This window comes from Vulpes lagopus, chromosome 3 (genome assembly GCF_018345385.1).
Source record: "Vulpes lagopus strain Blue_001 chromosome 3, ASM1834538v1, whole genome shotgun sequence".
Lineage (NCBI taxonomy): Eukaryota > Metazoa > Chordata > Mammalia > Carnivora > Canidae > Vulpes > Vulpes lagopus.
The window spans coordinates 79,737,724-79,881,902 of NC_054826.1; the positions used below are offsets into that span (position 1 = coordinate 79,737,724).

The 144,179-nt window shown below is 46.1% G+C and overlaps 1 protein-coding gene across 2 annotated transcripts; it reads right to left on the reverse strand.

Annotated features, from left to right (window-relative positions):
- Window positions 1–4,927: 4,927 nt before the first annotated feature.
- Window positions 4,928–106,960, reverse strand: PGBD5 (piggyBac transposable element derived 5). 2 transcript variants are annotated; one of them, XM_041750388.1, is made up of 8 exons: window positions 106,607–106,960; window positions 40,816–41,243; window positions 35,394–35,528; window positions 17,257–17,437; window positions 14,097–14,294; window positions 8,329–8,434; window positions 6,710–6,926; window positions 4,928–6,513 (listed from the first exon to the last, which is right to left on the reverse strand). In XM_041750388.1, the coding sequence occupies exons 1-7, from the start codon at window positions 106,932–106,934 to the stop codon at window positions 6,731–6,733; spliced, it is 1,572 nt and encodes a 523-aa protein (XP_041606322.1). In that variant the 5' UTR covers window positions 106,935–106,960; the 3' UTR covers window positions 4,928–6,513; window positions 6,710–6,730. The 2 variants fall into 2 exon arrangements, with proteins under 2 accessions (XP_041606322.1, XP_041606321.1); XM_041750387.1 differs by having other exon boundaries at window positions 4,928–6,926.
- Between the last annotated feature and the right edge of the window lie 37,219 nt (window positions 106,961–144,179).

A 144,179-nucleotide genomic window follows, 5' to 3' on the forward strand; every position in this document is an offset into this window, starting at 1 on the left:
ACAGGATGGGAGGGCGAGATAGAGGAGGGCACCCATGGGCACCCCCCACCCCGACCTCCCCCAGCCTTAGCAGCAGAATTGGGAAGGCTCAGGGGTCCTGACATGCCTGCGGCCCCTGGGGCTCCCTTACCTGCCATCCATCCCGCTTTACCTTTGGGAGAATCTGTAGGGTGGGTTCGCCAGGCTTTCCCCAACCTCTGCTATTGTGTAATCTGGCAACAGATCCTGTGATGCTTTTCATGAATTTCCTTCATCATATCCTCCCTCCCCCAGAGAGAAGCAAATGCAATATATCTGCTTGTCTCTCCAAGTTGCTGACTGTAGACAGACTTTGCTGAAGAGATAAGAACCACACGCGATACCAGGGTTAAATCACATACATTTGTGTATGTACGTCTGTATATGAACTACCTCACATTTTAGGATTCAAAATGTAGCACATGATATACAAAGTGTGTAAAAATTTACTGCAAGGGTTAGTGTGAAATTAAAATCCTGACAGAAGGGTACACTTTACCTTCACAAAAGGGATGGGGATGTAGTTGTGTGATATCCCCTGAGGGCGGCTACAGAAGTGCAGTTTATGATAAGATTAAAATCTTCCTCCTAATGAATCTTAACTGGAAACCGCAAGGAAAAGCCAGATAATGTAAGGGTGCAAAGAGGTTTTCAAATAAAGCAGCAGTCTTTCTAGATTCCTTGACACGTTTTTTCCTGTCGCTGGTGGCGGCTACCCCTGAACTCAGAGAAGTGGGAACCTCCAGCTGGGGCAGAGGAAGGTGAGCAGCTGGGAGCTGGGGCATCCTCTGGAGAGGCAATTGTCTTCGTCTTCGCACGTTGGTTCCTTCTTCATCCCCAGCAGCCTCTGCCCAGGAGCCCAGGAGCCCAGGAGCCCAGGAGCCCAGGAGCCAGGCCTTTGCCTCATCTATCTTCTGCTTCTCCTCAGTTAAGACCAGGGCTGCCTGGTCCTGCTCAAGCCCACAGCCCGGACTCAAGGCCACCTCCTGCCCACACAACGCCCTCTGGGACCTTCCCATGTCGGGAGCTGCCTGTGGTGGCAGACCTTCAGTCATGGGCAGAGTGTTCCCTGCTTTCTGAGGTGTCCTGTCCCAGGGCCCAGCATCTCGAGACACTGGAACCTACTCTCCCCAGTGAGCTGACGTCCGATTCCTACTGATAGGCACCACGAGGTGCCTAGGAGACTGGGAAGTCGGGGACAACGTCACCTTCCCTCTTGAGTCTGCGCCTCACCAACCAGGCTAATCTCTCTGTTTTCCCAACTGCCCCTATCATTTTGTTTCTATGTGGACCCACTGTCCTGGCTGCCAGGACCTCCTAACTGGTCATCGTCGTCTCTTCTTGTAGGATGGTGGCCAGGATGGGACTCATGCCTTAACTGTACAGCATCTGGTAGAGTGCTGGTCCCACTTTGGATATCGTCCTTCCATTGATTAAATACTGGTAGATACTGATGAGGCACACACTTTAAAAAGCCACAATCAGCTACGTACGGCATTGTGTTGACACAGATAAAAGTGACTCCAAAATGCCTCAGTAGAAAAACCCCACAATCTCACAACTCCAGACCTTAAATCTACACCTAAAAAATATGTATAACCATCCCATTCTTTTTGATCTACTGAAATAATACACATCACACATCCCCTTCTTCTTTCTTTTGTTCTTCTTTCTACATCCACTGAGAGGAAGCTCTCCATTATGAAACTAGATGCATTTTAATTTTTTTGGCATCAATCTAACTTAAAAAAAAAAGCAGTCACTCATTTCTCTCACTCCCTGTCCCCTACCTCTGGCAACTACCAATCCGGTTCTCTAGATTTATGAGCTTAATTTTATATACATATAAATATATATTTATATTTCCTGGATTCCACATATAAGAGAGATAATATTTATTTTTGTCTTATTTCATTTAGCATAATTCCCTCAAAGTCGATCCATGTTGTCACAAACAGCAAGATTTCATTCTTCTTGAAGGCTAAAAAATATTCTACTGCATGGAGATATACATATATATTATGTGTATATATGTATACGTGTGTGTGTGTATATATATATCTCCATATCTTTTATTACCCATTCATTCATTGATGGACACATAGGTGGCTTCTATATCTTGGCTATTGTAAATAATGTTGCAGTGATCACAGGGCTGCACATACCTTCTCAAACTAGTGTTTTCATTCTCTTCAGATAAATACCCGGAAGCAGAATTGCTGGATCATATGGGAGTACTACATTTTAAAAGTAATCTCTATGCCCAACACAGGGCTTGAACTCATGGCCCTGAGACCAAGAGTAGCATGCTTTACTCCTTGTACCCCTGGTAGTACTATTTTTAATATTTTGAGGAATAGATGCATTTTAAAGACACCAAGCCTAGGGAAAGAGCTAGTTAAAATAGCTAAAAATCTCTTCAATAGCTAAAAAATCTCTTCCCAGTAAATGATTTTTTCCTATCACTACTTTTGCTGAAGTTGTGACCTTACTGAATGATGTGGGACATTAGAAGTTAACCGGGGACAAGAAAACCCTCACACCAGTTGTCAGGCTGGAGAAAGGGGCCAGTACCCTATTTCCTTGGAGAAAACAGAACCAAAAAAAAAAAAAAAAAAAAAAAAGAAAGAAAGAAAAGAAAAGAAAAGAAAAGAAAAGAAAACAGAACCAAGTGTAAGCCAGAGACGGAATGGAAGGAACAGAAATTTTAACTGCATATGGGTATTTATGAGGTAAGAAACTTTCTTTCTGCTTGGTTATGACTTCTTCAAGAGCTAGAATCACTTTTTGACTTGTTGCTCACATGTAGTGCCACGCTTTCCAGAAATACTAATGCAGAACTGGTTCCCAGGAAAGTGTTTTCCAGACACATGAAGTCGGTTGTATGGCAAATTGGCAATTTTGGTCAGATGTAGGCTGGTTCCGGCCTTCTGAGGAGGCAGATTCTGTCTTTTCTGGAGTATGCTAAGCCAGGCATGTCTGGTGCCTGCGTGCCAGGTAAGTGCCCTCCCATGCCAACTGCCACCTCCATCTCATGGGTGGGTCTGGCCTTCCTCCTTCATGGCTCAATGCGGAGGCCTGCTTCCTGAGGACCACTGCACAGCCATGCACAATGAGCCAGGCCTTCCAGTCCCTGTCCTGGCATCTCCATCATCTCTGCAACAACCGTAGAGTTCATTTGATTCCGGAGGCCAGGCTGTGACTAATGGAACCAATAAACCGGATGTCTGTAACCAGAATGATCCAAATGCCAAAGTTTTCCAACCTAACTCATCTGCATTATATGACCTTAGTATTATAATGCTCCATTGAGTATAGTTAGACCTTGTTAAAAACTGAAGCTGTGTGGTAGGAGGAGACAACGTGACTGACATAAAGAAACTGGTAAGGGGATCCCTGGGTGGCTCAGTGATTTAGCGCCTGCCTTTGGTCCAGGGCGTGATCCTGGAGTCCCAGGATCGAGTCCCACTCGGGCTCCCTGCATAGAGCCTGCTTCTCCCTCTGCCTGTGTCTCTGCCTCTCTCTCTCTCTCTCTCTCTCTCTCTCCATCTATCATGAATAAATAAAATCTTAAAAATCTTAAAAAAAAAAAGAAAGAAACTCAAAAGAAGGCAGCAGCCTATACAAACAAAAACTCACCTAAGTTCCCTCCTCTGAAGGCTTAACCTGACTTTAATTCTGAATATCACCAGTCTCTGGTGACCTAAACCACATGAAGCTCAGTATTTGGTCTAATAGAGCTTTCTTTGGAAAAACTTCTAGATTTTTGCTCATGTTTTATTTTTCACAAGGGTCGGGAAAATCCTTGTTCTGTTTTTGGCATTTAGACCCTGTGGCAGAACCATCCCACAGGGCAGTGGTGCGCCATGGCAACAGGCCCCGGCGGAAAGGTCTCACTGGCCATGCCACGCAGAGTTGCCCACCTGCCTCCCAGCCTCTGCTGGGGCTCTGCTGGGGCTCTGCTGGCTCCCACTCTGCTGAGAGCCACTTCTTGGCGCCCCCCTCCCCAGGCACCACCAGCAGCCAGATACTACAGGAGCCAATCTAGAGCCAACCTGAGGGCCTTCAAGCCCACAGGGCTACTGGAGCCAGGTGGATTTTAACTGGAGCACTCCACAAGGCCCTTGGCCTCACATCTGTGCAGCAAGGTCTCACCAGTTGCAGGTTTTCCTATTCAGTACTCCGTGTCACTTTGTCCTCCTTCTGGAAGGACAGAAACTCTTCCCAACCTTTGCAGGGGCTTCCCTAGAAAGTCCTATCTGTTGAGCATTTATCTGAAAACAGTTGGTTACTACTTAAAACCCAGAGCATTGAAATGGGCTAAGTCCCTCTAATTACTTGGTCATGCGAAGTCACCCACCCACCATCTCACGGTGGCTGTGTGTGTGAATGTGGATGATAAGGCCAACTGGGAGAAATGGGGAGGAATCTCATATGGAAGGCAGGCTGGACTGTCTTCCGGGGCAGGGCCACCTAGAATGACTGTGCTTTACAGGGCCAGGAGATCAGTATCTATTTCTAGTAGTTGGGACTTAACTGAATTTCAGGGCACCTGGGTGGCTCAAGTCAGTTAAGCATCTGCCTTTGGTTCAGGTCATGATCCCAAGGTCCTGGGATCGAGCCCCAGGTCTGGCTTCTTGCTGAGCAGGGAAGGGAGTCTGCTTTTTCCCTCTGCCTCTGCCCCTTGCTGGTGTGCTTTCTCTCTCTCTGTCAAATGAATAAATAAAATCGTTAAAAAAAGAGAGAGACACTTGACTGAATTTCTTTTTTAAACTGCTCAGAAGCACAGGATGCTAAGGACAGTTTAAGATCATACACACCAAATGATCTAACAAGAAGTTGAGTCTTAAAAGAGTGGCCTGTACTGTTGTTTCTGTCATTGTAAAGAAACTCACATACTAACAAAGAATCAGCATCTAAATAGACTTTTATTTTATTTTTTTTTACTTATTTAGACAGAAAAGAAAATTCATCAGCTTTCATCAGAGTCTCCCTAAGTGTTGGAAACACATTAGACTCAGAAAGAGTGGACCTTGTAGAAAAGCATCACAAATTAAAAATATATTTCTCCATGTGGTAAAAGTGCTTTCAATCCAATTAAAGGACAGGCAAAGGTGTTCTGAAACACAATTGGAAATGTGGCCTACAATCCGTGGCATCGAATTCAAACCACAGGGCGAGGTGGGATCATCATGAACCTAGGATACAGAAATGACATGGAGTTCGGAGCATGCGGCCAGCAACACTTGGAATTCACTGAGTAGGAACAAGGAAGAAAGTCCCAAAGCCTGAGTAGAATAGATTTTGCCTTTGTGAAAAAAAAAAATATGAGGGGACTACATAAATTGGGGTGTGTGGGGGGGGATGGTGTAACTCCGGAAATCACGGTTTTGCGTCAGTGGGGGATGGTCAGAGCAGTGGGCCACCCGGGCCGAGGCCTCCCATGGACACAGGCGGATGGACGTTCACAAGGGGCGCCCCGATGTTGTGGGAAGTGAGCACACGGCGTGCGGTCCTCAGTCCTGAGGGAGCGAGCCCCCAGCCCCATGGCAGATCCCCACCACCGGCCCCTCGCAGGGCTCCCAGGGTCTGGGGGAGCTCGGACTGACACTGCCAGGCCACCACACACGGGCAGGAGAGACTCAGCAAGTGCCGGCCCCAGACCTTTCGCGGTCTGCTCCAGCAACGCTACAGGTTTTTCAAAACCGTAATTCTGCCAATGGTGATGCCTGTGATGAAGCCAAAGGCCCACAGGCCCCCCCTCGATCCTTGATGGGGTGGAACCGCGTTTGTCCTGGAAGCGAGCTGCCTCTCGGGTCCTGGCACAGTCACAGGCACACCGAACGGTGCTCATGCAAAAAAGTCACGGATGGGGGTGGAGGGGATTGGGGGGGATGGAAAAGAAGGGGCACATTTTCCTTTTACAGAAGATCTTAAGCAACAGTAAGAAAATAACCTGAAGATATATTTAAAAATAAAAAATAGCATCACACATCACTGCGGTTCTGTTGGCATCTTCCCTTGCCCCCACCCCGGCCACCAGCCAGAGAGATGAAACGAGTAGGGACGCCCCGGTTACTAAGCAGAATGGCAACCGCTCTCCCGTTTCATCCCTGCATTCTACTGGCACCCAGTTTGTGTTTCTGGTTCCCAGGAGACCTGTTCTAAGCTGCTCACGAGAGGCAAGTGCCGGAGCGTGCTCTGGTCTCCTGTAAACATCCTGGACCACCGTAGCGCTACCTGCTTGCTTCTGGTCACCTCTAGACATGGTACGAGATCGAACCAGGTTACAAATGTCTTTGTGTCTTTACAGAGCAGACATTTCTAGCAGAACATGGCCTGGCTCATCCTCTCCCCGGCGCCTCTGGCGGTGACGGCCTTCCCAGGTCCCCTGCGCCGAGGTGAGCTCCATGGGTGTCATGAAGATGCAGCACTCTGGCCTGCATGTGGAGTCTGGGTGCAGCACCCGTCCTGGCACTGGGTGGGTGGCTGCTTCTGGACAGAGGACATGCTCTTCTTTGAAGGGGAACCGGGACAGCAGCCATCCTCTGACCAGGCCCACCCTGGTCCCTGTGGAGGCCTTGGGCACCCCTCGGGCTGGGCCCACCCCCGGGGCGCCCCAGGGCTCTGGCTGGGCAGGTCCGAACGGCAGGCTCTCTCCCTCCTCCGGCCTCCCGGACCTGGGCCTCACCTAAGCCTGGCCGCCTCGGCGTCAGTGGGCTGGGGAGGCTTCCTCCAGACCCAGCAGCTCCCTCACCAGTCTCTCGCCAAACTGCGCCCGGCTGTACCTCTTCACGTGGTAGGCATCTGACATTTTGTACAGGATGTACGCGTTGTTGATTGCAATGCTGATGGCGAACCAGAACACCTGCTGCCAGGTCTTGTTTGGTTTGTGAGAAATGAAATACCTAGGAGGGCAGAGGAATAAGAAAGGCTGATGCAGGTGGTTCATGGGAGCCCGGGTCAGGGGAGACAGTCCCCAAGGCCACCTCATGGTCGATGCTGCTGCAGAGGAGCCCTGGGGGGTAGGAATCGGGCTGCGGGCCAGCTCCCGCTGAGGCTCTCTCCCGGTGAACTTTACTTAAGACTAAGATGACGAAAACGATTCCTATCAGAGGATCAGGTGGGAGGTGGGTCACTGCTGGAACCAGGGGCCGGGCCCGCCATGGCAAGGTTCAGAAGCTCCAGGGTATAGGGCCTGAAGGGCCGCCTACCCTCCTCACCAAGGGCCCTCCTCAGATGCTGCGTCCCGCACACTGAACTGCTTCCACTTCCCAAGGGCAAGTGCACCTGCAGCTGCAGGCCTCTGCAATGCGTCCGCCTCCTCCCAAGTGCCCGTCTCCTTGCCACCCCTCCTTCCCGTTAGATCCGGGACATATGTCACCTCAGGGAGGCCTCTGTCCTGAGACTGAGGATGGTATCCCTCTAGAGCCAACCCCTGCATTGTGTCCTCCACCTGCATCTTCGTCTCTGCACCCACTGAGGACTGTTTGAGGATCAGTATTCTCACTGCCACCTGCACAGGGTGGACTCTAATGTGTCTACTAAATAAATGCAGATTTCTTTATAGCAACCGCATAGAGCCACAGGTGCTGAGCACACAGCTGGCAGGCAATGAACATTTGCTCAAGGACTCCCTGTGGCATGGGGCTCCCCTGCGGACCCAGGCTGAGCACTCCAGGAAGAACCAGGTCCTTGGTTTTCTCTCTGCCATGAAGAAGCCCAGCAGATTCCCCTCCAGGTGGGCTGAATAAATGCCCACCTGTCTTTGGGGTTACTCCAACCTTGTTCTAGGTCCTAAGGCTCAACCCTAGCTGTTATTGGTCACACTCAATGTTACTAGCAGTCGCTTCTTGAGTTCCTGCCACAGTGAGTACGGGTGTACATGGACGTGTGCACACTGCGGAGGCCACAGCCTCTGCAGGCATCCACGGTGCAAAGGATTATGTAACCTGTGCTGGAAAACTGGGCTCCGTGTGACGCTGCCCGGGACTGACGCTGCATGCTCTGCCACAGTGGGGGGACGAAGGGGAGGCTGGTCTGGCCGGGGGACAGAGGGTGCAGGCTCAGGGCCCAGTGAGTGGAAGGAAGGGCGCCTCAGGGCAAGGCTGGCAGGGAAGGAGGCAGGGTGCCCAGCGGGGAGGGGGCTGCGTGGGTGAGCGCCCAGATTTTGTCTCCCGGGGGCTTGCTCTGTCCCTTCTGTGACTGGGGGACGACCACCACCCCACCCAGCAGCCTGTAGCAGCCTGTAGTCCGCACTGGTGAGACCGCAGGCGCCCTCCTGTGGCTGCGAACTGCCTGTTCACTTACTTGCTGTACTTGTCATCGTATTTGCAGATGTAGCTGAGGTGAGCAGCGAACGCCTCCACGGCCAAGGGGCAGGGGATCTCCCCACTCTTCCTCTTGATGATCACTCCTGCGGAGAAGACAGAAGATCACACCCTGTTCCGAACGAAGGTGCCTATCTCCACCCTGCTTGGCCGTCCCGCCATAAAACGGGGAGCTGGGGGTGGGGAGGGGAGACGCAGAAGGTAGACACGGGTCCCTAAAAGCTTCAGAGGACTTGAGGAGAACATATAGATGAGTGCCCAGGGCACAGGGGCACTGCGGGCACGAGGGGCGATGATGGGCCCAAAGGTGGCTTTAAGTGGCACTGGGGAGGGTGTTGGACTGGTCAGGCCTTCGGAGAGCAAAAGGGAGACACGAGACTCATTCTCCCCTCCTCCTCCCTCCCCACAGGAAGGCTGCCGCTCAGGGAGTGCAGGGAGTCCTTTCAGCCTCCTTTGCCTGCCTCCATCACAGCACAAGGGTGGAGTTACAGATGCACAAGAGCGAGGAGCCACTTTCATGCTTCCCAGGACTTCTGGGGGGCTCAGAGGACCAAGGGATGGAAGGAGCCTTTTGCATTGGGCCACCCCTGAAGCTCTGCCCCCTGCCACCCCATGCTTTTCCTCTACTAAATGCAAACGGGAATGCGTCCAGGGCACTGCCTACTGACGGGTGTGAGGAACAGAAAGTGATGAACCAGCCCTCCTCACCCTGCTGCCCAAACCACTGCGGGACAACCTGTTTTCCAAGACCTGCCTCAGAGACCAAGAGCTGCTTTCCAGAGACGACACAGAAGACTTGGAAGAATGTGTTCTTCCAAGAAGCCTTGTGTGCTCAGGTGTAGTTGGGATTTACTACCATCTCTCACCAGCCTCCCCTTCAGCATGATGTGATTACGAGAGCACCACCATTTTTTGATTTGTTTTGTTTTGTTTTGTTTTAGAAGCATCAATCTAAAGAATTGTGAAGTTGGCACTACTTGAATGGATACAGCTGAAGCGCCGTGGCATGTCCCCTGCAAGCACAAGGGGCTCACCTACAGTATCTCCCACCCTTTCACCAAGGGACCTGCAAGAGACAGGAGTGCAGGGATCCATCTGCACAGACTGAGCCCTGAACTGGGATCTTTCTCTTTCTTTTGGTCCCTGTCCCCAGCCATCCCCCCAGATATTGGGTTTTCACACAAAGAAATACCTGGAGAACTTGAGATTGGCAGGGTGATTGAGAGGCCCCAGGTGATGCATTTCCTAAAGCTCTTTGAGAGTCAGAGGACCTTGATGCCCAGGCTGGGGGCTTCCTCCTGTCCAGAGGGTTCTGGGACTCTGCTTGTTTGTGAATCCCCTCTCCATGAAAGATGCTCTACTGTCTGGGGATCCAGCCATACAGGCAGGGTGGGCCCATCCTACAGTCTCCAAGGAGGGCAGTTCCTCTCCAACAGAACCCCTGAGCATGCATGTTTCCAGTCCCTTATCTCAGCCACCCCTACCCCAGTCTAAGACCAATCAGGGAAACATCCCAGTCTCAAATGAGCCCAGGCCTGAGCAGGTTTCCTAGCTCTGCTTAAATTTATCCAAAATTACAGCTTTCTCAGAGTCTAAAGAGGCTCAGGCCCTATTAGGGCTCCATGGAAGCCATGGTGGATATGGGCACATCAGATCATCCCTATACAGAAATAGAGTTCCCAGATGCAGAGTGTGACTCGCTCTGAGTCACCCAGTCTCCAGTGAGTCGGGCTCACATGTCAAGGACCTCAGAGTCAACCACGTCCCTGGAGCTCCCATAGCCTGCAGCTCTGGCCTCCTGGCCTCAGCACTGCCAAGGCCACAGTTCCTCAACTGCCGTGTCCCGTCTCCCCAACTGTGGGGGTCCTACCCTAGCCCTTCACTTCCTTCCCATCATTCTTATAGTTTTTAACTTACAATGAGGCTTTCTGCTGGACATCTCAGCAGAGTGGCTTCCAAACCTGGGTGTGCACTCACCTGCTTGAGCATTGCCCCGATTTTATAAACCAGATCACCCTCCTCCCTGGTGATATTTTGGATTTTGAGATACTATTCCAGCTAGAAAGAGTAAGGTTGCTGCCCTAGAATATCCTTTTCTGAGGACCAAAAAGCTCGGGCACTGGACGTGTTGACAAGAGGTTGTCTGAGCTTTACTGGCTTTGCTGACTTCACCAGGACATGGCCCACAGGCGCCCTGGAAGGACCCTGCACAGTTACAGCCATGCAAATCTCCGTGCATAGATGTACTCTATGTACATACCTCTGTGGCGCCATGAAAACTATCTGACCCGGTAGGAGAAACACGTGCACTCACGCAGCAGTGGCAGTTCTGCCGACTGCCTCCCCAGGCTATGTGCAGCACGGCTGACATTCTTTCTGCCATCCTGTGAGTCTGAATGAATGAGCCAAGACCTGACCCAGTCCTACACGCACATTCTGATGCCCATCAGTCTCATGGAGTATGCACCCCAATTGGGCAAAGACTCTGGTAGGGAGATGACAGATCCAAGATGGATTTCTGAAGAAAAGCAGAAGGGCATCTGTTCTGCACACAGAGGTCCCTGGCTATGTGATAGCAGGTAACTTTTAAGAAGAATGTGCACATGCTCACACTCTCTGAAAGAAGGGGCATCTTTCCTTAGAATCCAGAAGAAATAATAAGCCCATTCCTAAAATGTTCCTCACCAGTTATATATTTTCTAAAATTGGAAATTCTGTTCAACTTTTAGAAGTGTGTGTGTGTGTGTGTGTGTGTGTGTGTGTGTGTGTATTCACAGCAGGAGAGAGTATCAAGCTCAAAGGCATTCTTTATAATATTTGAGACTTCATCTCTGGGTCATATTTAAAATACAAGAAAAAGAAAGAATTTTTCTATAAAGGGTTCAGGCACAGAGACAGGGCTGCCTGGTCAAGCAACTCTTACCACTTAAAAAAAGTAAAAATCCAACTGATGGCTGGGGGTTACTGTAAAGAGCACAAAAATCACACTGTAAGACAACCAGGTGATCTAACACTCATCCAGCCCCTTGGACAGAGCAGGGACTTTCAAAGCTCTTGTAAGAACAAACAATATGATCAGCAGATCTTCCCATGCAGAATGAAAAACAACTTGTTAAATAAATAAAAGCACAAAAGGAAAACAAATACAGAAAAATACTTGCTATAGGCATAAAATTTGCTTTCAATAAGACAAGTGCCTCAAAGGACAAGGTGGACAAGAAGATATCATGGAAAGTTGGCCAACAGAAACACAAGGAGACACTCAACCTCATCAATAGTCATGCAATTCAGATTTAAAATTTTGTAGCATTTTCACCCACCAGATTGACAAATTTAGAAAAAAAAAAACCAACAACAACAACATCTGTGTTGATAAACACAGGAGGAGTAACAGTCCCCTCCTAGCCTGTCATAGTGGTAAGGACGGTCTTTTGGCAACATGTCATTGAAAGTGTTCAGACCCTCCGGGCCAGCCGTTCCACTCTCAGATTTATTTTCAGGAAGTGATCAAAGATGTACCCAAAAGTATGGAAATATTCACTACACCTTTATTCATATTATGAAAAAATGGATCATTAATGGGGGGGTGGAGGCAGAAAAATTATGACATTTAAAGAAAAATGAAATACTAATAAGGGGTTTTTAAAAATCATGGTTTTGAAATACATTGAAAAGCAAATATCTTCCCCTTCATTAAAAAAAAAATACTCTGAGATGTGGACTAGTAAAAGGATTTCCCATAGGGATGAGAGGTGGGCCACCCAGCCTGGGCTATCCACACTGCCCCCCTGCCTCCGGATGCTCCTGCTCCAGAACAGGTCTGGCTCATGGGTGCCCATACCATCCACCCTGGGGGTACTTTCCAGAGGTGCTGCCAGAGGGGCCAGGGCATACTCCCTGGGGTTTTTAAGGGAGTCTAAGATTTGAGACTTTGTGATTTTTTAAAAAAAATTTTATTTATTTGAGAGAGAGGGAGAGAACGAGCATAAGCAGGGGCATAGGGGGGCAGAGGTAGAAGTAGACTGACTGCTAAGCAGGGAACCCAACATGGGGCTCGATTCCAGGATCCTGAAATAGTGACCTGAGCCGAAGGCAGATGCTAACAGACTGAGCCACCCAGGCGCCCCAGGACTTTGTGGTTTCTAATAGAGTACTTTAGAAATGGAAACTATAACTGAAGGAAACACGAATACCAAATTTTGGCCTATTTAAAAATCAACCCTACCCATTTTCTCTTCTTTCTCATCAATAGCCTCCTTGCTGGTTCCCTTGGTGATGGATTTAAGGCTCCCAACCCTAGAGATTGGGGTTTTAAGGTTTTGCCATCTTAAACTGTATTGCATAATTTACAATTTGTCATGCACAATTTAGTGGGAGGCAGCTCCTACCTGAACAGCTCTTCCCGAACATTCTCCTGTGAATGCTTGCCCAGTCACAAGAGTCTAGAAGTCCATTTCAAACTCTTGCCTTCAGCTTGCAAGGTCAATTCCAAACATTTCCTCTAAGTGCCCTTCACACAGCCCTTCCTTGAGAAACTGGCAGCTTTCTGTAACTCTGTAAACCTAGGTCCCATAGGCTTGCATCCCTGGATTGTCATCTCTACTGACATGTAACATAACTTCAGTGTGTGTGCAGGGGGTCAGGGATGGGAATAAATGAATGGCAGACATTAATTAAGCACACATTCCCCCCCATACATACACATCACAGATACACACCACACACCCCAGACACACACACACACCACATATATATACATCACATACCACATGCACCACAGACACCACACACACACACATATATATACACACACATTATGCACGTACATACCACACACACGGACACACGCAGGCACGTACACACACACACAGCCCATGCCCCACAAACACGCCCCCCACACCACTCCCACACAACTAAGCCCCTTGCAATGTTCCTTCAGAAGTAAAGAGGAAAGATGTCCTAATATAAAGGAATACCAGGGATTTTCAAATACACTATGTAACCGTAAATATTTTTGTAAAGTGCCCCATGGTCATTTCCAGCTCCCTTTTCAGCAGTTTAAAAGTGTTTCAGCTGTAGTTGCTTTAACTATAGACTGCTTGCTAAGTAAATCCCTTTCTTAGGAATGGATTTTATTTTATTTTTTTTTATTATTAATTTTTTTTTTTTATTTATGATAGTCACACAGAGAGAGAGAGGCAGAGACACAGGCAGAGGGAGAAGCAGGCTCCATGCACCGGGAGCCCGACGTGGGACTCCAGGATCGCGCCCTGGGCCAAAGGCAGGCGCCAAACCGCTGCGCCACCCAGGGATCCCAGGAATGGATTTTAAACCCCAAGCAAAATTAAAGAATCACCTGAACATCCAAACAACAACAACAACAACAACAAAACAAAAACCAATGGTTAACCTCTGAGGAAGACACTGAACTGATAAAACAGTTGATATTTTCCTGTCTTGTCAGAACAGATTCTTCAGGGAATCCTGGGTGATCAAGTGATCGAGTACACGCCACTCTCGGCGGCCACGCACAAGCCGGGGCACCTGCCAATCCTGTCGTCGCGGCTTCTCTCCTGCGGACAGGCCACCAGCAGCAGCAGCTGGCAGCCCGCGGGCCCAGACAGCTGTCGCCCCCCAGTCAGACACAGCGTGGTCAGAGCCCGGCCCAGGAGCGGCCGAGGATTGGGAGCTACGCGAGAGGAGAGCCGCACAAAACCCACGGCCCCACCGGCACCCCGCGGGGCCCACCTTGCTGCACGGGCGAGTAGGCATTGGTCAGGAAGCGGAAGTGCCCTTTGTTGTACCAGCAGATCAGAGACATGTTCCCCTTCATCTTGATGCGGTGCTGGCCCCGCGCCGGGGCGGTGGCCGGGTTGCTCAGCATGGACGGGGGCAGGCCGGTGCAGTCACTCTTCCTGGAGCTGAGCAGGCCGCAGCAGTAAATCTCTGCGGGGAGAGGGACACAAAGCTGTGGCCACACCGGCGGGGAGGCCCGTGCAGATAGGGTGCTGATGCTTGGGGGGTGGGTCCTCTAGAAGTCCCTGTAGAAGAGACTGTGACAGTTTGGGGACCTGGATCCCAGATGTGCCGTCTCTCCCTCCCAGTACTTCCATATGTATCTTTACAGTTACACGTGAGACCATCACGTGAGCCATCAGCAGTACCAACAGGGGTCTCGTCCCTAGAGCACCCACTATGTGCCAGGCACAGTGCTCAGCATGGGTACCCATCCTTCTATCTGCTTCTAGAAACTTCTGCATTCAGGTCATCCTACCCACATTATAGGAGAGGAAGTGCAGCTCCAATAGGCCCCCAAGCTCACGGCTGGAAGGGCAAAGGCAGGGACTAAGCAAGGTCTGTCTGTTATCCAAGTCTGACCACACCACGACCCCTTAACACTCTTGCCAAGATTCAACCAGCCGCAGGTCCAGCCCTCTGCTTGCACCCAGAAGCACCCAGAGGCCGTGTGCAAGACGGAGCCCCCGTCCCCTTGGAGGTAAGTTAAATGCAGAGGCAATAATCACTAAGCAATATGCATCCAGCCAGTGTCCTGCCTTTGAACATAAAGCCTCCCGAGGGAGGAGCAACAGTGTGGCCTTTGATGCACAGGAAGGTTCCGGGGTGGAGCAGGAGGGATGGTGAGCACAGTGTGGACAAGGAGGGCTCAGCAAATTCCACCCTGGGCTCAAGGCCTTTCCTGGTCCTCCCCAGCATGGGCCTGCCCCACTGAGCGGGCCACGGGGAGTCTGTTCCTCCCTGTAGCCTGGTCTGGTTTGGATGCCTGGAGGCGACGCGGAGCGGCACTTCTGCCTGAAGTGGCTGGGGACGGTCTCATCCCCAGGGTCTTGGGTCAAAGACTAAAGCTCACTGGAGACTGACACTGATTCATCATGTAACCTGTGCACATGCTTCCCTCATCCCTGCATCTCCACCCCACCCTGGAAAGACACCCTGAGGAGCTGCCTCCCTCAGGAGGTTCCCCTTGCTGCTCAAATGGTGCAGAGCAGGACCCCCTGGGTGGCACGGTCCAGTCTTGCTGCTTAAAATAAGAGCACTCCTGGCCACTCACACCTCTGCAGGAACTCCTCCAGCCACTCCAGTCTTATTATTTAAAAATAAGAAACTATTTTTAAAACAGTGGAGAGGATTAGGCGAACAAGGTAAAGTATGTTTTAAGTCATCCACCCAGGGCTCAGCCATCAATACACATGACCAGCCAAAGAGCAGGTACATTTTCATAAGGGGGAAAAAGAAAATTCAAATAGCATCCAAACTTCATGAATCTGCCCCTTCATGAAAATAGCACTTCTTATATAAATGTCTTTTCTGGATGTCTTACAAAGTAGTCTCTGTACACCCACGGAGGGACAGCCAGACTCTCCGCTACGATGCCCTTCCTCAATCCTGGCTGCCCATGGGAATCCCCTGGGGGGCACCAGCCCACACCAGCGCAGCCAGAGTCCCTAGGGGCTGGTGCAAACAGCATAGGGACAATTGAGAACCATGGCTCTGCACCCACACCGGGACTTGAATGAGCAGGTGAGTGGGGAAGGGAGCCCTGGCTCTCACCACACCCCCTAACGTGGGAACCCATCACTCTCCCAAAGTGGCTGGTTAACACACATTAGCGCCAATTTTTTTCCAACTTGACTTCTACAGCCCCTCTTCATATAGTGTTATCTCTCCACCCTGAGTTCTCCCCACAATTAAACACCAAGCCCAATGGGGCACTGGACCTTGCAGATGAGTAAGACACAGCAGAGCCAGCAGAGCACAGAGTCCAGGGGCTGCTTCCTCATCACTGTGGCTGAGGTCAAGGTCAGAAGCCCTTGGCTCCCCATTACTTGAGAGGATTCTGTTTTAAGGCTAGATGTCTGATCCGTTGCTAAGCAATAGGTCTGCAATTCCAGTGGCTGACATAGCAGAGCAGAAGCTTTTTATGTTTCTCCCGAGTGGACAAGATATAAATCCCCAAAATGTAGGACAAAGCAAAGGATATGCAGCTTGCTCTCGGGCTCCCTGACTCAGTCCACATCTTCTAGAGCCCCCATTTCTGTCTTAGCCATGAAGGCTTCCCAATCTTTCAACTGATGGAACAAAGCACCTCAGCACCAAGGGATACTAAGAATTTTCTGAGGCCCGCTGCACTGCAGCCTGTATTCATCTACGTAATTCTCCGTGACATCCATGTCAACTGGAGAGGTCACATTATAGGTCTGAAGACTTCAGGGCCTTAGCAGGAGGAGTGTCTAGGTGCTACAGAGCAAATGTCTGTGTTCCCTTCAAATTCATCTGCTGAAAGCCTAATGCCCAAGACCATGGGATGAGGAGGTGGGGCCTCTGGGAGGGGCCTGGGTCATAAGGGTGGAGCCCTCATGAATGGGAGCAGAGTCCTTATGGACAGGGACCCCAGAGAGCTCCCTGTAGCTTCTCTGGTAGCTAAATGCCTGTAGCAGGCATTTCAGGTCTGCAACCTGGAAGAGGCCCTCACCTGACCTACCTGGCACCCTGATCTTGACTCCCAGCCTCCAGAGCTCTGAAGAATAAATGTCTGCTGCTGATTATAAGCCGCCCAGGCTATGGTATTTTGTTAGAACAGCCCGAATGGACTTAGCCACTAGAAGGCCCCTTCAATGGCCATGGTCTCTCAACCGTGCCCCAGGTAGAGCTTTGCGCCAACATGCCATGCATGCCCCCCAGAGCTCAAGCCGGTGGCAGGTGTCCCTTCTGATCTCCAGTGCCCAGCAGGGTCCAGGCATGTGGCAGGATGAAACCATCATGTTCCCCCCTGGCCGAGCAGCCTATGGTGTGTGTTGGTTGCGACACACCTGCACCCCCAGGCTCCCCTGCCACCAACTTCTCCAGGGGGCAGGGGCCATACTCAGGATCAGCTCACCACACAACAAACCTTGCTTTTCCAGCTCCTCAAACAAGGTCAGGCTGGTAATGCTGGGCCCCGTGAAGATGATGTAGTTCTTGCCAGCTGCGTTCCGGCACAGGCTTCGGGCCACCATGCTGTGGAGCTGAGGCTTATTCTTCAGTGCATCTAGCCCATCAGGACCCCCGCCTTCCTTCAGGTGGACATAAATCTTGAACAGAAATACAAAGGAATCACATGAGCTCATGGAATGTCAGGCTGGGGCCCAAGGTTTCAGAAAGCACAGGCTGCCCTCGCTGGGCCAATACTGGGTGCAAAAGCCACCTCTCCCATGGGCTGCTGGTTCTGCAGCCCTCCCACCCCATTGCCTCCTCAGCCTGTAGAGACCATGGGGAACTCCCAGGGCCACCATGGAGCCCAGGCAGCTGGTGGCTTGGCAGAACTTTTCGGTTTAGAAATGTCAAGGTAGAGAAGAAAAGGGTCAAACTATTACAAGTAGCGAATCTGGCAGCTAAGGTCAACGCAAACACATGCCCCAGTCTGGAGCTTTAATTTACATTAAATAAAAGTTTAAGGCCACCTCACCTGTAAGCTTGTCCATGTACTTTCCATTTGAATACAGTTGTTGGTTTTGGGGGGGATGGGAGTGGGAGGAGCAGAGGGAGAGAATCTTAACCAAGCTATAAACTCAGCACAGAGCCTGACATGGGGCTCGATCCCATGACTCCGAGATCATGACCTGAACTGAAACCAAGAGTTGGGCATTTAACCGACTGAGCCACCCAGACACCCCTGAACACAGCTTTCTAACACACAAAGTGCATCTGTATTTACTGTTGCCCTTTATTATTCAGAGTAGCCACCATACAGGCAGAAGAGAAGTCAGGAGCAGGGATTCAAAACTCCCCTGAGTTGCTAGGACCAGCAAAGAGGTTATACTGGGATTAGCAAGCAAGTTTTACACTCTTTGTCCCATGAACATCTTCCAGGAACATCACCAAAAGGGAGATCACCGGAAATGGGAATGGATTTGAGAAGAGTCCGGTCCACCCAATGACTGACCAAGTCATGAAGAATTTGTCATATGGGTACTAATTACTGTTCTCCTTAAGGGATTGCAGTTCTTCTTGTGGAATGTTTTAGGTACCTTTACGGCAGCGTGTCGCAAGCTAATAGTGCTCGCCTGTGCCTGTCAGATGCCCCAGGGACAACAGACACTGGGTCAGCCATGAGGCTACCCCTGACTGTCCTTTGAGACACAGAACTGCAGGCCTGTCCATGCAGACAGCCAATGATGCTCTGTTGTGAAAAACCAACATGGCCCCGGAGAGGACCCAGGCCTGTCCACAATATCCGTCCTTGCTCAGATTACTTCAATCACATGTTAAATACCGTGTCTGATGTTCCTGAGACAGATGAAGAATCGGTGAATGGGTCTAATTCCAAAAGCAGCTCATCTTCTGAGGGCTAATCCTGTCCCAAACACTCAGGGAGGACCCTACTTTCTTGCAGCCTGGCAGGCAATGGCTTAATGATATAGAACATCTTTTACATAACATGGGAGGACTCCATTTCGTTTTGGGATCTCTGTTACCTTTCTCACCTCAATTCTCAGAAGAAATCTCTTTGCCAGGGATAGAGAAGCAGCTTTGCCTGTGTCACACATCACACGTGATTTTGGCTGAGCCAGGACATTTCTCAGAACCTGTCTTCTCTCCTTCAGCAAAGCCCAATTCTTGTGGCCACTACCATGGGTTTCGCACCTAAGGCTGAGATTCATACCTACCTGAAACCCCATCGTACCCATGCTGGGCACTGTGCAGCCTGATATCCACCTTAGAGACAGTTAGTTTTGTCCCATGTGTCATTCAAAAGGAAATCCTCCATCCAAACCCCGGGTTCTCACCGGGGAATGGGGTGTGTGTTGTGGGAACCCCTCAGGCCCCAAACCTTGATGACACCCCAGGTGGTTTCCAAAGTCTTACCTGAGGTATGGGGGCAGTCACTGGCACACTCAGCCCAAAGCAGGCAAAATTTAACAGGACCACATGTAAAATCCCACAACCAAGTTCAAAAAGTAACTGCGTCTGGTATAAGATGCAAGAAATGGGATTGAGCAAGAATAGTTCTAGAAAACAAACATGAAAGCCTTTGGAGATGGTCACTGGATGCCATGACCAGCCAAGTTAATAGGATCCTGGCTTGTTAATAATATGGGTGGTAGGACACCTGGGTGGCTCAGTTGGTTGGGCATCTGCCTCTGGCTCAGATCTTGATCCTGGGGTCCTGGGATCGAGCCACACATCGGGCTCCCTGCTTGGTAGGAACCCGGTTTCTCCCTCTATGTGCTTGTTCTCTCTCTCTGTCAAATAAGTAAATAAATAAATGAAATCTTTAAAAAATAATAACAATATGGGTGGTGACCATGTTATGCTTCTTTGGCCAAACCATGATCAGTTCTTCTGGATGCTACTCTTTACAAGGCACAAGGAGAGGTGTGCTGGGTTGGTGGAGCAGTCTGCTGGGTGGCCATCACAAACAGAAAGGTACTTTCTCCCAGTTCTGGAGGCTGGATGTCTGCCAGGGCTGGTTTCCCCTGAGGCCTCTCTCCTTGGCCTATAGATGGCTGTCCCTCTGTGTGTGTCTGTGTCCTAATCTCCTCTTCTTGGAAGGACACCAGTCATGTTAGATTAGGGCTGACCCCAATGACATCTTTTTTTTTTTTTTTTACATCTTTTTAACATTAATTAATTATCTCTTTAAAGGCCCTATCCTGTAGTACTGGAGGTTAGGACTAAAACACAAGAATTTAAGGGGCACGATTTGGTCCCTAACAGAGGGAGTGGCACTAAGCCTGGGGAAGGAGCATGGAAGGAGTCCGAGAACCGCTTCTTTTGGCAAGAGAGGTGTCTTGTAAAATGATCATTAAGATCTTCCTAAGGCAGAAGCATAGTGACTACATACAAATGGCTAGGAAACACTGCGTTCAAGCATCAGAACCCCCGCTAGCCCTCAGCACTACCCACAACTGAATGGGTGGCTCAGAGAGAGGCAAGGCCAGGTTGAAGGTCTGCACAGCTAATGAGGGCTCAACAGCCACCAAAGTCCCTGTCAATGCTAGGATTCTGAGAGTTCCTCAACGCACTTTAGTGTTTAGCTGGGTCTGAGCTTCAGATGCAGGGGAAACATGTTGGCATCAGAGAGAAGAACAGAGCTGCACACACGTCAACCTCAGGTGCCCCAACAAAGCTGCACAGTAGGCAAGGCCCTCTCCTGAAAAGCGTGCAGCCCTTTTTTTTTTTTTTTAAGGATTTATTTATTTATTCATCAGAGACAGAGACAGAGAGAGACAGACAGACAGACAGGCAGGCAGAGACACAGGCAGAGGGAGAAGCAGGCTCCATGCAGGGAGCCCGATGTGGGACTCAATCCTGGGACTCCAGGATCACACCCCGGGCCAAAGGCAGGTGCTAAACTGCTGAGCCACCCAAGGATCCCCAGCGTGCAGCCCTCTATTTGTGATGGGATGAGACTGGCGTGAGCAGGTCTGATCCTATGTCAGAACAACACTGCCCTGCTGCAGTTCTGACAGCAGAGAGTTCAGAAAACACTGATTCTCTCCTGGATCTTATAATAGCCTAGAGAGGATCACATGTTTCTAACAGGTTCTTGCCAGGGTGGCTTCCTGGCTGGGGCACTGCGTGAGCCAAAGACTCATCTATGCATTTTCAGCACTAAAGTTAGCCCTCTGGAAGGTGGATTGCCTGGGTTCCTGGCTAACAGGCTTCAAAGCATGACGCACCTTCAAAATGTCATCTCTTTGATTCCCAGACTAGATTCAGTTGCTCTGACCAACGTGCTCTTCCTTTGCTCTCTGGAAGTGCGCACATCCGTGGGGTGCGCCATGGGGTGGCACGCAGGGGCTGCATGGACCTGTCACAGTCCCCCTGGGGTGACACTCAGAATGGAACTAGAGTGCCTGACCAGGGGACAGAGAATCCCTCACACCTGCTGGAGGAACTGGCCACACTTCTATTCATCGTGAGACAAGTACCGAGGCACAGAGGCAAGTAGCTGAAGGCAAGAGAGAACTTCCCAGCTCAGACGACCCCTGCCAGGGCAGACATGGCCAACACAGCAGCTCCAAATCACCAGCGATTTGCAACCCTTCCCAAGAACCAAAGCTCCATCCATTGAGATCACCTCAAAAAGCACCTACCCCACTTTCAGGGCCGCCAGGTAAGGGGACACATGCCACCATCAGTACAAATGTCCACATCCATAGAAACTAGGTGGGGTCAGGGCTATGTGGGACTCTCACGGGTCGTCTGCTTCTGTGGACCCCTCTTAAATTGCATTCTACCAACTGCACTGTCATAAAGACAAATACATTAATATGATATATTAAAGCACTTTCTTCAACTTGAAAAGTGTTTGGTTTTCTTCTCTTCTGATTTAAGGAAACAAAATCGTTTTCACAATTTCCCTGAAAGTGAAATTGGTCTTCAACACTGTTCCTACTTTTAAGGGAGAGGTCAGATTCAGGCAGTAAGGCGAGAAACGGGTTCTAATTTGAAAAGAGGGACAAGAAAAGGCAGTGAGGAGGTGGTGGTGGGAGGGGGTGGTGTGGAGAAGACACAAATCCAGCTGGGACTAGGCTGAGTCGAGGGTGCCTGAGAGACACGCAAGCAGAAGCCACAGAGGAAGACCTATGTCGGCAGAGGTCAGGGATGAGGACACCTGGGTAATAGTCAACTGTACACAGGTGCAGTGCAATCCCCAGAGTGGCTGAGATGGATTCCTGGGGGTCACCAGCATCTGGAGTGTGGCCAGACAAGGAACTCCCAGGGAAATATGGAAAGGAAGGGTCAGGGAGGTAGGAAGAGAATGTGAAGAGAGAGGTAAAGAGTAAAATGCGTCAAGGAGAAAATGATCCAGAAAGTCACACAATCTGGCTGAAAAAACCCTAGATGTGGGATACCTAGGTGGCTCAGTGGTTGAGTGTCTGCTTTTGGCTCAGGTAGTGATCCCAGGGTCCCAGGATCGAGTAGTGCATCAGGCTCCCCTCTGCCTATGTCTCTGCCTCTCTCTGTGTCTCTCATGAATAAATAAAATCTTAAATCAAACTCAGATCTGTTTTTGCTGCATGTCAGTCACCACGAGCTTAGTGGGTTAAACAAGACCCATTTATTAGCTTCCAGTTCTGTGGCTGGAAGTGCAGAAATGGCATGGGTGAGTTTCCCAAGGCTGCAAAGTGTTGGCAGGCCATGTGTCAGCTGGCGCTCGGGATCCTTTCAGGCTCATTCAAGTTGTTCCCTTCTGGCTGCAGGACTGGGCAGGGACTGTCCTCAGCTCCAAGAGGCCACCTGTGTCCCTTATAGCATGGCCCCTCCACCTCCAAAGTCTGAAGTGGAAACCCTCCCTCAGGTTGAATCCCTCCTTTCTATAATCTCTTTGCCATGAAGGGCCTGTTCCTTTTAAAGGCTCGCCTAATTATGTCAGACCCACCCAGGAAAATTTCCTTTCTAAGATCAATGGATTTAGGACCATAATTTTACCCACGAAATCAAAATTCCTTTGCGGCAATGCCTGGATTCGTGTTTGAGTGAGTAAGTGGGAGAAGGTGTGTGCATACGAGGGGCAGGAACCTTGTGAGCATCCTAGAGCCGTGCCTACTGCCTGCATATCGCTTCAACAACAGCATTTCTATGGATCTGAAGAATTCTAACACCATAGCTGATAGGTGGAGTGCTGGTGATGAGGTCAGCTTGTTACTTGGAAAACAGACTGATTTCAATGTACGATGTGTGTGGACCAACAGCAACACCATCTTCCCTCCACCCCAACCTCCCATATTGGTGAAAGTAGTAAGCTGGTATGGTCCTTTTTTTAAAAATATTTTATTTATTTATTCATGAGAGACACAGAGAGAGAGACAGAGACACAGGCAGAGGGAGAAGCAGGTTCCATGCAAGAAGCCTGATGTGGGACTCGATCTTGGGTCTCCAGGATCACACCCTGGGCTGCAGGTGGCGCTAAACTGCTGTGCCACAGGGGCTGCCCTGGTACGGTGCTTTCTATAGGGCAATTCTGTAGCATGATGGAAATCTTAAACACATGTATGCTATTGCACTGATGAATTCCACTTTTAGGGATTAAACCTAAGGTAACAATCAGAAATGCACTTAAGACCTCATATTTATATAACCATGTATCTCAGAAGTTTTTTTATAATGGCAAAAAAATTAACAACCACCTGGGGCTCCTGGGTGGCTCAGCTGGTTAGGCATCCGACTTTTGATTTTGGCTCAGGTCATAATCTTAGGGTCATGAGACAGCCCCGTATCAGAGTCCGCACTTGGCAGACTCTGCTTTTCTCCTCTCTCTGCCCCTCCCCGTGTTCTCTCACTCTCTCTCAAATAAATCTTTAAAAAAAAAAAAAAATATATATATATATATATAGCAGCAACCTAATTACCTCACATGAAAAGGAGGCTGATTAAAATTATTCCATCATACCTACCTACTTTTAAGTAGTGCAATTTTTTAAAAGATCATGATCTAGAAAAATTATTTAAGTATATAGTAAAAGGTTCACAATATCCTAAGTGCAATAACTGGATTATATATATATATATATATATATATATATTAAGATTTTATTTATTTATTTATGAGAGACACAGAGAGACAGATATACAGGCAGAGGGAGAAGCAGGCTCCATGCATGCTAATGCATGCAGAGCCCAATGTGGGACTCAATCCCAGGACTCCAGGATCATACCCTAGGCCGAAGGCAGGTGCTAAACCGCTGAGCCATCCAGGGATCCCCAAAATAACTGGTTTATAAAATGGGGTGTGTGTGTGTGTGTGTGTTTATATATATGTTGACTCTATTCCTCAAGTAGCTATCTCTCTACATTGGAATTACAGATATTTTGAAATGTTTGCTTTCAGATGCTAAACATAATACAATTTCATCACAAAATGACTAAATGTAATTACAAGTGAACTTCCTTATCAGGAGTTACTCCAGCACAGGTACATTTGGAACTTGCAGTATTTCTTTCCCAAGACAACCCCAATCTATGTAAGTGGCTGTTAAGAGATGCTGTGTTGGGGACATGTGTGCAGAGGATGATCACTCTCAGTAGGGGCCAGCCTCTCACTCTCCTGGGGGATATATGGTTCCCTCCAAGCCAGTGACATGCAGTCCTTATGGAGCCACCCTGGAGTTGCTGAGTCTGTGTGTGCACATGGGCCTGTCTGGGCACTGGCATTTCCCCACATTTTGTCCAGTCTCCTCCCAAGGAGAAGGCACTTGGGTCACTCCAGCACAGGAGCAGGGGATCAAAGGACTTCACATTCTTATTAGGAAATCTGGAGGAAGTATGGAATCAAAGGTCTTCACATTCTTATTAGGAAATCTGGAGGAAGACCGAGGCCACAAGTGACAGTCATCAAAGTCCAAGGGCGGTCCAAATTTGGGGCACTTGTTGCTATAAAATAATGAGTTTATTTTACTCTTTTGCTATATGCAATTTCTTAAGATATTTAAAGTACAGCTAACATATAATAATACTATAATATTATATGTAACATACTATATATAATATATTAGTTTCAGGTGTAATAATCATCCCTACAAGTGTAGTCACCATCTGTCACCACAAAAAGTTATTGTAATATTTCTAACTATATTCCCTATGCTGTACTTTTTTCATCCCCATGATTTATTTTAGAACTGGAAGCTTATACCCTTTATTTTTTATTTTTAAAAAGATTTTATTTATTTATTCATGAGAGACAGAGAGAGAGGAAGAGAGACACAGGCAGAGGGAGAAGCAGGCTCCCTGCAGGGAGCCCGATGTGGGACTCGATTCCAGGACCCCAGGATCATGCCCTGCGCTGAAGGCAGATGCTCAACCACTGAGCCATCTAGGCGTCTCAGGTTTGTATCTTTTAATCCCCCTTACCTATTTCTCCTATCCCCCCAGCCCCCTCCCCTCTGGTGTGAGTTTATTTTTAAAGTGAATATAAAGTAGGATCTACATTTAAATAAGTAACATAAAAAATTACTTCAAAAGTCCACAACATCAAAAAAAAAAAAAAAAAAAAAGTCCACAACAAGGGGCACAATTTAGGAGGAACTGTTAGCCAGGCAGTCAGAACCTGGCCAAGGAGGGCTCAGCCTGACAGGTGCTGATGGTCGCCTTGGTCTAATATCCCACTGGTCTGGGTTGGCTTTGACTGAATTACTTCAGCTGGTCAAAGATGTCAACTTGTACCCCTTAGCTAAATGAATAAATCTACAAATCTATGAAAATCATAGCCTCCAATAGAATCTTGTCCCAACTCCACCATTGCTACAACTACAGCAGACACACAAACGAATTTTGAAAGCCTGCCCTAGGGATCAGTAATCCGAGAAAGGCAGCATTGCTGGACATTCACACACGCTCACAGTCTGTGCCGGCTGCTCTCTGTAAGAGCCTCAGGAAGACAGTGCTGAAGGAAACACCCTTCCCTTAGCTGTGTAATTGCTGGCTGGTGTGCCTTCCAAAAAGTCCTGTCTCACCTTACACATATCTAGAGAGAGCATCCTTGCACTAAAACAGTCTCAGTCCCACAGGGCATCATCCACCCCTGGGGAATATGGAATTTGCTGCAGAAAACTTTACTATCTGAGCCACAAGCTTGTCTGACAAGTGTCTGTAGGGCAGAAAAATGTATCTTTCCATTGCCAAGCTTTACACTTTTCCTTAAAAAAAGTTTTTCTTGCTCCTATGATTTATTAACTTTTAAATATGTAGATTTGGAAAATAGGAAGGACAATTAATATACAGCATTACACTTTGCCCCAGAACATTACAATTAATGTTGCATATTTTTTGCTTAAAGATTTCTTATTTATTTATTCATGAGAGACACAGAGAGAGGCAGAGACACAGGCAGAGAGGGAGAAGCAGGCTCCCTGTGGGGAGCCCGATATGGGACTTGATCCCAGGACTCTGGAATCATGACCTGAGCCAACGGCAGATCCTCAACCACTGAGCCCCCCAGGTGCCCCATGTTGCATATTTTATACTGACATGACAACAGAAAGTATCTTAGGAAATACCGATTATAATAGTAATCCCTGGGGGGACCTAGGCAACACACGACTATTATAGCCCATTTCTGCAATGCTCCCAAGACCTGGAGAGGTGGGACCTAGCTCACCTGCCCCGCCCCACCCACCTTCTGGAAAGAACATTGGTGACAGCTGCAGTAACAGATGAAGAACTCTTTAAATGCACCTACAAAGCTGTCTCAAGCTGTCACTAGGGTTTTGGCACTCTTCCTGTCTTGAAGAAAATCGGGTTCAGAGATGCAGGTCTAGACCACTGGCCCTACTTCTCTTTCAGAGCAGAATGGAACAGGGAATTTCCCGGTTTCTTTTTTTCTTTTTTCTTTTTTTAAATTTCCCTGTTTCTGTTGTGCCCGTCTGAGCAGGGCACCTCTGGGGACGGGGAAGTCACTCAACATCAGGAGCTGTGATCCTCATCTCGAAGCAGGTGGACAGTGCAGGAAGCAAGTGGACGGTGGCATCCTCGCAGTGGGGACGCAATGCAGGAGTGCAGGGTCTGAGCTCCCTGAAATTAGGCAGGTGAGCCCATGGTGATGTGGGAGGCTGTCCTCTGGGGCATCTCAGGGGCGGCCACTTGTGAGAGCTGTAATGTGTAAGCAACGTTCACCCGCCACAAGAGGAACGGAGTATGCCACAAGGAGATGGTGAAGGCATCGCGCTGGGCTCGGTGCACGTGGGCTCTGCTGTTCACTAGCCAGTGAGATTTGGGGCAAGTTACTTAATTGCTCTGGGCTGTGGTTTCCTCATTTGCAAGGATCATTATACTCTATGTACCTCACAAGGCCATTGTCTGTGACACCTGTGCATGTAAAGGTGATTTTCTTTTAATAGCAAACCTCTATGCCCAGGCTGTAGCCTCTAGACATACATGTGGCTGTTTTAATGTAATCAAAATTAAGTCAAATGAAAAATTCAAATTGTCAGTCATACCAGTTATATTTCAACACTTGGCAGTCACATGGGCTAATAGTAATGGAAAGTTCTGGACACCACTGCTTTATGCCATCCTTGGCTTATGAACCCGATTATTTTCCAGCAAAGTCTGCAAACCACCATCTCATCGCCATGCTGACTCCTGCCACCAATCTTCTCTCACATTGCCTCTTACCTTGCCCATGGCCAGGGCAGGCTCATGTGCCATGGCTCTTCTCATCTCTAGCTAAACCTTCAGCAGGACTGACCCTGGCAAGAACCTTGCTTTTTTTCATTCCAAAGTTCCAATCTTGGTGAGGCGCGGCAGAGGGATGGGTGGCAGCATTCTGCGGGCTCTTGGCATCCACTCGCATCCCAGCCGTTGTAGATTCTTAGTTCCCTGGGGAGAAGGCCAGGGTTCCATCTGGTCCAGTCGGTGCCTGACTCACTTAATACTTTACTGTCCCCTCTGAATCCCTCCGTGGTAAGGAGGGCTGGGCACTTCCACTCTACAGACTGCGGACTGAATTAGTTCTCAGCTACTTGCTCCAAGACACTCAGAGATGATGTGACAGATGTCTTGTACCCCAGCCAACTCCATCCTGTGACATAACCGCATCCAACATACCAGGATGGATGCCTGCGTCCCCACCATGTACAGACGGACGAAGGCCCCCTGTCCTGCCCAGGTTTTGACTCCATAAGCAAAATCCATTCTAGTTAATTAATCCCACTCTGATCCTCACATTTCAAGCTAATCCAGTTAGTTCTAGGTCAGGAGCAAAAGATTTCATTCACTTAGAATTTAAAAAAGATTAAAAATCAAATAAGGACAAACACCAGTGCCAATTCCTCAAGTTCTTTCCAACATAAAAAGTAGGTCTCAGATAAGGGAGACTGTGACAACTGGTGCTAAAACATCAATCAAACACCAACCATGATGGGTAAGAAATGGATACGTGGTTTTGTCTACAGTGAGGAAAATTTGCTCACACAGCCTGGTGGTTAGGAGGGTGGGCTGTGGGGTGAGAAAGGCTGCATTTCATCCCAGCTCTGTCATGTCACTTTACGGCTGGCACTCTGGCCAGGCAGCTCCCCTCTCTGTGCCTCAGGTCCTCGCAGTGGAAAGGGCAGGAGCATTGCCTCCATCCTAACGTTGCAGTGAGGAGAAAACGAGTAACGCATGGGAAATGCCCAAGCATGGAGCTGGCACATAGCAGGCTCTCCACCGATGCCAATCTCCCTGTTCTGAACCCCAGACAAAGCTGTCGTGGATCCACAGGTCAGGCTGAAAAGAAGTGAGGTGCTTTTAGATCAGCTCCTCCCCCAAAAACAGAGGGTGCAGGGACCCCATTTACAGAACCCCTCACAGATGCACACCTGGGCTCTGCCTGGACACACTGAGCAATGTGCAGGGGGTGGGAGCCGGGGGTCCTTTTGCCTGGGGAGTTTCCATCCTGAATTCTGGTTCCCAAAGCCCAACCACCTCCAAGTGAAGGTCAGTTCACTGAGCAGGAAACCAAGCCCTCCCTGGGGCTCTCTCGCCTGCCAACACCCCTCGCTGGGAACCGGAGGTCTCACACTATAGAGGCAGGTGGCCTAGTTCAACACATTCAAATAGGAGAGATCTTCTCTTTTTGACTAGGTTAGGAGATATTTTTTTTTAATTAGCAGACCCTCCCTCCACCCTGCAAAGAATCTCAGGGCTCTATGGTCACCATGGGTCAATATAACATCAACTAAACTGCTGGCCAATTTTTTCCCACCAGATTCTCAATCTTTCTGACATAGTAGAGGCAGAACAGTAAGTCTCTATAGAGACAGTCTCTCTCTGACCCCCACAGAAATATCACAAGGCTTCCAAAATGAGCAAAGTTAATGTCTCAGACTAAGGAATACCAACCTGTCAACAACAGGACTTTCCCCAGAAAGTGGAAGTCACATCTTCAGTATAAATCTCTCCTTTCAGTCTTCTCCAGCTCACAAGGGAGACCACAAAAGGCATAGGTGGATCCTGTCCCCTTGGCTGGCCCCCTTTCTCAGAGGCCCTCTGCAAAGGGCATGAGCTAGAGAGTATGTTGGGGCTGGAGACAGTTCTTGGCAGACCTGGGACACAGGACACAGTATATGCTCTTGAGCACACCATAAGCCTCTAATCTACAAATGGCAGTGGTTCTACCAAAAGAAGGCATGAGCTGTGGTCTCACAGGGTACAGAGCATTTAGAACCCAAGAAGTGACTATATCTCAGAATTTTCAGAGCCTCACTTAATATGACTCCCTGCCTGCTTATTCCACCGCTATGAGAGCTGGGGTCAAAAAGCCCAAAGCCTCAAGATCTTCCATGAGACTGTTGGGAGACTGCTGGGAGTCCATGGCAAGGTGTGGGCACGGAGGGATAAATAGGCCTCCATTAGCCTTGAGGATTTTCTACTGCAGATATAAATATGCCACGATCCCCGATTCTTCTTAAATGGACATTTGAAAGGTGAGTCACAGAAATACTTTCCACGTAGATGTCCAAGTCAGAGAGAACACCCCGAGCTGCGTGGTTATTTCTTCCTCCCTTCCTGAGAGGGCCCCAGGGAGCGGGACGCGGGCTACACACAGACCGCAGGACAAGGAGCCCGCCAGCCCTTTGGCCACTGCTTCTGCTCCACGGCCTCTCAGCCATGAGTCTTGGATAAATGACTTACTCTCTGGGAGCTTCGGTTTTTCCCTTGTGTACAGCTTAAAGGATTATACCAGGCTCAGTGGGTGCGCCCAGGGGAGTGGGGAGGGAGACGCTGGCTCCCGTTCCAGTGCCTGCTGCCACAGACACTTTCTGCAGGGGTGCATCACATGCCCTATTCTGCACGCCTTGGGGGGCCTTTCTTAGCCCCAGGTGCCCTCCTGTGGCCTCATAACACTGTACATGCATTTCTAATGCTGCACCTGTCATACTGTATTTATGAATGGTTTTTAATATATCTGTCTCTCCTATAAGAACATTTACCTCTAAGCCAGGTGGAGTGCAGGAAAACCTCTGCATAGAACCAACAGGAAGTGTGTGTGTATACACACACACACACACACACACACACACACATAAAATCACTTCTATCTGTTTGGAAGGATAGACATTTATTTTAAGAAATTGGCTCACATGATTATGGAGGCTCAGTAAGTCTAACAGGACAGGCTGGTGGGCTAGAGGCCCAGGAAAGAGTTACAGGTCAAATCCAAAGGCATTTTTCTGGCAGATTTCTGTCTTCTTCCAGGTTCATCAGTTTTTTCCTATTAAGGTCTTCAACTGATTAGATGAGGCCCATCCCTCACCTGCTTTACTCAAAGTCTATGGGTTTGTTAATCTCATCCCCCCAAAAAAACACCTTCATAGAAACATCAAGAATTGCATTTGATCGGGATCCCTGGGTGGCTCAGCGGTTTAGCGCCTGCCTTTGGCCCAGGGCGCAATCCTGAAGTCCCGGGATCGAGACCCACGTCAGGCTCCCGGCATGGAGCCTGCTTCTCCCTCCTCCTGTGTCTCTGCCTCTCTGCCTCTCTCTATCATAAATAAATAAATAAATCTTAAAAAAAAAAAAAAAAGAATTGCATTTGACCAAATATATGGGTCCTGTGGTCCAGCCAAACCAATACACAAAATTAATTATCGCTATCTCTGAGCCTTGCTGATGTCGGGGGATGAAACCAGAAAGGCCAAGTCAGGAAGGGAGTCAAATGGAGGAGGCACTCTCTGGCACCTCACATTCTGCAGAGCTGCCTGATGACAGAATGCCCGAGGACAACACAAGTGACTGACACTGCTGTCCCTGCATGGAGTACGAACAGATGGCCATGGGACTGAGGACTGCGAAGCACACCAACATCCTGGTCACTCAACTGTCTGTAACTGGGATTCCAAAGGCCCATGGCTGGAGACTTGGGTAAGCCTGACAGTGATGGGGGGTTGGGGGAGTGGCACCTGGGTGGTGCAGTTGGTTGAGCACTGGCTCTTGGTTTCAGTTCAGGTCATGATCTCAGAGTCTTGAGATCAAGCGTCACCCCGGGCTTCTAACTTGGTGAGGAGTCTGCTGAAGTTTCTCTCTCCCTCATCCTTTACCTGTGCTTGCTTGCACACTCTCTAAAATAAATAAATCAATCTAAAAGAAAAGAAAACACAAGACAAAAAACCTGACCAAGGAAAGCATGACAACCTTGGAGACAGTGCCAAAGCTCAACCAAACCAAGGTGCCAGGGATCTCACCTCCAAGCTCCAGCAGTATCCGCAGTGTGTGTGCAAAGTGCCTTTGCTCATGGGGAAGTCACTATTTCTACGTGATAGCGTATTATCCCCCAGCTAAGACATATGCTCCCAGATGCATGACACAGTGAAAAAATTCTAGAAATGGACGGTGGTATTGGCTGCACAACACTGTGAACAAACTTCATGCCACTGAACATTGAAAAATAGCTCAAACGGTAAATTTTACAAGCTATGCATATTTTGCCACAATAAAAAAAGATACGCTCCTTATTCCATTACCCACCATTCCTCTTATTACAGTTGACCAGACTGCAAAGACAAAGGGCCTGGGGCCTACAGCTGGCATCACAGAGCCATGTGAACGGGCCCATCGGATTGTCCTGCAGGCCCGAGCACTGCAGGCCGGCATCTCCACGTGTGGAGCTATGGTCAACCATTTGGTATGTAGCACAACACCAAGACAGACATTTTGGATGGAAGGACGTTTAAGGTAAGCGGACATGCAGGACAGCTCCACAGATGCCAAGTGGGAGCCCAGGGCCAGTGGTCTGAGGCAAGCCTCTGTAAGAGCTTGCCACAGCAAGGTTCTCAAGAGAGCTCTGAGGACAGACAAGGCAGAGACGCTTCACAGCACGGGATGACACTGACAGGAGGGTCCCACTGGCTCTCAGCAGCTCCCACAGCTGCTACTTTCTTCTGGAAGCTTTCACCCCTACCTCCTGCATGCCCAGAAACCCAGAAATGAGTGATATTAACCCTTGAACTTCCAGAATGAGTCAATTTAATCTCTCCTTCTACCTCCCTATCACATCCCTCCCTACAGTCCTTTCCTGAGAAAATAACGAAAAATACCAGAGTTCTTCTAAACAACCATCATCATTATTATTATTAATTATTTTAAAGATTTTATTTATTTGAGAGAGAGAGAGAAAGTGAGTGCACCACAAGTGGGAGGGGTAGAGGGTCTGCTGAGCATGGACCCTGACGTGGGTCTCCAACCCACAACCTTGAGATCACAACCTCAGCCAAAACCAAGAGTCAACCGGCTGTGCCATCTGGGTGCCCCTGTATTATTATTTCTGTCTAGCCGTCGGCTCCCCCTCCTCACCTAGATGCCCTGTGGAGAGAAACTCACCCCATTTAAGGCCCAGACAGGATGGGCTGGCTGCACTGAGCTCCTGATTCTCTCCCACTAACCTTTCCTGGCACCAGCAGGGAAATCACTCACCACAGTGATCATTTTTTCCCCTCACTTATGCCTTTAACTACAATGTTTCCAGTGGAGCTAATCCTCAGCCTGACCATGCTTCAGAAGCATGCAGCCCAGCCAACAAATGCTGAGTCTTGGCAGAATGAAATGGCAAAGCCGAAGCAAGACTGCAGTTTCTTCTAGAAACCCACCTATAAATCCACTGTTCCTTCAAGACATCGGCTCAGTCTGTGCCTAAGTGACTAGAATAGAGCAGTCTGGACAGCTCTGCAGGCCCAAGCTGGTAGGCCCAGGGTTGTCTAGGTCAATATGTAATGAACTGCCATGGAAGCTTAGTGGCATGAGGAAAAGTTCCACAGCTCACGGGTTTTCAGACCTCGGGGATCCGGCCTGGACACTCTCTCATGGGCAGAGCAGATGAACCAAAGCAGAATCACGCACATGTCCCCTCTGATTTATGTATCACATCAGCTTGCATCCCCCACTGGCTGCAGCAAAACATGCAGCTGACCTTGGAAACGGATGGCTGGGCAGACTGCTCCAGAGAGAAAGAACCAGAATGGCCAAGGGCCTTTCATGCCAGAGGCTGGCCACGGTCTTCTGGAGGCTCAGCAGTCGGGCTTCTCTGCTGAAAAGTCACTTTGGAGAAGAATATATCTGACAAACTAAAACGAAGACCATGTTCTTGGGCATACAACCCCACACAATGTCTGCAAAGAAGGCACAAAGGTCCTATGGTGACCTTCCTTGCCCTGCTGCCTGACACAGGCCCCTTCCTCTTGACCAAGGAACAAAGGAGATAAACTGGGGCAGCCGAGAAATTTCTTGCACCACACTGTCATGGGGGAGCCTGTGGCTGAAGGGTAACCACTGCTGTTGCCCAGGCCACGGAATGACCAACCACTTTGGATTGGATTGGGCCAGCTCCGGTTTGGCTTCTAAATACAGACCCTCGTGCTGCAGGAAAGCCTCCTAGAATCACAGAGTTTTAGAAACAAAAGGAAAACTGGGATGCCTGGGTAGCTCAGTGGTTGAGCATCTGCCTTTGGCTCAGGGCGTGATCCTAAGGTCCTCGGATCAAGGCCCACATCGGGCTCCCTGTGAGGAGCCTGCTTCTCCCTCTATGTCCCTGCCTCTCTGTTTCTCTCATGAATAAATAAATAAAATCTTAGACAAACAAACAATAGGAAGTTTCAAGGGACCAATCCAACCTTTTTATTAGATGGGGATTTTACAGATTTTACAAAGTTGGGAAGAACTTGTACCCAGGGAGAGATCTGTGGCCTTGCCAGGTAATGGGCATGGTTTCTAGCTACTCAGTGCTTCCAGTAAAAAGGAAGTGGTATAGACACGCAGAGAACCCATGTGTGAACATCTGTTCACAAGCCACATGGGCAGATGTCTGAGAAGGCAGGACTGTGTTTCTGCCTTCCAGTGCCTGGCACAATGCTGCAGTGAACAGGTACTAAGAAAGTACTTATTCAAAGGAGGACTGAACGTTCCTTAGGAAGGCTCATATAAAGTGAACCTCACGCTGCTGTCTCCAGTGAGTGTCACTGCAAAGGACAGTGGAGGCTGTGAAGGGACAGAGGGGCCCAGGCCTCAGGACCCAGGATTGATCCTGGGTCAATCCTGCTCTGGGAAAGGTCCACTGTGGCAACTGCCTGAAGCCTGTGCTCAAGCTGACTCAGGTCTGGGGTCCAGCTGGAGCTCCTGGCCCCAGCCCAAGCTGAAGGTCCTACGGGCCTGCAGGGAGAGAATGGGATGGTCCTTCTTAGCAGACATGTTTGCCTGGAGCACATGCACTTCCTTGACTGTGGCAAGGAGGTGCACAACCAAATCTTCTCACAACTTCTTCTCTGGCTCAACTCCTCCTCTGGCTCAGAGAGAAGGGAGTGCAAACCCCCTGTGCCTCAGATCTGAGGCAGCAGCCAGGCCAGGGCAGTGAGGCAGGGTCAGCTGTGACCGCAGGGCTGGCAGGCCTGACAGTCAGGAGAAGGTGTCCGGCGAGGAAGGCAGGACAAACCAGCCTGGGGCCTGGAGCTGTCACATAGGTGCCACATTGTTTGCCAGCCCCCACCTTCTCCTTTTGTGCACTCCACACCCCGGCTGATCCTGGCAGCTGAACTGACACTTTCTCTGCAGTGGAGTGTGGCCACTTCTGAAATACTCATCTGTGTCTCTTGGAGCAAAGCAGGGCCAGTGAGCAGGTGCCCAGCTAGCTCAGAGAGCCAGACTCCTGACGAAGCCTAACTTAACCAGCTGGCTGTTGGCAGCCTAGGAAGAAGGCTTCCTCGCTACACTATGGTGGGACAGAGACCTGGAAGGTTGGGGTGGGAGGGACCTTTTGGGACCACCACACAGCATGTCCTCAAGAGACATGGTAGTTGCCTCTCGGACCCACTCTTTTGGTAAAGCCTCGGCCAACACGGTCGGGGCCTTGATCAATGTCTACTGTTGTTACTGAACCAGAAGGGCTGGACGGGACAGGAAGGGCTGGCCAGCTGCCCTAGTGTCCTCATGAGGAGAGAGCAGCTCAGGCCTGCACCTGCTGCAGCTTCTGGGGAAGGCTCAGGGAAAGGGTGAGTGAGCCAGCTCATCAGTTACCAAATGAGCCGAGTCCCTTGGACTGTCCTCCCTTGGCCTCCCTGGGCCCATCCCGGGGCTCACCTGGATAATGAAGCCAGTGGAAGAACACTGCCTGACCCACAGGCTGAATTTCCGTTTTTTCCTCTTTCGGAGTTCCCGCTCCGTGCATGTGGCAATGAACACAGGGTCCTCATCAATCAGGGGTTCGTGTAGCACCTGCCAGGAATGGAAAAAGCATAGATGCTCATGGAAGGTAGCGTGAGTTTGGGGGGATGGGATGTCATCAGATCTCTGCTCCAATGGAGCAGCTGGGTGACCTAAGTTACCTTACCTCTCTGATCCTGAGTCTCTTCATCTATAAAGGGTAATATCTATACCAGTGTTTTGGGGAGAATGAATTAAGAAACCGTATGCAAGGCACTTAGCCTGGGCCCTGACATATAGCAAGTATTCAGTAAATAGAAAATGAAAAGGTAATTTTATTTTTATTTTACTCATTTATAAAACAATACATATTTAATGTAGATACTTATATATTTTAAATATAATTATAGTTATCTCATTACGTGTATAATAATTATTATTCTTAGTGGCTCAAGGTCCCCAGAGCAAACTCTCACTTGGTAGAGGGATCTCCAGGAATCCTGACTTCTAGTAGGACATGCCCACTTGTTTTCAGAAAAGACCTTTCTTTTTTTTTTTTTTTTTTAAGATTTTATTTATTTATTCATGAGAGACACAGAGAGGAAGAGACATAGGCAGAGGGAGAAGCAGGCTCCCTGTGGGGAGCCCAATGCGGGACTCGATCCCAAGACCCCAGGATCACGATCTGAGCCGAAGGCAGATACTCAGCTACTGAGCCATGCGGGTGCCCCAGAAAAGACCTTTCTGATGGACAGCTCAACTGCTAAAAAGTTCTTTCCCTCACATTTAATCTGAGCCTATTGATCTAATGTCTGTCATTAGAGAAACCAAGAAAAACACATACTATTTCTTTAGGTATTCAAGACTGCTCTCACACAGGTCCTCAACCTTTGTCCCCCAGGGTTGAAGGATCTCTTAAAATCCACCCCCGAAATGAACCCGGTGCCTTGTGGCCGTGCCCCATAACCCAGCCTCTGCTTTCTTCCACATTGTGTCCTTCCAGACACGGATTCCCAAGACAAACTGTAAACGTATTTCACCTATTTCAATTTCTTTATAACATGGTTATAAGATGTTTTCAATGACAAGACTATAAAGTAAAAAGAACTGGCATAAAAAAAATGGAGTGGGGGTGGTGGTCAAATTTTGTTTCTTCAGGCTAAAGCTTTTCTGGGGAGACTTTTGGGTAAATTTAGAAATCTGCTACACCTCTCCCCCCAAATCTTTCTCAAGCTTAATTACAAATTGGCATGTGTGTCTGAATTTCATTGAAATGAAGAATGCGGGAAATGATAGGATTCCAAGAACCATACCCAATGCCCTAGATGGGGGACCAGCAAACTGTTGTAGAGTCTGGCTCACCACCTGTTGTAAATAAAGTTTTACTGGGACCTGCCAGGTTCACTCCCGTATTCTCAATGGCTGCTCCTGGGCTACAAGAGCACATTGTACAAGATGCAACAGAGACCCTATGGCCTATGAAGCCTACCACTGACCAGCTGGCCACTGACAGAAAGAGTGTGCCAACCCCTGCTCTCCACCAGTGCTTTTGGAACTCTAACAAACCAACCAGTCAGCCAAGACCTCACTAAAGGGTAAATTCTGTTCTAGTAGGGTTGGGGCAGGGCCTGAGCTTCTGCATATCCAACAAGCTCCCACGTGATGTCAGAACACTTGTCTGACAAGGGCAGATTCAAGGACGGTACTTACCAGCTGTGATTTAGACAGTATCCTCTCACCCTTCCATTAATGCTACCCTGAATTCCATTAAAACAGCAGCAGCAAAAAAATAAAAAAATAAAAATAAAACAGCAGCAGCCTTGTAATGTTCAGCCTGGCCCCCAGACTGCTCTGTTGGTGGAAGCATGTGGACCTTTTTTTTTTTAAAAAAAGATTTTATTTACTTATTCATGGGAGACACACAGAGAGAGCGAGAGAGGCAGAGACACAGGCAGAGGGAGAAGCAGGCTCCTTGCAGGGAGCCCGACGTGGGACTCGATCCTGGGCCTCCAGGATCAGGCCCCGGGTGGAAGGCAGGCACTAAACCGCTGAGCCACCCAGGGTTCCCAAGCATGTGGACCTTAAACCTGCCTCCCCCGTCTGATGCTCGTGAAGAGGAGGGCTGGAGAAGCTGCCTAGCCACTGTGCCTTCCACGGCCCTCATGCCTAGCTGACTCTGTGGATTCCTTTTTTTTAAGATTTTTTAAATTTATTTATTCAGGAGAGAGAGAGAGAGAGAGAGAAAGAGGCAGAGACACAGACAGAGGGCGAAGCAGGCTTCATGCAGGGAGCCCGAGATGGGACTTGATCCCAGGTCTCCAGGATCAGGCCCTGAGCTGAAGGCGGCACTAAACCGCTAAGCCACGGGGGCTGCCCGACTCTGTGGATTCCTAAAACATTCAAAGCCCCATTTGGAACCACTGTAGTCAAATGGGTAAGTCCCACACACTGTGGGGACATGGAGGGGGTATTGAGGGGAAGATGATAGAAAGAAGCCCTCTCTGGCTGCCTGCCTGTTCCTGCTCTGCTCCCCCTGCTCAAGAAGCATGTCCTGGGGATCCCTGGGTGGCTCAGCGGTTTAACGTCTGCCTTTGGCCCAGGGCGCGATCCTGGAGTCCCGGGATTGAGTCCCACATCAGGCTCCCGGCATGGAGCCTGCTTCTCCCTCCTCCTGTCTCTGCCCCTCTCTCTCTTTATGTCTATCATAAATAAATAAATAAATAAATCTTCAAAAAAAGAAAAGAAGTATGTCCTACTCGGGCCCCTGTGAAGCCACAGTACATAAAACTGCCCTTGCTCCCTCATCTCCAGAAAGCCAATGTACCTCTAGTCTGTGTGCATTTACAGTTCGTCATACACCTCACCAAAGCAAAACTCTGCATGAAAGCTATGCATGCCAGAAAAGCATTTCCTTCTCCAGGATGCTGGCTGGCCAGCAGCAACCTTACCCAACTCTATTTCCTGAATCTTTCCTGTAGGACAAGCTCATTCTGGGGCGTGGCAGTAGTTATGGTAGAGGAAAGACAAAGCATCCATTTATTTACTTGCATAATCCCTGTCCAAAAATACTCTTCTAATTAATCGGTTCCCAGTTTTGAGGAAATGCAACATCTCCTCATTTTGCATTTGTGTATAAACACGAGTGTGGGCACACATGACACATGGCTGCGTGGGTTACAGTTAGACCCTGAGAACCATCCGGTTTCTGAAGGCTGTGTGAAAGTTCTAAACTCATCCCAGAGGGTCACATTTGCTGGTACAGAAAGGCTCCAGAAACTGCAGGGCAGAGGGTGTGTGTGGTTTGCGAGGCAAGTGTGCCGTGTGTTTTGAGGGTGGTGTGTGTGTGAGGGAGTGGGATACAGAGTGATGCTGGGGAGCCTGGAGCAGATCCACCCACACATCTGATGGAGAACTGTGCCAACTGTCCTCAGCAGGCAGAGTGAAGACCCTTCACAGGAGCCCTGAGGCTTTGGGGTGGCAGATGGCAACTCCCAAACAAACCCACTACTTGATCCCCTTCTACCCAAATGAATGTTCCAGAGTCCAAACAGGGACTTTTCACAAAAGAGAAAAGCTGGAATACCAGGAAAGCTTTAGAATTTCCTGCTGGGGCCCTGATGGCACAAGGCCAACTCACATAACACCACAAATAGGAGTATAACCCTGGACAAGGCTGGCCTAGTCTAGGGGCTAGAAGGATCATCAGAAGCCTTATCTTTATGCTGTTAAGTATCAATCATCCAAGCAGCTGGCTGTTTGATTCTTGAGAGATACCCAGAGCAAGCCTGCAGCCTCTTCCAGTAGCTGCTCAAACGGCTCGTCCCGACCACGGTCAGAATATCCTTTATCCCTTGCATCCAGCCAGCACGGCTCTGGTTTGGTTCATTTTCAACCAAGCAAATATTCAGTGAAACAAAAAATAATATGCCCAGCCCTGATCCTGTTTAAGGCAGGGCCCAAAAGATCCCACCTCCTGTCTCGAAGGTAAGAGACTAGGGACAAGAAAGAATGATACTCAGCTGCCCTGAAAATAGTGGGGACATTCGGGAAAGCACAGACCAGCACGGAAATACTGGCCCTGCATTGGGCCCCAGAGACCGGGTAAATCTGTTAAGGCAGAGAGAAGAGGGAAATGCTTCTGGGAGTCAGAAAGAGCATCACAAACACCTGGAAATCATAATGAGCCCAGAATATTCACAGAACAGCAGGAGGAACGCTTCCAGAGATTGTTTTAAGGCTCCCACAGACCTGAAATAGGGAGATATCTTCCCCCACAAAAATCCGGCGATTTTCAGCTATGCAGGGAAAGAGGCAAGATACAGAGTCAGGGAAAGGGAAAACATAAGAAAGAATCTGAGATTTATGAAGAAGGCCCTTTAAAAAAAAAAGATTTTATTTATTTATTCATGAGAGACACACAGAGAGAGAGAGAGAGAGAGAGAGAGAGAGAGAGAGCGAGCCAGAGACACAGGCAGAGGGAGAAATAGGCTCCATGCAGGGAACCCGACATGTGACTCGATCCCAGGTCTCCAGGATCACATCCTGGGCTGAAGGCGGCGCTGAGCCACCAGGGCTGCCCTGAAGAAGGCCCTTAAGGGAAAAGCACAAGGAAGAGCAGGTGGACTGGTGGCTCTTTAAATACACAAATAAAAATGATGTCAATTTGTGTTTCCACATCAAACGGGTCAAATGGAATTGGGCTCATGTGGGCCAAAAACTTTCAAAAGTTTTGTGTAGAGGAATCCCAGAAATAAGCCACCTCCTCAGTTTGCTAGACCAGTGGAGTAGCTTTGAGGATGACTTTGAAAGTCGCATCTCACCACAGCCAAGGGTACTGGCCACATGTCAACACCAGAAGGCTCAGGAACTGAGAGCAAACGGAGCCTTCCAGAACCAGTTAGGGATGTTGGGAAGGTTTGTCAGGGGGCTGAAGAGCTAGGTGTAGGGCTCTATCAGACCCTGGTCCAAAGGCCCTGCCTGTGTCACATGTGCCAGGTGGACCCAGCACCTGAGTGATCCTGGTGTAGATTTTGGCCTCCTTCCCTCTGCCACCTACAAGGCTTCGGCCCTTTCCTCACCAACAGGGAAGAACACAGCAAGTTAATATTAGAGGTTCTTAGCAGAAGAAAATTTACATTAGCCTGGAAAACATGCAGTTTGGAAAGACAGCACCATCAAGAGGAGGGAGGAGTCGGGCAAGGAGGAGGGGAACGGAGTGTCTGAGCTAAACCTGGCTCTGACTTCTCTGTGGTCTGGAGCTGGGGGGTGGGAGGGAGTACAGGAGAAGAAGGGGTGCCCTGGGGCGAAGGCAGGCTGAGAGGCTGCCACCAGGGAGGGAGGCCCCGCCCACGGGCCTCACCTGGGTTTGGGAAGGCCTGAAGGCAGAGTCGAAGCCGTTCTGCAGGGAGTCAAGGAAGGGCTGGACCTTGTAGAGGCCGTGCGTGGTCTGGCTGGAGCGGAAGGCCACCACGTGGAAGTACTTGAGGATCTTCTCGAAGCGGGCCTGGCTCATGACCAGGGCGAGGCTCCTGTTGCTATAGAAGCCGCCGCTCCAAATGCTGAGGACCGACTCGCAGTGGGAGATGCTGGTGGAGATCATGTAGCCCAGGAACGCCTTCATCTCCGTCAGCGTCACCTCGGCCCACGCGCCGTCGCTGCCGAAGCGCTCCTGGAACTTCTTGGCATACATGTTTGTCTGCACCACCATGTTCTTGAGCACGTTGTCCGGGACAAAAAGCTGGAAGAAGTCCATGGCACTGGCGCCAGGGGGCATCTTTCGGGTTGGACCTGCAACAGAGGTTGGGGGGGTGTTCATGGCCGTGAGCACCACACGCAGCCAGATGGGTGCCTGGGCTCCATGGGGTGCACCTTCCCTGGCACCCTCCCCCTCTGTGGTCGGTCCTGGCTGCGCACCCCATCCCCTGTGAGCTGGGGTCCCAGGGTCCTCCCTGCACCTGCACCCTGCATTCCCAGCCCACCTGCACGGGCACCGCTTTTGCGCCTCCTCTTTCTTGGAAGGGAAGGTGAGTTCTCTAAGTAAGAATGCTTTCACCCCTCGGAGCCTGAAAATGCCCACCCTGGCGAGATTGCAGTCTTTCTGTCCTGGAACTCTCCACGTGGCACCTTGAAATTTATTGGTGAATAAATCTGAAGGGGCTCATTCAGATAATTTCACCAGGGAAATGAAAACCTCACAATTTTTGACTAATGCAGGGACAGCCTTTTGAAACACACACACACACACACACACACACACACACACACGCACTCTTAAGAGCTATGACTCTTAAGGGGCACCTGGCTGGCTCAGTGGTTGAGCATCTACTTCAGCTCAGGGCATGATCCGGGGTCCTGGAATTGAGTCCCACATCAGGCTCCCCACAGGGAACCTGCTTCTCCCTTTGCCTGTGTCTCTGCCTCTCTGTGTCTCTTATAAATAAAATGTTAAAAAAAAATTCCATATAGTGACTTAAGCCAGGCTAACAGCATGTAGAGATTTGTAGGAGACAAGTTTTTGTTTTTTGTTTTTTAAATTTTTTTATGTAATCTCTACGCCCAATTTGGGGCTCAAACTTATGACCCGAGACCCAGAGTCACACACTCCACCAACTGAGCCAGCCAGATACCCCTTCAGGGTATCTTGCAAAAGCTTTGCAATTTCTAGGGAAAGCTGTGCATGTTCAGAATTTTAAACACCCCCAACCTTTCTCTACCACTAATTTAAGCAGTCTCTGAAAAACAAGTTTTTCATGGCAAAATAAGTCAAGGACAAGAAAGCGCAGGTTTTAGACTGGATAGATTTGAGAGCTGAAATTTACTTCTAGCTAACTGCACAGTCTTAGATAATATCTTCATCCGTTTCATGTGGAAAATGGAAGAGCTGCTTTGCAAGGCTGTTGTGGAAACTGAGACATCATCAACAGAAATCCCCTGACTTGGCCTGAGAGCTTTAGAATGCTCTAACCACCCTCTTTTTACAGAAAAAAACTACGGCCCAGAGAGCCAAGTGGCCACCATACTCCCTGTCACCAACCATTTTTTGGAAGGGCACCAGGTGGTGCTGCTGCTACTGGCGCCTAACTGTTCCTGGAGGTGGCAACCCTGGCCCTGAGACCCTGCGGCCAGGAGACAGAGGGGCCCCGGGGTAGCGACAACAGCCTGAAGCCCCACACCCACTCTTAGTGGAAATCATTTCATTTTAGCAAAGACTTAGAGCCTCCAGTGGGTGAAGCCATAAATTATTCAGGGGTAGCTCTCAAAGAGGAGGAAAACCAGCATTTTAATTGCTACATCATGCTGAGTAAGCAGAATGAAATTTTCTCTTCCAGAAGTTATCTTTAAAGTAATTTTGCCTCCCAGGCTATTTCAAAATGAATTTGCACAGCAAACTCTGCCCTGGCCAGCTGCTTCATGAAGAAACTGGAAAGTATCTGGCTCCCTGTTATCTGTTTAGTTTGGATTTCTAAGTGTCCTCCACAGCCCCTTTTAGCTGTCGTGACTCTTCCTAGTTGAGAAGTGTTGGCACAGGCTGGCCACTGGGAAGGAGGCAGGAGAGGAGGGGAGGGAGAGCGTGCCACGCAGGAGATTCAATCTGCATCACCAACTTTAAGACCATTTAATAACAAGGCCCTGGGGGTGGACAGCACCCCCAGCCAAGATAAGACTCTCCTACATTTGATTCATTTACAGGAGCTTTTCCAGATATTACCCCATGTGACCCTCAGAAGATCCTCGTGAAGCATCATCCCCTCCTGCAGGTGGGGAACTAGAAGCTCAGAAATATAGGGACACAGCCCCAGGTCACTCACTTCTAAGTGCCTAATACAGAAGGGTGACCTTCACCCCACCTGGCCCAGAGCCAGTCCAAGAACACCTACTGCCTGCTGTAACAATTTAGCAGCATCCCTGCTGCTCTCACAAGTGGACAAGCAGAGATGTGGCTTTTCTGGGCAGTGTACACACAACTTAGCCAGGTGCATGGTCTTCAAACCCATCAGCTCCCTCCTCCTCTGCCACACACACACCTATCACAGTGGGTGATATAGGGTTATAATGCACAGCCAGAAGAAACTCTGAAGGGAAAGGGGGAACCTGCATTGCAAGAAATGCAAAGGCAGCATGGGACAGGGAGTTGGGATGGGGGCAGGGTGGCAGGGAGGACCTGGAGGAGGAAAAGCAGGTATGCCCTTGGTGTTTGGGCTTGGGGTACAGGGCTCTACCCGCGGAGGTGCACTGCCAAGTCATAAACTCATATAATCGTCTCCCTCCTCGCTCCCTTCCCTACACACCGTGTCGGCCTTCAAGGCCCCGTCACCATCACCCACCTCGTTCCCTGAGCCTACAGGAGATCACCTGCTCCCTCTGTCCCAGGATACTACAGCAGACCCACAGACCCAGGGTAGCATTAACAGAAAGACCAATTAACAATGGGGCGCCTGGGTGCTCAGTTGCTTGAGTCTGACTCTTGGTTTCAGCTCAGTTCATGATCTCAGGCTGGTGGGAACAAGCCCTGCCTCTGGCTCTGTGCTCAGCGGGGAGTCTGCTTGAGATTCTCTCTCCTTCTGCCCCTCCTCACCCCTGGTCTCTCTAAAAAACAAATATATCTTTAAAAAAAAAAAAAAAAGAATGGTTCAGTAATAGATCCCCCAGAGATTCCCCACCACCACCCCAAGCTAGGAACTGACTCACTCTTTTCAGGAGTTACAGATGTCTTGTTTAGACCGTAACACAGGGGCAGTTGGCAGAACCACTTATCAGAGTGTCATACTGATCCTGGGAAAAGAATGGAGTAAGACCTGATATTCTCTCCCCAGTTCTCGGGTAGTGACAGGAACAGGCGGCAGTCAGTGACCCCCTGAGGTCAGGCTTGGGGAGGGGGGAAGGGCGGTGCCTACAAGAGGGACCCTGAGTCCAGATCCTGGGGAGGTATGGTCTGGGAGGCTCCCTGGAGAGCCACATGAGATGTCTTTAGAGGCAGGAGGCTGTGAAGTCAGCAGCCCCCGTGGAGGAAGGGCCGGGAGGTTACAGAACATCGCAGGCAGTGAGAACATCTCCCACAAAGGTCCAGTGACCAGAAAAAAGGCCTAGTGACCAGAGTAAATGCCCTGCGTTTAGCAGACTGTACAAGAGAGAAGACTGGCTGCAGGCACTGGCAGGCACAGGGCCTGGACTGTTCCTGAATCCAGTGAGCCCCAGCAGGGACCTAACTGAGGGGAGCCATGGCTGCTTCCTGTCCTGGCTCCCTCACTTCTGCACACCGCACTGCGGTCCACTTCCCTGTAAGTGTGCTGGGCAGGGGGAACAGACTACAGGTAGCCGGGTACTGCAGGTGACCCGAAGCCCGGGGCCAGGGCCTCCACTAACGGGTGGCCTCATCCATTTATCATCTCCATCTGTACCAGGACATGAACGAGGCTGGTATCTTAAACCACGTGTCCAGACTAAAACTCCAGATCCCTCACTGTCCTCTCCCTTTTTGCTCCTCCCCATCAGCCAGAACCCTGAACTGCTGTGGATTCCTCTCCTCCCTGCACCCCCACATCCGGCCCATCAGCACGTCCTGCCACTCCACCTCTAGAGTGCGTCATCAGCCACCCACTGTAGCGCTCTGGCCCAGGCGGCCACCACCTCTGGCCTAGAAGACAAAAACGGCCTCCCCCAAATGATTCATAGCAACGAGAAAATTTTTTTTAAAGAATATAAACCAGATCACAAGACTCCCCTGCTTAATTAAAACACTCCTGTGACTTCCCACTGCGCCTAAAGCAAATGCACATTCTTTATCAAGGGTCTGAATGCCCTGGACCTACCCACTCCTATCCCAGGCCATTCCCCAAGGCCAGGCAATCAGGTGTGCAGACAAACCTGGGGTCAGGCCCAGGCCTCAAGCTCCTTCCATCCCAGGGCCTGCATCCATGCAGATCCATCTGTAGGATGCAAGCCGTCCTGGGGCTCCAGCTTCATCAAGTGATAAAGCCCACCCAACCACAGGTGGACACCACTGCTGGTCCTGTCAATCTCCCTCTCAAGTAGGCTTCCATCTTTGCATTTATCACAGAGGTGTTTTATTAGGGGCTTACATAATTGTTTTGGTCTACTGTCTCATCCTGTGACCTAACTGAAGTGCAATGGCCAAGGTAAAGGCTGTCATGCTGCTCCCAGCTCATGCTATGTCAGACACACTTGCTGACAAGGTGCATGGAGAGTGGCTGAATGAGTAGGGCAGATGCCACAGCCCATTCAGAAGGAAGGACATCTTTGCTGAGATCCATGGGAAGGAGCTGGTGTCTGGGACAGCAGCCCATGTTAACGCCTAGTAAAAAAGACAGCTGGAAACATCTGTGTGGAAGAAGCAGGTTATAGGGCCAGGGTGGGTAAGGCTGAGAGTACAGTACAGTTCAGTGGGTCTCCCCCGGCTAGCTGGGCAGGGTGCCGGGGCAGGTGGAGCAGGGGCTTGCATACCTCTGCCCACACCTCCCTAAGGACACAAGTGAGGTCCAGGAAGCCAAGAAGGGCCAGCATGGTAAGTCCTGGGGAGGAAGACCATCTGGGAATTTGGAACACTGGATCGGTGGGCAGAACGTGGGAGGGGAGCATCACAGTGACTTCCAGGTCCCCAGCTCAGTTGGGCTGGCTCTGGGTCTTGTTTTTGTCTAATTTCCTCCTTCCCTGAACTGATGGAAACCACTTCAATTCTCTTTCTGGCCATCCTTCCCTCTCTGTGGTTGCTGGTTATGTGACCCTGGGCAGGCCATACCACCTCTCTGCACCTTGGTTTCCTTACCTATCAAGTGAGCGCAAGCCACAGGACCTTCACACAGACCATGCACGGCCTGTCCTGGCTAATCCAGCATGAGTCCCACTAGGTGTGAGGGAGCATCCTTCAGGAGCAACCCTCCCTTCAGGAGCAACCCTGCCTTCCCTGTGCTCACTTCACAACTACAGCCTATGGCCCTGATCCCCACCTTCACACTCTCTGGAAGACAAGTATGGCTTCCTAAAGTCCAACCCTCTACAGACAAAAGCATTCATTTTGAGAGGATACTGGCATTTTGTATAAAGTGACATTTTGGGGCATCAATTATCTGAAATTTTTTTAAAGATTTTATTTATTTATTCACGAGACACACACAGAGAGAGAGGGGAGGGGCAGAGACATAGGCAGAGGGAGAAGCAGGCTCCATGCAGGGAGCCCGATGTGGGACTTGATCCTGGAACTCCAGGATCACGCTCTGAGCCAAAGGCAGACGCTCAACTGCTGAGCCATCCAGGCATCCAACTGTCTGCAGTTTTGTGACATAGATAAGGATCACTTAACATTCTGAATTAAGGGTTTAAAATAATGAAATAATAATCTCCAGGCAAAATCAAGCAGATATAAAAACATAAAAGAACATCCTGCATTATCACAAAAATATTCCTCCAGTTGAGACATAAAAAAAAAAAAATTGAGCCGTTGCATTCTGTAAAAGGGTAAGTAGAATAGAGTCAAGCCATTGTGTCCTCCGTGCTGGCGGCAGCTGGGCTTTATCTTCCACTAAACGAATCCTCATTTCTCTCCATTTCCTTCCTCCCCTCCCACCCCCACCCCATGGCTGAGTGCAGGACGAGTGGTCCGTCTGACGAGCTGTGGTGCCCCCCGGTTCTGGCTGCAGAATCCAACCACACAGCCACTCCAGAACTCACGGGCTTCTTCTTTCCTTCTTCAACCTTGTGGCCCCCAGCTAAAGGAGTGGTAACAAATCCGATTCGCAGCCAGGGGCGGGAGCCTTGGGCTTGCGTCCTGGCCATGCTCCTGACTCCCTGGGGCTCGGGCCCTCCACCTCTGTGTAGCCGATGGGGTTGCCCACACCTGTCTCACTGGGCAGCTGTGAGCAGCGTCCAGCAACCCTTCCTCTTTTGGCCTGACCTGCGATGCATACCAACCTACCAACGCAGGTTCAGATTAGTATCAGCCCTCTAAATGGTGCCTTCCCATGGAGGACACATGAAGCTCCTAACCATTCCTCCAGAGCCCTTAGAAAACATGTAGAAGCTTGGCCAGAAAACCCCAAGTACAGCACCAGTTATTTTCCTGGTTGCAGGGCCTCCCTATCAGCAGCAACACAGAAGAGTACACTCTGAGCATGCCCGTGTGTGGTCTTCCTCAAACTAACAGGGCATAGTGGTTGGCAAACGAACTGGTGATACAAAGAAATGATTCTGGAATCTGACCCTTGAGTTGATGCTGTTCAGGGGGAACATGGGCCCCAGCACAGTGATATGTGGTTCTTCCAGAAGAGGGCTAATTTGTTGACTAATGCAGGCATTAAATCTACAACCTTGACCAAGGGTCACGTGACAAAGAGCTGCTTTACAGAGAAGGGGCGGCATGCACCTAAGCCTGACATGTAAAAACTTCTCAAGACAGCTCACCTTCAAGAACATTCACCACAAAAGGCACCTTATACATATAATAGTCTAACTTACATGAAACATACAATTTTGTTCACGTGTGACGACAGCCAACTCAAGTACCTGCCACCTGCAGTTGACTGCTATAAAGCCTCTTGAGGGGATGGGGTGCTCTGGTGGGCAGAGGTGACCCTGACCACCCCCATGTGCAATGAGCCAACAGGGAGCTGCTGAAACAGAAGGGGTCAGCTCTCACTGCCACACACCTGGGCCTGAGGACGCCCCAGCGTCCTCTCTATGTGGAGCAGTGGGACTCTACATTCCAGGTCCTGTGCTTTGTCCAGGCCAGGACTTTGTTAGTGAACAGAGATCAGGTCACATGTGCTTGTACACACAGAACAAGGAACTTTTACCCCTCCCACCACATCTGGTTTCTATGTAAGCAGCAAGGTGACAACACAGGAAGGGTTATAAACAGAGTGCCTAGCATAGACGTGGCTACAGAGCAACAGCTCAGATGTCAAAGGAATGAATAAACACTGGCAGATACACATCTTCATTGTGACTCTGACTCCTTTAGTGATAGAAGCCTAAAGGCCGGGCAGCCGGGGTGGTTCAGAGGTTTAGCGCTGCCTTCAGCCAGGGCCTGATCCTGGAACCTAGATTAGTCCCACATCGGGCTCCCTGCATGGACCCTGCTTCTCCCTCTGCCTGTGTCTTTGCCTCTCTCTCTCATGAATTAAAAAAATATATATATCTTAAAAACAAAACAAAAAGAAGCCTACAGGCCAGGTGACAGGGCTATTCCATGGCTATTCATGACTCTGAGTCCTCCCATGGCTAAGTATGCTCTGGCCTTCTTCAGTCCATGAGGCCTGTGAGAACAACTGGTCCAGGCTCAGCCCCATGACCTCATCCACTCCCGTGCCCAGGACCTCACTCATCCCCTGTGCACAGAACTTCACTTATCTGCTGTGCCCTTTCTCATCCCCTGTGCCCTGGACCAGGCTTATCCACTAGGACACTTCCTCTCTAAAACCACAGATTTCACTTTTCCTTAGAGCTGAGCTAGAACACAGCAAAGAGAGGTGTCTGTTAAGGATGAGAGGCAGAGTTACCTGCAGCTGGGGTGGGGAGGGGGAAGGAGCTGGTCTGTTCCTGGTTCATTCACTGTCTAACTAAACCTCTGCAAAACTGCAGTTTCTCTGGGTTTCAGTTTTTCATTGGCAACCTGCCTCATCTCCCTTCGAAGACTAATGAAACAGTAAAGACAATGGTGTAAGTATCCTGAGGAATGTAAAGAATTATATGAAAGTCTTCTATCACAATTTTGAAATCACTGCTGTCTAGCAGTCAAGGACAGGACTGGCCTCCAGCTCCTTGACTCAAGAGGGCAGTGACCTGGGGCAAATTGTTTCATCTCTTAATCTTAGTGCATGTGGAATAGCACAGGCTGGGTAGCTTAAACAGCAGAAATGTATTACCCACGGTTCTGGAGGTGAAGTCCAAGATCAGGGTGTTGACAGACTTGGTGTCTGGTTAAGACCACGCCCTGGTTCACGAAGGGCTGTCTTCCCACTGAGTTTCCACACAGAGGAGGGTCCAGGGAGATCTCAGGGGTCTCTTTTCTAAGACACTAATCCTATCATGAGACCCCCCTACGCTCATGATCTAAGCACCTCCCAAGGCCCACCTCCTAATACCTTCACCTTTGGGATTAGGTCTGAGCACATGAATTCTGGAGAAACACACACATCCAGGCTCGAGTACTCATTACATCCCAGTCTCCATGCTGTAAAGTGAAGCTCATAATACCCTGAAGTTCACAGTTGGGGTGCAGATGAAGTGGGAGGTGCCTCACATCGTGCCTGCTGCCAGGTGGGTGTCCAATAATGAGATCTAATCACAGGCCCAACAGCATCCGCTGATCCCGTAGCCCAGGCTTCTGCCCCACTTCCCAGAGCTGACTTACCAGATGGCTATTACAGAACAGCAGCCTTAGCAACCACAGTTTATATTTCATGTAGACACTGTGTCTATTTTTCACAGGAGGCTATATTTTTAAAGCCTCTCCTTGGATACAGAAAGGGCAGCGGGAGCGTGTTTCCCTCTTGGGAAGATGCTGGGGAAGGGACGTGGTGCTAGGGGGCTGCTGGGCCACCGTCTGGGGCCCGCCCACTCTCAAAGGCCCTACTTCGTGCACAGTGACCGGTGGGGATGGGCCACACAGACAATTTGCTCATTTTCCCCATGACTTCACAGCTTTTTCTTGCTCCCTTCTTGATGCACCAAGCACACCCACTGGAGTTCTTCACCCTTAACCAAACTAGGTTCATGTCCTATTTCTATCTGGGGTGCTGTGCTCTTTCTTCCTCAGGCTCCTTCCCCAGACCTACCTCCTCCTGTGGATTGGGCCTTTGTTGAACCCACTGACGGAGTCCCACCCCAGCTTGCTGCCAGCCCTGGCCTATTTCCTATGGCCTGGGACATGCTCCCCAGAACCTTCCTACTCCTGCCTCCAAGACATGCAACAGAGAAAGGGACCATTTCTCAGGCCTTCAGGGAGGATGAACATGAGAAGTATGGGGAGTTACCCCAGGCTTTTTGAGGTGTACTCCAAGTATACACCTGTCAGAACAAAAAATTCTGGTGTGCCTGTTGGATGGTCTTTGCACCAAGCACTACAATGAGCAAGTATCTGACCATATTTAATTCTCACAGCAGCCAACCAAAGAGGTGCCAGGATGCCCACTTTGCAGCTGTGGAAGCACAGGCTCATGAAGAACCAGCTCCAGGTCACACTAGCTGAGAAATGAAGAAGCTCACATCCTCTCTCCCCAGCCGTGTACATCCCACACACACGGGAATAGAGACTCCCCAGATGGCTGAGTCCTTCTAGCTTTGTGGTTGCTTCCGATTTTCCAAGTGTGTGATGAAGTTCTGACCATCAAAACAGCTGCGAGGGGAGGCAGAGCAGAAGCATTGGAAGGTGGAAAGAGGCTTGGGGAGGGAAGACAAAAGCTGAAAACTGACTATTTAAAAACATACAGACTTGAGAATTGTTTTCTTGCCTGAAATAAATTCTTAGAAAGACATGCGAGTTGAGGCACTACAGCCCCCCCCCCCCCCGAAAACGAGTGGGGATGGGGACCACTGGGGCCCAGCAGAGCACACACCACCGGTGGGCCTGGCTGCAGGAGTGTAAACTGGAAATTCTGGAGAATTTTGGAGGAAGTCAGGAGGGATTTTATCACTTAGGATAAATCCCTAGGGAGAGGTTACTAGAAGGGGTTGACAAGAGGTCCACCCAGACACAGACTCTTGTCTGTTGGGTTCCCTGCTGTATCTTCACTGCCTAGAGCAGTGTGTGGCCCACTGAGGTACTTAACAGGTCACTGAATGTGCAAAAAGGGAAATGTATTCAAAGGTTCTTTGGATTTCAGGGTCACCAGCAGCACCCCACAGCTCACAAAGGTTGAGAGCACTGAGGGGCTCATGGGAAAAACGATGAGGGAGAGAAGAGAAGACACAGGGTCAGATTCATGATGCCTGTGCCAAGTCTGAGTCTGGGGACCCCTCCTGGCAGTGTGAGGCATAGCCAGGACCACATCATGTGCATATGTGCATGTGCCTGAAGGGGGGTAGGGGTGTGGGCAGGACCTATGAGCCTATACATCACATCCCTTGAGACCCTGGATTTAGGCATCTGTGCTTACCTACAAATGAGATTAAACAGAGAGTTACAGAGTTGCACAGACAGAGCTGGGCATACAAAATGTGTCATTTTTGTAATCCAGTCTTAGCACTGAAAAAATACCGGGAGCCCAAAGGAAGCAAACAAACATAAGGCAACTGGCCCAGGCCCATCACGACCTCTGCAATGCCTGGGCCTCAGGCCAGAGACAATGACAGGATCTGTGGAGAAGCCAGGAGCTCTGTGAGGCCTGGCCCTCTCCAACCCAAAAGAGAAGGTACAGGTCACGACGCCACCTAAACCTGGTCAGTGTCATTGGAAGGTGGGTCCGGACTTCTGCTCTGGGGCTGAAGAAGCCCTACCAGAGAAGCAGCTCCTTGGTAGGTGGTTAGGTGAAGACAGGAGATCAAAGATGACTGCATGGAATTGGGCCTTCAGGCAGGTTCAAGTAGGGACAGCTCTTCCTCTGCTGGCCCCTGGCCTCCCCTCCCAATGCAGTCAGCTGGTTCTGCAGGGTCTATGCATGGAGGGGCGGGGAATGGTACCAGACTCCCTCCCCATACAAACCTATTAGGACACAGGTTGTGGCATCTCCCCTCCTGGCTTGGCATCACTGGTGCAGCCCACTGCTGCCTTTCACAGCCCAGCCCAGGTCTGTGGACCCGGCACTGTGTTCCTTCTCTCTGTTCATCAGGCAGGCAAGATCTCTCTCTTCATCATCAGGCAAGATTGTAGGGGTCAGGAGGGAGGAGGGAGTGCAAAGGTGTGGCTTCCAGGGGAGTTCCCATCTACCTTTCTACTACCCTGGGCCACCCACAGCACCCTGTGCAGGGACAGATGGTACTAGGCCCCAGCTTGGATAGTTGCTCTAAGAAGAACGAAGGCAAGCTGGAGGGGCTTTACGCCGCACACTAATTGTATCCTTCTAATTCCTTGCACATCCACCCAAACCCTGGGAGCCAGAATGCAAAATGGGAGGAGGAGGACAAAAGGGAGGTGGGATGGACAGATTCCAGGGTGACAGTAAGAAAGGAGCACATCCCCATAATGACTGCCCCAGGGTAAGGGAGCTGATGCAGCCCAGGCCTTGGCATCCTCACCCTAAAATGAAGGTAGGGCTGATGCCTGGGCAAAGGCTGAGGACAGAGCTAGCCAGTTAGCACAAGAGAGAGTCTGCATTCACGGAGTCAAGCCGGTGCAAGGAACACTGGAGGCTGACCCTGTCCCACCAGTCAGTCAACCTGCAGCCCCAGGACAAGTGGCACCACGGTCTTGCTTTCCCAGGAAGAAACAAGGCTATGGTGACCGAGTGGGGTAAATGTGGCATCCAGGCTCCTAGAGCCTTTCCACACATCTGGAGTCCAGCTCCAAGTATTGGTGAGGTGGGGATTTATTTGTCAGTATGTATGAAGAATGTTTATCTAGCATACACATATACACTTAGATTTTATGCGTGTTCTGCTTTATAAATGATTCACTTACTCCTAGATGACAGCTCTGGGAGATCTGTGCCATCATTAACGCCCTACCTATCCAATGAGTCACAGACAGGTTAAGGGACTTGCCTAAGGTCACACAACTAGCAAGGGGCATAACCAGAATCCATGTTGGATGGCCAGCCTGAGTCCACGCCCTTGACCACCGACTGTGGCACATCTTCCCGGGCATTCCCAGTTCTAATGCCCCCAAAGACACAACCTAACACACATGGCTAACAGCAGTGGAGGCCTTTACAGAAATGAGGCAGAGGAAGTGAAAGAGCCTCCCCCTACATTGCCCATCTGTGATCTGACCCCATGTATTAGCTGGAATGCAAGCCCCACAGATGCAGGAGCTCGTTTTACTTATTTTCCAGAAGAGGTGCTCCATAAATGCAGGCCAGCTGAACCACATTTGCTGATGTCACAGGGACCTCCTTTTCCCTTCTGGTCTGGAGGGGACCAGTCACTCACACTGTCCAGAGTCATAGCGCAGCTGAGATCAGTGAGACCTCCAGTGGTCTCCAGTAGCTCACACTTTGAGGCTCACCTGTGCATCCTCTAAACTGTGCCTGATACCTGCTAATACGAAAGCCATTCTAATTGCCCTACCTTGTGGCAATGTTATTTTTCCTAAACTTCAAAGTATACAGCCTCGGGATGAGGTTCTTACAAAAATGCAAGCATCAAGAGGTGAAAAATACCCTTGGAGGAGACCTAGCTCTAGGCAAGAGCAGCAGCTTTCATTCGCGACAGTTGGGCTCTTCCTCAATCAATCCTGGGGACCAGCTTCTGGCCAGGGGAAGAACTGGCTGGGACTTGAATTCTTAATAACTCAGGCAAGTTTAAAAAACACCTGCTCTTTTAGGAAGACACAGAGGTGACTGCCACCTACCCCAATGCCACTGCATCAATGAGCTTAAGAGCGGAAACCTAGAGTGTGTTGTTCTATGCACAACAGATTTGTTTAACTTGGACAAAAGCCAGATTATTCCTTCAGGAAGGAAGCCTCTGCAGTTCATTCTTTCATTCCATGAGGTACCTAAGTTTGAGGTGTCTAGTGTGGGAAGGAGACACTAGCCTTAATTCAGAGGTGATGATGTACCTATAACACCACCAGGGATTTCTGGACATTGATACCACATCTCTAAGGGAAGTTTTGCAGATGTAAAAACAGAGGCAAAGAGCTTGGACCACCTGTTCAAGGTCAGAGCTTGGTATGTACCCAAGCTGCTTCCTCCCCGCCATGTGGCTGCCTTATGATGGAAACACACTGCCCAATGCAGCTCCCCAAGTGCCAATCACAGCTATGCGCCAGCTGCCCAAGCATGGAGAATGGGGAGGGAAAAGAGGTAACTGCTTCCCACTGGGAGTCAACCCTAGCCAGCCAAGGCGCAGGCCGACTGCCAACAAGTGGGAGAACTGCCCAGGAAGCACAGGCATTTCCAAGGTCAAAAGTCCCAGGAAGAACAAACTGATGGGGTTTATGATAGAAAAAGCAGGGTCCTTGGCAGCTCAGCACTCACCTTCTGACAAATTATCCACATTAGATTGCAGTGACCATGTTTGGACAGCAGTTCTGTAGCTCTTGGGTTTTTCTAGATTCCCTTCCCAGGCAGGGTGACCCCATGCTAGAAAGGTCAATTGCAAAGCACATACATCACCATTCCTAACCTTCATGCATAAAGACAAAAAAAACTAGACTGACTAATCAAAAGTGAAAGCTGTAAGAAGACAGAACACTATACCCTATCAAGCAAATGCCGTAAACCCCTTACCCACCACCGGCCCACAAATGTTCTCATATTAGATAAAGAGGTCGCTCCCAGACAGTAACCCATGGAAACGCTAAGAACACAGATTGCACCTCTCAACTGAAACCCTTTAAATGAGGGTAGATGTGGAAAGGCTGGCACGCTTCCACAGGAACCTTAATTATTTCACATCTTTCTTCGAGAGGGATGTTCTCTGCAATGCACTGTTAGCTAAGCGGTGGTAGAGATGGGAGTTACTATCCCACCCACTCTTGTCCTAACACCAGACCACATTTGCTGGATGGAAGCCAATCGGCACACGTGATGTGTGGGTCCCTTCCAGAGAGTCTCACTGTGGCCAAACAAGATGCCAACTGAGGAGCGGGTAAGGAGGTTTCAGGGCCCAGGAGCAGGTGGCTTTGGTCCTTGGGCCACCTTCTGCTGGCCCAGGTTTTCTCCAGGGTACATCCCCAACTGCCCCCAATTACCCAAGCTCTGCAGGCCTGCTAGGATCTTGACTGAGAATTGAAGTACCAGCGGGTAGTGCCTTCAGATATGACCCTTCCCAAGGGAGTTTTCATTTTAATAAAGGCTGCAATGAGTATCAAAGGCTTTAATTTCCTAAATCACTCCAGTGGTAGAGAACAGAGTAGCTACAGGATGACAGTGATCAGGGCAAAGACTGGTAGGTTTCCTCACTCAGATGCCTGTGGAAATCTCACCTATGATGCTTCCCGCCACCACCACCCCCAATTCCCCCACATACACCTCTCCAGAAATGAATAAAACTGAGGACTCTGCACCTTTTCAGAATAGGTGTCAATCTCTGATTCAGAGATGGCAAACGGGTTATGGCTCTGGTGTCAATGTGAATGGTCAGTAGCTGCCTGTATACAGGTTGAGGACTGTGAAGCCTGTGGCCAGGGGAAGGGTGGTGCTGTGACTGATGAGCAGTGCCTAATGTAGGTGAAGGGGACCAGGGTGCAAGGGGCCATGTATCTGCCACATTCAGTAGGGAAGGGCAAAACAAGATGACTTTCATCCCACAGCCCCTGCACTCTATGAACATGCCCCAGGGACTGGCATGGTCCTCATTTACTCTGTTGACATTACCATGACTCAGACTTCACATGCTAACCCCGAGAGTCACAATGAACACATCCTGCAGGGCTGGGTGGGACCTGATACCATGGCCACTACACGCTGCCCAGGTGGGTGCCCGAGGTGTGAGTAGACACCAGTGGGGCAGAGCAGAGGGTCCAGCAGCAGACAGACAGAGAGGTCCCAGCCTGGCTTCACCACAGATGAGCAGCCTGACACTGGCCAAATGACTTTTTCCCTTGTGGGCTGAATAAAGGAGCTGGACTAAGACTGTCTAAGGCTCTTTCCAGCTCTTTAAAACACACAATTGTCCCCAGTAAAGAAACCAGCCCTAGCAGCACCTGGGGGGCTCAATGGTTGAGTGTCTGCCTTTGGCTCAGGTCGTGATCCCGGAGTCCTGGGATGGAGTCCTGCATCGGGCTCCCCGTGGGAAGCCTGCTTCTCCCTCTGCCTATGTCCCTGCCTCTCTCATGAATGGATAAATAAAATGTTAAAAAAAAAAAAAAGAAAAGAAAAGAAAAGAAACCAGCCCTAAATTCATTGCTGCTGCTGCCATATTCTTATGGGCTAAGCTCTCCCACTCACAGGGTAGTCAGAGGAGGTCTGTGATGGTATCTGTACAGTTCTTGGTAGCACCATGCCTGGTGCCCATGAAGTACTCAAGAATAGCAGCTTCGATGACCAGCAGGTAGGAAGGAGAAGGCCCCTTAGCGGAAAGAAGCCTCATTCCTGGAATTCTAAGTGAGGCAAAGAGCTGCCCACCCTTGATGTGAAAGGGAAAACTCCTTCTTGACTCCGAGTACACTCAGCCTGCAGTGGTCGAAACCCTCAATGCACAGGTATGAGGGATGGGTTTTGATCACTTTGCAGCAAATCCCCTGAGGTAGTGGTGGGAATGGTGCTTTATCTCCAAAGGTAAAGAGGGACAGAAGTCCCACAGATGACTCAGATTTGATCCCGATGCAGAATCAGAGAGCAGAGACTGCAATAGGCACAAAGAAAAAATGGCATTCCAAAGACATGCTGATGCCAATGGCACCAGGCATGCAGTAAGAAGCCCAGCTGTGAGGACAATGATGCCAGTGTCTACCTGGGAACGGATCACTTGACCCCAGAGCCCGGCCGGGCACTCAGCTGAGCTGAGGCAAAGTCTCTGAGAATGCTCTGCACAGGGAGCGGGGAGTACCAGGGCGGCCGGCTGGCAGATCTGACCCATCCCACTGGTGCCCGGGACAAGGTTCACAACCCCAAACATTAGTTGCCCCATCTGTAAAGAGGAGATGATGACAGTACCTGCCTCAAAGAGCAATCCTGAGGATGAAATGAAATGCTGCATGAAAGCAGAGCGCAGGTACACACCAAACATGGAACAGCACCTGTTACCATTATTCACAGGGCTGCCAAACGCCCAGGCTCACCATGTGCCTCCCAAAGCAAACATGGTGATTAGACTTGCAGCTTTTTTCTAAAGACCAGTGAGGCTACATCAAGATGCACCTCTGGCTTGATTCTGACTCTGAGGAGGAGGGAAACTACATTTACAGAGACTAATAAAAAATGTAGACTGTCCTTTGAGATCTAGGACTACTCTTCCCAAGTCCAAGTTCAAGGAGCACAGTCTGCTCAGCAAAAGAACACATCACAGATTAATAAACACCAAATGCATCTTTACTTTTGGAATCAAGAGTGATGGAATTATTTGGGAGATATATTATTCATGCATATTCAACTTTTTTTTTTTTTTTAGAGAGAGGAGAAGGGGGGGAGAGAGAGAGCGCGCGCGTGCGCGCGCACACACACACACACACACACACACACACACACACACACACACACACACACGGAGGGGAGGGGGAGGGGAAGAAGGATAGAGGGAATCCCAGGCTGACTCCATGCTGAGTGCGGAACTGACAGAGCTCCACCTCACAACCCTGAGATCATGACCTGAGCCGAAATCACCAGTCAGATACTTAACCGACTGAGCCACCCGGGTGCTGCTCCACATCTCCCACTTCTGATTATGATTTAACACCACCACCTAGGACATGGCATTTCCCTCTGCTCCCACCTTCCACCACCTTTCTGTAGAGACAGGATCTAACACAGCACTAAGGAATCACATCCACTCCTATTCAAGGATTGTAATAAAAGGGTCACCAGGTGGTTCTTTCATTAATTTGTTGTCACAATGATGCTGAGTGCCAAGGAGATAAAGTGTCCCTTCACTGCCCAGCCTCCATGGTCATTCCTGCCATTCTTTTTCTCTCTGCATTCACAAACCTCCCAGCCACCTGGAGCCAAATGGGGTTCCTACGTGCTCACCCACATGCCCCCATGCATGCTTGAGAGTCCAGGGAGAAACAGTATTAGGAGTACAGCCTGCAGTCAGTGGAACTGGGTTATCTTTCAACCGTGGATAGTTCCATATGAAGGGGCTGCTTCTCTCTTCACCCCATTTGAACCACCTCCCTGCTCCTTGTCTGCTCTATGTAAACGTTGCAGGGACAAATGTCCCCAGTAAAAGCTCTCTTGGGAGCTGCCACATAGCCCTGAGCATAAGGCCTCCCCTGCAGCCCAGCAGATCCTGGCCTGACCCAGAACTGGGCAAAGCCCACCATATCCATGACAATGAGGGGTCCTCTCACACACCCGCATCCCCTTTCCCTTCTCCCTAACTCTGTGAGTAGGCCCGATTTTATCCTCCTCTCTGGATAAAGACACTGGTGAGAATCGACCCACAACAGCTGATGTCCACGTTCCTTGGTGACAAACGCACAAGATGGGAAGGACCCGACTGCCAAGCCACCAGGGAGTTCTTTTTCTGATGTATAAAGTCACCAAGGAAGAGCAGGACCTGAAGGGACCCACATGTTGCCTCACCGCCAACCACAGTCCACGCTCCATGACCTCAACCTCTCACCCTGGCTCCAGCCGCCCTTCTGGGCTGACCACCAAGATGTCCACCTCTGGGGAGCACCCCATGGATGACACACTCAACCCTTGCTGCTCCTACTCTCCCTGCAGGTGACCAGCACCCCATCCCAGCTGCACCGGGGGCCCTCCTTTCAACCTGCCCACCCTCCAGCCGGCTTCAGTGGAATCACTCTCCCGGGTGCCAGAAGTACTGCCTGGAAGGACTGCTCCCCCTTGAGTGCCATCAACCAGTCTCTCCACCTCCGCCCTCACTATTGCCAGAATTAGTCTGTTACAATATGACCCTCGTCATGCCACAGCCCTAGTGGAAAGCCTCTGGCCTCACACTGCCTACAGTGTAAAGGATGCCTTCACTCTATGTCCCTATTATTCCAAGAGCCCTCCACACTATCTGCTCTGTGCACTTCGGGCCTCGAGTTCTTGCACTGCCGGCTTCCCCTCGTCCACGTATTCCCACTGCCCCTCAGGACCCCACGGCAGTGACTCCTCCATTTGCCTTCTGCTCCTCCCCTGTGATCAAAAGAGCAGACAGAGGGGATCAAAGGCGCAAACTTCTAGTTACGCCTAGAATGAAGAAGTCCTGGGGATGCAATGGACAGCAAGGTGACTATAGGTAGTAACACTGTATTACATGCTGCAAAGCTGCTAAGAAAGTAGATCTTAAAAGTTCTGGGATCCCTGGGTGGTGCAGCGGTTTGGCGCCTGCCTTTGGCCCAGGGCGCGATCCTGGAGACCCCGGATCGAATCCCACGTCAGGCTCCCGGTGCATGGAGCCTGCTTCTCCCTCTGCCTATGTCTCTGCTTCTCTCTCTCTGTATGACTCTCATAAATAAATAATAAAAAATTAAAAATAAAATAAAATAAAACCTGTTTGCTCAAGTCTCAATTTAAAAAAAAAAAAAAAAAAAGTTCTCATGGTGGGACACCTGGGTGGCTCAGCAGTGAGCGTCTGCCTTTGGCTCAGGGCCTGATCCTGAATTCCCGGGATCCAGTCCCACATTGGGTTCCCTGCATAGAGCCTCCTTCTCCTTCCTCTGCCTGTGTCTCTCCCTCTCATGAATAAATAAAATATTAAAAAAAAAAAAAAGTTCTTGTGGCAAAAAAAAAAATTGTAACTATGCATGGCAGATGTCCATTACACTTATATGCAAACATCAAATCATTATCTCGTACACCTGAAACTAATGGTACATGCCAATGATACTTCCATTTTTAAAAAAAGCTAGCAGTTCCTTAGCATCTCCTAATAGTAGCTGGTGCTAAGCACTGATACATATTAGCTCACTTAGTCTTCCTTTTACCCTTTAAGAACTTACTGTCCCCATTTTATAGATGCAAGAAACTGAAACAAGAAACTCCAGACTTGTCCAAGAGGCTGGATCTGAACCCTGAAGGCCCGGTTCCATCGTGCCTCAGTTCTTAATTACTACTTCTATCACACCTAATTGCAATTATGGATCTCCTGTTCATCTGCTACCAGGGCTGGGCAGTCCAGCAGGGCAGGGGGCACGGGCTACCTATGACACAGATCCAGGGCCCAGTCAGTGCTTCTCCAGGAGCCTCTGTCCCAGCACAGACAAGAGCCCAGTGCCAGACAGGTGGGTGTGCTTGATGCCTTCCAAGTCAATTAAGCCAAATGGCCCTCCCTTGTAATCAAGGCATGGTAAACAAAGCCCCATGTGGGCACATTCGGAGGAAACGAGCAGTACTTTCAAGCCATTTTCCTTCACTTAATTATACCCAGAGTTCCTAATTCAGACTCCTGCTGCAAGTTCCTAATTCAGACCAAACCAGTGTCGTGGGCAGTGGCCAGGGGCTGCACCTCCCTATGCTGGGCCCTCAGGGCAGCTGAGGTCAGGGCACACCTAGGCCAGGCCTGCACCCTGCAGCACCCCTCCAGGCGGGGAACTCCACCCAGCCCCACCCTACTCCTCTTTTTTTTTTTTTTTTTTGCATATTTTTTATTGGAGTTCGATTTGCCAGCATATAGCGTAACACCCAATGCTCATCCCAACATGTGCCCCCTCAGTGCCCGTCCCCCAGATACCCCATCCCCCCGCCCACCTCCCCTTCCATTACCCCTTGTTCATTTCCCAGAGTTAGGAGTCTCTCATGCTCTGTCACCCTCTCTGGTATTTCCCACTCATTTTCTCTCCTTTCTCCTTTATTCCTTTTCACTACTTTTTATATTCCCCGAATGAATGAGACCATATAATGTTCGTCCTTCTCCGATTGACTTACTTTACTCAGCGTAATACCCTCCAGTTCTATCCACGTTGAAGCAAATGGTGGGTATTTGTCATTTCTAATGGCTGAATAATATTCCATTGTGTGTATATATATATATATATATATACACATCATCTTTATCCATTCATCTTTCGCTGGACACTGAAGCTCCTCCTACAGTTTGGCTATCGTGGACATTGCTGCTATAAACATTGGACCACCCCTCCTTCTTATTCTTGTTGCTGAAGACTTTATACATCAGCAGAAAGGCGAAAGAGGAAATGTCCATGCCCAGTGTGGGTATGGCTTTAGGGTTCCCAAAGACCATTCTGTAAGCAAATGCACACCCAGGGTGGGAGGGAGGCTGTGACGGTCAGCATCCACACCAGTACCCAAGACCCAGAGGCGCAGCCTCCATTTGTGCAAAGGGTTTAGCTGTCAGGAAGGAGAGACAGTTTAAGTGGAACAAAGGTGAGAGCACTCAAGTGGCCCACGAGAGCAAAGAGCTGAATCATACCAGGAACAGAAGAAAGAAAAGTAAGAAAGAGCACTAGGCCCCATAGAGGCAGGTGGCTCTGCAGAGCTGCAGGTGGGCGGCTCAGGGGCAGGAAGGTGTCTCCTACCAGAAGAGCCCCTGTGCTGGTCTTGTAGAGGAGAAACAAGGAAAATACTCTGTGTGCACAGTGCTTTATAGTTTATATAAACTGCTGTCATACACACTTTCATTTCCACATCAAACCTCTGAAACCGCTATTCCTTTGCCGTTACAGATAAGGAAACTGAAGGCTAAATGACACTAAGGAATTCACATGAACTATAAAGTTGGAACCACAGCTAATACCAAATCTTTTGTTTCCAAGCACCCAGAGTGCTTCCCTTCTCAACTCATCTCCCATCAGGCTGTGAAGTATAATCCTGCTGCTCACAAGTGCTCATAATATACCTCAGGGCCAGTAGATGCCACCAGCCTCCCCGCTGGTGTCCCTGGGGAAAGGCACACATGCTGCTCCAGCCTGGAACCTAGAGCAGCTCCCACCCGTGTCTTTCCTGGTGCTGCTGGGAGGTCACTGCCACCTTCCTGGCAGCCACTGCAGAGGGGTGGCACTTCTCGGGCACACCTTGTCTCTGCACCCAGGGAGCTGGCAGTGGATGTGCTGTGTACCCTGAACTCCAAGCAGAGGCCGGCCCCCTGGCAGCCTGCACTGGCCCACACCTGCATGAGCACATTGCCTGGCTGGCCTGGATGGAGCAGAGTGTGGTAGGTGCCTTGACCACCACTTACTTCCATATTAACAGCACCCTGACTGGCTGTGGGAGCCCAGGAGCCCTTCTGTGCCAGTCCAAAATCCAGCCACCCTTCAAGACCAGGCCCTTCCTCTGCACCTCTACACCTGGGGCCTCACCAACCCACAGAGCCCAGCACCTCAGTACGGAGCGCCAGCCACCCCTTCCCACCTCAACCATCTCATTCCCCACCTCTCCTCCACCTTCACCCTCTCCAACCCCAGTGTGAGGAATGGCCCAGGTCGCCAACCCTAGGCCCCTGCCTTGTTTCCTCTGGCTGGAACACCTCTTCGGGCCTCTTCTGCAAACCACCCCCCCACCATCCATTTTCTCCACTGCTCGAAAAATCTGGAAAAAATGGCTCAGCTGGGACCCTCTGCATAACACTTTTCCTATTGTCTTCATCTTTAAACAAAATGCACTCCTTCCTCCAGATTCCCAAGCACTCTTATGGCTTGGATAGTATCAGCATCTGCCCTGCCCGCCTCTTCCTCAGCATGTCACCAGGAAATGCTCTAAGTCAGCCCTATATGTTGTGGTGCAGAAGGACTCTGGTTGTTCAGGAAGGTGCTGGAAGCACGGCCTGTTCACAGGTGGAAAATACCGCTGAGGGCAGACCTGGCGCAGGCCTCCTTTCCTGCCAAAAAGGTGAGCCTCTTTCTCCCCACCAGCCCCCGTGTCAGCCACCTGACCCAAGGGCCCAGCGAGCCCCAGCGAGCCGAGCCCCCAGCGAGCCCCAGCGAGCCCCAGCAAGCCGGCCGGCACAGCCTTCTGGCTGCCCTGCACGCCCACTGCCAGCCTGCTGGGCTCTGGGAGGTTACGGCTTCCTCCCCGAGCCCAGGGGCCATCTGGGGCCAGCTTGGATTCTGCCTGATTTGTCCTTTATTCTAATTCTGAATCTAAACCACACCAGCTCCTTAAAAAGCACCTCAATCAGGGTCAAGAGAGAAAGGTACTTTCAGTAAGGCTAATTTATTGTTGGCTCAGAAATAATGAATCCTGGAAATGAGGTTATAAGTAAGGTCACTTAGAAACATGAATGTCTTCAGAGCACCTTTCTGGTTCATGTCCCTACCCACTCTCCTTTTAGAAATTTTACTATTAAAAAAAAAAAAAAAAGAAATTTTACTATTTTATAGAAATGGCACTCTATAGGCACGGACATATACTACCACCTGTCTGCTAGGCTAAAAGGTTTATTTAAAAAATTAAAAGTTCCTCCTGCTCTGTGTCCTAAAAAACATCCAGCCTCATGAAATAGAAGAAACTTGGGACGCCTGGGTGGCTCAGTGGTTGAGCATCCGCCTTCGGCTCAGGGCGTGGTCCCAGAGTCCCGAGATCGAGTCCCACATCCGGCTGCCTCAAGAAGCTTGCTTCTCCCTCTGGCTCTGGCTCTGCCTCTCTGTCTCTCATGAATAAATAAATAAAATCTCTGAAAAAAAAAAGAAAATAGAAGAAATGGAAATTTGTCAAGGTCAGTGAGGTTTTCTGAGCCCCTAGAGCAGCAGGGACAGACCATCCTGGCTTAGGTTTGTTCAGTCAGAACCCTGAATTCACTTCTTCCATAAGCCATGATGTCCATATCGGTTTAAGAGGAAAGCTTCTGTAGTTATATTGCATGCATTCTCCCATATCAGGCTTCCTTCCCCAAAATCTCTTCCTGCACTTGCCACATAATCAAATGCTAGGACAAAACACCATGCTGGAAATGCAAAGTATATTTTTAACACGTTTCAAAGACATAGTATCTAAATATGCCAAGAGTTCTTACCGAATCAAGTAGAAAAATGACAAACCACCTCAAAGAAAACAAAGGATCTAAACAACTTACAAAATCAAAACAAAAGCCTAGGGACACCCGGGTGGCTCAGTGGTTGAGCACCTGCCTTCGGCCCAGGGCATGATCCTGGAGTCCCAGGATTGAGTCCCACTTCAGGCTCCCTGCATGGATCCTGCTTCTCCTTCTGCCTGTGTCTCTGCCTCTCTTGGTGTCTCTTGTGAATAAATAAATTAAATAAAATCTTAAAAAAAATAAACAAAAGGTTAATAAGTAAATGCATTCATGTTCAACCACACAAGCATCAGACAAATTAACCACTGGTGAGGAGGTACCATTTATTTCTATCAAACTATTAAAGACTTTTTTTAATAAAAGGATAACTGTCTGAATCAGCACGGGAAAATGAACACTCTTACTTCTGATGGGAGGGAAATCTGGCAACTTTCATCAAAGATCTTAAGAGGGGGGGTCCTCTTCGACTAATGTATCCCAGGCAGATAATGAGACAAGGAGACAAGGACATTTGGTATAAGGATGTTCATCACATTACTAATTATAAAAGTAAAAATTCATATAAAATCTACATGTGCAGAGTTATTCCATTTATAAAATGGAATATTAGGCAGCTATTAAAAATGATGTGGTTCAGTACTCCTTAAGCTCAAAATTACATAAACATCACTAGGATCTTGTGGAAAATACGGATTCTTGGGCCTGAAAATCTGCATTTCCTATAAGCTCCCAGGTGGTGCTGCTGGTCCAAGGACCACCTTTTGAGCAGTAAGGATGGAGCTGTGTATTTACTGAAGAGCATTTGGTTGCCATATGATTTTAAATGGGGGAAAAATCAGCTTATGAAAAACAGACTACAAGCTCATCTTTAAATTAAACACACATACACACACAGCATCTAGAAAGATGTTTACCAAAATGCAAACAGTGCTGAGCTCAGAGTGAGGGGAAATTTGGGTATTTTTCCTTTTGCTTATTTGTATTTTCTAACTTTCACACACACACACAAAAAGAGCCTTCCTTTTGCACCCTTAAAGAGGCAGAGGGAGAAACTGGCTCTGACTCAGCACACTTGTGACACATGGTACCCATCCACCATGGCTCTGACAGCCCACTCCGACCTTTCCCATCCTGTCATTCACTTCAATGGAATCTCACTCAAGCTTCCTTTTCCAAAATCCCTTGGCCTCAGGACGAGAGGTGGAAGTATTTCAAGGGTTCACTTCATTTTTCCTGTCACATAAAAGCTGTGGGTCTGGCTCTTTAAAATGCTGCTGAAATTTCTCCCTTAAAAAACAAAGCAATTACTTGCCAATCCCCCACTGGAGGAAGGAAACCTTGTAATTACCAAGCATCTGTCTCTCTATTCAAAGTCAAGGCCCCACAGCCAGAAGACACTGTGATTTCAGCAAACAGGAGGGTAGAGTAAGCTATGGGGTAATCTGCATCCAAATCCTGAAGTCCCATGTGTGGGAGACTAAAATTTCAAGCCCAAAGCTGGGCATGAATAGACCATGAGAAAAGAGAGAGCCCGTTTCATTCGCAATGCTAGGTTGATGCGCAAAATAAAACACAGCAATTTTAAGTGTCACCTTTATGAAGAGCCAAATTGAGTCCAGTGACTGAAAACATATGTACTTAACAATAGTCCTTTAACCAGAGTCCTGGAAAAATTATTATTGAGGTATAACTGACATGTAAATTGGTTTCAGGTGTATAACATAATAATTCCACAATTGTATACATTGCAAAACTCTAGCTTCCCTGTTACCATATATTGTATCATTACATAATGTGCAATATGGTATCATCGACCATAGTCACCATGACGTACATTACATCCCCATGAGTTATCTATGACTGGAAGTTTGAACTTCTTGACTTCCTTTTCCCATTTTGCGAACCCTCCCCCCAATATCTCCTCCCCTCAGGCAACCACCAATCAGTTCTCTGCATCTAGGAAGCATACTTTGTTCATTAGAATCCACATATAAGAGAGATCATACAGTATTTGTCTTTCTGACTTATTTCACTCAGCAGAATACCTTAAAGGTCCATCCATGTTGTTGCAAATGCCAAGATTCCATTGTTCTTTATGGCTGAGTGGTATTCCCTTGCATATATACACACCACAACTTATGCATTCATCTATCGATGCACACTGAGGTAGCTTCCCTGCCCTGCGTATTGTAAATAATGCTGCAATGAACATAGGAGTGCATATTTCTTAAATTAGTGGTTTCATTTTCCTCAGAAAAATACCTGGAATTGAAAATGCTAGATTATATGGTAATGGTTATTTTTAGTTTTTTGTGAAACCTCCATACAGTTTCGTACACAGGTAGCACCAATTTATCTTCCCACTAACAGTGCACAACAGTGCCACCTTCTCCACATCCTCACCAACATTTGTTATTTCTAGTCTTTTGATAATACCCATTCTGATAACTGAGAGATGAGACCTCACTGTGGTTTTGACTGGTATTTCCCTGATGACTAGAGATGTTGAACATCTTGGCTTATGCCTGTTGACCATTTGTGGGTCTTTTATGTGTGCCCATTCAGATTCTCTGCCCATTTTTATATCAAATTTGTTTTTGTTATTGATTTCTAAGTGCTCTTTGTATATTTTAAATATTAGCCCCTTATTGGATATATGATTTACAAATATCTTCTCCCGTTCAGTAAGCTGCCTTTTTGTTTTGTTGATGGCTCCCTTTGCTGTGCACACACTTTATAGTTTGATACAGGCCAGTGTTTGCGCTTGTTGCCATTGCCTCTGGAGTCAGATCCTAAAAAATAGTGCCAAGAACACCATCAAAGAGCTTACTGTCTATGTTTTCTTCTAGGATTTTTATGGTTCCTAGAATTATACTCAAATCTTTAATCCATTCGTAGTTAATTTTTATGTTTGGGATAATATTGTGGCCCTATCTTCCCAGCACCATTTATTGAAGGGACTGGACTGTCCTTTCCCTAGTGCACATTCTCAGAACTTTGTTGTAAATTAATTGCCCATACATGCTTGGATTTATTTCTGTTCCACTGATCTATACATCTGATTTCATGTCAAAATGATACTCTTTTGATTACTATCGCCTTTGCATTACAGTTTGAAATCAGAGTGTGTGATGTCTCCAGCTTTGCTGTTGTTTTTTAGAATCATTTTCACTATTCAGGATCTTCTGCAGTTTCATACAAATCTTGGGTTTGTTCTATTTCTGTGAAGAACGCCATTGGAATTTTGATAGGGACTGCATCAAATGTATAGACTGCTTTGGGTTAATATGGACATTTAACAACATGAATCTCCCAAGCCATGAGCATGGAGTATCCTTCCATGTATATGTAACTTCAATTTCTCTCATCAGTGTCCAGTGGTTTGGAGTGCATAGGTCTTTACTGGTTAAATTTATTCCTAGGTATTTTATTCTTTTTGATACAACTGTAAATGGGATAGTTTTCTTAATTTCCCTTTCTGATAGTTCATTCTTATTGTACAAAAAAGTGCAAAAGTTTTTTTGATTTTGTATTCTGCAACTTCACTGAATTTATTAGTTCTAACAGATTGTCTGTGGAGTCTTTAAGGTTTTCTTTATATAAAATCATGTTGTGTACAAATACCAACAGTTTTACTTCCTCCTTTCCAATATGGATGCCTTATATTCCTTTTCTTCCCTAAATACTGTGGCTAAAACTTCCAATACTATGTTGAATAAAAGTGGTAAGAGTGAGCATCTTTGTCTTGTTCTTGACTTTAGTGGAAAAGCTTTTAGCTTTTCACCACTGAATGTAATGTTAGCTGTCGGCTTGTCACATATGGCTGTTTTAGGTTGAGGTATATTCCCTCTATACTTGCCTTGTAGAGTTTTTATCATAGATGGATATTGAACTTTGTCAGATGCTTGCTTGCTCTCTCTCTCTTTCTTTTTCCCGAGAGAGCGAGCATGGGTAGGGGCCAGAGGGAGAGGGAAAAAAATCTTAAGCAGACTCCACACTTAGCAAAGAGCCCAATGCAGGGCTTGATCTCATGACCCTGAGATCACAACCTGAGCCAAAATCAGGAGTTGGACTCAACTGACTTAGCCATACTCAGGTGCCCCAAGTCATATGCTTTTTCTGATTCTACTGAGATCATCATCTGATTTCTATCCTGCATTTGGTTAATGCATATCATGTTGATGGATTTGCAGATACTGAATGAACCATCCTTGCACACCTAGAATAAACCCCTTTTTATCATGGCGTAGGACCTTTTTAAGAAGATCCTGTTGCTGAATTCAATTTATAATATTTGGGGAAGATTCTTCTTTTGCATTTATGTGCATCAGAGATATTGGCCTGTATTTTTGTTGCTGTTGTTATGTCCTCATCTGGTTTTGGTATCAGGGTAATGCCAGTCTTGTAAAATGAGTTTAGAAGCATTCCCTATTCGATTTTTTGGGAAAGTTTGAGAAGGACAGGTATTAAACTTCTGAATGTTTGGTAGAATTGAACAGTGAAGCTGTCTGGTCCTGGACTTCTGTTTGTTGGGAGGTTTTTGATTACTGATCCAATTGGTGTGTTCAGATTCTCTATTCCTTCATAATTCAGTCCTGAAGATTGCTTCTAGGAATACATCGATTTTTTTTTCTAGGCTGCTAAATTTGTTGGCCTATAATTATTCACAGTTCTTTTTTTTTTATTTAAGTGGGCTCCACGTTGGGTATCGAGCTTAACATGAGGCTTGAACTCACATCCCTGAGATCAAGACATGAACTGAGATCAAGAGTTGGATGCTTAACCAACTGAGTCACCCAGGCATTCCTCATAGTAGTTTCTTATGATCCTTTGTATTTCTCTGGTAGCAGCTATAACTCTCCATCTTTCATTTCTGATTTCATTTATTTGAGCCCTCTTTCTCTCAGTGAAACTAACTAAAGGTTTACCAGTTTTGTCTTTCTAAAAACACTGCTCTCAGTTTCATGGATGTCTTCTATCACTTTTGTTTCTACTTATGCTTTTTTTATTTCCTTCATGTGTACACTGGATTGCTTGACATTTTTCTTATTTCTTGAGGTACGCCTGTATTGCCATGAACTTTCCTCTCAGAACTGCTTTTGCCGTACCCCAGAGATTTTAAGAATGTTTTGTTTTTATTTTCATGTTTCTCAAGGTGTTTTTTAAATTTCTCCTTCAATTTCTTCATTGGCTCACTGTTTAGGAACATGTTGTTTCATCTCCAAATATTTTTCTAGTTTGTTTGTAATTGAGTTCCAGATTCAGGCCACTGTGGTCTGAAAAGATACTTGACATGATTTCAATCTTCTTAAATTTATTGAGACTTGTTTTGTGACCTGACATAGGATTTATCTTGGAAAATGTTTCTTGTGCACTTGAGAAGAATGCACATTACCCTGCTTTTGAGTGGAAGTTTCTGTGTAAACATCTATTAAAGTCCATTTGGTCTAACATGTCATTTAATGACAATGTTTCCTTACCGATTTTCTGTGGACAATCTATCCATTGATATAAGTGGAGAAGTGGCGTATTAAAGTCCCCTACTATTATTGTATTGCTCTTGATTTCTCCCTTTAGGTCTGCTAATCTTTGCTTTATAGATTTAAGTGCTCATTATGTTCAGTACATAAATATTTACAAACGGTTATAACTTCTTGCTGGATTAAATCCCTTTATCATAAACTGTCCAACTTTGTCTTATATAGTACAATCTTTGTTTTAAAGTTTGTTTTGTCTGATATAAGTACAGCTGCCTTAGCTTTACTTTACAGGTTTCCAGTAGTATGAAATATCTTTTTCTATACCTTCACTTTCTGTCTGTGTGTCCTTACATCCCAAGTGGGTCTCTTGTATGCAGCATACAGATGGGTCTTTGTTTTTTATCTATTCAGACACTATGATGTTTGAAGAACTGAGTCCATTTACATTTAAAGCAATTATTGATAGGATTGTACTTAATGCCATTTTGTTCATTCCTTTCTGCCTGTTTTGTAGTTATTCTTTCTACCTGTTTTACTTTGTAGTTTGATACTCTTCTTTAGTATTATATTTATATTTGGGTCTCTTCTGTGTATCTAGGTTTCTGTTTTGTGGTTACTACAAGACTTACATGCATCAGCCTAGATATCTATTTCAAATTGACAAGTTAATTTTGACCTCACCTAAAATTCTACATTTTTATTCCCCTTCCCATGTTTTGTTTTCAATGTCACATTTTACTTTTTACCTTGTGTGTCTTTTAACCATTGCGGTTAGTTTTTATTACTTTTGTCTTTTCACCTTCACGCTAACTTTTTAAGTGATTAGTCTACAACCTTTACTATAACCTCACCAGTGAAATATTTACTTTCATAAGTTGTCTTGTTACCAATTAGTGCCCTTTCTTTTCAGCTTAAAGAAATCCTTTTAACATTTCTTGTAAGGCCAGTTTAGTAGTAGTAATCTCCTTTAGTTTTTGTTTGTCTAGAAAATTCTCTTCTTCAGTTCTGAATGATAATCTTGCCAGGTAGAGTATTCTTTGTTGGATTTTTTTGTTGTTGTTTTTTTGCTTTCAGCAACTTGAATATATCATGCTATTCCCTCCTGGCCTACAAAATTTCTAAAAAGTCTGCTGATAGTCTAAGGAGAATCCCCTGAATGAAATAAGTTGCTTTAAAAAAAAAAAAAAGAAATAAGTTGTTTTGCTCTTGCTGCTTTTAAGATTCTCTCTTTAACATGTTGACAATTTAATGATAGTGTGTCTTACTGTAGGCTTCTTTGGGTTCCTCTTACTTGGAATTCCGGGATCTGAATGCTTCTTCCTCAAGTTATGGAAGTTTTTGCCATTATTTCTTCAAGTAAGTTTTCTGCCCTTTCTCTCTCTGTTCTCCTTCTGGGAGAGTTATAATGGAATGTTGTTCCACTTGATCCATCATCGTTCCTATGCTCTCCTCACTTTCTAAAATTCTTTTTTTGTTCTTTCTGCTGCTCTGTTTGGGTGTGTCCCACTGCCCTGCCTTCCAGGTCACTGATCCTTTCTTCTGCTTCATCTAGTCTGTTATTGAACCTCTCAAGTGCATTTTGAGTTCATTTATTGTTTTTTTTTTTCAGTTCTGTGGCTTTTGTCTGGTACTTTTTTTTTTTTAAGATTTTATTTTTAAAAAAATTTTTAAATTTATTTACTCATGAAAGACAGAGAGGCAGAGACACAGGCAGAGGGAGAAGCAGGCTGTAATGCAGGAAGCCTGATGTGGGACTCCATCCGGAGACCCCAGGATCATGCCCTGGGCCAAAGGCAGACACACTCAACCACTGAGCCACCCAGGCGTCCCTGTCTGGTACTTTCTTATGCTTCCTCTTTGTTCATCCATTCTTCTCCCAAGATCAATGAGTTATAAAACCATTACTTTGAACTCTCTAGGAGGTAAATTATCTCCATTTCATTAAGGGTTTTTATCTTGTTCTTTCATCTGGAACATAATCCTCTGTTTCCTCATTTTGCTTCACTCTCTGTTTGTATATATTAGAAGAAAGAGCTCTCTCTCCCGGGTTCAAAAGGGTGGTCACAGAAAGACCAGGGTATGTTTCAGCTGGCTGTCTATGCAGTGTTCTGGGGATGATGGTCTGCCAAGAACGGCCTCTGCAATTGTTTCCATTCTATGGAGCCCAGAAACACAAGCCCCATGAGCCACATGTTCAAGGGGTGTCCCCTGTGTGGGCTGCATACACACAGGGATGTGTGCTCCTTTGGCAGGAATGCAGGAAGCACTGGGTTGGGGCATGCCTGCCTGACAGGTTTAGCAGTGTGGGGCCATAGGAAAGCCCTGGGCCAGGACAAGCAGCATAAGCAGGATAGAAGAAGAGTGTAAAAGTAGTACTCACCAGCACCTCCATCCCCGGAGGAACTTACATCACAGTCCTGCCCCTTTAGCAGATGCTTTAAAATTAGTCAATGAATTTCCTTCACATAGATCTAAGCACTTTTCAATGGGCTCCTTTTGCACTGCATCCCAGGAGTCTGTGGCTGAGCCCTTTAAAGCAGAGTTTCGCACAGCTCTGTAGATCTCCTGGGTGTAAGCCCATTGTTTTTCAAAGCCAGGAGTTCTGGGGGCTCATCTCTCCAGTGCAGGCCAAAAGGGTTAGGGTGCCTGATGTGGGGCTTGAACCCTTCACTCCTCAGGGAAACTATCTGTTGTCTGTGAGATCCCTCCCACCTTTGGATCACTGTGCTGGGGGTGAGGTTTTTGGTAAGACTGTGTCTTTGCCTCTCCCAGCCATTTTGATGTGGTCTTTTTTTTTTTTTTTTTTTTTTTTTTTTTATGATAGTCACAGAGAGAGAGAGAGAGAGAGAGGCAGAGACACAGGCGGAGGAAGAAGCAGGCTCCATGCACCGGGAGCCCGACGTGGGATTCGATCCCGGGTCTCCAGGATCCCGCCCTGGGCCAAAGGCAGGCGCCAAACTGCTGCGCCACCCAGGGATCCCCCTTGATGTGGTCTTTTATCCTCCATTGTGGAAGAGCTGTTCAGCTAGCTTTCAAGTCTTTTTCAGAGGGAATGTTCCATACTTAGCTGTAAATTTGGTGTACTCATGAGAAGAGGTGAGTTCAGGGTCTTCTTATGCCTCCATTTTGAACTGCCCTCCTGGAAACAGTTTTTCAGAGGACTAAGCAAGCACTAGAAAGAACAGAAGGGAGATGGGGAAGGAACCTCAGGGTTCTTCTCCCCATGAATTACTTCTATTCTGAAGACAAAAAAATGATAAATGACCAATGGACTTTGTTCTGCCCTCACCACCTATAAAATGCCAGATGAGTCACTTTTATTCTCTAAGTTTCTGTTTATTTGTAATATGTACATAAGAGAACGATTTCCCGTATCTGTGAAGCTGAATTGAGGGCACATCTGGTGATTTCCTGGCAGAGTGGCTAGCACACTTGTCTTCAGCAGAGGGAAAGTATTAATAGGAGGGATTATACTCTGCTTGAGGACCAAGCAGAGGCAGGATTTGAACTGGGGTACACCTCTTTCCAGCACCCTGCACACAACCTCACTGCACGATGTGTACAAGCCTGATCAAGTCTCTGAAACATACATCCCTCAGAACTCCTCTCCTTCCCCCACTTCCCACCCATGGAGTCAAAAAACTACATTTCACCACACTATCCAAAGTCAAAACATTCAAAGTATTAACATACTTTTCCTCCCTCGACTACTCTGCCTCTAGTCTTTATTAACATGACATTCAGTAATAATCTTAAATTGAATCTAAGTGGTAGAAATATGTGATCCAATACTTAGCTAGTGGTAATTTCCATTTCTCCACCCCTCTTTACAGAAAGTATTCCCCAAAGAAATTAGGAATCTCCTACTCATAAAGCAAATTGGCTCCTTTTAAGTCAGGAACCTTTACAACTGCTTGATTGGACACAAAGGTACTTTTGCCTGGAATGGACAGCTATGCCACCAGTTCCCCAAGCTCCATCACCTCACAGGTAGGCTGAGCCCACTGTGCCCATCTCCATCTTGGCTTCTCTCACCTCTGGGCTTCCACTCCCATCTCTGCTCACCCTGTCAGCCCACAAAGCCCCTTGTCCACAAGACAGGAAGACAGAGTGCCTGTCCCCAGAAGATGTTTTGTCTGAGAAGCTGGAAATGGAGGCAAAAGCCAGGAAAAGTCAGCTGATGACTGAGTGCCTACACCTTTACAAGGGTCTGAGCAGTGGAGCTCTCAAATATCCACAGAGCTCAGACCTCTTCAAAGGCCCACTGGTCCCAGACGCTGCCTCCATGTCATTGCTCTCAAGCACTGTGAGGCTCCCAAGAGACAATGAGATAGCACAGAAGCACTGGCCAGATAGCGCCCCACCATACTCCATTCAGATACATTTTAAACAGAACGCCAGTATCCTTGCAGTGAGGTAGTACCAACATATGAGATTTAAAGAGCCATTAACACCTTGCACATGTCTTCAAAACAGGCACATCTCTCACCCTCTAGTGACCAACCATCCCACTCTGTCTACGACTGAATGGATTTTAGGGCTGCAAGTCCAGCACCCCACAAAACTCCTTAGTCTCGTGCAAACCTGGATAGCTGGTTATCCGACCTTCAAGGCAATAAATGAATGAATCAACTCCATGAGATCAGGGGGGTCTGGATTATGAAAGCCAGAGCTTCACCTGGCCATCATCAGCAAGGTCTGTTCAGTATTGTCCAAATGCCCAGAGGGTAAACTATAAGCCTGGCACTTACAACTCTTCTCTTTACCATGAAAAGTTTCTAATAGAAATTCTATCATTAGAATTTCACACCTTTGGGTCAAGACCCCTAATATCTGGCTGAAAGTTAAAATACCCCAGAGCGCTCAGGTACGGAAATTAATCATTAGCACTAACGCCCTGGCATAATGACTTTATTAGATCTTTCTTAAGTGTCAAGACAAGTTTTCGTAGGGAGAAAGGAGGAGAAGGAATAGCTCATAAGAGGGTGAGGTCAATATGGGACCCGGGCTCCCAACATAAACCCTACCTTCCTCACAGTGTAATACAATTTTACTTACCACCAGCTTTCAGTGGGATGGCTGAGACAATCTTCATTTATTTTATGTATGCTATATTATCTTGAAGAGGCAACAAGAGGAATTTAGGACAGACCATACCTGTTGCCCAAGAGGACTGTCGTTTGTCAAATCCATTCCCTTCACTGAACACACAAATGTATGATGAACAGTGTTACTACAACTCGTATGTGCCTAGAAACCTCTGCGGGACCTCACTATGCTGCTGATGACCCAGTAGGTGTACAGTGGGCCCTGATGTGCCCTAGAGCTGGATTTCCAACCAGCCCAAGGATTCAGCCTCATCCCTGCTACAAAGAAAGGAACTGGTGTCCAGAGGAGGTGGGAGGGTGAGAAAATCAAGCAGAGCCCTAATATTGCTGACAGCCAGGCTGGGATATTCCCACCTGAACTTAGGATGCCCCAGAATGTAACAATCATCAGATGAAGCCACCCTGTAATATTGGGGGTGGGGAACAACACCAGACAGAGGGGCACTCTGCAACCATCAGAGTAACTAACCATCTCTTGCTGCATCTACCACTGGTGGCCACTCCAGGCTCACCCCAATCTGCCACATTCTACATAAAATGACCAGGATGTTTAATGCAAAACTGGCCTCGTTTTCCTCAAACCTGTCTTAGACTCACCCCAGCAGAAGCCCAAATCCCTGTACAGAGCTCCTCCCAATCCCCTCTTACCAAGCCATCCAGTGAGGCACACGTTCTCACTGCAACAAACTCAATCAACCCACATTTATTTGACAACAGTTGTGTTCCTGGCTGTCTTTGCTGCTGGGCTTTGACAAGAGTGAGAACGAACCAAGTAAGTCTATCTCACTCAGAGCAGGGATTGGTCTCAGGATTGTCAGTGACTAGGCTTACAAATCCACCAGGAAAGCACTGGGGCGCATCGCCAAGGACAGAGTTTGCCCATGTGTGTGAGTGTTGGGCGGTGGGGTGGGGAGCCGTTGCCAGCCTGTCAGTCACTGACAGCAAACATCTGGAACGCAGCAGATGGGGGTTAATTTACAACCACACAAAGTGAGGGTCTCAGACGGGGTCCTGACTCACTCTCTCATTTAGTCATCAAAACATTTAGGCAAGATTCAGAAGAAACTGCATATGGTACTCCAATTTAGCAATTTTCCAATTTTGCCCCCTCATTTCTTCCCCCTAGGAAAAAATGTGTTTGCTCTGTCCTTCCCACAGGGATATAATAGAGGTTTTACCGAGAGACGACTTCTCGAATGGCATTATAAAATGGCATATACCATGGTGCGACCCACATAAGACGCCGGCATCAGCGAAAAGTATAACACCCTATATAAATGTTGGCCCAAGTGTGTCAGTCACTATATAACGCCCTATATAAATTTTGGCCTCTTCTCCAGGTCAACACTGTTACAACACGCTTTTCTCTTTGTGCTAGAACAGCTTCTGGGACCACACTGTGTGTTCCTGTGAGTACAAAGAGTGGCATCTGGTTGTCCATAGAACACAGCTCCTGGGGTACTTTTGGTGCAAATAAGACAGTGTGCTGTTTCCAAGAAAAATAAACCTCACCCTCACCTTTCTAATAGCCAATAAATAAAATGGGCCTTGCAATTACTAAGCAGCACCAAATGCCTGGCACTCATCTCCGTTATACCATTAGATAAAAACGAAGCCACAAACTGCAGGCCTTTCTTCCAGGCCCAGCAGCAGCCTGAGCCTGGCCCAGAGAAGGGGGCCACAGGGAGCCAGATGCAGGCATCCTGCTGGGCATTCACTCATTTAATGATGTGGTTAGGAAAGAGCAGAGATGAAATGAACTTTTTGCAGGAAAAGGCAGGATTGATGCTTACCAGGACTGTGAAGCTTCATACCCAGATCTCAAAACCCAAATGAATATCTTACTTCCTTTGAATTTTCCCTTTTAAACTGCCCTGGTGAGCTTCGAAGGTGCTGATCCCAGACAAATGGTTGGCCCTCCTGAGGCTTCAGAGAAGTTCCCACGTGGAATGAAGCCAGGAGGCACTAAGCCGCCTGGAGATGGTGAGCAAGCATGTTCCCGATTCTGGCCAAGAGAGGACCCTTCCTGATCAATGGGAGGCAGGAGGCTGCTGAAGGCATTCGTGTTCATGGGCTTCTCAATTTCACACATGGGTGATGATTTACAAAACAGAAGGGAACACAAAGGGCTCCAAAGATTGTTTGGCCGTGGGTCCCCTCCCCCACCAAACCTCGGTCATGATTTTAACCATTTTAACATTAAAAAAAGTAAAAAGAATGGAACTGCAACCAAAAACACATTTAGCTTTATGCATCACCCCAGGGTCCTTATTTTAACTCTGAACTATGGACCCAGGGTAACATCCCCCTTGACCAGCAGGTGGACCAGCTGGTGGACCAGCAGCAGCATGCTTGGGAATCCCCACAGGAAGCCATGCTCACACAGGCGCCCCCTTCCAGCTACCCTGAGGGGCCTTCCGGACAGCTCACACCCACTCGTGGACCCTGCGAGGAGCTCTACACCTACAGCCTGACCTCTCTGGGCCTCTACTCCCTCCCTCCTAGCTGTAAAATAAGGGGCTTCTTTAACACAATGAATGCTGGACACCTGATTCCAGGCCGGGAAGAAAAGCAATAGCTCTGACTGGTGGTGCCCAAATCCCCCCGGGGAGGGCAGGGTGGCACTCTAGCCTGGGTCACCCAACAGATGACTTTCTGGCACAGAGGACCCATATCTGCATCAGCATCAAACACTGTTTCTGCATCTGTCTCCTGCCTCCCTTCACAGGCCCTGGGTCCTGAAAGCTGGAGCAGAGAAGGTAACTGCAACCTACATTTCGACCAGGACCTTCCATCGAAGGGCTCAAAGCATCACTGAGGAAAGTCTACACCTGTAGTGTGTGCTGCCTGCAGGAAGATGGAGAGAAGAGAGAACTCAGAAAGGAGAAAAGACTCACGTTGGACCTGGTCTTGGACTTCCAGTTGACCTCCTGGCCCCCCTTCCATACAGGGGCTGCAATGAGAGGTGCGGAGGGCCCCACATTATGGACAGGTTGGCCCTGAGGAGGAAGCCCCGGGGTATCAGGATGCCTGGGCCCATGTGTGCTTGGCACAGAGTCTCCGGCTGGGACGACTCTGTGGTCTAGCCCACAAAACAAGTGGCTGGGGAAGGCCAAAGCCTAGGCTTTGAGGCAGAAGGCTTTGATGACAGGCCACCACCTGAGCCTGTTTCAAGTTAAAGCTTGGAATGTCTTTTACTTCCAGGCAGCTCTCCCCCCACCCTCACCCCCCATCCAAAGTTCAGTTAAAAAGCACCCAGGGCTTTGTCATTCTCTCTCTCACTCCCAGGAGCCCCGGAGGGCAGCACCTGCCAGCATGGTGCCCAGGGCATCTGCCTCAGGACTCAACCCCACAGCCTTTTATCTTCTCATCCATCCTCTCAGAGCTCCTTGGAAACCCATCCTCCACCAGAGCCTTGTCTAGATTCCCTACCACCAACACCTTTGCTCTCTGGCCCCCAGGGCCCTCCCCTCCCACTGGGTCCACATGACTCCTTTTCCCAGCATGAACTATGTCTCCAGGGCCTGAATGGCTCCTCAGCAGCTTCTGTCTCCTGACCATGTTCCCATTTCAGCTTGGGATCTCAACCACAGAAATCCTCCAAAAGTTTTGCCACTCAGCCCATGAGGCCTGGGGAGCACCGCACCAGACTTCACTGAGCAGCAGGTGGGTGGTGACAGGCAGCTGGACTCTCAGTTTGAAGGCTGGGGGGGGGTGGGAGGGGGGGAGGTGTGTGGCCAAGAGGGAGGTGAGGGTGAGACACGAGGAAGGAGGCAAGGTGCTTGTCCTAGGAGGAGGGCGGTGCTCGGTGCTGAGGAATGAGCGAGGGGTTGGGGACAGAAGGGGAGGAGGGGTATGTGTGCTCTGGGATAGATGTGAGGCCAGTGCTGGGAGAGGGGACATCAGAACTCAGGAGGCCCTGGGGTGGACAGAAGGAAAGGATGGACCCACTCTGTGACCATCCCATCCAGGTCAGTCCATCCTAGGGCATGGCCCACATCTGCTCTGAGAGGCTCTGGCCCAATCCTGGCACCCATGACAGGCTACGAACAGAGTTCAGCAAAGAGGAGCGATCTCCCTGGGGCCCCACCCAGTCCACACTCTGCTCAGAAACCCAGGTAGCTTTAAAGGGTTTGCTCTGTCCCCTCACAGGCTCCGGGCTGCAGAGTCCATACCTGCAGTCCCCAGAGTCTGCCCATGGCCCCATCCCCACACTCCTGGCTTCCACCCATTCCTTCCTCTCTTACTCATTCAGTCTCTCACCCTGAATGTAAATCTTCCCATAACCCCAGGCTTTTCTTATTCAAACCCTACCTGCAGCTCCTCAAAACAAGCAGTCCCATATGCTTTATCCAGGTTTTCAACAAAATATGCTACTGTCTCTTTATCTCCCTGGAGACCACCAACCCCTTGGTCAGGACTATTTCCACAGGACAGGTAAGATACCCCTCCCATCCCGCACCTGTGACCTGAGATAGCATGCCTAGTGAACGCTGCCAATCAACCTCACGAAGCCCCACGTACTTTCCCATAAAACTTCCCCTGGGTTCAAAAGACCCTATCCTTCCACTGCATTCAGGGGTGAAGTTTCTGAGTGCCAGGAGAGCAGGTGCTCCAACCCCCATCCCTCAGCTCCCAAAGCTCTGGCTTCTCCTTCCCACCCCTCCCCAGCTTCCTCTTCCCAACTCCTCTGGTCTCCTCACTCCTCCTCTTCTCTCCACGTCCCAAACTCCTGCTCCTATGAAGTCTCCAGCCTGGGGCTTGTAGAACTGTTTTTTACAATAGGAGGTCATGAGCAGAGCCTGGATGGCTCAGCTGGTTAAGTATCCGACTCTTGGTTTTGGCTCAGGTCATGATCTCAGGGTTGTGAGATCAAGCTAGAGGTCCATGTGGTCAGGCTCCTGGCTCAGCAGGACGTCTGTTTCCCTCACCCTCTCTCCCTCTGCCCCTCCTCCTGCTCATGAACACTCTGTCTCAAATAAATAAATAAACATTTAAAAAAAATAGAGGGTGGTAAGCCTCCATAGCTAAGGCATGCCTGGGACACCCACAGCGGTACACAGAGCTACTATCACTCCTCACTCACCCTGAGTTGGTAACCTTCCACAAGTACTCCAAGAAGCTCCATGGAGGCAGGGGCAGCACACGAGGGGTGTCACATAAGACCCTGGGCTGCAAAACCCAGGGTGCCCCTGACTTGCCCGTGGCCTATGTGAGCCTCCATATTTTAAACCAAGAAAGAGCCTTCCCGCAACACTGTTGTGAGGATCAAGCAGATTAGTGTAGCAAGCCTGTTTATAAGGTACTACGTAAAACAATCACTCAGGTTTCAAAATTAGTAAATCAGAAGAAGGGTGTCTTGAAAATTCATGTACCAACAGACCATTTCTAGGGGTCGGGAGTCATGTTTGGGGTGTCCTCTTAAGACAGACACATCAGTGCTCTTGGATACAGGGTTCAATTTTGGTTTATGCCAAATTCTCAGCTCTCTGTAGCCCAAAGAGAGAATCTACAGCCACCTGAGCGTGCGCACATACATACACACACACACACACACACACACACACACAAGCCTTCAGGCTCACATGAACCCCCCCCCCGCCCAGTTATGCTGGCTCAGGCCCCTGTTAAGGCTGGGGTGGGGTGGGGAGGGTAGGGGGCTTCAAGCCGCACTGATCTGTTGAGTGGGGCTACCATTTGGCTTTGCTCACCAGCTACCTTCTCCAATTTAAGTTCAGGAGATGGTTTCCCTAACTATGGAATCTTAGAGCAACCCCTCCCCCCCCAATATCACTCACATGGAAAAAGTAGAAATTCTATCATTTGAAGTTCTAGACCATAACAAAAACAGTAACTTAAAATCAAGTTTTGTTGTCCCTCCTCCAATTAATCCAAGTCTTCAAATTCCTAGTTTTGTTTTAAAATGTTTATTTATTCATGAGACACACACAGAGAGAGGCAGAGACATAGGCAGAGGAGAAGCAGACTCCCTGCTGAGCAGGGATCCCAATTGGGGCTCAATCGCAGGACTATTGAGATCATGACCGGAGCCAAAGGCAGACGCTTAACCAACTGAGCCACCTAGGCACCCCTCAAATTCCTAGTTTTTGACTGGGTGGGATGTATTTATGAATTACAATTACTCAAAGATGTCACTGCCATAAAAATAGCTCTAGGATAATATTATTTTCAAAACCTCCTCCAGGAACACATGGGCATATACATATGCAAAAATCCATCGAGCTGTGACGTAAGATCGTACACTCTTCTGCAGGGCTGTTACAGCTAAAACACATAAAGAAGTTAGATCTCGAGGGAGATCAATAGTCTCAAAGCTTCTGAGCTGGCTGACATTTTCCTTATGTGATTTGCCTTCTGTAGAGCTTAAACGAAGATGCTGCTAGCAAGAATACAGCTCCAAAGCTGTGAGCCATGAAAAGAGCTGGCTCTGGGGGCAGAGTCCCCAGCCTGGCACCAGGCCCCTGTGGTCAGGAGCCAGCAAAGCCCTAAAGATCTTCCCAGGCCAGGCCAGCACACTGGATAGAAGTCCCTCACCTCCCACAGCTCACCTTCACATCCGACATGGTGCATCTGGTCCTGGGGAATCCCACAGGCTCCTGACAGTCCCCAAGGGCAAGCAAAGCTGAAGCTGCCTCCCCTCAACCCCCGGAGTCCAGCCTGTCTGCCATGGTGATTCCTGTGTCTGACACGCTTCCTTGTAGAATGGTCTACTGTCCGCCGGAGCTGCCCTAACAAAGGACCAATGACTGGGGGGCTGAAATAGGAATGTACTGTCCCCCTGTTCTGGAAGCCAGCAGTCTGAAATCAAACTGTGCACAGGGGTAGTTTCTCCTGAATCCTCTCTCCTTGGCCTATAGCTGGTTATCTTTTCCCTGTGTCTTTACATGGTCTTCCTTAGATGAATATCTGTATCCTAATCTCTTCGTATTGGATTGGGGCCCACCCCAACGACTTCATTTTAACTGAATCATCTCTTTAAAGACCATGTCTCCAAATGCAGTCGCATCTGGAAATGCTGGGAATTAGAAATTTAACATACCAATGGGGGCGGGGCACATAACCAGCTCCTAGAGACCGGAGGTGACATCTAGCAGAGGAGGTACTCAGAATAGGACTGGAAGCAGAGGTCTCCCTAGAACAGACCAGAAGCCCTGAGAGGGCAAAGCCAGCCCAAGGCAACTGTGCTCCTGACAGCCGACTCCACCACTGCAGCTCCCAGTCCAGGGTTGGCAGGGGGTGAAGACCCCTGCCTAGTTCTCAGCACTGCCTCCCTCCAGGCCAGCCACATCCTCCAAAAGGGCTTAGAACCCAGCACTTTCATCCCCTGGGGCAACTCATTTGGGAAAAACAGAAAAGGAAGGATGGCGGGAGGCACAGGGTCCTCTGATCAAGCTCAGAGCTCAGGACTGAGCTCAGGATGAGGCCCTGACTCAGCCCAGACAATGGAGACTGAGCCTGAGGGAACCCACTACAACCTTTTCCCCACAAGATTAATCGATGCTTTCAAAGTCAAGTCTCGTTACCTGGCAACCCTGACAGGTTACTAAGGTGGCAGACTCAGTCTCAGGTGCAGCCCATCAATTAGCAAGAATGCACCAAGAGAAAGTGGCCAGATTTAGCAAAATAAAATACAGGATGCCTAGCTCAAAGTGAATTTCCAATAAACAACAAACAGCTTTTTATATGGATATGCCCACTAAGACAGTATTTATTATTTCAAATTCACATTGAATTGGCATCCTATATTCTATCTAGCAACCCTAATCCCATAAAAACACTCCTCCCGGTCTCGCTGATGCCCACCTGGTGTCTCCTCAGGGAGACAACTACTCAATGAGCAGAAGGTTTTGCCTGGAGACGCCCAGGGGAGCCCTTCTCAGGAGAGGTCCATCAGCAGAGCTGATCCCTCTCCCTGGCCCCCCCTTCCAGAGCCCTCGCACTGGTCCAGAGACTCCAGCAAGCACTCTCTTAGAGATGAAAGCGGTTAGACCCACCTCTTCGATGCCTAGGAACTCAGCCATACTGCGCACTGCCCAGCCGGCCTTCTACTCTGCTGCCCTGACACCGCTGTCAGTAGGGCTACCACTATCGCCTGCAGGAGGCAGAGGGTACCAGACTGCACGGTGTCAGGAAGATGCTGCTGGCAGCATCTCCACTTGATCCTAATCCAAACTTTTAGCAAAATCATGCATATTTCTTCTGTCAAGGTTGGTGGAGATTCCTCCAACACGCGGTGCCCAAGGTCGAATCGTCTGATCCACGTGAGTGCCCCTCCGGATCTAGTCTCACCGCACATCCAGAAGCTGCACACCTCACAGCACCCATTCCTCCACCACCTCCTGTCAGACTGTGGCAGGGGTCAGATCCCATGCTTGCCCTCCTCTACTCTGGTCTCAACCCTGCGTGCTTGGAGTAGCTCCTCAAATGTTACACTGAGCCACATTACTCTTTGTTTAAAAGCACTCCAGAGGCTCCCATTTCATTCAAAGGAAAAGCCATGCCCTTCAGATGGGCTGGAAGGTCCTCTACGATCCACCTCCACCCTTTACCCAGGTGACCTCTTCCTCCTCCCCCTCCCTCACTTCCTCCTCAGCAACCTGCTCCTGCTGTCACGAACCCTCCAGGCACACTTCCACCTTGGGTCTTATCCGCTGGCCACTGCCCACCCCCGGCCGGATGGGAGGAATGCCCACTTCCCAGATGTCCACTTGGCCAACTCCCTCCAGTCCTGAAACCTTCCCGCAGGTCCTAGCTTCTCAGTGGGGCCCATCTTGTCTGCCCCTTTCTAATTCCATAACTGAACCTCCTTCCCTGCTCCATCCTCTCCAAGCCCCAGCCCAGTCCTGTCTACTGCTCCATTCCTCTGAAACACCTCCACTCTAACATGCCATCTGTTTGTCCTGATTATTGCTTGCTGTCTGCTTCTCCCTCCAGAAGACAATATGTATTCCAAGGGCCCAGAACCATTCTTAAACAGAATAAGTGCTCAGTGAACACATTAGTTCACCATCTACTGCATGGATACAGAACAACAGTAACACTGAAAGTGCCTGCCCCGAGTATCTCGTATGTGCCAAGCACTAGGAAAGGGACTCTGTATACGTTAGACACGTTAATTCTCTTAACCATCCTCTAAGTTGATATCTCTACACTTTATAAATGAGAAAATGGACTCAGAGAGGTCACCCAGCTATGAGGTCCCAGGGTCAGGGTTCTGACACAACCATTAAAGCCTCGGTGATTTTATCACAACCCTGAGAAACCTATGTACTGTGTACAGTTACCTTGGAAGCACCACTGCCCCCTTCAATATGCTCTCCCTCCATCCCGATTCCTGGCATCTGCCAGTAGAGGTTGCTCTATGCAGACTGTCAGACAGAGAATGGGTTGTGCTTTTAAGGAGATTGTGTGGTCAGAGGAAAGAACATTGACCTGCCCGAGTCACAGGAGCTTCCGGGGTCACAGACACCCCAGGTAGTAAGCAACTTCGGTTGTGGGTGTCCATCTTGGCTACATCCCTCACCCACTATGGGGTGCAGATGATGCTTATTACAAACAGCGATGCTGTTTACAAACAGCGATCCCCCCCCCCCAGTGGGGGATGTGAAGGTGTGCGAAGGTGTGTGATGTGATGGTGTATGAAGGCATGTGGTGGCGTGTGAAGGCGTGTGATAGCACTTAGCATGCAGAAGTGCTCAGTGGCTGCTGTTGACACCGAGGTGGCGCTTCTTACAGGGAACTCCTGACAGTTCCACCAAGGACCTCAGGGCCAAAGGCTGGCCACTGGGGCAAGAGAGAAGGCGAGCAGCACAGCACACTGAAGGGTACCCCAAGAGTGCATGGAGAGCAGACCCTGTCACACGGCCAGCTCAAAGGGCAGAGCGCAGCTGCAGTGCGGGAAGGACTGACCCAGAGCCAGTGGGCCCCGCTGTGGTCAGGCTGGGGAGCTGCCCACGGGGGTAGCACAAGGTACTTCCTTCTGGAAGGTGGCAGCTGGATCCAGGAGGAAGAACCACTGCTCTCCTCTCATTTCCAGAGGGTAAAAGAAACTGAAAACACGTTGGCATTAATAAGCAATCAGGTTGCACACTTCCAGGATCTCCACTGCCTGGCATCTCCCAAACTAGAGACCTTAGGCCTCCAGCCACAGCTGTTGCTGCTAGCCACCAGCATCTCACCCCTGCACCAGGGCCCCACTGCATGCGGGCTGGTGCAGGGCCACGGGTCCGGTGTGCTCCCTTCACCCCTGCTGCACGGCTTGAACACCTGCCAGCCCCCCAGCAAGACCTGGACAGGAACATGATACAGAGAGAGCTGAAGTAGGTGGCCCACAGGCTTCCAAACCAGCTCACACCGTAAGACAGCAGGACTCCAGCCCCTAAAGCCCCTGCCAGAAGCAATAGCTAATGGAGGTAGGGCCATCTGCCTTTGGGTCCAGCTAAAACCTCTGATCTCTCAGACTTCCCGAGTCTTTCCTTGAAAAAAGAAATGATTAATGCCAAACATTTCTAATCAAATTCCATAACCAAAACCTCACAAGGAAGGATGAACACATTTATAGATAATGATCTATCATAGGTGATAGACTTGAGGAAATCATAATTCTATTAGATTTATTCTGAATATTTATAATTAGTTATTGAATGCATTTATTCAAGTAACATTAAAATAGCCTACACTGAGCAAGGCACATAAGGAAATTTCTATACTATAGACCAGTTCTTAGTAAAGAGAAATCTCATTTTACCACAGAAAGGGAGAGAAGAGAGAAAGAGAACAACTGAACTAGCACACACAAGGATGAGCAAGGAAAGGCTTTCACTATAGTAAGAAATAATGATTAGTTAGTGGAGTTTAGCAGTCAACCATTCTAAAGATTTAGAATTCTTTAGTGCTTTCTAAGTATGTGAACTTGATGATGACTCAAGACTATGAAAGGAAGACCATGAAGGCAACTATAGTAAAACTTTTATAGTAAAACAGTATAGATGAGTAAAAATACTAAAGGCCAACAGTATAACATATGATTGCACAGGAGTTCATTTGCTATGGAAATTTTTTTTTTTTGTTTTCTCATACTATAACTCTTACATGTTTCTCTAAGTGGAATGCTCTTGAAAAGATTACAAGAAAGAGAGTGGAGTAAATCTCTAAAATTTGTAAGTCTGTAAAAACAGATCTTTTTTTAAGATTTTATTTATTTATTCATGAGAGAGAGAGAGAGAAGCAGAGACACAGGCAGAGGGAGAAGCAGGCTCCATGCCAGGAGCCCAACGCAGGATTCGATCCCCAGATCCCAGGACCACGCCCCGGGCCAAAGGCAGACACTAAACCATCAAGCTACCCAGGATCCCCTGTAAAAACAGATCCTAAGTGACGCTGATGTCCATGTACATGCATGAGCCATCACCTCAAAGGCAGGGAGCCTGGGGCGCTCACTGACCAAGCAAGCCCCATACAAACTGTTTACATGACCCAGCATCTCTCCTCTTTACCCCAAGAAATGCCCAGAAGGGTTCAAGCAGCAGACTGAAGTGAAAGAGAGGGACTAATGTTCATGTAGGAAATGCTACAGGCTTGACATTACACATGCTTTACAAATGTGTGATCCCTTCCAAAAATACAGTGAGGTAGCTACTATTCCCTCATTTTACAGATTAGAAAACCAAGGCTCAGGTTACTTTGCCAAGGAAATCGGTAGAGACTGGGAAGTAGGAGAATTCAAGGATTTGGCTGGATTCAAAGGAGATTCAGGAATTTTGACTCAAAAGTCTATTGTTCTTTATACTTTCAAACTTAACCCAACATTACATAAGAAACTGTTCAGGTGCCCTTAGGTCTGGCACCAGCTAAGCTACTTGGCGGATGCTGACACGGGCTGGGCAAAGGTCTCAGAACCTGGCTGAGCCTGCACCAGAAAACCAGGCTCACCTCCTCTTGGCTCTGAGGATCTGGTCTTTTAATCTCCAGGTAGAAAGTGAAGAAAATAGGTCAAGCTATCCTAAAAGACCAAAACCAAAGCCTTTTGTGATAGCAATAGCAACATTTTAATATGCCCAAATTATGTAATATTCGGCCTAAGCAGAACACATGCAACCCCCTGCCAATGGCAGCTTCAAACATCTGCTTTTTTTTTTTTTTTAAAGATTTTATTTATTTATTCATGAGAGAAGCAGAGAGAAAGAGAGAGAGAGAGAGAGAGAGAGAGAGAGAGAGGGAGAGACACAGGAAGAGGGAGAAGCAAGCTCCATGCAGGGAGCCGGATGTGGGACTTGATCCCGGGTCTCCAGGATCACGCCCTGGGCTGAAGGCAGCACTAAACCACTGGGCCACCAGGGCTCCCCCAAGCATCTGCTTACATGGTCTTTGCATCTGCTGAGAATAAGGTTCTTCAGGGTGACTTCTGCCCTCAATGGCCTCTTGTATTCATCCAAGCAACTACCAGACCAAGTCCTGGTTAAAAAATTTGAATAATGGAAGCTCTGAACATAAATCCACAGGAAAGAAACCTCTCACTCTAGCATTTTCCCCATAGCACCCACAGGTATGTAACTGTGAGGACAGCAGAGTGCCACAAAGCAGCAAGAGCTAACTTTAAACACTTCCTGCAGGCCAGGCGCCTCCTGGCCTCTCCCCTCAGAAAGGGATATGGGGAGCAGAAACACAGCATAGCGGGTTCACCTCTTGGTTCCACCACTATGACTTCCTGAGGCAATCACTTAATCTCCCAGGCTCCTTCACTGGTAGAGTGGGGACAACAATACTTATTTAAGTGCAAAATCAAGTAATTTCAGCAATGTGCTGCCCAATAAACCTTTATTCCTTTCCTTGAGATCAAGTCTTTCGCATTTCTCTTTGAAAGAAGATGATGACCCTAGCATTGCCTTTCTGTCCACTCCTGCCTGGACTCTGCCTCTCCAGCCCTGAGGACCACAGGTGCCTGGGTGCACAGCCTGTGGCTCTAGGCAGGAAGGACAGCCGGCTTTTTCTGCCTGGAGCTGGAGGGAGCAGCCCTGGAGCCCCAGGACCAGAAGGCCTGAAGCCACCTGTGGATGCAGCAAGTAGGTGAGTGCTTACCTGTGTGCTGTCTAGACTCCCAGGCTCTAGAGGTAGAGAAACAGCTGAGAGAAGATTTCCTCCCCCTGAGCCTCAGGCTAAGGACAACACCGCAATACTGTTGGAGCAGCCCTGGATAGTGAGAGAGCTCTGGGTACCAGGTTCCCCAGGCAAGATCTCATTCTGCTGCCAAGAAAAAAAGAAAATTCACAGTGTCTACTACTAGGCACATCACATCACAGCAGAGAAAATTAAGAAAAGGCTCTGCCAGGGATCCCTGGGTGGCTCAGCTGTTTAGTGCCTGCCTTTGGCCCAGGGCGTGATCCTGGAGTCCCGGGATCGAGTCCTGTGTCAGGCTCCCTGCATGGAGCCTGTTTTTCCCTCTGCCTGTGTCTCTGCCTCTCTCTCCCTCTCTCTGTGTATCAATCAAACAAACAAACAAACTTAAAAAAAAAAAAAAGAAAAGGCTCTATCAAAATACAAACCAAAACCAAGACCCCATTGACAGAAAACTGATGGCCAATGACCAAGGCTGAACGGCTAATGCCAACCTCAATGTCATTTCTGATGCTCCAGAAATGATGGCTGACCTGTACCAGAGAGATGAGCCCCTAAAATGTCTGGCTTTGAAAAACAATAGGGCTTAAGTCTAGAAGACCCAAAGCGCTGTAGAGGACAGAGACTACACTCTTGAATAGCTTGTGCCCAGACTCACTCAACCTTGGGACTGGAACAAAAGCAGCAGTTTGAAAAGTGCCTAGATTATTTGTGCAAAAGATATTTTTAAAAAATATTTATTATTTGAGAGAGAGCGAGCACGAGAGCACATGCAAGCGTGTGCAAGTGGGGGAGAAGCAGAGGGAGAGGGACAAGCAGACTCCATGCTGAGTGTGGAGCCTGATCCAGGGCTCAGTCTCATGACCCTGAGATCACGACGTAAGCAGAAATCAACTGACTGAGCCACCCAGGTACCCTGTGAAAAAGATGTTTGCTCACCTTACAGTCTGCCAGAGGCGCAGGGGCCTATTGGGACTCTCTCCTGGAAGGAGGCACTGGTGAGCACCATTCCTACATTCTCCTTCTGCCCTGCTAGTGCTGCTAGTTTACGTAGGTGTGTGTAGTCCCTGCATCTCCCTCAGCCCTGCCAAAGTGGGGGGTGCACTCAGCCCCTGAAATCTCCCGTGGCCGTACTAAACTAGAGGTTTACACAGTTCTTGCAATCTCCCTCTGCCCTGCCAAAACTAGGGGGCATGTCTACTCCTGCACCGTCCAACTGCTTCACTAAAGCCAGGGAGTGAGCACAGACCAAACAGGGGACTCTCCTTGATCATTTGGCTCCAGTGGCAGGCAGGGGCTTATATTCCTGACTCCCTCCCAGACTGAAACAATCAGAGAGATGGTTCTTGGCAGGCCACCAACCCCAGGGCACTGCAGAGACAGCTGACTTAAACACATCCCCAGATTTCCTATGAAAAAAAGCCTTTTCCTTGTCCTAGAGCTTCAACCTGAGAGGCCAATGTCAGGTCTACTACATGTCTGGAGGCTATGAAAGTGCTCGAAGGGAATAGAGGCCAGGAGATACCATCTTTGCACTCTCCCTAGGCCTTGCTATGTAGCTCACCAGTACCTCCCAAGAAGGAGCGGATACATTCATCCGGAGTCCTGATGTTTGCAACTGCCGCCCAGAGCCTGTTTGTAGGTCCCAAGGGCTGGGATGCCTGCTTTGGGGTGCAAACCCCTTACTCCTCAGGGAGAAGCTCATGCTTGGTAAACCTCCAGACTGCCTAGCAGGGTTTACAATCGCAGTCCCACAAGACTGTATGGACAAAAAGCAGTAATACTGGGGCACCCAGGCGGTTCAGTTGGTTAAGCATCCAGCTCTTAGTTTCAGCTCAGGTCGTGATCTTGGGGTCATGAGATTGAGCCCATGTTGGGCTCCACATCAGCAGGAGTCTGCTCCTTTCCCTCTCCTTCTTCCCCTCCCCACATTCACGTCCCTGCTCTCTCTCTTCCTCTCTAAAATAAATAAAACTTTAAAAAGAATGAATGAACACAGTGAGAACTTCAATAAGGAGATAGAAAATACAAGAAAGTACCAAATAGAAGTCACGAACTAACGAAAACAGTAAGTCAACTGAAAAATACACAAGAATGTTCAACAGCAGACTAGATGAAGCAGAAAGAAGGATCACCTTCCAGTGACCTGGAAGACAGGCGGTGGAACTCACCCACAGAGCAGCAAAAATAAAAAATAATCTTAAAAAGTGCAGATAGGTTGAGAGACTGATGGGGCAACATCACATGGAATAATAATGTTCACATAATAGGGGTCCCCGAGGGAAAAGAGAGAGGAAAGGGGGCAGGAAACTGATTTGAAAAAAAATAATAGCTAAACAATTCCCTAAGCTCAGAAAAGAAATAGACATCCAGATTCAGGAAGCTTAGAGAGGTCCAAAAAGAGAACTACATCAAGACATGTTATAATTAAAATGTCAGAAGTTAGAACTGACAGAAAATTTAAGTAACGATACAAGACAGAGTAACAGAGGTTTGATAATATCGTAATTATAATCTTTGTAGAATTATATCATGTATTAGCCTAAGTCATACTAAAGCAAACAGCCCTGAGGAATTTAATGTTATAGTCATTTAATTAATTCAGGCTAGGAGTATTTCAAGAAAAAGTCCTATTTGGGAATTCTTCATCTAGTGACGATAAATTAAAGTTAGAAAGTCAACTCTGTCCCCTTTAAACTTCAGGAACAGAAAAAAAGTCCACAATCATGTCTAACACCATCCACAATAAATCACTTTCAATCTAGTCCTGAAAACTAATATATAGAGTAGGAAGAAAGCATTACAGAAAAAATTCATTTTCATTAATCAAGTTTTAAAATATAACAGGCCTTACAAAAATGCCCTTTAGAAAGACAATTCCTTGAAGTTTTAAGTCAATGGAAACTAATGCTACCCTCAAAATGCATGTTGAAACAATTACTGTAGATTACCACTTTCCGTCCTCAGATGAAAAATTGTCAAGAGTCGCCCACACTGTGAATCCTAAAGAGAACTAACATGCTCTTTCTGTATCTTGTACAGCAGACATGTGGATGTGCAAACACATCCAGAAGGCCTTTGAGGGCTGACAGCCTGCTGGAGTAATAAGGAATTCATCGGTGTTTCTGGCTTTCTGGTGGGCCCAGAGAATTCTAGGTAACCAAGCTGATGTGTCATGAGAGTATAAGTGTTCCCTATGATGATACAAAGACGATACGTATCACCTCCTCAGGGCAGACACCAAAATCCATGTTCGTATACCAAAATCTGAGACACATACATATATTAAGAAATGATTTTGTTATCTTGAAAGAAAAACACATTGTTCCAATGCCACGTTCCTAGTTTTTCCTCAAGTGACTATAGGTAGTAGTAACTGCAGTCAGAAATATCAGAAATGAAAAAGTGAGGGCAACATCTGAAGTTTACTCCTGCAAATATTTAGAGAACATCTGTGAGCAATAGACATGGGATTACATCAACAAAATTGCACCATCTCATGTACCAGTCAAATCCTCAAGTCTAGGAGATGGAGGAAGTTTTGACCTTCCAGAGCTACTATTAAGGAAGAAGGTGGAGACAACACTGACATAACTTCCTACATTGGCACAAGAGCCAAAAATACCTTGCTCCTCCATAACCCCAACTGAAAGTAAACCTCTCATTTCATAAATGTGCAGTAGAGTGACTATAAGTACAATATTGCCTATAGCAGTATGAGAAATTATTCCTGTACTATATATTGTCAACCTTTTGAATTCTGACACCTAAAATGTTTAATAATAAATGCTTTTTTTTAAAAGAACAAAAACTTCAGGCTGTATCTTTATTCTAGAAGTTCACCCTACAACTGGCTTCAGTCTTAGGCAAACATTTAGCAATTTGGAAAAAATCTACATTTGGTGCTTTGTGCGTGTATAAAACAAAAGCACAGTAATAAATCTTTAAAAGTGAAATAAGGATTCTTGATACAAAAGATTTTGTTCTGGGGAAAACAGCTGGGAGAACAGTATGTTGTTTTCAAATGATGGTGGAGGAATATGCATTCAATTATGAGAGAGGGAAAAAGAATGAGACAAAATACTATTAAAATAGAAATAAATTACAATTAATTGATATTCAACAAGGGTATCAAACAATTACATGGGGAAAGAATAGTATTTTCAACAAGTGGTGCTGAAATAACTCAATATTCACATACAAATGAAATTGGAACCCTACCTCACACCATATAGAAAAAATAATTCAAAATACATCAAAGACATAAGATTAAAATGGTAAGTTCTTAGAAGAAAACAGAGGTAAATGTTAGTAGTCTTGAACTTGTCACTGCCTCCTCAGCTATGACCCCAAAGCACAAGCAACCAAAAAATATATATATATATATATATATGGATCTCCATCAAAATGTCAAAGTTTTGTGCTTTCAAGGACACCATCAATAAAGTCAAGACGAGCCACTAAACGGGAAAAAAATGTTTGCAAATCATATACCTTATAAGAAATACATATCCAGGGCAGCTCCCATGGCTCAGCGGTTTAGTGGCTGCCTTCAGGCCAGGGCCTGATCCTGGAGACCTGGGATCAAGTCCCACATCGGGCTCCCTGCATGGAGCCTATTTCTCCCTCTGCCTGTGTCTTTGCCTCCTCTGCCTCTCTCTGTCTCTCTCGTTAATAAATAAATTAAAAAAAAAAAAAAAAGAAATACATATCCAGATTGTATAAAGAATTCTTACAACTCAAACAGACAACTCAATTAAGAAATGGACAAATGACCTGAATACACATTTCTTAATATGCAAATATATAATACATATATATTATATGCATATATATAATATATATAGCCAATAAGCACATGAAAATATGCTCAACATCACTAATCATTAGGGAAATACAAATCAAAACCACAATGAGATACCATCTCCTACCCACATGGATGGCCACTATCAAAAATCCCTAAAACAACAAGTGTTGGCAGGGATGTGGAGAAATTGAAACCACCGTACACTGTTGGTGGGCTTGTAAAAATGGTGCAACCATACTAGAAACAGGTTAGTAATACCTCAAAATGTTGAACACAGTTATCATATGACCCACCAATATCACTCCTGCATATATACCCAAGAAAAATGAAAACTATGCCCACACAAAAACTAGTTTATTCATAACAGCATAAAGACAACAACCCAAATGTTCATCAACTGATGAACAAATTAAAAAAACAAACATGATCTATCCAATCAATGGAATATTATTCAGCCTTAAAAAGGAATGGAATTGTGATACATACAACAACACAGATGAGCCTTGAACACATTCTGCTAATTGAAAGAAGCCAGTCACAAAAGACCACGTGTTGCATAATTTAATTTATAGGGAATTTCCAGAATAGATAAATCTAGGGAGACTGAAAGTAGATTAGTGGTTGCCTAGGGCTGGTGGTGATGGCTAAGTTTCTTTTAGACATAACAAAAATGTGCTAATGGGTTAGAATAGTATAGATAATGATACTTAAAGCCATTAAATTGTACACATTAAATGAGTGACTGGTATAGCCTGTGAATTATATTTCATTTAAGCTGTTATCACAAAGATGCAAAGAAAAGAACTTCTGCATTTATCAAGTAGAAAAAGCATGAACTTGATTAAAACATCAAAAATGGGGAAAAGAAAAAAGCAAAATAAAGAAAGATGGAAGGAATAAATCATGCCTGTTTTTTATTACTTTAAACATATACAGACTGACTTCTCCAAATAAATTAAAAGTGCCATCAGGTGATGGTAAAAATACATGCTCATGCTGTTCAAGAAATATACTTAAAATGGCAAAAAAGGGTTGAAAAAAATTTACCAGGTGTGGAGATACGAGGCATGAAGAGGAAGCAGGAATGGCAAAATTAATAGATAAGCTGGATATCAGGTTATAGGTACTAAGATGACATGATTAAAGGTACAGTTTGGAAAGACAATATTAAAGGTCTAAGTATGTATACATCTAACAATATGATACCTAACAACTCTAAAAATGCAAGAACATGGTAAAATTTTAGCTCTTCAAATGGGAGTACCTACTAGAGAGAAAAAAACAGAGGTGCCTGGGTGGTTCAGTGGTTGAGCATCTGCCTTTGGCTCAGGTCATGATCCTTGGGTTCTAGGATTGAGTCCCGCATCAGGCTCCATGCAGACAGCCTGCTTCTTCTCCCTCTGCCTATGTCTCTGACTCTCCCTCTGTGTCTCTCGTGAATGAATGAATGAATGAATAAATAAATAAATAAATCTTTAAAAAAAGACACAGAAAATAGACACCCTTTCTTCCATCAAAAAAAACATACATTTTTTCTTACACCTATAAAATGCCACATTTATAAAGATTAACTGCATATATGGCAACGAAGAAAACCTTTACAAGCCTTCCAAATTAAAGATTTAAAGCACAGTTCTTTGATCACAATCCAGTGAAATCTGAATTAAATAATTAGGTAACAAAAAATGGTAACTACATAGAAATTAAATATACTCTTCAATTAAAGAAGAAATTAAAAAAAAAAAAAGACTAAAGAAAATCCTGAAAGTAATGGAAAGGAGGATACACTCTAAGGAGATTTTAGTGTCAAACGCTTTCAATTTTAAACATTGTTTTTAAGAAAAGAAACGCTGAAAAAAAATAAATAAATAAAAATAAAAAATTAAAAAAAAGAAAAGAAACGCTGTATTCATTTAAACCCATCAGAAAAGGACAGCTCAATAAATCAAAAAAGAGAGACGTAATTATAATAAAGATAAAATTTTAAACTAATAAAAAACATAAGAGGGGCAAATAAACTCAAAGTTGGTTCTTTGAAGAGACTAATAAAACAATAAAAGACCTCAAATGCCCTATTAAGGATAAGAGGGAAGACAGGGAGTGGGGGGGGGGGTTCAGGGAGTGGGGGAAAAGAGGAAGAGACAGAGAGAGAGAGATGCAAAACAGATAAGGAATTTGAACAGAGATATAAAAGCAAATGTATAATATAAAACCAAATAGAAGAATCATTAAACTGCAAGGCATTTTATGGTAACAAATTTGATAACCTAGGAGAAATGATTATTTCCTCAGAAAACAAAATCATCCAAATGATTCAAGAAGTGGAAAATTAAAAAAAAAAAAAAAAAAAAGTACCAAGACCAGGCAGTTTTGCAGCTGAATAACCCATCATTCTACTGTTAAATGGCAATAGGCAATTAAAAAATAATAAGCCAATTCACTTTATGAAGCTGAGCATGATTTTAATACCCAAACCTGGGAGGGATGAGAGGAGAAACTATTAACGAATCTGGCTTATGACAGATTAGTTACAGAAACTGAACTAATGTTAGCAAATAACAGAAGTCATCCATCTATCAAAGGGATACATCCTGAGACCAACTTGGATTTATTCCAGGAAATTAAAGGAAGCTCAAGACCAGAAAAATCAATAAAATTTACCTCATCCCTAAATTAACTGTGAAAAACTCTAAGACCATAGCAATAAACGCATCTGATAAAAATGAAGGCATTTGATAAAAGTTTAGCAGCCATTTCTTACAAAAATTAAGATAAGAACAGAAGGAAGTTATTCATGAAGTATTATTAAACAAGAAGTGCTGCTTGATCAAGAGGCAGATAAAACAATGACAAAACCTCCACACGTGCATGGGTAGGTACAAATGGGTTCCTGGATGAGAGCACCAAGTTGTCAACAGGGCCAGAAGCAGAGGTGAGGAGATTTTTAACAGAGAAGAAGGTAAAATCATGTAGGATATCAATGCAATAAGATGCAAATGAGATTGGATGCATTCACATCTCTAATTGTAAAACACTACATGCAATTAGCACTACCGAGAAAAAAAGTACTCTTGTTTTCAACCCCATAGCCTTCATGTACTTTCCCAGTACCAGAGTACAAGGGAAGATACTCTGTTGTAGACATTACAATTCATCGTACTCCTTTTTAAGATTTTTTTTTTGTATTTATTCATGAGAGACAGAGAGGCAGAGATAGGCAGAGGGAGAAGCAGACGCAGGACTTGACCCCAGGATTCTGGGATCACGACCCAAGCCGAAGGCACTGAGTCACCCAAGCACCCCATTTTTTAAAGATTTTTAAAATTTATTTTGTCGTAGTCCTTACTGAAAATGTGAATCAGAGCATGAGCTGCAGGTCAAAACTCAGGCACAGCGATGCCACCCCAAGTCAAGCCAAACTCCTGGCTTGCTGAGCTCTGATTCAGTCTCTCACAGGGGCACTTGGAGCTGTTAATAAGGAGCAGGAATTTGAGCAGTCCTTTGGTTTTCCCTGGAGCCATCTGCACCCATCACGTTTACCAAGGCTCTAGCAAAGTGTTGGTGCTGGCACCCTCCCCGCCCCCCCCCCCCACCTCGGGTGCTCTGTTAGCTCCTAGGACATCATTCTTATGATAGCACCTATTACTTGGCATCACGATGATCTGAGGACCACCTGTGCTCATCACTAGGCTCTATGCTGGCTGAGGGCTAGAATCTCTCCTTGTTACTTCTCAAGTCAAGAGTTTCTTTTTTTTTTTTTTTTTTTTTTTAAAGGAAAGCCTGGCATTTTTTTTTTTTTTTTTTTTTTTTTTTTTTTAATTTTTTATTTATTTATGATAGTCACAGAGAGAGAGAGAGAGGCAGAGACACAGGCAGAGAGAGAAGCAGGCTCCATGCACCGGGAGCCCGACGTGGGATTCGATCCCGGGTCTCCAGGATCGCGCCCTGGGCCAAAGGCAGGCGCCAAACCGCTGCGCCACCCAGGGATCCCAAGTCAAGAGTTTCTAATGTAGCACCTGGCACGTCGGAAGTACTGTCAGTATCTGCCAAATGAATGAAATGTACCCAAAACATGACGTCTGCATTCAGAAACTTCTTTCTGGAGCCATTTGCTTTAATTTCCCGGGCAATTTAAAACATTTCCAACCTTGCTGCCAATAAGCTGATGGGGGGTGAAGGAATGCTGGCATACCCCACTGGCCACATGACTCTGGTTGGTCCTTTGGCAGTAGGGATGTTGAGGACGTTGCTATCGCCCTTAGGAACTCACCAAGATGGGGGAAGGGATACTTTGCTGAGTGCCTACTGTGTCTGACTCTGTGTGAAGTCACCTGGGACCTGCAGCTGCCCTGTGGGAGGTGTCGCTTGAGAGACAGGGCTGAGATGGGCACCCGGGTATCTGTCTGTCTCCAGAGCTCTGGGTACCACATCACCATGCCTTCCAGAGAAGCAGAATCAGACAGCTGCAGATCTTCATTCCTTCCCACCGAAGTATCTCATACAACATCTTCAGAAGTTTGGGCCATACTCTTTAGCCATTCCAGCTTCCCTGAAGTAATCAGCCATCTCCCTGAATTTACCTGCATCTTTTCCAGGATCTATTACTTATCTGCCAGCCTTCTTGAAGATAAGGAGTCTATAAATTTTTTACAGATACTATGAACTTACACTTGCTAATATTTGCATAACATGCACCTCTTTCAATCTTAAGGAGAAGCTTCTCACTGCGATGGTCTCCAATTTCCCAATTAGGTTTTGTGCCAGGATCCCACTGGAATTCTGCATGCACGTCCCCTAAGATGCCATAAATTGTGGTTCAGTTTCCCAGCCAGCGGAAGAAAACAAAAACATAATGGAAATCCTGCTGAAATACTACTCAAAGAGCAAACCAAAGGGAACGTATTTATTTGCCTCTAATGCTAGGACCTAAGAAAAGCAAGTTTCATTAGAGGTAAATAAGGAGGGAGGTATCAACTTTCCTACGTGAGCTGTGGAGTGGAGCTCTGCTCACTCACAGCAGCTCAGAATCTTTACGCAGTATATACCCCCTCCCCCACCTGCCAAATTCAGCTGTGGATTCTCAGAAAAACTGAAATTTGAGATGTTATGGATTCTCCACCTTCCCCAAAAGCAGGAGGAACATCTATAAAAAAGACTCTCAACACGCTCCTTAGACAATTCCACTTATTTACATTTTCTCTTCTCAGAAAATCATCCTTTATCCCGATCCCTGATCTTCTCTAAAAGTTTCCTAAACAAGAAAACAGGTGTCCTCCCACTCCAGTTCCATCCAAAATAACTTTCTAATTGCTTTTGCCATGGGCGCTTTTTGGCAGCTTTGAAACATCAGAATTGCATCAACCTACCAGTCTCTTCACCATCACGGAAAGATTGGGGCACTTCTCAGAGGCCCCTGTCACCTGCTCTGGGGTCTGTCCCCTTCTCACCCAGCTGGAGGGCCTTGACAGAGAGTGTGAGGTAGATTCTCAGAATGTGCCTGGTGATGCCTTACAGGGCACCTCAGGAACTGAGGGGCTGCCAGCAGAGGGGAGGGTTTGGGCTCGGGGGCTCTACGACTAACAACTTCAAAGACAGCGCTTGTTTTCCACTGGTTCTTCTATGTAGCCTGGGTTTCTCCTCTCCAAGATTCCTGATTGCTAAAAAGTTTTGAAAATCTAAGTAGCACAATATCCATTGTGGGCCTTTTGGCCACATGGGACAAAAGGAGTTTAAAGGAATAAAGATAAAGCTACCTGCAAGGACACACCAGCTCTGTGCTTCCCCACACATCTTATTGATTCTCACAACCCTGGGAAGGAGCTCCTGCAGGGAAGGCAGATTCCACTGAGCCCCTTGCCCAAAATCACAGGGTGAGCACATGGCACAGCCCAGGCCTCCTGCCCCCGGGTCCTCTCCAGCCATAAACCTACTACCCTTTCAAAACATCTACAGCTTCAAACCATCGATGTCCAATTAAACAACTCCATCTAGAGCAGCCTATGCACATTGCTTACCTGTAGGATCTTACCTGTCTACTTCCAAAGTTACTGTGGGAATCTCCCAGAGAGAAGACAAAGAATTCATTTTTATTCCCTGGGTTGTTTTCCATCATTTCTCCCTTGTGAATCCTCACACAATGAGTCGGCATGTGGCCCTACTGATCTGACCTGCTTTTCCATCAATCCTCTTTTCTTTAGGGTCTGTGCTACTTAAGCGGGCTGTTCTAACAACCCCTCATCAAATGTATGATGAATCAACAATAAAGAAGTTCATTTCTTGCCGACATAAATTAGTCCATGACAAATATGACTGATGTGTGAGTGGCTTTTCTCCAAAGGGTGGTTTAGATACAAGGTCCTTTCATCTACTGGCCCCCAACATCTCTGACGTCTGGCTCAGAAGAGCTTCCATGTGGCCAGGCCTGAGAGTCGGGTCCACACTTTGGCTCACTTTCCACTGCCCTGAATCCAGGCAGTGGTCTGTCTCACTGCAAGGGATGCTGGGAACTGAGGTGCAGCCACTGCCTGAGAAGAGAGGCAACAGGTGAGAGAGATTTGGAGAATGACACTGGTCTTCAAGAGCCCCTTGCAAGGGACTATCATTAATTAATTGATATGACCAGCATATACTGTGTTCCACACTTACGCTCTCAATATGATGCTTCCTTGACCCTTAATCAAGGGAATTAGTTCAACCTAGGTCACTTAACCTGTGACTCAGTTTCCTTATGTTAAAAACAGGGATGATAATGCCTCATGAGATTGTTTTGAGGATCACATACATTACAAAGTGCTTAGAGGCATCTGGTTGGCTCATCAGTCAGTTAAGCATCTGACTTCAGCTCAGATCATGATCTCGGGGTTCTGGGATAGGGCCCTAAGTCAGGCTCCGTGTTCAGTGGGGAGTCAGCTTGTCCCTCTCCCCCTGCTCTTCTCCCTGCTGGTACAGGGTCTTTCCCTCACAAATAGATAAAATCAAAAAAAAAAAAAAAAAAAAAAAGAAAGAAAGAAAAAGAAAAGTGCTTAGAACACTATCTGGCACATAGAGCGTGATGAACAAGCACTTGTTAAACAGATGAGGGGATACAAGAACCTGGTTCCCCTGCAAATTTCCTTTTTTTTTTAAGATTTTATTTATTTATTCATAAGAGACACAGAGAAAGAGGCAGAGACATAGGCAGAGGGAGAAGTAGGGTTCCCGCAGGGAGCACGATGCGGAACTCGATCCCAGAACCCCAGGATCACAACCTGAGCCAAAGGCAGACACTCAGCCACTGAGCCACCCCCTGCAGGTGCCCCTCCCCTGCAGACTCTGCAAATTTCTAACAGACTCCTGTCATGGGGGTTTCTAGCTCTTAGGAAGTGGGCAGGCGGCAGAAGCCCAAGTGTTGCTGAGTTCCTCAGCAGCCAAATTCAGTTTCCTATGCAAGACATAAAACCCTGTAAAATACATCCCAGGCCTACTTCAGAACCTTCCTAGTAAGGAATCCATTCCCTCAAGAGCTGCCCCAACCTCTCTTCCACTACTTGGGATGTAGACAATGCTTAGCTCCTTGTAGGCATTTCTTCATTGGTGCTGATTTCCAAACAATCTAGTTCTATGTCCATTCATTCTTTTGTTCATTTCTTTATTCAACAAACATTGAGGACTTACCATGTTCTAACGTGACCAAGACATCTGAGGTCTCAGCACATGTGGGCAATGTTTTAGCTTACCCAGGCATCCCAAGACAGGTCTTATTTATATTTTATCCCAGTAGGGTTCAAAATGCTTGCTGAATTAATAGATGGCACATCTCGTATGTGCCAGTGGGTGTATAAACTGGCAAACTGTTTGGCAGGATGTACCAAAGCAGTGGTTCTTGGGGTGCCTGGGTGGCTCAGCGGTTGAGCATCTGTCTTCAGCTCAGGGCATGGTCTCGAAGTCCCGGATTGAGTCCCACATTGGGCTCCCTGCATGGAGCCTGCTTCTCCCTCTGCCTTGTCTCTGCCTCTCTCTGTCTCTCTCATGAATAAATAAATAAAATCTTTAAAAAAAAAAAAAAAAAAAAGCAGTGGTTCTTAAGGCACCTGGGTGGCTCAGCCAGTTAAGCCTTTGCCTTCAGCTCAGGTCACGATCTTGGATCCTGGGATCGAGCCCCGCATTGGGCTCCCTGCTCAGTGGAGAGACTCTCTCCTTCTGTCCTCCCCCTGTTCATGTTCTCTGTCTCCCTGTCTCATGTTTTTACTCTCTCTCAAATAAATAAAATCTTTAAACAAATGGGGGTGCCTGGGTGGCTCAGCCTGTTGGTTGGGCATCTGCCTTCAGCTCAGGTCATGATCTCCAGCCCATGTTGGTCTCTCTGCTTAGCAGGGAATCTGCTTCCCCCTCTCCCTGTGTGTGTGCTCGCTCTCTCTCTAAAATAAAGAAATAAAATCTTTAATTAATTAAATAGATAAATACATACATACATAAATAAAATAAAGCAGTGATTCTCAACTACAGGTGATTTTGCTTCCCAGGAGACATATGACAATGTCTGGAGAAATGTTTGGCTGTCATAACTAGTGGAAAGGGTGCCACTGGCCCTTCAGTGGGTAGGGGCCAGGGATGCTGCTAAACATCTGGCAATGCACAAGACAGGCCTTCTCAACAAAGAATTATCCAGCCCATAAGGTCAATAGTTCTGAGATTGAGATATGCATCTAACCTGTGACCCAACATACCTACTCCTAAGGTTTATGTGCCCAAGGGAAATGACCTATATGTCCATCAGAAACACAAGAATGTCTGAAGCAGCTATACCCACAGAAGCTTCAAACTGGATACAATGTAAAAGACCATTAATAGGATAACGGAAAACAAACTATCATATTTATATGATGCAATACTACATGCAATGTGAAATTAAAGACTGCAATGTACAATAATAAGAAATGAATAACCAGACCAAAGTAACAGGCAAAATTAATCGATGGTGATAGAATAGAAGCTGGAATAATGATTACCCCTGGAGGCAGGGGGCTACTGACTGGGAAGGAGCAGGGAAATCTCTGGGGTGCTGGGAACATTCTGGACTTCACTTAGGTAATAGTTACACACACTGTGCTGTGGACTCCGACTCATGCACTGTATGTGTGTTACACCTCAACAAGCCTTATTCAATGCACTGGTTCTCTAAGAGCACCCTACCAGCAGGAACACGCTCTGGTGTACTGTCCTCTCTACACAAGGTCTTCTAACAGCCTTTCTGGTATACTGCAGGCAGGAGTGTGGTAGGTGCATCTCGGGGAGGCTGTTTCACCAGATATCAAAAACCTTTCATGTCATTAATTCAATTCTGTTTTGATCATTTTATGCTAAGGAATGTGCTAATAAGGATGTGCACACAAACTTAAGCCTCAAGAATATTTATCATCACATAATAAATAAGAGGGGAAGGGGTCAATGAATTCAATGCCCACCCAGAGGGGACTGTGTAATATTACAGACTCATTAAAACTGACATTCTAAAATTTAAAGGGAGAACATTTACGATATATTAATTAGAAGTAAAAAGCAGATTGCCCAACAAGATGTAACTTAAGATAGATGAAGGATACACTCAATATGTTTAACTATGATCATCTAAGGTAATGAAAAATAATGGGATTTCTTAAAATTTTATCATTCCCCCCCCTTAAGATGTACATATATGGTTAATAAATACATAATCATAGTTCTTAAAAGTAAAGGTGAGTTTTGGACTTTAAAACTGAGTACCTGACTTCACAAAACCCCCAGACTCCAATGTATTCAATGCCCTGCTACCTGCAGAAACACTCTAAACTCTCATCACAATGGCTGAGGCATAGCAGGGATTAAATAGATAAATTTCAGATTTTCTGTCCCCTATCTGGCTGTGGAGATTGGTTACACAAATCCATACAGGCATTAAACCTCACAGAACTGCATATCGCCCCCGCCCCAAAAAGGTTAAAAGCAATTCTGTGTAAAAATATCAAAGTAAATACTTCTGACTGAACAAGGCTTTAGAAGCTGCAAAGAAAAAAATAAAAAGCTACAACCATCCCTGAATGCCCAAGTCTACCTAGTTAGAAGGCTAGCATTCCACCAGGTAATCTCATCGCCCCAGACCCTGCCTACAACACCCCATCTGTGTTTCTCTGTGAAGCAGAGGTGATGCTTGTTCTCTGAGTACTTGGGAAGGTTCAGGGTGATGATGAAAAAGCATCACGGGGACTGCCGGTAATGATCAGTGTCATCCCCACTACAGAAGAGAACCTCTCTCCAGGCAGCTCCTTCTCTGAATTCTCCCTGGTGGTGGCACATGTTTGGTTATTATGGAGCACTCATAAGATGTACCTTGTAGCTCACCCAGACTCAGAGTTCCTCCCGGAGCCACAGAATGTGGTACAGACCTGAACGTGGGAGCAGCTGCTCCTGGACACCACTGACAGGGGCCCGGGTACCTGAGCTCATAAATCCATTATGAAAGGCTCTGTTTAATTCTGGTTCAAGAGAGAGATTTTTCTCCTCTTACTTGTTAGAAAAAAAGATTTTAAGCCAAACGAGCCAACAACAAACCCTAGGATAAAACATTTAACAATGTTAATTTTCAAAGCCCTGTGGTCCTCACCAGCTTCTCAAGGTCATACCTCCCTACTGAATCATTACAGAAGGCTGCTGACATGGTACATGGCAAAAACGCTCCTATGAAGTCCAACCTCTAATATAAAGAGCAAACAGCTCAGATCCCAGCCAGCCACGACAAAGGACCCACAAAGCCGCACACACAGGAGCCCCAGAGCATCTGTGAATCTGTCTGTTCCTTCGCCTCCTCAGAGAGAAGGAATCACAAGACTGCTCAGAATAAGAAACCAAAAGGGCAGAAGCCCAAAAGGCAGCCGGGCCTGAATTTCATGCTGTCTCCAAAGAGAGAGCTCACATGCTGTGTCGGTTATTTGCACAGTGGGCAGGCCAGGCTGACAGCTTGAGGGGGATATTTTAGAGAGATAACTGCAAGTCTGATTTGCAGAGGGTTCTCAGGGCCTTGCGCTCCCAGTAAGCATTTCCAACTCCCAGGCTGACCCTCCATTCACACAGGGGTTAAGAGCCTGCAGCCAGTTCCCAAAACCTGGTCTTTGTATTTAAATCATCTCAAGGGGACACATATCTCCAGGCACAATCAGAGCCTGGGGAGGAGGGAGGGGACCTTTCCACCCATAATTGCTGGCTGCACTTCTGGAGCACCTGATCCAGGAAGCTAAATACATGGAAAAAAACAGAAGAGTCTGGGAAGCCTAGAACGCTCTGAAGAGCAGCTAGCGGAGTCTCCACTTTAACCCCAGAAATGCCTCTGCCTCCCTTCCCCCTCCCCTCAGCTGGGCACCAAGTGTCTCCCTACTGGGTGCACTGCAAATGTGAATCAAAGTTCAGTGGTGCCGGGGTGCCCACGCCTCTCTCATGCACAGGGACTCTAGGCCACCAGAGGGTTCCCAGACAGCAGTTGTAATCTCTTTCTAATTAAAAACAAAAACCGAAAAAACCCTAACTGGCCCAAACCAGCAATATGTATTTACATGTAAGACACAGTTGCACACATACACGTTCACACGTCCCTATTTACATACATAAACACGATTTTACAGCAGAAGGTAAGCAAGCCTGTTCCCTAAGTCTACAACCCTTTGCTTTCCTCACCTGATTCTAGCAGCAACAGCCATTTATGCCACAAATTTTCTTATGAGGGCTGATTACAGATCAAAACACCACCCTCCTGGCTTGCCTCCCTATCCTACCCTACCAGCCCAGTGAGATCTGTTAACAAACCAAGATCAAAGATGGAAGAAAGGCCCAAACTGCATTCCTTGAAAGTAGGGTTAGATTCTATACTTTGATAAACCTCAGAGCCTGAACCTCTTTGCTCTCAGCCTCTAATAAACATGTCCATCCCACCCACCCCCACCCCCACCCCCCCTCGCCACTAGGCACAAGGGTTTTCTCTGCCCAGTGCCTATTTTCAGCTCCCATAAATCATATCCCATTGTTTCAGGCAATCTGAACTCATGCTTAATAAACCATCAACCTCACCCCTCCACCACCACCACTCCAAATTTCCCTCAGGGAAAGACTGTTTCAAGGAGGAAAGGAAATTCTTCATTAGGGCTGGATTTTAAAAGCAAGCTTCCACACAAAACCGGAAAACAAAACTGGGTATAAATACCATCAAATAACCACTAAATGTCTTTGGTTAAAGCGCTTGCCTGGGATTCTCAGGTCTAGGTGTGAGTTCAGTGAACATCCAAACAGAGCAGAATTTGAACCTAATACTAAATGACACATGATCCTGCACTTCATGACCATTTAAGTGCTGCAGTGGCTAGATTAAATTGCTCTGATGCAGAATTTCTCTACAGTATAGGTTACTAAGAAATATAATATTGCTTTAAAATTTATTTAGGTGTGTTCATCCTTTCCACACCCACACACTCACGGATCTTCTTCATAACCAGGCCTAACCTAACACAATTCCCCTGTTTTCCCCTGGAGATGTTAGGGAAACAAGAGGACATGTGTCTCAAGTTTCCAAGATCAAAAAACTGGATCACAGCACTCACAGCATCAAGTCTGCCAAACCAGAGCTCTGGGTACGTACAATTCTTAAAGAGCTAATTTAATGGAAAACAGGCGTCTGGGGCTGCAAGCCCTTAGGACATTCTGGAAAATGTAGGGGGTTTCAAAGGATTATGCAGAGTGACAGGACTTTGGACACGCCCAAACTCTTAACCAAAGCCTAAACGAGAACATTTTGCTAAATTTACCCATTCCAAAACACTGCACAGTGAACTGGGACCCTGCAAAGCTCAGTGCGTCCACACTGCAGCCTGCCTGCTGGAGGTTTGCAGACCACTCCCTGCTGAGAGTCCAGCCAACCCAACCAGCCTAGCAGCAGGCTGCAGCAATGATGTCCAGATCCAAGCCCAGGCACTGGCCAGGGGTCCCTTGGGTCTGTCCTCCTATGCGCTGTATTCCTGACTGGTTGAACAATCCTCAGGCAGAGCCCCAGGAAAAGCCGCATCATGCCGGGTCTGGCCACTCCCTGGTCCTCAACAACACCGGTTGCACACCCTTCCACACAAAAATGGTGTGCAGGAACAAGGGTCTGCCACAGAAGGCTGCTGAGCAGGGCGCGAACGCATCCGGGGGCGGGTGGGAACAGCTGGTTGGCCTCTACCTGTCCCAGAGGGCAGAGGCCTCAGAGCTTCTGCAGGGGGAGATGTTTTAAAACCAAGAAAGGAGGCAGTAAAAGAGGACCTCAAGCAGCCCCAGCTGCCAGCACTCCTGCGACCTCCAGGTATCAGGGGCTTGACCAAGACGACGGTGGTCGGCAGAACACAAATGGGGGCGTGTTCTGGCCCAAGCGCAAACAGACACCTTAACGCTGCTAGACTCGTCCTTTCACTCTTCTCTGCTCTTAGCAAGTGATCCTGAAAGGCACGGACAAAGTTTTTCAGAATAACTGGAGAAAACACAAGCCAGTGAGGACGTCCCGGGTGGCCCCTGCCGAGGCTCTCACCGCGCCTCCCTCCAACTGGCACCTGCCCCGCCCCTGGCACCTGGGTAAGGCTGCTCTGGGGCCACCCGCACCCAGTGACCACGCTCGCGCACACACGCGGCGTCGGGCTTCCAGTCCCCCCGACCCAGACGCAGCCCTCAAGCGCGACCCACAGGTGTGGCGGGCTCGGACGCTCGCCCAAGCGAGGGCAGGCGCCCCTCCAGGTGCTTGCCAGCGGCGGGTGCTGGCCCGGCCCCGGCCCCGGCCCCGGCCCCGGCCTCGTGCTGTGCGCCCGCCGGACCTCGGGGCCCTACGCAGGCAGCCTGATGCCGCCTCGGCCCCCAGGAGTCCCGACGCGCAGCTGCCGCGGAGCAGCCGCCCCGGGCGCCCCCCCCGCCCCGCCCCGCCCGCCCGCCGCGCCTCACCGCCCGTGTCCTCGAAGCGCGGGGGCGGCCGGTCCCGCAGCGTGGCCGTCCAGCCCGCGCCGGCCTCGTCCTCCTCCGGCTCCGGGGCGGCGGCGGCGGCGGCGGCGGCGGCGGCGGGCGGCGGCCCGGGGCGCTCGTGCTCGTCGTCCGACGAGGCGGCCGAGGAGGAGCGCGAGGCGGCCGACGTGCTGTAGAAGGGGTTCCCGCCGCTGTCCGGGCCCGACTCGCCGAACACGTCGTCCGAGATGTGCAGGCTCTCGTAGCGCGCGCGGGCCGCCTCGAGCAGCGCCGGCGCCCTCCTGCGCGCGCCCCCGCCGCCCTCGGCCATGGCCCCGGCCGCCGCCCGCGCGCCCGCCCCCCACAGCGCCTCCCAGCCGCACGCGCCGGGGCCCGGGCCCGCGCCGCGGCCCGCCGCCCCCCACCAGCGCAGCCCGCAGCACAGCGCCCGCCGCCCCGCGCCCGGCCGGCCCGCCGTCTTGGCCGCCTCGGGCCCGGCGCCCGGGGAAGCGCCCTCGGAGCTGGCGCGCCGCAGGCTGCGGGCCGCGGCGGGACGCAGGGCGCCGGGCGGGAGGCACGGGCTGCGGCCGGGCCCAGGCGCCGCCGCCGCCGCCGCTGCCGCCGCCGCCGCCGCTGCGTCTCCTCGGCGCCCGCCGCGTCCCCGCGCGCCCTCCCGCGGCACCCGGCGCTCCCCGGCCGACCTTCCCGGGCGCGAGCCGCCAGAGGCGGGCCCCGCCTCCTCGCACCTCCGGCCCGCCGGCCAATGGGGAGCCAGCGCGGGGCGGGGCGGGGGCGGGGCCTGCGCGGGGCGGGGCCGGCGCGGGGCGGGGGCGGGGCCGGCGCGGGGCGGGGCGGGGCGAGGGGGAGGGCGGCCGGCGGCTCCCCCGCCTGCGGGGATGTGTGCCCGGGACGGCTACGCGCAGGGGGAAGGGAGGACCCGCGGGGGTGCCGGGGGCGGGCGGCGGCGGAGGGGACCCGGCCACTTCTTCCTGCCGCCCGAGCGCGCTCGCGGACCGCGAACCCCGCGCGCCGTCCCCCCGGCAGGCGGCGCCTGGCGCCGGGGCGCTGTCCGCCCCGGTGGTTCTGAACCAGGCGCCGCGGAGACTCCAGGTAGGCGGCGGGCCCGAGGGTCGCGGCGGCCGCTGCGGCGGCGGCTGCGCCCCGAGCTTCCCTAAGCACAAGGGCTCCCTGGCTTCCGGGAATCTTGCTCTAATAAGGAGCCGGCCTCGCCGGTCCATTTCTGGGGTCAGATGCTAACTCAGTCTTGCTTCAATACCCCGGTAATTTGAGGGTGGCAGGATCTGGTCTTAGTCATTCCCCTCGTCTTTGACGTTTGACACCTTTCAAACTCTAAATATTCATTACATCCCAAATACTCATTACTCTACCACCACTGTTGCAACATCTTTACTCATACGTTTGATGCTCTCGTCTGTTAAAATACAGCACAATCACCCAGGCTTCAGTGCTCGGATAAACAATAGAGCAGAAAGGTATCATCCACCCGTCTTCCTTGGCCAGGAGTGGGTGGCGCTCACTCTCTTGATGGCGATGCATAGGTTCGGTCCTCTAGCTCCTATCTCCCTCCCACAAATAGTGCAATAAGTCATAGTGATGGTAATTGGGCCATAAAGTCACTTGCACTCTGAAATAAAATAAATCCACAGAGATGTGAAGGGCTTACAAATCCTACTGGGTATTAACTAAATAATGATTACATAAAAGGAAAAGGCATGTTGCTATTTCTGAGCATGCATAAAGGATGAAGATGTTGGGACCACCAACTAAGGTCAATTCTAACAGCAGGTGGCCAGCTTCTGCTCTTGCCCTCCCCTCTCAAGCCCCTGTTTCCTCCTCCCGAACCAGAGCCCATGTACGGGCATGAATTCATGATAACTACTGAAAGACAATATATAAAAAGGAAGGGATTCACATGACGTTGCTTTCTATATGGATTGGCTGATGTATTGTGAAATTGTTTGCAAAGCATTTCAACTCCGTTGGAAGAATTATGCCACCGAAAAGAGCTGGTTTCCAACATATCATCAACTGTGCTAACCAGCAAAAGATTTTGAAGAGAGTATATACAAGGTAATCAGACTTTAAAAGGTCAATGATGCATAGATTGAAGATGCAAAGTAAAACTCCAAAGCTCAAGTTCAAATTCTGCAGTTGGGAATTCTGTAACACTCCTGTAAGAGCTAATGTGATCTATAAAAATATAATTGAATGGGATCTAAACAGTGGAAATCTATAGGCAAAAATTCCTTCTCTCTCCAGGTAGCCAATGAAAAAGCAGCTAAAGTGAGTGTGTATTTTAAAAACAATGGCTTGCTTTGCTACCCAGAGGAAGCACAAAATAGAGCAATTAACAGTTACAAGGATGGACACAGTCTTCCATTGTCCCAAATTTGCATTTGCATGGTGCTAATCCCTCTCTGTCCACAGAGCCTTTGTGTTTATGAGCTCACAAGTGCTTGTAGCTCACACAGGACGCAACATTGGGGAGAGGATTATACGGTTACAAAAGAAACAGACTGGGAAATCAAATTGTTATCCAAAAACTTGCCAAACAAAAATTAGATGTCTATGTCAGTTTAGAATGAAGAGTTTAGCAACCAAGTGTTACTTTGTTTAAGCAAGTGTTTCCAACCAAGAAAAGTAAAAATATTTCAGCCTTTTAAAGACAGGTGGCTCATTCTCCTTGTGGAAGGAAACAAGGAAAGGGAAGAAAACAATTGGAAAACAAAAACCAAAGAACATTCCCATCTGTTTGGCAACCTCCTACTTGATGCTACCATCATGATCCTACATCATTAACTTTTATAAGTAATGTTATCTGTGAGGATAATTATAGAAACCGTATTATACTGAGATCTTTTAACTTTGAGTCCTTTAAATACATCTTCCAAGTAATATAACTTTGTAATGTAATTAAATAATTTTCGATTAATATTCAGCTTTTGGTTTATAGTCTGCACAAAAGGCTTCAGAGTAGTAAGAGCAATCCATTTGTGCAGTAGATTCCTTAGGTTTGGTAAGCCAGCGATTCATGTTTCTACATAATTGGGGCTAAAGCCATATTTCATTGAGTCTTGGCCTCATTTACTGGTATGTTTTAAGAAGAAAGAAAAAAAATGCTACCTTTCAAACTATGATACAATGTTTTCTTTCATTAATATTTCAATTTAAATGTATTGAAAAAGCTCTTTGATAAGTATTTAGACAGATTTTTTTTAATCATGTATCGCCTTAGTGCATACATAAAAATAAAAGTTAAGATAGCTGGTTAATGTTTTTCCAGAGCTTCACATTCAGGATCTCACTATTCTTATTTACTTTCTAACTGAGAGTTTTCAATGCCCAGATTTTTCCCACAATATGTTCCTCCAATCCACAGAACTTCTGTCATGCTACACTTAAAAAATTTTTATTATTGACATATAGCTGACATTCAATGTTAAATTAGTTTCAGGTGTAGAATATAGTGATTTGACAATTCTATTACTCAGTGCTCGTCACAATTAAGTGTATCATCACCTCTTGTCATACAAACATATACAATAGTATTGACTATATTCCCAATGCTTTATTTTCCATCTCCCGATGAGAACAGGAAATTATTTTATTTATAACAGGAAATTTGTACCTCTTAATACCCTTCACCTATTTCATCCATCCTCCCATCCACTTCCCCTCCAACGACCACAAGTTTGTTCGTTGTATTCAAGAGTCTGTTTCTGTTTTTTTTTGTTTGTTTGTTTATTTGTTTCATTTTTTAGATTCCACATATAAATGAAATCATATGGTATTTGCCTTTCTCTATCTGACTTATTTCACTTAGCATAATATCCTTTAGGTCTCCCATATTGTCACAAACAGCAAGATCTCATTCATTTTTATAGCTGGGCCATATTCCATTGCATACATATACCATATCTTTACCCATTCATCCATCAATGGACACTTGGATTGCTTCCATATCTTGGCTATTGTAAATAATGCTGCAATAAACCTAGGAGAGTATATATCTTTTTGAATCAGTGTTTGTATTTCCTTTGGGTAAATACCAAGTAGTAGAATTACTGAAGCGTATGGTAATTCTATGTTTAGTTTTCTGAGGAACCTCCATACTGTTTTCCACAGTAGTTGCACCAGTTTACATTCCCAGTAACAGTGCAGAAGGGTTCCTTTTTCTTTTCCTCCTGGCCAACACTTGTTCTTTCTTGTCTTTTTAATACTAGCCGTTCTGATGGGTATAAGATGATAAATCTCATTGTGGTTCTGATTTTATTTTCCTGATGATAGTGATGTTGAGCATCTTTTCATGTGTGTGTTGGGCATCTGCATGTATTTTTTGGAAAAATGTCTATTTAGGTCCTCTGCCCAGTTTTTCAATTGGATTATTTGTAGGATTTTTTTTTTTTGGTGTTCTTTACATATTTTGACTATTAATCTTTTATGAGATTTATCATTCACTACTGTCTTCTCCCATTCTGTAGGTTCCTTTTTGGTTTTGTTGTTGGTTTCCTTACTGTGCAAAAGTTTTGTTTATTTGTTTGTTTTTTATTTTGATGTAGTCCCAATGGTTTATTTTGCTTTTGTTGTCCTTCACTGAGCAGACATACCCAAAAATATGTTGCTAAAGCCAATCTCCAAGAGATTACTGCCTGTTCTCTTTTAGGAGTTTTATGGTTTCAGGTCTCACATTTATTTTCTTAAGTAAGCTCTTTGCCCAATGTGGGACTTGGACTCACAACCCAAGATCAGGAGTTGCATGCTGTATGGACTGAGCCTGCCAGGCACCCCTCAGATCTCACATTTGGATCTTTTTTTTTAAAGAGTTTATTTATTTATTCATTAAAGACACACGGAGAGAGAGGCAGAGACACAGGCAGAGGGAGAAGCAGCATCCCTGCAAGGAGCCCAATGTGGGACTTGATCCTGGATCCTGGGATCACGCTCTGAGCCAAAGGCAGACGCTCAACCACTGAGGCACTCAGGCGCCCCTCACATTTAGATCTTTAATCAATGTTGAACTTCTTTATGTGTATGGTGAAAGAATGTGGTCTAGTTTCATTCTTTTGCATGTAGCTGTCCAGTTCTCCCAACACTGTTTTTGAAAAGACTGCGTTTTTCCCATTACATGTTATTGCCTCCTTTGTCAAAGATTAATTGACCATATTGAGCATTAATTGACTATGGATTTATTTCTGGGCTCTATGTCCTGTTTCCATTGATTTATGTCTCTATTTTTCTGCCAACATCCTACTGTTTTGAAAACTATAGCTCTGTAGTATATCTTGAAATCTGATATAGTGATACCTCCAGCTTTGTTCTTCTTTCCCAAGATTAATTTGCATGCCACGTTTCTTATAAAAGTACTCTGAGGTCATCCAAGTTGCCGCCCCTCCATTCTGCATGGTTTGATGCTGGTGGGGTTTTGTATTTATTTTTTTTACATTATCCAAGATTTTCATATAATAACCATTTTATTTTCCTTCTTCAAATGGTCCTAAAAAGGCCTGTGGCCTGGCATGCCAAAGGATGTAGATGGTCAGGCATGCCCTAGGAATTGTAACCAAGGTGGCACAGGCTCAGGCTGTGGTGACTTTATTTTTTAAAATATTTATTTATTTATTCATGACAGACACAGAGAGAGAGGCAGAGGGAGCAGCAGGCTCCATGCAGGGAGCCCGATGTGGGACTCCATCCCAGATCCTGGAATCATGCCCTGAGTGGAAGGGCTCAACTGCAGCCACCCAGGTGTCCTGCTGTGGTGACTTTATAGGGACTTTCACCCTCTCAGCACCAACTATAAGACAATTCATGATGTTGGAGATGTGAAAGAAAATGGGAGGTGGGGCATCTTAGAATCCATAAAATATGGTGTATTGCCGCCTGTTGGTACTTTTACAGTTTTTGATTTTGCAAATGGACAAGTTGCTGCAAGGGAACAAAAATGAACAAAAGTGCTAAGGTGGCAGAGACTGACCTGACCAGCCCCATACTGCACAGGCTGTGTTGCTGGGTCACTATGAATGGAGAAGCAGAGGTGAGTCAGGGCAGCTGCTGCTTCTCCCCACATTGCCTTCATTACCCACAAAGAGGAGCCAGAGCCAAGGAGAATCTCCTGGAACTGAGATTGGGGGAGGGGAGAGCCGCAGCTGCTGAATCATGACCAACATATGGGGGAGAAGGTTGGAGGCAAATGTGCATGGCACAGTGTGACATTTGGAATCGTATCTGACATAGAAGCTTAAGGACCCAACCTTGCTCAAAATGATTTTATATGCTGAATTTATCTACTAGTTAATCCAGAGATGCAGAGAATGAAATATGGTAGTGCTATAGAAAACTCTTGGGGAAAATCTTTCTTAGGTTTGAGATACCCTGACATTTCCATTGATTGATTAATTAATTCATTCATTCAACAAATAGGTACTGAGTACCTATTACATGTCAAATTCTCTTCTGAGCACTGAGAATAAATCAGGAAAAAAACACAAATACTGTTTTTATAGCATCTACATTCAAGTAGAGGAGAGAAAATAGACAAAAATAAATAAATATGCAAGATGTCAGTTGTTGATAAGGGGTAAAAAGTAGAGGGACAGAAATTATGTTGGTTTTGTTGGTGGTGGTACTGGTGTTGGTTGCATATATGGTCATGGGAAGTTATTCTGATAAGAAGACATTGGTAGGGATCCCTGGGTGGCGCAGCGGTTTGGCGCCTGCCTTTGGCCCAGGGCACGATCCTGGAGACCCGGGATCGAATCCCATGTCGGGCTTCCGGTGCATGGAGCCTGCTTCTCCCTCTGCCTATGTCTCTGCCTCTCTCTCTCTCTCTCTCTCTCTCTCTGTGTGACTATCATAAATAAATAAAAATTAAAAAAATAAAAAAATAAAAAAAAAAGAAGACATTGGTAGATCCTTGAGTAGATTCAGAGAGCAGGACAGGTTCATTTAAGAAGAGGAAACAAGGGCAGCCCAGGTGGCTCAGAGGTTTAGTGCTGCCTTCAGCTCAGGGTGTGATCCTGGAGACCTGGGATAGAGTCCTGTGCCGGGCTCCCTGCATGGAGCCTGCTTCTCCCTCTGCCTGTGTCTCTGTCTCTCTGTCTCTCTCTCTCTCTTTCTCTCTCTCTCTCTCTCTCCCTCTCTCTGTCTCTCATGAATAAATAAATAAAATCTTAAAAAAAAAAAAAGAGGAAACAAGTGCATACCCCTCATGGGAGGCTCACACTAGCTATATTCTATAAACACTAAAGAAGCTAGTGAGCTGAGTCAGAGAGAGCTGAGTGAAGTGGTAGGAGATGAATTGTGAAGGAAGCTGAGTGTTAAATTTTGTAAGACTGGATTTTATATTGAGTGAAGTAGGGAGCCACTGGAGATCTTAGAGCAGAGAAATAACAAGATCTGACTTGTGTCTTAAATGGATTGCTTTAACTCTGAGTAGGAAGTAAACTAAAACAGAGCAAAGATGGAATCCAGAAGACTAGATAGGATACTGTTACAATAAGTCAGGCTATAAAAGATGGTGCTTTGGACCAAAGTGGAAATAACTGAAGTGATGAGAACTGGTCAGACTTAGAATATATTTTGAAGGTAGAATCCACAGCATTTACCAAAGAATTAAATGTGGGCAGTGAGAGAAAGGGATGAATCAATAATAACTGTATAGTTTTCTCTTTGAGCTACTGTAAGAGCAGCAGGGTTGGAGAAGAATAAGAGCTTGGTTTTGAACATGTTCACTTTAACATATCTAGGTGGATGTGGAAAGCAGACAGTGGAAGAAAGTTCAAGATCCAGGTCTGGACTGGAGGTAGAGGGGAGAAGTTATCAGCTGATAGATGGTAGAAAATGGATAGTCACCAAGGACTGAGTATAGAGGAAACGTCTGAGGATGGATCCTGGAGTATATTCATATTTAGAGATAAGGGAAATGAAGTTGAAGACCTGAGACAATGAGTTTTAGAGGCTAAGAAAGTATTTCAAGGAGGGAGTAACTGTGTTGAATGCTGCTGAGAGATCTAGTACAATGAGGGCTGAGAAGTAACCACTTAGTTTGGCAAAAGGGGGATGAAAATATGATTGGAGTTAAAGAAAATGGGAGAAGAAATGAGGGTATTGAGTCAAGACAAATTTTGAGGAGTTTTGCTACAAAAGGGAGGAGAGAAAAGGGAAGTGCCAGAGGTGGGTTTGAGGTTGGGAAGAGATTTCTGAAGATCAGGAGATGTTTGAATGCTTGTGGGATGATTCAGTATAAGAGAGATGCTGGACAGAGAAGAAACAGTTCCTAAAACAAGGTCCTCGGTTGCTTGAATGGCAATAGATGCGAGTGCACAGATGGAAGGGCTTGTCCTCACTCAGATGGGATTGGAATAAGGAGCTCATGCAGATAAATTTAGGGGGAGTCTGTGAGTCTTCTTTCCTTACTGATTTAATTTTCTTTCTTTTTAAGGTATATTTATTTTAAAGGGAGAGGGAGCACGGGTGTGGGAGGGAGAGAGAGAGAGAACCTTAAGCAGACTCCCCACTGAGTGCGGAGCCTGACAGGATTCAGGGCTCAACTCCTTGACCCTGAGCTCATAACTTAAGCTGAAACCAAGAATCAGACACATAACCACTGAGCCACCAGGTACCCTCCAGTTTGCTTTTCTCAATGAAGTCATCAGAAGGGGCATCAGCTGTATCTGAGGAAGGGTTCAGTTCTCACTCTGAACAAAATGGTTGTACATTAGAATCACCTGGAGACTTTTAAAAGCACACTCATATCCAGGCCCTGTTCTACACCAATTAAATCAGATTCTCTGGAGGTGGGCCTGGGCACTGCTGTGTTTTAAAGGCTTCCAGGTGATTCAAAAGTGTGGCCAGAGTTGAGAATCCCTGGGTTAGGAGTTTGAGGAAAGAAGATGTGAAATAGTCAAAATATTTCATGAGGAGAGTAGAGTCGCAGTCAGTTAGAGAAACATACTTGGATTTGTGGTTGAGAATTTAATATGAAACCTGCCGGTATGATTGCATTTTTCTCCAACTATGTTCAGCTGCCAGGGGCAGACATGGAGTAGACAGAGGGTTGGGTTTTCCCAAGGCAGGGTTTTATCAGGTGCTTATGATGAAGGTGAGAGTAGCAGACAGTGATTGTAATGATGGGACTGTACTCTGTGCCAGCTAAGGAGGCATGTAAGAATTCAGGAGGATTAAGGGCCGTTGAAAAGGAAGTCAATAAATGGCTTATTCTGCGTAGCTTAGATAATTAATATTTCCTTGAAATAATTTAGTGCAGCCAGATCCCTGCAAAGCAGCACAAACAACTCTGATTAGTGCTTCAACCTACCTTTTCTTCCCAGGGTTTCAATCAATTGCCTTCAACACATGAACAGTGAGCTATTTAGAGCAAAGAAAAAAATATTAGCTTTTTACGTTCTTAGAAAACAGGATTTTGTATATTTGTGTCCTTTTTCTGTCCCCTTGGGGACATTCTCCCTCTTGAAGCACGCCCAATCCCCCACTCCACTGTTCTCCTGTAAAAGAAAGGGATCTGAGTACCATCCCCAAAGTTTATTCACATTTAAAGGAGAAACAGGGATGCCTGGGTGGCTCAGCGGTTAAGTGTCTTCAGCCCAGGGCGTGATCCTGGAGACCTGGGATGAAGTCCCGCATTGGGCTCCCTGCATGGAGCCTGCTTCTCTCTCTGCCTCTGTCTCTGCCTCTTTCTGTGTCTCTCATGAATAAATAAATAAAATATTTTTAAAAATTAAAAAAAATAAAGGAGAAACAGCCCCAGGCAGTTAAGACTTTACACAAAAGAATGGATTGCTCTGTGGTGGAAACTGAGGTATTCTACGAAATGCGGAGAGATGTTCCCTGCTAGAAGAGGGACCTTCTCAGTGTTCCTAAATTCATATACCTGTAGGTGGCACTGACAAAAATGAAAGTATCCATTAGACTTTCAGGATTGAATTTTATGGAGATTGTTGAGCTGATATCTTGTTGTAGGCTTAGTGTCAAGCCACATCTGTCCCCTAGTTTTCTTACAGTGACTGTGGTGGTTCTTACGAGATTGTCTGTGAAAGGCCAAGCACCAAAAAAACCACGCAGCATACCTGAGCCATCACATAAATAGAATGTAGTCTGCACTCCAACTCCAACATCACCTAAGTAGAATATAATCTGCAGGAGAAAAAAATAGGGAATCACAAGAAGAAACCCTCATTATCAGGGCTTCCATCAATGTTAGCGCAACCTGTCACCATGTATCTTCATTTGCAGTAATTTTTTATAAACATTAATGTTGAAATGCCCTTGGTTACGACAAGCAACTCAATTATCAAAACATTAGTCTCTAACATTTGTTCTAATTACCAAAGCAGAAGAGTTGATGGAGTTTAGAAAATTTTCAACAAGGTTTAAATAAGAAGGATTTTCCACCTTATTCTAATCAGGTCAACATAGAGACCACTTTCCCGTAACAAAGTTAAGTAGTTGGTATTTTTCAGAGATATCATTTGGTTCTTTATAGAAGGCTAAAAGCTGGAGGTCCATAAAAATTATAATCAACTTTTAAGTATGCCTTCTATATGCCAGGAACTATGCTAAATGGACAGTATCTAATTTAATTCTCAAAACAAGCCCTGTGAGGTCAGTGTTACTCACTGTTCTCACTCTAAGGTGGCAAAGCTGATGCTTCAAGAGGGGAGTTCAGTTTTCCAAGTTAATACAGCTAGTATATGATGGAATCAGGACTCAAACTCAGTCTAATGTCAGGTTGGACTCTTAATGGGCAGTTAAGGCCCATAGTTTTTTGACTGTCATCTGCTTCCGCTCCCATCTCACTCTCATTTAGGGATAATCAGCAATACCTAAAGCATAGTGGTTGTACATGAGGGGTGGCTACTGGCTTTAATTATTTATATCCAGGGAGAAAGGGTTGCCTCATACATTCTGCTTCAGCTCTTTTCCCTACCCAGGAAAGTATCCATCGTTCAAACCATCAGTATTAATTGTTGTTCAGGGATGAATTAAGCTGCAGGGGTCACAGACAGTTTACTGTGTCATCCATATTTCTTTCAGAAAACCAAAGTACCGTTCACTTGGAGATAAGAAGGAATGATGGTGGGATGTTAAGAAGGACTCCCAGAAATATTTCTGGACCAATAATGATCACTAGCTCTTATGTTACGCTTGGAGTCATTTTACTGGTTCTTGAAATGTGTGAATTTGCCCTAGGATGACTTGGCCCTTCATAATAATCAAAAGCTCCTAGGATGGACCAATATGTTACTTCATTTGCTATGATTCTGTAGGTTGAATGTATTTATCAGCCATTTCCTGAGAGCGTAATCATGGGGCAGGAGTAGGGGAATGACTAGTGGACAGAAATTTATCAGGTGAGAGGGTGCCTATGACATTTGTATGAAGGAGAAGCCAATTCTCCCTGATGATGGAACATATCTTCTGTTCGTAGACTCCTGCCCAGCCAGGACCAATGGGGGTGCCTCCTCCTTTGGGCAACAGGACTCTTTCTAAATCCTCTTTTTTGGGCCAAAAAGAAAGACTAATCATGACTTCCTTCTTTTCATCTTTCTGCTTTGTCTGCCTGGCCAAAGACACTCACCCCCTCCCAACCACGTGGTGGCAATTTGGGCTGCTAGACTGTGGCAGGCGGCCACACGCTGGGTGTATGACCTCAGGCACAGTGGTTGGATTTCACTGAACCTTAATCCTAACATCTGAAAGGTGGAGATGTTGTGAGGATTAACTAAGACAATGTTAAATTGTTATGGAGTTAAGGAAAATATTTTGAACAAAACGTGTTCCATCTTACCAAACTAGAGGGCAAAACAGCTTCTTAAATAATATTTTTATTTTATAGGTATATATGTAAACATATAATTCAATGTATACACATAAATATAATAAATAAATACATTTGATGTGTTATTTATATTTTTCCTAAGATGCAGCAGTACTCTCCTGAGCAGTGCAGGGAGGGTGGGTTTTTTCAGAGAATCACCAAACAGCTTGACCCAATTGGAAGGCCAGCCTTGCATTGCTTTTTATGAGAAAGCCTCGAGTTGGGAGAGGTTCGACAAATACTGAGAAAAACCAGTCAATTAATATTGAAAAAATGCTATCCAACCACAGCTATAAACCAATTAGACATATTTAGTTTTAACTTTAGTCTCCAAAGCCTAAAAGTCCCTGGGGAAAAAGCGGAGGGAGAGGCAGGGCCAGCTTTGCAGTTGAGTACAGCCTGGCCAGCAGAGGAGCTGCTCTCCTCCAGGCCCCCCAAACCCGGTCCCAGAAGACCCCACCCCCAGAAGGGCCCCATCCCAGAAGGCCCGGCCCTCAAAAGACCCCCCAAAAGCCCCATCGGTGGGAGACCCCTCCCCCAGAAGGTCTCACCCACGGAAGACCCTGCCCACAAAGGCTCCACCCTTAGAAGGGCCCCAAGATGAATTTAATGCTCTAACGTTACTATCTGATATTTCTTCAATATTATTTGTGAATTTGTGTTTTGCCAGTAAAGTGGATGGGACAGTGGATGTGCATGAGCAGAAGAGATGGCCCAAGATGCATGTCCACCATTCCTGGCCTCCTCGTTTTTTTATACCGCTTACCCTGTCTGGTGAGCACAGAGTTCAAGTGGACACCCCATGCGTGGGGTTCAGCAAACCTGCTGAGCACGTGACATCTATGCCTGAGTCAACAAAAGCACACCTTCCCTATGGACCAGAGCTTGCTTTGAGCACAGACAGAAGGCAGTGGCATCTTGTGAACAGCCCAGAATGCTGTCATATCCTTTCTCACTCATGTTACCTCCCTGTGTTAGCAAAGCCTTATAAGCGGTGACTTTGAAGGGAAGGGAAAGAAAGCACATTGCTCCTGGTCATTTCAAGTTCCTTACTTATCAGTAAGCTGAGGGGAAGGGTTGGTGGAACGTGGGTGTATCACCAGGTAAAGTAAAGACAACTGAGCTGGTTCTGTGCAGGATTTCCACTGTTCTGATAAGAATAGGGCACATATGCACATACCAGCTGTGGAGTCCATGTGTGAATAATTTAAAACTGGCATTGCACCATACAAAGATAAATGGCAAAATTCATGCTCATAATTACATTTTTAAATTTTTATTTACTTAGAATGACATTAAATGCAAATAGAAAACAGCAGCCATGACACAGCAAAAGAAAGATCATGGAGGAAACGAGCTCTTTATTTTAGTGCCTTTAACAATGCTTTGTCCATGCTTTTGAACAAAAGGCCCTATATCTTCATTTTGCACTGTGCCTGCAAGTTATGTAGCCAGCCCTGGGAGCAGCTGTGCGATGTCTCAATGACCCAGTAGGGTGAGTGCCATGAGTCTCCTTCCCTGTCACAATAGCATCACACAAGTCCCTCAGGCTGAAACAGAACTTTAGGATAAAGTACAGGGGTAGGTTCCTCAAACTTCTGAATTGTAGGTTTTCTGCTTGGGCTGGTGTAAACAAAATATCAAAAGCTGGGTGGTTTAGAAAACATAAATTTTATTCTCTTAAAGTTCTGGAGGCCAGAAGTCCAGGATCAAGGTGTTCAATTCTTCAAAGGCTTCTCTCCTTGGCTTGCAGAGAGCTGTCTTCTCCACTGTATCTCCAAATGACTGCCCTTCGGTGTGTATTGTCTATGTCCTAATCTCCTCTTCTCATAAGCACACCAGTCATATTGGATTAGGGCCCACCCCCAATGAGCTCATTTTCCCTTAATCACCTCTTTAAAAATTCTGTCTCTGAATAAAGTCACATTTGGAGGTGCTGGGTGTTAGGACTTCGACATAGGAATTGGAGGGCACTCAGCTGAGCCCATAACAATAGCCAAAACTGGATCTGAAACAGAAATTTGAAAATTTAGACACATTTAAAAACACTAAAAGTATATTTTTTTGTATGCCTTAGTTGGTAGACTGAGATGTATTTGCAAGCTTCCAGGGAAACATCCTTTGGAATGATCAAAGAGAGCTTGTATGTAATTCCACACATCCACAATTAAACCCCAAAGCTTTCTAATTTGGGACTTGGCCCTCTGGTGCTCAGTGGCAACCAAAACCTGCCTAGGGTCTTTCTTTTGTTTTAGCAGAAAAGTAACAGGCAGAGGACTTGAGCATTTAGACATCTTGCTGATGTTTGTTTTAATCATACTCTACTGAGTTGTCTAAACCTAATTAAGCTCTTGGCTCTGTAAAGGAGAGATGATGTTCATTACATGTCATTGGCCACAGTGTGCCTTTTTTTTCCTTATTATTGTTAGTATTTGTGTTATTTGTAGGTATACAAGATAAGCTTTATCTTAGTTTGGACTGCTATAACAAAACACCATAGACCGGGTGCTTTAAACAAAAGATGTTTATTTCTCATAGTTCTGGAGGCTAGGAAGTCTAAGATCAAGGCACTGGCAAATTCCATGTCTCTTAGAGGGTCCCACTTCCTGGGTCACAGATGACCATCTTCTCCCTGTAGCCTCATGTGGTGGAAGAGGTGAGAGATCTCTGTGAGGTCTCTCTTATGAAGACCCTAATCTCACCCATGAGGGCTCGACCCTCATGACCTAAGCATCTCCCAAAGACCCCATCTCCCAGTAATGTCATTTTGGGCATTAGGTTTTCAACATATGAGTTCTGGAGAGATACATTCTCTACACAGCAGGCTTCACTGAACGTCTTCTATGTCCAAGGCACTATTTTTTGACAAAATTAATAATTTCCCCTATACATCCTTTGGAATGAGAGTATTTCTCCACTTTTTTCCCTTTAGAAATTTTCTCTAGGGAGGACCTTAAAAAGTTCAGAAAAGATTCAGGAGAAATCCACTGGCAGCTGGTTAACTCATTCTTCACAGTAGAGCAGAATCCATTTTGAAGCAGGTTAATCTTGGAAGTCCAGGGGGTGCTGATTGGCTCAGTGGGTTAAGCATCTGCCTTTTGGCTCCCTGCTTAGCTGGGAGTCTGGTTCTCTCTCTCTTCCTTTGACCCTCCTCCCTGCTCATGTGCTCATATTGGCACACTTGTTCTCTCTCTCTCTCTCAAATAAAAATCTTTTAAAAAATTCTTCAAAATCCAGGAAAGAGACCTTGCTTGAAAGTCATCTCAAATCATCATTTTTGTTAGTATGAGTAATGGGAACTATAATATCAATACAACAACTTTTTACAGAAAGCCTACTATGTGCCAGGTACTGCTGAGCACTTGAGGCAAATGATCTCATGATCCTGATGACAGCCCAATGGGGGTCACACTATTTTCTCCTCCATATTATGGATGAACACTAATTAGGTCTTGGTGAGAAGTCACACAACTCTCCCAAAGCCACATTGCTAGTGAGGGGCCAGCTGGGATTTACACCCACTTTGGTTCCAGAGCCTGTAATTGCAAATGTGGGCTGCACTAGCTGTTCAGTACCAAGGACTGTTCATGGAGGTGACACAGCAAACCCATGAGGCCCACCCTTTTCCCTAGGGTAATCCCAGTACCACCTGCAGTGATTGCCTGGGTGAAGCATGAGAGGTGGGTGCCACACAGGGCATATTTCAGGGAGCAGATGTGGCGGTGAAGAAGGTCTAATAATTCCAGAGTGAATGGAAGGAAACAGGACTTGGGGAAATATCTGAGTCCCTGGAGCAATGATCTCCAAACATTTATTATTGTGTGCCTCTCTTTCACCAAAAAAAAAAAAAAAAAAAAAAAGTTTTAAGGACATACCACCAAAGTAAGCAAATTTTTAAATAAATTATAGACTGTACTACTGTACTAAATTATGTGCATTGTAAATGATATGCAAAAGGTAAACATTTAAATGGATGACATGAAATATAAATAAAACTTCTAATATTTACTTCCTGCTCCTTTACTTCCTACTGTTTCTCAAATTCACTTTGGAGAAGAATTTTTAAAGATTTATTTATTTATTTATTTATTCACTGAGAGAGAGAGAAACAGAGACAGAGAGCCCGCAGGCATGCTTGCGCCTGATGGGGAGGGAACAAAGGGAGAGAGAAGCAGACTCCCCACTGAGGGCATAGCCCCTGAGGTCATGACCTGAGCCACAATCAAGAGTCAGATGCTCAACCAACTGAGCCACCCAGGCGCCCTGGAGAAGACTTTTTAAAAAGAAATAGGACACTTTGATTTGTACCATTAATTCCTAGGATGAATCTCTAAAAGTGGAAAAATAGAGATGGTTTTTAAAGACACACACAGGGCAGCCCAGGTGGCTCAGCGGTTTAGCGCCTCCTTCAGCCCAGGGTGTGGTCCTGGAGACCCGGTCCCACGTCGGGCTCCCTTCATGGAGCCTGCTTCTCCCTCTGCCTGTGTCTGTGCCTCTCATGAATAAATAAATAATTAAAAAAAAAAAGACACACACAATAACTATTAAAGAAAACAGGAGCTGTCAGTTGCTTCTCTGCTGATCTGTGATGTTTCCATCTGAGTCTTGAAACTACAGCTCTAGGACCGGACCTTTCATCCCAGATTTGCCAACCCAGAACTTTAAAAATACATTTCCCTTAAAATCAATATGATCACAAAGTTCTTTTAGCCCTTAGTGCTCCAAAAATCAAAGTAAATGTTTCCAGCCTCCTAAATTAACAATACTGATACACCAAACTGTAGGGGAAAATACTGAACTTTACTGGGAGAATGAAGCAGAATCATAGTATATGGCAACAAGATTATTAGTTTGAGACAATTGTTTATCACCCAGAGGACTTGAGGTAGAGAGAAAAACAACCTGAGTCATATAATCTGACCCAGGAACTTCTGGGTGGAGAGGAGGGCATTGTGCAGGGTCAAAGCAAGAGGGAATGAGAAGTCCATACACCTGTGTGAGCAGCTCTCGTTCCATCTCCTTTTGGAGAGGAAAATAAATTGGATTTACCACAGTAAGCATGGCAATGAGGTTGGTGAGTTGGTGAGGTAGGTTAAGTAGATGTCTGGACACTTGAAAAAGCCAGGGAAGAAGGCTTCCTGGCCATCTCGTCAGTGTCTTATTGAAAACTTTTCATGTGTGAGGCTCTCTTTTAATGGACTGCCAAGTGAATTGATGTATGAATCAGACTACCGGTGGCCATGTGTAACTGTTCAGGTTGCTATAACTAAGGGATGCACTTAGCATTACAGACAACTTTGTATCTTTATTATTTTGAAAATTAAAAAAATATATATATATTATTAATTTGTTGATTCCAAAGAGGCAATTTTTTGCTTATTATGGCATTTTTTCATAGATGACATAACACTGCCTTCTTTGTTATGAAAATTAAGTATGGGGATCCCTGGGTGGCACAGCGGTTTGGTGCCTGCCTTTGGCCCAGGGCGTGATCCTGGAGACCCGAGATCGAATCCCATGTCAGGCTCCCAGTGCATGGAGCCTGCTTCTCCCTCTGCCTGTGTCTCTGCCTCTCTCTCTCTCTCTCTCTCTCTCTCTGTGTCTCTCATGAATAAATAAATAAAATCTTTAAAAAATAAAATAAAATCTTAAAAAAAAAATAAAGTGCCTCCTTCCAGCAGGGTGAGTACACAAGCATACCTTATTTACTGGGTTTGCAAAGTCCAATATTTATAGAATGTACATCTCAGTATAAAGACATTTGCTCACATTCATGTGGAGAACATTCCCTAACCTGGTCCAGGTTGCAAATGAAATCTTCGCTCTTATTGGCAAGGCATAACAAAGAGTTTTTCTGCAAATGATATGTGGTTCTGGAAGGAATTAGCACGGCAATTTGTGGCTGATTTCAAAGGCTCTAGGAGGTGGTGGATGCCCAGGCAAAGCTATGACTCTTACCGAGGAAACAGGCTTGGAAAAGACAGCCAAAAAAGAAATCAGCGAGCTCCCTTAAAGCTCCTGCTGTGGAATTATTGGCCATTGAGCTTGAGAAAGACTACAGTGGAGACCCTGAAGAGCATCAGATCAAAAACCTGGACACTGGAGGCTTAAATGACATAAGCAGCATTATCCTTGTTCTTGACATGAGGCCGTAGGATGACCAGCTTTGCTTTTTAAAAAGGGCTTCATGTCTCCATAGCACACTAAAAGGAAATTTCTACAAGTAAGTGCTGAGAGTGTAAGCAGAGCTATCCTTGGCAATTTTCTTATCCTGTAGTGTCACCTACCTTCTCTGAAGATTAATCAGGGGGATTCCTGGGTGGTGCAGTGGTTTGGCGCCTGCCTTTGGCCCAGGGCACGATCCTGGAGACCCGGGATCGAATCCCACGTCGGGCTCCTGGTCGTGGGGCCTGCTTCTCCCTCTGCCTGTGTCTCTGCCTCTCTCTCTCTCTCTCTGTGACTATCATAAGTAAATAAAAAATTAAAAAAAAAAAAAGATTGAAGATTAATCAGGAGCCAGGAGTGTCTACCAAAGGAGCTTTTTAAATTTGCCAGCTCTGAGGGTCCTCCCTGCATGAGTAGCATTGCAGGAAATTGCCTTAATTTATTGCAAACTTCTGTCTACATTTTCTCTATCAGATTCATTTGTTGATGTCTGTTATTTGCTGTGCTGTATTATTGTAATATATGTATATTTATTATATGTATATGTATGTGTAAAATATGTAATACAGAATGCAAACTCTACATGCTGTTGAATATAGAGCAAGCATATTAATTGATAGATGATCAGGAAACAATGTTTTAAGCATTTTATATCCCCTTATGAGTTTGTTACTTACATGTAGGCATTTCACTGTGTTTTAGTTATGTCTTAGTAAGTTGTTTGGGGTTTTCTGTTGACATATAATGTATATTAAATTTTCCCATTGAAAATAATTGGGCAAAAGACTATTTTTATTATTGTTCAGAGCATCTGAGTTTCAAGAATGGATTAACTAATGTTAAGTGAGAGATGTCTGTGTATCATTCTGCTTTGATTATGAAACAAAAATACATTGGGTAAAGGAAAGGACTTTTAGCCGAAACAATTTCTAAAATAAACAGCTTAAAAAAATAATAAAATAAAATAAACAGCTTCTAGACAAAGAGCTGCTTTTCTGATTCATATACTGATTGTTATCTTAAAATGAAAAACGAGACACCAGTGATATTAGACACTAGCTAAATTTGATCTTTTGAAGTTGATTTGTTGATCATATCTTCTGAGATTTGTTTGCTGAAAACAGGATGACGTTTTGAATTTCCAATTTATATGTACTTTCATAGTGTCACAATCATTTTTAATAGCTAACATTCATCGATTATTAATAAATCACAAAATATCACACAGAAATAAGTTAGAAACTACTACAAAATGGTCCACTAGGGGTAGCCCGGGTAGCTCAGGAGTTGAGTGCCGCCTTCAGCCCAGGGCCTGATCCTGGAGACTTGGGATAGAGTCCCATGTCCGGCTCCCTGCATGGAGCTTGCTTCTCCCTCTGTATCTCTGCCTCTCTCTCTCTCTCTCTCTCTCATTCTGTCTCTCATGAATAAATAAATAAAATCTTAAAAAAAAAAAACAAAAAAAGTTCCACTAGTTGTACTATAGCAGTTGCTTTCAATAACATGGAGGTTTAGTTGGTATATAAGTTACCAACCTGTTAGGTACATGTTACTTTAAATATTTACTTATTACTTTAAAATTGTAATACATATTACTTCATAAGATTACAAATTCTAAGTTAAAACACTTATCAAGGGTGCTAAACACAAATACTAAATTTATTTTTTTTTTTTATTTTTTTATTTTTTTCTTTTTGTAAATTTAATAAAAAATAATTTGGGCCAGAAATCCACTGTGCTGCAAATGTGCATAGAAAACACAGTAGATTGGGATGCATGAGTGGCTCAGCAGTTGAGCGTCTGCCTTTGGCTAAGGGCATGATCCTGGGATCCGTGATGGAGTCCCACATTGGGCTCCCTGTGGGGAGCATGCCTCTCTCTCTCTGCCTGTGTCTCTGCCTCTTTCTCTGTCTCTCATGAATAAATAAATAAATCTGAAAAAAAAATAAAACACAGTAGATTGAAGTTACTTAAAACCTATTTAGGAAATTTTATATCCCTCCTTCTGTACATTATTACTTTTTATTTTGAAACAATCAAAAGCTTAGATGAGGAGCTTCTTTTCCTAAATCATTTGAGAGTTCAGTGATAATCTGAATCCTCCATCACTCCTGCATATTTTGGTGTGGATTTCCTACAAATGAGAATATTTTCCCACAAAAACACATTGCAAGCATCAAAATCAGGAAATTTACATGGATATCTATCATTTCATCCACAGATCTCCTTCATCTTCTGGCAATTGTCCCAATATGCCTGCATGTATTCATTGGTCTTAGTCTCCTTTAGTCTGAAACAATTTTTCAGTTATTTCTTGGCCTTCATAAACTTGATACTTTTGAAAATTACAGGCCAGTTATGTTCTGGAGTGTCCCTCAGTTTTGGTTTGTCTGACATTTCCTCATGATTAGATCCAGGTTATGTGTCTTGACAGAAATAACACAGAAGTGACTCTGTGTTATTTTCATTGCATCCTAGGTGGCATAGGATTTTTGTTTGTCCCATCACTGATGTTGGTAGTTTTGATCACCTGGTAAGGTAGACTGTTCCAGTCTTCACTGTGAAGTTATACATTTCTCTTTCAAAATTCAGAAGTTTTTAGTGGGGGTGGTATTTTAACACTATTTAAATATACCATTCCTCATCAAACTTTTTATTTATTATTTATTTTTAATATTTGTATAGATATATGTTTTCCTCTTTTTTAGTGAATTATAATCTGTTGCCATCATTATTTATTCTGATGATTATGTTGTTTCCAGTCTGATCAGTAGGGGCCCCTTTAAAATGACTTCTGTTTCCTTTTGACGATACTCCTCATTCTTTGAGTACTTCAACACAACAAGGTGTTCCGAGTTTATCTTGTACTTTGCCTCCCCAGCCCTAGGATCAGTTAACTCCTGGTTCTTTTAAGTGGAAAAGGAAATTTATTTATTTTTATTTAAATTCAATTAATTAATGTATTACATATTATTGGTTTAAGAGGCAGAGATCAATGATTCATCAGTCTTATATAATCACATACCCTCTGTAGTGTCCATCACTCAATTACCCCATCCCTCTCACCTCCAGTGACCCTCAGTTTGTTTCCTATGATTGAGAGTCTCTTATGATTTGTCTCCCTCTAATTTCATCTTGTTTTGTTTTTTCCTCTCTTCTTCTATCATCTTCTGTTTTGTTTCTTAGATTCCACATGTAAGTGAGATCATATGATAATTGTCTTTCTCTGATTAACTTATTTCACTTAGCATAATATCCTCTAGTTTCATTCACATTGTTGCAAATGGCAAGATCTCATTTTTTTGATGGCAGAGTAATATTCCATTGTGTGTGTGTGTGTGTGTGTATATATATATGTATATATATATGATCTGTACTCATAAAGGTTATGTGTCTTGACAGACATGTCTTCTTTATCCATTTATCTGTCAATAGACACCTGCGCTCTTTCTATAGTTTAGCTATTGTGGACATTGCTACTATAAACATTGGGGTGCAAGCACCCCTTCAGATCACTATATTTGTATCTTTGGGGTATATACCCAGGAATGCAATTGCTGAATCATAGAGTAGCTCTATTTTCAACTTTTTGAGGAACCTTCAAACTGTTTTCCAAAGTGGCTGCATCAGCTTGCATTCTCACCAACAGTGCAAGAAGGTTCCCCTTTCTCCACATCCCTGCCAACATCTGTTGTTTCCTGACTTGTTAATTTTAGCCATTCTAACTGGTGTGAGGTGGGATCTCATTGTGATTTTGATTTGTATTTCCCTAATGCTGAGTCACATTGAATATTTTTTCATGTGTCTATTGGCCATTTGTATGTCTTCTTTGGAGAAATATCTGTTCATATCTTCTGCTCATTTCTCGATTGAATTATTTCCTTAGGCATTAAGTTTGATAAGTTCTTTATAGATTTTGGGAACTAACCCCTTGTCTTATATGTCATTTGCAAATGTCTTCTCCCATTCTGTGGATTGTCTTTTGGTTTTATTGACTCTTTCCTTTGCTGTGCAAAAGCTTATCTTGATGAATTCCCAATAGTTCATTTTTGCTTTTGTTTTCCTTGCCTTTGGAGATGTGTCTAGCAAGAAGTTGCTGCAGCTGAGGTCACAGAGGTTGCGGTCTGTGTTCTCCTTTAGGTTTTTGATAGATTCCTGTCTCACATTTAGTGCTTTCATCCATTTTGAGTCTATTTTTGTGTATGGCATGAGGAAATGGTCTAGTTTCATTCTTCTGCATGTAGCTGTTCAATTTCCCAACACCATTTGTTGAAGAGACTCTTTTTTCCATTGGATATTCTTTCCTGCTTTGTCAAAGATTACTTGAACATAGAGTTGAGGGTCCACTTCTGGGTTCTCTATTCTGTTCCATTGATCTGTCTGTTTTTGTGTCAGTACCACACTGTCTTGATGATTACAGCTTTGTAATAGAGGTTGAAGTCTGGAATTGTGATGCCACCAGCTTTGGTTTTCTTTTTCAACATTCATTTGGCTATTTGGGATCTTTTCTGGTTCCATACAAATTTTAGGATTATCTTGTCCAGCTCTGTGAAATAAGATGATGATATTTTGATAGGGATTATTCTAGATAGCATAGACATTTTAACAATATTTGTTCTTCTAATACGTGAGTGTAGGACATTTTTCCATATCTTTGTGCCTTCTTCAATTTCTTTCATGAATGTGCTATAGTTTTATGAGTACAGATCCTTTGCCTCTTTGGTTAGGTTTATTTCTAGGTATCTTATGGTTTGGGGTATAATTGTAAATGGGATTGACTCCTTAATTTCTCTTTCTTCTGTCTCAGTGTACAGAAATGCAACTGATTTCTGTGCTTTGATTGTATATCCTGCCACTTTGCTGAATTCCTGTATGAGTTCTAGTAATTTTGGGGTGGAGTCTTTTGGGTTGAGAAAGGGAATTTAGAAGCCAAGATCTGAACCCTAGGTGTGCTTATTGCCATTGAGATGTCATTGTTTCCAAGCAAGCTAGTGAACAGTATTAAATGTATATATATGTGTATGTTCACACACATGTGTTTGTGAGTATACATACAAACATTTCCTTCTGCATTTACTTCTATATATTTTGGACTTGAGTTCATACAATTACTTTCAATTGTGCATACAATTACATACAATGGAATATATAGGTCTAATTCTAGCTCTTTTCTCCCTTCCAAATGTGTAACTTACTCCAAATGTAAGAAACCTGGCTCCTGGGCAGCCCCAGTGGTGCAGCAGTTTAGTGCTGCCTGCAGCCCAGGGCGTGATCCTGGAGACCTGGGATCGAGTCCACATCAGGCTCTCTGCATGGTGCCTGCTTCTCCCTCTGCCTGTGTCTCTGCCTTTCTCTCTCTCTTTCTGTGTCTCTATGAATAAATAAATAAAAATCTTTAAAATAATAATAAAAAGAAACCTGGCTCCTATTATCCTTAATATACTTACACAATTTGATCAGTTCTCCTGTGTGTACCCTAATTTGCATATCCCCTACCAAATGCCTACTCACATTGGTTCAGATTCAGATTCTCTGTGCTGCACTGCCCCTGCTCATGTGGACACCCTCCTGCTCAGACTCCTCCTGCTCCCTCTGTGAGGATTCTCTCTTTATCCCATGCAGGCTCTACTCCCAACACTGGGCTGCTTCTCCACCTCATGGGGCTACTCTCCTCACGTTGCTCTGGTCAGAGGCTCCATGCCAGGCTGAAGTGACAGAGGAACAATCTTTTCACTCTACTTAGGCGCTGACACTTCATGTGAGGTTCTGCACATTCTTCAAATTTGGTGAGAAATGATGCAGAAAAAAGTCCTTTGAACTATGGGAATTTTGTATACTATCCAAAAACTATGCAAGTACTTTCAACTTCAGTGAAATGTTGGAATGTAGTGAAAACACATTTATCAAACATAAATCTGAAATATTATTCGATATACAATAGAAAGGTTGAGTTATTATCCTCATGCTATGAAAAGTCAATTAATTTTATTTTAGAAATTCTTAATGTTTAGTAAAGATATAAATTCTAGATTTCAGCCAAAGGTTTACTTTTTTTTAAAAAAGCCACTTTTAGGCAACACAAACAAATGGAAAAACATTCCATGCTCATGGATTGGAAGAACAAATACAGTTGTAATTTCCATTCTACCCAAATCAATACACAGATTTAGCACCACCCCTATCAAAATACCAACAGCATTTTTCACAGAACTAAAACCATCCTAAATTTGTATGGAACCACAAAGGACCCTGAATAGTCAAAGCCATCTTGAAAAAGAAAAACAAAGCTGGAGACATCACAACCCCAGACTTCAGGTTATATTACAAAGCTATACTAATCGAAATAGTGAGGTACTGGTAAAAAATAGACACATAGATCAATGGAATAGAATAGAGAGCCCAGAAATAAACTCATGATTATATGGTCAATCAATCTTCAACAATGGAGGTAAGAATATGCAATGGGGAAAAGACAGTCTCTTCAACAAAAGGTATTGGGAAAATTGGACAGCTACATACCATACACAAAAATAAACTCCAAATGGATTAAAGACCTAAATGTGAGCCCAGAAACCTGAAGGATCTGTGCTCTTAGAAGAGAGCACAGATACTAATGTCTCTGACATTGGCTGTAACAACATTTTCCTACATATGCCTCCTGAGGCAAGGAAAACAAAAACAAAAATAAATTATTGGGATTATATCAAATTAAAGAGCTCTGCACAACAAAGGGAATGATCAACAAAACTGAAAGACAATCTACTGAATGGGAGAAGATAGGTCATAATGACCTATCCGATAAAGGGTTAGTATCCAAAATATTAAAGAACTGATACAACTCCCATTCTCCCTACTGAATGGGAGAAGATAGGTCATTTGCAAATGACCTATCCGATAAAGGGTTAGTATCCAAAATATTAAAGAACTGATACAACTCGGTATCCAAAAATCACAAATAATCCAATTAAAAATAGGCAGAAGACATAAACAGACATTCTTCCAAAGAAGACATACAGACGGCCAACAGGCACATGAAAAAAGTACTCAATGTCACATTCCCATTACCTGGGAAATGCAAATCAAAAGCACAATGAATATCACTCACATCTGTCAGAATGGCTAAAATTAAAAACCCAAGAAACAACAAATATTGGTGAGAATACGGAGAAAAAGGAACCCTTATACACTGTTGATGGGGATGCAAACTGGTACAGCCACTGTAGAAAACAGTATGAAAGTTCCTCAAAAATTAATAGAACTAGCCTACCAATCCAGTGATTGCAGTATTGGGTATTTACCCAAAGAACGCAAACATTAATTGGAAGGAATACATGCACCCGTATGTTTATTGCAGCATTATTTACAATTGCCAAACTATAGAAACAGCCGAAGTGTCCATAGACTGATGAATGGATAAAGAAGATGTGGGGTATGTGTATGTGTGTGTGTGTGTGTGTGTGTGTGTATATATATATATATATATATATATATATATATATATATATAATGGAATATTATTCAGCCATAAAAACAATGAAATCTTGCCATTTGCAGCAATATGGATAGAGCTAGAGAGTATAATGCTAAGTGAAATATGTCAGTCAGAGAAAGACAAATACAATATGATTTCATTCATATGTGGAATTTTAAAAACAAAATAATAAATAAAAGGTGGGAAAATAAAAAAGAGACAATCTTCCTAACAAAAAACACAAAAAAAACAAAACCCAGACTCTTACATATAGAAACAATCTGGCAGTTACCAGACAGGGCAGTGTGGGCAGGTGGAGGGGGGCGGGGAGACTGAAATAGATGGAGGGATTAAGAAGACACTCATCTTGATGAGCACTGAGTAATATATGGAATTACTGAATCACTATACTGCATACTTGGAACCAATATAACACTATATGTTAACTACATTTGAATGAAAATAAAGTTTAATAAAAATCCACTTTTATATTTATTTGCTCAGGGCTAATTTGCCATAGCATATTAAGTAAAATTAATATTATTAGCAAAGAATTATAGGAACCAAAATTCAGTGTACATAATGATTCCAAAAGCATTGAAGGGATTCAGAAGTTTTTTGAAGAAAAAGAGAGGCAATATTTATAAAATAGATATTATTGGTGCTAAACAAATTGCAATCTCTTACATTGATGCCAATTTCTCTCATGTACAAAATATAAGAGAAAGGATAATGAAAACCCATCTTGTCTCTGAATTCCATGATCATTCAACTCTAATATGAAATTCATTCAAAAATTTCTTTTTAAAATATTTCTTACAACAGTATTATTTTTTAAAGGCAGGTTTAGGGGCACCTGAGTGGCTCAGTTGAATAAGTGTCTGACCCTTGATTTTGGCGCAGATCATGATCTCAGGGTCATGAGACTGCGCCCCAGCTGGGGCTCCACACTCAGCAGAGTCTACTTGGGCCTTTCCCTCCGCTCCTCTTCCACTCATGCATGCATGCTCTCCTTCTTTTTCTAAAATAATAAAAAGACAGGTTTAGATACTCAGCATCATGACCTTCTCAGTGATTTAGATGCCATGTATCTGAGAATTATAATGAACATGTAGTAGTACTTTATGGTATAATTTATAAAAGAAATAGATGGTATAACATCAACATATGAGGAGCTAAAAGCCTCAGGCTACTTTCTGAACTCCAGTGTGTCATCTGTTAGTGTCTTTTAATGTATTTGCAACAGTAGCTTATCAGATGCCTTTCTGCATACTTCTGTAGCTCTCAGGATATATTTAACATTGCCAATGTAGTTCCTCAGAATTCAAGCTTATTTTCAAAGATGTAAGGCCTAAAATACCACAAGTAAGGCAGTCAAAACTAGCAATGATTTTTACAGAAAGCAAGATATTGGGACAGCTAAGCCATAGAACTATTGTGGCAACATCGCCATGAACGTCAAGTGTTGAGGTGTGGTTATTTTATAGGCTAGTGACTTTGAGTTTCTAAATTATTTGTGGTTTAGTTTTCCATTTCCTATAATTTTTAAATTAATTAGATTTGCAAAAATTTCTACAGATTGACGTTATTTTGCTAATTATGATTATTGAAAAACAGTAATTTAGTAATTCTGGCTTTTTACTTATGGAAGGGACGTTCTTTTCATTCCCTGCAGGGTGGCATAGGAGTCCCTACTAGCCTTGTGTCCTGGGTGAGCCCTGCCAGCTTCGCTTCACAGGAGAGAGGGAACCCTTGCCGTACCTCTTTACAGCTTTTAGGTCAGGAGGGGACTGTTTCTGACTCCTAGTTTCAGCCTTCCTCAGTTTAGAGAGGCTTCCCTCACTAAGTGGGCTAAACTGAGTAGGCTTAACCTAGGAAATACTACTTACCGCTGGGTCACGGATTTATGTGCTTTCCTTGGGCTCCTTCCAGACCTTTCAGCCAATTTGGGGGCCCTGGTCTCTGCTCCCAGATGACCCTATTCTTACATAGCAATTAAACAAGAACATTCCTAAAATGTGCTATAGGTCAGAGCCACAGCCTACCTGGCTTTGTCATCTCCATAGAGGGCTGCTTGGTCAAAAGCGGATTTCAGATGGGACCTACTTATACTAGAACGTTATTTGTGGTTTATGTGAGATTCAAATTTAACGAGGCATTCTTTTGTTGTTATTGCTGCTGCTGGTTTGTTGATAAACCTGCAACCCTCTCTGCAGGGTAGAGCACAGTATATGGGTAGCCAGGAGGCTTTAGAAATTCTAGGTAAGCCTGCTAGATTTTGAGAGAGGTGGTCTGACAGATGGGCTACAAAGATACAGTTGTCCCACAGCTCTTCTTAACAGTAGTCTTCTTTTAGTCACAATCACGTTTAAATTAGTTTGAAAAAAACCCCACATGTTCTCTACAGGCCTTAGCTTTTTTTTTTTTTTTTTTTAATTTTATCTATACATTCATGAGAGTCACAGAGAGAGGCAGAGACATACATAGGCAGAGGGAGAAGCAGGCTCCATGCAGGGATACCGATGCGAGACTCCATCCCAGGACCCCGGGGTCATGACCGGAGCCAAAGGCAGACACTTCACCACTGAGCCACCCAGGTGCCCTGGCCTTAGCTTCTTTTTTTTTTTTTTTTTTTTCATTCACTCATGATAGACATAGGGGGAGAGAGAGAGAGAGAGAGAGAGAGGCAGAGACACAGGCAGAGGGAGAAGCAGGCTCCATGCTGGGAGCCTGACATGGGACTCGATCCCGGGACCCCAAGATCACGCCCTGGGCCAAAGGCAGGCACCAAACCGCTGAGCCACCCAGGGATCCCCGGCCTTAGCTTCTTCATATGTAAAATCAGGAGGTTGGGACACTGAATCCTTGAGAAGCCATGCGAACGGTGGACCTCTCCCCAAAAACATGCATATCCATAAAAATCAGGTGCGGTTTCAGAGTCACAGCCCCTGCTTTGAAGGCCTTCCTTGGCCCTCAGTTAGGACACCACAGACCAGATCTTTATGGAGTCTTCCAGCAAGAAGAGGTCGTCATTCTGTGGCGCTCATTCTGTTTAAGGAATAAGAAAACAACGAGCAAAAGTGGAAGACCATGAAACGCCTTGCGTGAATCATCTTGGAACATTTTTGTAAGATGACATCAAGGGATTTCACTACCGTTAATCTGTTGGTTCCATCTCTGTTTATCTGATGGGTCCTAAGTGGTTCTGTATTTCCTGCTTATGAGGGGATACTGAGCCATAGGAGAAAATAAAGACTTTTCAGGATTTCAGAAGAATTTTCTTAGGCATCTTACCTTCTCGGACCCATTTTTCTCATCTCTTTGGAAGGGAGAGGAAACCTAAGAAAAGGTGAGATTCTCTAATACAGCAGGTGCAGAAGTGTCCCAGCAAAACAACTTGGGCGAAGCCACATGATGGAGAGACCCAATGCAGTAGTGAAGCCTGGAGAAAATGCTAACTTGGGATGATGAGCAGGAGAGAGCAAGGCTTTAGGATGTTGTTATGAAATTAATTACACTCAGCAATAGCTGCCATCTGTTGAGCACTTACTCTGAAGGCAGTGAGCCAGGAGCTATATTCTTTCTTCATTCAATCCCCAGGACAACCCTGTGAGGTGGCATCCCCACTTTAGAGAAAAAGAAATCAGACTTAGAAAGAAAAACTTGCCCAGGGCCACAGAGGCTTCGTAATATTCATCTTAATCCATAAAATACCCCATGTGGCACTGCTGGGATGAGAAGAAAGGAGGGTCCCAAATTTCTAACTCCTTATTCCAGTAAAGCCCCATGATGCCAGTCTACAAGGAAAACCCGAAGGTAGAAGACAGACCTTGAGACTCTGGCTGGCCAAGTGTCCTGGGACTGCTGATTTGGGTAGCAAGGGACACCAGCAGTCAATACTGGGAAGGGGTAGAGTTTACCATTAGCTGTTTCTTGCTGGTTCCGGATGTGAGCAGCTGTGCCCGACCTCTGGTCAAGTGTAATCGTGGAAAGAAAATAAAGCAGACAGGGCTCAGAGGTTGAGCGTCTGTCTTCGGCTCGGGTCATGATCCCGGAGTCCCAGGATTGAGTCTCACATCAGGCTCCCTGCATGGAGCCTGCTTCTCCTTCTGCCTGTGTCTCTACCTCTCTCTGTGTCTCTCATGAATAAATAAATAATATCTTTAAAAAAAAAGTTTATAAAAAAAAGAAAAGAAAAGAAAGCAGACAATGCACTGTTCCAGGTGAATGGTCACCCTCAGGGCGGTGGACAGGGATTTCCAGGTGCAAGGATGGTCAAGGGCTTGGAGGGTGGACCTGTCACTTTTATGTGTCCATAGAAGCCAGGTTATCAGGACACCTCTAGTCAGCCTGGGGGCCACCAGATTCTGAGCTGTCACAGGTCCTCCCACCTCATAGATTCTGCAGGTTCTCAGACATGGGTTTAAAGTCCTTGGGTCTGCCTGCTGCCCACGGCTGTCATTGCAGTTCCTGCAGGGCAGAGGGGCCCATTCTCACCGCCTGACTTAGAACTGACATCCTGCTAACCTGGCTGTCATGGTGCCCCTCAGGGAAACAGAGGAAGGGAGCCGCATCAGAGATGTGACGATCGTGCAGGATCCCTGGAGCACGACTTCACAGTGACAGAAATCATTACACAGGTCAATAATGCAAAATCAAGCAATAATCGCTTTTATTTTCCATGATAATAAGACGACAGCACCAACCAAATTCATGACCTTTAGCAGACATTTACTTTGAGAATCAAAATGACAGTTGTTAAAGGCTTTTGTCAATAAGCCCCTTCTATCATTTCACTGCCTTAAAAAAATATAAAGATCTGAAGTTTAGGGAATACACTTCAGAAATGGCATTTAACCTCACCATTATCTAGATTGATTCAATTTGACCCAGTTTTGCATTGTGTCAAGGTCAAAAGCACTTGTGGTCTTATGGACTGAATTTTCCAATTTCTAAAGAACAGAGGCATGCTCAGAAAATTGTCAGTGGGCAAAAAAGATAGCCGGAATCTTGAATTAGTTGGAGCAAAGCAATCAGGCTATAAAATCATCTTTTATTTTTAAAAGCAAGACAGAGGATTAACATATTTGGAGCACTTATTTTGTGCCAGTTAATAAGATGCTGAGCATACTATATATACCTTGTCTTGCTTAATCTTGACAAAAATTCCATCCGGCAAGTGTTGCATTCTTCCTGTGAGTGAACAGAGGCAAAGAAATCTCCCAGCTAGTAAATGGGAGTCTATTTCACCAGATCCCCTTGCTTTTCAAGAGGAAGAAAAAAACCAATTCTCCAACTTAAAAAAAATTTTTTTTATTTATGTATTCATGAGAGACCCGCAGAGAGAGGCAGAGACCCAGGCAAAGGGAGAAGCAAGCTCCCTGCAGGGAGCCCCATGTGGGATTCGATTCTGGGACAGCGGGATCATGCCCTGAGCCAAAGGCAGATGCTCAATTGCTGAGCCACGCAGGTTTCCTTGACTAACCTTTTAAAAACAAGTTTTTTAAAAGTTGAGGCATAATTTACACCCATAGCATGTACATATGCATTTTAAGTGATCCATTTGATACATTTTGACACTTGTTTACATTTCTGTAACCACTGCCCAGAACTAAATTGAGAACAACGCTCTGTAAGTCCAGAAAGCTCCCTCCAACCCCTGCAGGTCAATGCCAGAACTCACTCCCCAGGTAACCGCTGCTCTAACATTTACTACCAGAGATTAGCTGTGCCTGTTCCTCAAAGTCATATAAAATGGGGCGCCTGGGTGGCTGAGTCGGTTAAGCATCTGCTTTCGGCTCAGGTCATGATCTCAGGGTCCTGGGATAGAGCCCCACGTCCCGCTCCCTGCTCAGCGGAGAGCCTGCTTCTCCCTCGCCCTCGCCCTCTGCCTGCTGCTCCTCCTGCGAGTTCTCTCTCTCTCTCTCTGTCAAATAAATAAAATCTTAAAAAAAAAGTAAAGTCATATAAAATGAAATAATATATTCCATGATCTTTCTGTGTCTTTTGTGTCTGACATCTTTCATATAACATATGTGTTTGAGATTCATGCATACTGGTTTTTTTAAGATTTTATTTATTTATTTGGCAGAGAGACAGAGAGCACAAGCAGTGGGGGAGGAGCAAAGAGAGAGAGGGAGAAGCAAGCTCCCCACTGAGCAGGGACCCTCCCCCACCAACTTGGGGCTTAGTCCCAGGACCCCAGGATCGTGACCTAAGCCCAAGGCAGATGTTAACCTACTGAGCCACCCAAGCGCCCCACATCATATTGCTTTTTATATCAGTGGTTTGTTGTTCTCCATTGCTGAGTGCTAGCTAGTTCATTTAAAGAAGGTACCATTGCTTATCCGTTCTTTTGTTGATTGACATCTGGGTTGGTTGTTAGGAATAAGGTTCTTCTGAACACTTTTTTCCCTAATTAAAAAAAATTTTTACTGAAGTATAATTAACATACAACTTTATATTAGTTTCAAGTGTACAGCAGAGTGGTTTGACAACCCTCTACATTACTCAGTGCTCATCGTGGCAAGTGTAGTCACCATCTGTCACTACACAACATTACAGTATTATTGACTATATTCCCTACGCTGTACTTTTCATCTCTGTGATTTATTTATTTATTATATAAGTCAAAGTTTGTATCTCTTAATCTTCTTTATTCCTCCCATTCCCCCACCTACCTCTCCCTGGCAACCACCACTCTGTTCTCTGTATTTAGGAGTCTGTTTGTGTTCATTTGTTGGTTTGTTTTGTTTTTAGAGTCCACATACAACTGAAATCCTATGGCATTTGTTTTTCTCTGTCTGACTTATTTATTATGAACAGTCTTACATAGGACTTCAGTGGGGGAGGGACAGGGACATATATTTTCACTTCTTTTAGGTAAATGCCTAGGAGTAGAATTGCCAGGACATAGGGTAGATGCTTGTTTAACTTTTCAAAGAACTGCCAACACATGTCCAGAATGTTGTAGTCTTAGTAAATACTAAGGCCCATTGAACAAATATTGACTGAGTACTAATAAAATGGACAAAAGCCTCTGCTGTTGGGACAGCTAGTTGTGGAGAACACAATGGACAAAGCAGTGAAATATAAAATGTCAAATATGGATGAGTGCTGTAGAGAAAAATAAAGTTCCAAGGAGGGAGGAAGAAGCATCTAGCTTGGGCAAGATTCACATTAGTGATTGTCATTGAAAAAAATAAAAAGAGCAAAAACTAGATTCTGTTTCTTTTGTGACCCAGAAGTCAGCTCATTGGATTTTGCAGCCAGAAGGTAGTTTGGTGACCTTGGCAAGAAGGGTTCCAGTGAATCATAAGACCTCTTAGATGTGAGTCATTCTTGTTTGTGAACCAAAGGAACAGCTTTAAACCATCATAGGTGAGCTTTGGGCTCTGGAATTGGGCAGTGGGGGCTCAACTCCTAGTTTGGTCACTTGCTGAGTGCCCTTGGACAAGTTTTTACTTTCTCTAAGTCTCAATTTCCTTATTTGCAGATAAAGGCAATGAGAAGAGTCCTAACCTCATAGGATTATAAGGTCAAAGGAGATAATGCTTGTAAATTGTTTGGACACAAAAACTGAAATGGAAGAAACAGTTGATTAAAGTTGGTTGTCACCATTTTTAAAGAGGAGACCTTTTTGTTTGTTGTGCAGCCTAGTTGAGCATTTGATCGTCATGTCCTATTTCTCTCCAAGATGTCTGTGTATTCCCTGAACTTTGTCTTCTGGTGGTCATATCAGCCTTTGAATTGCTGCTTTGAGATCACTTGTGTTCTCCCCCTAGAGCTTGTTTCTTTCTCTTCTCTGTGCTGAGCCTGTGTGGAATCCAGCCTGCTTTCCTCGATTCCCCCCAACATCTTCATTTCACAAAAAGCAATGAAGTAGAGCAGACATAATGGATGGATGGGAGGATGAGGAAGGAGTCAATCTATATGGTAGCTCCCTAAAAGTCCTTGAACTGGCCCCCTGCACCATGAAATTGGATATTCCACACTGGAGGCTAGTCCTTTAGACACTGAACCATTCTGCTCAGTCATCCTCGGGTGATTTTCTCCCAATTTCTCTTCTCCCCTCTGTTCTCAGCATTCCTCACACCCTAGAATTCCTGTTCATTTCTCCAGAAAGCAGTTCAATTGTCTCCTTTGTTTTCTTGCTTTCTGAAAGCCCTGCTCTCAGAGTCCAATCTCTGTCACCAAGCTTGTTATCAACAAAGACTCCTTCTTTTTCAGGGGAAAATTTTCCAGCAGTTGTGCTTGACAAACAACATTTGACAAATGATATCTCTCTAAGTCCTCATTATCCTCCTGTGTGAGATGAGATGTCTAATTTTGGATAGGGATTGGCATTTCCCCATAGTCTATCTGAAAGCCTGTGCTTTCTCAGAAAAGGTGATGTCTCAAAGGCTTGACTTGGTTTTCTGACCAGTGGAAGAGAGCTTTGGGAGGTTTTTGTGGCCCTGCTCATGACTTTCTCTCTCTTCTCCTTGCCTTGCAGGGATGAACTTCAGGGCACGGTAGGGGGCAGGGGGTTGCTAAGGAGACTTGCTAGCTAAGGTGAATTTTCTCTGACTTGCAGAAAGCTGGCTTCATCTCTGGACTGTGTTTTCAGGCTCTTAGCTTGTTTTTTTACATGTTTATTTCACTAAAGAAGTCTTCAGGGTTTTCTTTATGCCTTTTAGCAAACTATATACTGTTCCTTTGGTATTTTGCATTTGGAATTATGCCTTGAATTGCAGCTTAATTGTTCTTCTTTTACTTTACTTCTCTGTAACTGCCAAGGTTTCTAATTTTATTTTCTCTTTTAAAATACCTTTTAAAAATCCTCTTTTCTGGGACACCTGGGTGGCTCAGTCAGTTGGGCATCTGCCTTCAGCTGGGGTCATGGTGCCAGATCCAGGGAGCCACATTGTGCTCCCTGCTCAGTGCTGAGCCTACTTCTCCCTCTCCTTCCTGCTCATGCTCTCTCTCGCTATCTCTGTCTCTGTCTCTCTCTCAAATAAATAAATAAATAAATAAATAAAATATTTTTTAAAAATCCTCTTTCCTTGCCCCCCCCACACACAATTTAGGCGTAAATCTAACAAAATATGTACAGGATCTATGTAAGGACAACTACAAAGCTCTGATGAAAGAAATGAAACAAGAATTAAATCAATGGAAAGAGACTCCATGTATATGGATTGGAAAACTCAACAGTCTAAAGATGTCAGTTCTTCCCAAATTAATCAATCCATTCACTACAATCCCAATCACAATCCCAGCAAGTTATTTTGTGGATATTGACCAACTCTAAAGTTTCAAATTGCTACGAGAAGGCAGAGACCCATAATAGCCAACACAATACTGAACAAAGTTGGAGGACTGATGCTATTTGACTTTAAGACTTAAAAGAAGCTACAGCAATCAAGACAGTGTAGTTCTGGCAAAAGAATAGATGACTAGACCCTTGGATGAGACCCACTATCTGTGGGCTTTTTATAAAATAGACCCACACATAGTCAACTCATCTTTGACAAAGGAACAAAGACAATCCATTGGAGAAATGATAATCTTTTTTAACAAATACTTCTGGAACAGCTGGACTTGTCTATGCAAGTGAATGAAAGTAGACACAAATCTCACATTTTTCACAGAAATTAACTCAAGATGGATCTTGGACCTAAGTGCAAAATGCAAAACTATATAACTCACAAAAGATAACAGGAGAAAATCTAGTTGACCGAGGGCTCGGGCAAGGGCTTTTTAGATCAAAAAACACCGTGAAAGAAAAAATTGGTAAGTTGTACTTCATTAAAATTAAAAGCTTCTGCTCTGTGAAAGACACTGTTTAACAAATGAAAGACAAGCTACAGAGTAGGGGAAAATATTTGCAAAACACATATCTGAAAAGGCATGGTATCCAAAACACAAACTCAACAACAAGAAAACAAACAACCCAACTTAAAAATAAGCAGAAGATCTGAACTTCAAAAGATCTGAGCTTCACAGTGATGGCAAATATGCATGTGAAAAGATGCTTCACTCATATGTCCTCAGGGAATTGCAAATTAAAATGGCAATGACATACCGCCACATACCTACATCACCGAATTCTGGCAAGGATGAGGATCAACATAATTTCTCATTCACTGCCGGTAGGAATTCAAAACAGTACAACCACTTTGGAAGATGGTTTGGCAGTTTTCACAAAATGAAACATACTCTTACCATATGATGGAGCAATTGTGCTCCTTGATATTTACCCAGTTAAGCTGAAAACTTACGTCTAAACAAAAACCATACCAGGTACTACAGAGCAAGTGAAACCTTAATGTAACCTGTGGATTTCAATTCATAATAATGTATCAATATTGGCTCATCAATTGTGATAAATATACCACACAAGAGGTTAGTAATAGGGGAAATCTTGTTGGGGGAGGGCATGTTATGAGGGACTATATGAGAATCTTCCGCTTTCTGATCCATTTTTCTGTAAACCAAAAATTGTCCTATATGTTAGTTAATTAGGGCAGCTGTAACCGAGGACTACAAACTGGGTGACTTAAAACAACAGAAATTTATTGTGTCACAATTCTGGAGCCTGGAAGTCCAAAATGAAGGTGTTCGTAGGGCCATGCTCCCCCTAAGACTGGGTGGGCTCCTTCCTTGTCTCTTCCTAGCTTCTGGGAGGTCCTGCTGGAAAGCTAGCGGTTCTCCGGTTCTTGGCTTATAGCTGCGCCAGTACCAATCTGCCTCCAACATCACATCTTTGTTGCCTATTATCTTCTCTCTGCCCATGTGCTGTTTAGGCCCAAAGTTCCCCTTTTCATAAGTTCCCCTTTTCATAAGGGTCACATTGGCTTAGGGCCCACCCTAATGACCTTATCTTAATTTTTTTTCCAAATAAGATCACATTTACAGATACGGATCTTTTGGGGGGACACAATGCAAACCATAACATGCCTAAAAATTACAGTCTGTTAATTTTTTTTAAATTCTCTTTCCTTCTCTGAATAGAAAGAAGACAGGGAGAGACAGGAAGAAGGCACTTTCCTGGCTGTGGCGTAATTCTCTGGCATAGGTATGTGACTACTAATACTTATAGATTCTAAGACTCGATGGTATCAATAACAGGATTTTATATCATTCTCAGTATTCTATTGAAGTAGAGGGAAAATAGTTCTGTCAAAAGAAAAATGATCTAATTCTTATTTTATATGACATATCTAAAAAATGAAGAGGGCTCCCAAATATAGGCTATAATGGATAGCAATGTCTAGGAAGCAGCAAATAAAGCTTGTAAAGTTGTTTTTTTTTTTTTTTTTTAAGATTTTATTCATTTATTTGAGAGAAAGAGAAAACAGGGGGAGGGGCAGAGGGAGAAGCAGACTTCCTGCTGAACAGGGAGCCCAATGCAGGGCTTGATTCCAGGACTCCAGATCACTACCTGAGCAGAGGGCAGATGCTTAGCCACTGAGCCACCCAGGCACCCCAAAACTTGTAGAATATATTTTTAAAGATAGATTTATTTATTTATTTATTTATTTATTTATTTATTTATTTATTCATGATAGACACAGAGAGAGAGAGAGAAGCAGAGACACAGGAGGAGGGAGAAGCAGGCTCCATGCTGGGAGCCCGATGCGGGACTCCATCCCGGGACTCCAGGATCATGCCCTGGGCCAAAGGCGGGTGCCAAACCGCTGAGCCACCCAGGGATCCCTAACTTGTAGAATTTTTAAGGCAATTCCTTTTGTTAATGGCATTTGAGCAAAGAAGTCAGGATTGAGAGAAGAGAAGAGCCCTGTTGGCAACTGCGTACATCATTGCATGGTACACTGGCTGGTTAGCTACCTTGGTTGGAATACAGCATGAATAAGAACACGCCTCACAAGTCAGAAATGTCCCTCTGTTCCAAGCCATGAGCAGTGATCTGGGCCCCAGTCATTTCTCTAATCTCATCAGACAAAGCAGTGTCTCCAGGACAACACAAATCTGTCTGTGCTAGAGACAAGTGGCCACCTGCTGCTCAGTCTCTACTCCCCATCTCTTCCTAACTAGCCTAACCCCACTTTTCTTTAAGACACTGTGCCTCGTTAAGGCCA

Excerpts from the sequence above, each read along its gene's own strand:
- PGBD5 (XM_041750388.1), bottom strand. The coding sequence starts at position 106,934 with ATGGCCGAGGGCGGCGGGGGCGCGCGCAGGAGGGCGCCGGCGCTGCTC. Across the intron at positions 41,244-106,606 it reads GCGCTTCGAGGACACGGGCG|GTCCAACCCGAAAGATGCCC; the intron begins GTGAGGCGCGGC and ends CCTCTGTTGCAG. Across the intron at positions 35,529-40,815 it reads TCAGGCCTTCCCAAACCCAG|GTGCTACACGAACCCCTGAT; the intron begins GTGAGGCCCGTG and ends CATTCCTGGCAG.